At 42.9% G+C, this 115592-nt stretch overlaps 3 protein-coding genes across 3 annotated transcripts; all 3 read left to right on the forward strand.

The window, feature by feature from the left end:
• The first annotated feature begins 18063 nt into the window (after nucleotides 1-18063).
• On the forward strand, nucleotides 18064-45743 carry NPTXR (neuronal pentraxin receptor). The gene is made up of 5 exons (XM_069967271.1): nucleotides 18064-18671; nucleotides 39067-39298; nucleotides 40819-41060; nucleotides 42816-42995; nucleotides 43140-45743. Exons 1-5 carry the CDS (start codon nucleotides 18111-18113, stop codon nucleotides 43362-43364), a joined length of 1440 nt encoding a protein of 479 aa, XP_069823372.1. The 5' UTR covers nucleotides 18064-18110; the 3' UTR covers nucleotides 43365-45743.
• Nucleotides 45744-54367: 8624 nt separating this feature from the next.
• DNAL4 (dynein axonemal light chain 4) lies at nucleotides 54368-72554 on the forward strand. The gene is made up of 4 exons (XM_069968913.1): nucleotides 54368-54510; nucleotides 64720-64887; nucleotides 68035-68118; nucleotides 71030-72554. Exons 2-4 carry the CDS (start codon nucleotides 64816-64818, stop codon nucleotides 71192-71194), a joined length of 321 nt encoding a protein of 106 aa, XP_069825014.1. The 5' UTR covers nucleotides 54368-54510; nucleotides 64720-64815; the 3' UTR covers nucleotides 71195-72554.
• Nucleotides 72555-78692: 6138 nt separating this feature from the next.
• LOC138790011 (extracellular serine/threonine protein kinase FAM20C-like) lies at nucleotides 78693-105054 on the forward strand. The gene is made up of 10 exons (XM_069968914.1): nucleotides 78693-79345; nucleotides 82123-82295; nucleotides 85601-85679; nucleotides 87363-87455; nucleotides 88403-88518; nucleotides 92145-92325; nucleotides 95063-95172; nucleotides 95494-95575; nucleotides 99927-99986; nucleotides 103207-105054. The coding sequence occupies exons 1-10, from the start codon at nucleotides 78909-78911 to the stop codon at nucleotides 103451-103453; spliced, it is 1578 nt and encodes a 525-aa protein (XP_069825015.1). The 5' UTR covers nucleotides 78693-78908; the 3' UTR covers nucleotides 103454-105054.
• Nucleotides 105055-115592: the final 10538 nt, after the last annotated feature.

Below are 115592 nucleotides of genomic sequence, written 5' to 3' on the forward strand. Positions count from 1 at the left end.
GAAATATTGATAGAGCATATTTAAAGCACCATTGTCATGGTGGGCTGTATACGCCAGCTACTGTACATCTGAGTGAAAAGGACATTTAAGATGGGTAATATGCAGGAAAATGTGTCAATGACCTGCTCTCTGATAGTCATGATTGTTGATAACATGAAGGTTGGACACACACTAGGGTTTTAAAGAGGAACTATGAGCAAGTTAGACGAATCTGAGGATGAAGGTGTCTCTTACCTTCCTCCTTGGTGCCGATCCTGCAACGTTAGCCTGTGCAATCTTCAATCAGGAGCACTGTTAGGGGCACTGCCCCGCCCCCATATCATCATCTGGCCCACCCACTCCACTGACTATTATTGTCATTTTTATAGACATTTTTTCTGCCGTTTTTTTGCCCTATAATTTAAGAATTACATGATTTAAAGGGGTATTCCCCACAAGAGCTAAAAAATGTAATGCTCCTATACCTAGCTGGTCTTACTTACCAAGTCCCCCTGAGTATTTTGAGTCATCCCCCATCTTTCTCCATCTTTCTCGAGTTAGAAGTTTTTGTAAAAGCCGGCTATATACAAGATGGTTCCGTCTAGGAAACTACATTTCCCATCATGCAGTGCATCTCCCTGATTGGTCTGTTCGCATACCCGCCCCCTTAGCTTTACCTCTTGCCCATTGTTTTTCATTACAACAATCAAAAAATCGCTCGAGCATCGTTGATTGTTGATTTAGGTCGTTCCCTGTAATTCCACATTCTTTCGCTGTAATTCTGCATTCGTTCACTAATCGTTCAGTGTAATTGCACATGGTTCATTCTTTTGCTGGGATCAGATGGAGTAAACCAACATAGTGACGATCATGATAATGATTGTAACTAACGACCATCGTTCTGTCTAATATGGTGAACGATTTCAGGTTAAAGATAAACAATCTTGTTTGTGATCGTTAATTGGTAAAAATCGCTTTGTCTAAAAGGGCCCTAAGCGATCTAAAAGACCTGATGGAGAAGGGAAAAGGCAGTCCCACCAAATAATGGTTTCATTTAGATTTCTCTTCTGTTCTTTTACTTTGCATTTTGTTAACTGATAAACATAAATTATTAACACTTCTATTTCTGAACACTTTCTTCACACCTGCCTACAACCTGCACAGTCCTGTAGTTCAGCTAACATCAAATCTTGGGTCTTTATAAGGTGTAGTAGAAGCAGATTTTCTATCTATACGACAATTAGATAAAATACATAATTCATGACAATTCATTATCTTCTCATCATCTTATCGTCAAAGCTGTCAAACCTTCCTGAAAGACAACAGATGGGAAGTTAAGCCAATTACTGAAGCTCGCCACGAAGAACAATTCCAAAGGGTCCTTTACCGAGTCAACGCGTTTCGAGAAAATGAATGCTCTCTTCATCAGGACCTGATGAAGAGCGCATTCAGTCTCTGGAAACATATTGTCTCAAGAGAGAACCTTTGGAATTGTTCTTTGTTCAGGGCTCCAGTAATCTGTTCACTTTTAGATTGGCAACACAGGCTGCCGGATGCCAAGGGAGATGCAGCTACTGGGGAACCTTATACTTACCAAGCTTTCTGGTATCTGCACAACACCTCCAGGTGAACAGAACAATCTAGAGTTGAACTTCCGTTTCCTCCATTCTGGTAAATCATGCGCATTGGAAAACTTTACAAAGCCATCTTCACCATCAAATATCCTAGGTAGATGTGTAGCCACTCAGATCAGCTTCTTGCCACCCTGTTGCTTCCCCTTGCAATTTTATTCAGAGATCAAAGCATAGAAAAACATAATTCAAAGGAAATGTATTCTAGCAAAGGGCTTGTAAAATCGTGGCTGATGACGTGCTGGAGGGGGGGTGGCATGAGGGAGGGCTGGAGAGGTCTGGCCGGCCTCCTGAAGATGACGTGTTTGACCCAAGATGGCGGCCGGGGTCGACAGTCATTGCGTGAGTATAATGCACCACACTACCGGGGTGGGGGGAACACGGGGAAGAGGGCCATTCACTTAAATAACACCCATTACAAAATTGTATAACTTTGTAATGTGTGTTATTTAGTGAATAAATGTTGAACGCCGCACTATACCTTTAACATTTGGATGTGTGGTTTCTGCTGCGGAGGCACCATTGCTATATGGCATTGTCATAAGCTACAAAAGAATTATTCATCGTACAATAGTGCTAATCCTCTGAATTTCCACATTGAATCTATGGAAATAAGTAGCAGGCTGTATATTTGGATAAAGGATCTTTTGTCCACATTTTTTTCAAGAAAGAATGTTCTTAGAATATAGTGAGAATGTTTCCAGAATAGTTGCAGAAAGATTGTTCATTCTGTGCCGGAGTGATCGATCGTGTAGGGCCAGTTTGATCAATTGCAATGACCCACTTGGACTAAAATGATACAAAGATTTGCCGTTTTTACAGTGTTTTGAACCCATCCTAGCTTTGCCTTAAATACTGATGCTGTGACCAGGGGTGTAGCTAGGATTCACGGGGCCCCTTAGCAAAAATTTTTAAGGGGCCCCCCCTCCCCTACACACAACACAAAGCACTGCGCATATATATATATATATATATATATATATATATATATATGCTTTACTGTTGGTGCACTGATAACCCCTGACCTATGCACGTTGCTCTGCACATTTTCCTATTTAATTGCTCAGCTGGAGAACAGAGGTCAGAGGTTATCAGAACAGTGAAGCAGAGATCTTTGTCTTCTGCTTGTTAACCCTTCTTTTGTGTTGCAGCATGTACAGTAAGTAAACATTAGGCCATTTACACACTGCAGTACATAAGGGGTTAAGCAGAAGGACACACGTTCTTATGTTCTCCCCCGGGCCCCCCTCCTGCATGGGCTCCATAGCAACTGCCTACCCTGCCTCAATGGTAGCTACACCACTGACTGTGACCAGGAGACGAGAAGCCAATCACGAGCAGCTCTCTGCTGATTGCGTGTAGTGAGCCCATCACCAATATTTGTTTTGACTTTAGATCTTCTGGTTTCTTTTGACTTCTGGCCTGGGGCATAGCTATGATTCATGGGGCCCTATAGCAAGAAACTGTACAGGGCCCCATGAAGAATCCTATACAGGCCTCTCCCCATTGCGATGCACATACTCACATGACCCGGTGGCCGACGCAGTTCTGTGGCTTTCCATTCTCCCAGACCCCAGCGCCGGAGTGACATGACCAGCGTGCCAGGGAGCTGGCAGAATGGATTGACGAGGGACTGTGCCAGCTGCCGGGTCATGTGAGTATGTGCATCCTCTAGTGGGCTCTTTTGGCTGAAGGTGCAATGCTGCCCCCGGCCACAAGAGGGACTGGCACCCTAGCCTCAATATGGTCTGCCTGGATTGCTCGCTGACATTTGCTTCTGGTTTGTGACTTTGTACTGCGCTACCTCCTGTGTTGAGCCCAGCTTTGGTACTGTATTGGTTTTTGAATTTGTCCTTGTCTTACTCTCCTGGTTTTTGAAAAAGATTGTTAAAATACCGTAGTGACAATAGTGACGAATAGTGACAAATGCAACTGGAGCCTGCAATCGTTACCCACCTGAACTGGTGGCTGAAAAAGTTGGATGCAGCTCTACTGATTCCAGGAAAACTTGGATTCAGCCATAGGCCATAGTCATATACCTTTAATGTCTCTCTTTTGTTCTCTTTTATAACAGATAAGTCGTCCATTACACTATATACAGACACTGCAGTATTATCATAAGATGGCTGGCACTCATCTGTCCATTAATCTACTCAGTTTCCATTTCAATAATTCATTTTGCCAGTCCTGTCTCCTCCATCATCACTGGTCATACAGTATAGATACGTCCCTAGATGCATTACATTACATTGAATGTAACTCGCTAAGTGGATGTCTAAACAATCAGTGCGTCTCATATATAAAAAGTCATCTGTGACAAAGATGTCAGCATTACCCACAATAACCAACTAGATTGCTTCATATGCTGAGCCCCATAGCAATGGACTACTGATAATATGAGCCAGTGAGTACAGCTCTCTGGAGACGAATGGTGTTTAAAGGGGTAGTCTGGGCAAAATAAAAGAAATGGCAGGGAGGAGGTTGTGGAAATATATTAATTGAGTCATAAATACCTATATGTGTGTATATATATACACCATATATACCTTATATACCCATCACTTGCGGCCCTTTTTGGTCTCCTGTATCTCTCCATTCCTGTGATACCATGGCCTCACAGCAATTGTCCACTCGGCCAATCAGTGACTGGAGTACTGCCCCACCTCATTCACCGACTGGCTGAGCAGGGCCATGACATCACAGGAACAGGGAGATACAGGAGACCAGCAGGGGACCACAAGCAGCAGTTCAGCAGTAGCTATAACTGAATTATTATGTTTCCACCACCATCGTTGTTTTTTTTATTATTATTTAACCAGAACTAACCCTTTATATTCTAAACCAACTTCTTGCAAAATTCAAAAATATTTAAAGGGGAAGCAAAAAAAATCTTTCAAATCAACTGGTGTCAGAAAGTGCAAGAGATTTGTAACTTCTATTAAAAGAAAATCTTGTCTTCTGGGACTTAGCAGCTGCTGTATGCCCTGCAAGAAGTGGTGTATTCTTTCCAGTCTGACACAGTGCTCTCTGCTGCCACCTGTGTCCATGTCAGGAACTGTACAGAGCAGTAGCAAATCCCCATAGAAAACATTCTTCCACAAGATTAGTAGTGATGAGCAAACATCCCAATGCTCGGTTCGGATACCAAACACAACCATGAAAAAAAAATGATTGGTTTGTATTCGCCAAACATTCACAAACAAATAACGAACGTACAGTACAAGGATACGTTTCGGTGTGTACAGATTATCCATAATAGCGGATTGGCCTGTGCATATACAGTATACGTAATGATGTGCATATATGTATTACGCAATACGCGCAAGGAATGCTAGGCCGCAGCGTACAGTCAGCTCAGCAACTCGCAATGTCCCAGTGAGCCTCCCCTTTTGGCCTCGGAGAACTCAAATACATTGCGAAGATAATAGACAGGATGGACTATGATGGGCACCTGGTCACTGCAGGGTTAGGAAATGAATCCTTTAGTGCTAAAACGCTGGATTCTGTCACCCTTGCTACACTGACAATTTCACAACATTCTAAGCCCTACTCGGTCAGCTCTCTCTCCCTACACTGACAATTTCACAATGTTCTAAGCCCTACTCGGTCAGCTCTCCCTCCCTACACTGACAATTTCACAACGTTCTAAGCCCTACTCGGCCAGCTCTCCCTTCCTACACTGACAATTTCACAACGTTCTAAGCCCTACCCATCCAGCTCTCCCTCCCTACACTGACAATTTCACAACGTTCTAAGCCCTACTCGGTCAGCTCTCCCTCCCTACACTGACAATTTCACAACGTTCTAAGCCCTACTCGGCCAGCTCTCCCTTCCTACACTAACTAACGACCACTGTGAATATTGCTGCCTAACTATATTCAGCTGCTGTCCCTTACTCGCTTCACTACTGAACAGAACAAGAATCAGGAAAGACTGTCAGACTGTTTTTATTGCATCTACGTAACATACATAATGACGTTAATCGTCCAGCCAATCACAGTAAGGCTACATGCACACGGAGGAAAAGTGGCGGAATTCTCTACCACAGAATGCAGCCTCCCTGTCATAATGACAGTCTATGGGAGGCTCATGCTCCTCCTCTCCCCACGCTGAAGAATGAACATGTTCATTCTTTAGCACCGTGAGAGGAATTTCACCACTTTTGCTCTGTGTGCACATAGCCTATTTCTAGTAGGCTACTACATTACCTGATGTGCCCTTCCTTGCCCACATGGTCATTGGCTCTTTCAAACTGGTAAGAGGAAACTTGCGCAGTTGCGTACATCACAAGATAAACGTTCACATATCGAATATGTCTGAAAAAAATGAACCATTCCAATCATCAAATAAATTGTTGGTGATCAGCGAACACGCACAATTAGCGTCATGTTTGTACCAACATACGAACAATTACGAACATGATCGCTCATCACCAAAGATTAATACCTGTTATTTTTTTTTTTCTTGTTCTTATTTTTTATTTACTTTGATGATCATTATTTTCTATGTCGATAAACAATGTTTTAGATATAAAGGAGGAGATTTATCAAACATGGTACAAAGTAGAATTGGTTCAGTTGCCCCTAGCAACCAATCAGATTCCACTTTCATTTTTCAAAGACTCTGTGAGGAATGAAAGATGGAATCTGATTGGTTGCTAGGGGCAACTGAGCCAGTTTCACAGTTTGATAAATCTCCCCCATAGATCTCGTGTTACGCTATATACACTGTTTCTGACTTGTTTCTGCTCAAATATCTTTTATACAACAATAATATGATGTTGTAATTCTGACATTTATTATATGAAAAAATTATAAAGAGATTGAAACAGAAAACCTCTCCTGTTCTCCAAACTGGAAAGAATACATCACTTCATGCAGGACCATGGAATCATCCACAATATGGAATCATCCACAATATGGAATAATCCATGTGACGTGAAGAAAAAGGTATAAAGTAAAGTAATAACAACCAGTGTCTGCCCTAAGATATAAAACTAAGTAATGATATCAATGCAATCCCACAGTCATAGGAAGCGCAATACTGAAATATTATTATGGGCAAAGTGTATTCATAGAGGACAGTATTCAGCAATACGCTAGATGCCACCGCTAGTACTCTGCAGGTCCGTGGTGTCAGGGATTATATTCAACCAGAATCATGGATGAAATAGACCGGCAGTCACGTACTTTGCAGAACCAGTGGTGACTTATTCTTATAAGGATAGCAATCACAATGCTGACGCATTTTGGCTTAGTAAGAACCTTCCTCCGACATACCTGTACATATGAGAGAGGCTGTTACTGAGCCGAAACGCGTCACCACCGCGCCAAAATCCGTCAAGATTTATGGTAACAAGCTGTGACTCTGCAAGCAAAACATGTTAGTGCCGACCTATTTGTGCATATTGTGAGATGCTGGGAGAGTAATTAGCGGAAGAGCTAAGATATTGATTGAGGTTTAAATACATAGCAGAATAGCCCACAATACCATTTGGTCCCTAAAATATTCAGATGTTAGTCAATGGAGGAGAAAATGAAGAGAGAACTGTGTCTAGCCATGAAGCCACTTCTATACTGGGACTAACAACAAGGACATTTATTAAAGAAGCACTCCTGCATTTAGTATTATATATATATATATATATACATATATATACAATACATATATATGCTAGTATTACCTCATTAAGTTGTCCCTTTTTGTCTGAAAATCCTTGGAATCCTTTGCTTTAGTTGGGCCATGTGATCTCATGGTGACCCCTTGGAAGTTATATGTGTTTCTGTGCTCTCAATGAGGTCACCCTCCCAGCTGGTAGGACTGCCTTTATGAAGCTGCATGGCAATTTTGTGTATGTTAGTGATGTCTCAAGTGATTGTGCATAGTGTGTTGATGATGGGTACATATTGGATGGATGAGGGGCCCACTGAGTCTACTTATGTACTGAGATGAGACTGAGATGGAGCCGGGCAGACATGGTAACGGCTCCAGCTGCCAATGTCCTTATTTGTTGATGCCCATAATCATGTGATTTAGATGTAGTAATAAAATGTAAGGATGCAGCAGAGTTGGGATGATACAGATGACACTGCAGGAATTATACTTGGCACTATGAGAAAACATAAGACTGAAATGGAAACAACAGCAATCAAAAAAGCTAAATGAATAGTAATGGGGGGAGGGGATAAGATTGGGCTCTTATGACCAGTTTTAAGTTGGTGTTCCTTCCTTTTCAGAGCACTATTTCCCTTCATATTCAGTCACTATTACATATTCTTTTCAACATTTTTTCACCATGATTCTGCAATCCATAGAACACATACTTCAAAAGAACACATCAAACTCCTCACCATTGTTAGCGTCTGAACATTTCCTTTTATGTGAGAGTTGAATAGGCTAGTATAGCTTCTAAAAAGCAAAAAAAAGAAGCTGGGGAGGTCACTGAGATTGCACAGAAACATACAGAGGAACAATTCTACTGTATTGATGCTGTTCCATATGGAATAACTTTAATGACAATCTCTACATTTTAACACCGTGTCATTTTCAGGTCTTAAATTCTGTTGTGATAATTGGTTAAATATATTTATAGTGGTGAGCGCTTTATTTTACTGATTCAGAGATCTACTGTAAAACCTGTGCATAATTATATGATATAATGCTACCACTAGGGAGAGCTAAAGAGCTTACTGCATACGGTTTTGCATAAAACTATATACACATACTACAATTAACCTATTAGTGACCATGCATACATGTTTTCATACCAGTACAGGATTCTAAACCTAGTCAGGGGCAACTTACTATTACCACAAGTGTCCCACCACCTATAACCCATCTATATCATAATGCAACATTGCTAAATACTGATACTATTGGCAAAGAATGAGAACTCCCTTGCAAGGGTATTTAACCAGCGACTGCATATGTCATTGCCCCCTGATACAATGAGGATGCTGTGGCAGGCAAAACATGTTGTGGGGGGTGTTAGGGTGGGGGGGCTATTGGCAAGCTTTATAATATTATATAACTGTGTGCTGGCTCATTATGGGAAATACTTGTATTTCTATTACACGATGGGATTCATATAAAATGCAGCTGCTGAAACATATACATTTGAATTTTAAATAGAAGCATAGAGAATGGACACAATCGCGGCTGAGCAGCTGATGACGCGGCAGAGGGGGGCCGCCATGAGGGACGGCTGGAGCGGTTCGGCCGGCCTCCCGAAGATGTCGTCATTGTCCCAAGATGGCGGCCGGGGTCAACAGTAATGCTGTGAGCATGATGCACCACCATAACACATTACAAAGTTGTATAACTTTGTAATTTGTGTTATTTAGTGAATAAATGTTTAGCGCCGCACTACCCCTTTAATTGTGTTACCTTGGTAAATTGGAAATGGCAGTAAATAACTGATGGGTGTAGGGTCAACTGCCGCCTAAGTGCCCATCTGTCATTCATTGTCCCTTTGTGTCTCTGCTCAGTGCCCTCTTTTGCCTATTTGCCATTCCTAGCAGATTTCTGCTGTAATGAAGTTTCCCAGGACTGCATCCAGCTTTTCCAGGCACCCGGAGAGGAGCAGAGTTCGAAAGTAGCAGCCAGAATGCCGACGGCCGAGCGTAACAAATTGCTTTGCTTTGTTGTGGATTTTCTCATTTCTAATTACAAACCATTTGCATTTGGTTACCTCCCCAGGCTTTTTTACTTTGACCATGTGAAATCCACAATTTACTATTATGACGCATTGCTCCCTTTATAATATGTCTCCCACGAGAACCCATACCTAGAATGTGAGCTGTAACAACTTCCAATCGCATAAAAAGTGAGTTATTCGGACTGTCTAGAGTTCTAGTTTATAGCTTCCTTGGCTCCTATATCCCAACTCACTGCTCCAATAACTGCATTTAAAAAAAAACAAACGATGTGCTGCTGCAAAGGCTCCTATACGCACAATTTTTTTACTCTAGAACATATTTGGGATTTGAGTAAAGGCTGTATTAGGGCAGGTTCACACTGAGCAAACACGGCGCGCGCCTGTCCGCTCCCTCTCCGCTCAAAGAATGAACATGTTCATTCTTTGAGCGGAAAGCGGCGGCAGCGGACGAGTGCGCGCCCTCTCCATTCACTTAACAGCAGGACACTGAGCGGGATTCGGCGGCGGAGAGCTCCACCGTGGAATTGCGCCGTGTTTGCTCAGTGTGAACCGGCCCTTACACAGCATGATAATAGGGGGGGAAGCAAGTGACAACCTGTTAGGTCATCGCTTGCTTCCCCCTCGCTCCCCGCTCATTGGCTGTGCTATTACATGCACAGACAGCGAGCGAGGAGCAACAGCACCAAAGGGCGGGTAATCGGCCAAGTAAGATTTTACCCTGAAAATGTCGGCCCTTACACATTTCTTTTTGGCAGGAAATCTTTCCAATTTTTGAGCCTTGCACCAGGCATGTCCACTCTCACGTCTCTCTAGAAATCACTCTTCTGCCCGTATCCCCATATTTCCAAGATTAAAGCGACTCTGTACCCACGATCTGCCCCCCAAACCACTTGTACTGTAGGATAACTGATTTTACTACAAGATCAGTCCTGGGCTCTGTTCAGCAGGTGATGCAGTTATTGTCCTAAAAAACTACTTTTAAACTTGCAGCCCTGTGTCAAATTGGTGTGGCCTACAGTATCCATGCCCTAGAACTGCGATGCCTCTCTGTTCCCCCTCTCCGCCCTCTTCACCATTAGGAACACCCCAGACAGGATTTCTCCCATTCATCACTTTTCTGAACACACATGTGCAGTGTTCAGACAAGTGATGAATAGGAGAAATCCTGGGCGGGGCATTCCTAATGGTGAAGAAGGTGGGGAGGAGGGACGGAGAGGCGTCACAGTCCTAGGGCACAGACACTCTAGTCCACGCCAATTTGAAACAGGGCTGCAAGTTTAAAAGTAGTTTTTTAGGACAATAACTGCATCTCCTGCTGAACAGAGCCCAGGACTGATCTTGGATTAAAAGCAGCTATCTGATGGTACAAGTGGTTTGGGGGGGACAGATTGTGGGTACAGAGTCACTTTAAGAAAGACCTATTTCAGTATTTTCTATCGTCTGATAGACAAATCATTCCAAGCTTTGGAGGTGATCAAAGTGGGAAGGTAAGTCAGCTCACCTCTGTATTTACAGCAGCAGAGGAAACTGTTTTGCAGGAGGTCCATGGACCATGTAGGTAACCATTTGATATCCAGAAAAGAAGCAAACTTACTAACAACATGTCTGACGCAGGTGCATTTAGCTGATGTATAAATGAAACAGTTCAATGTGAACTTTAAAAGCAGACGTCAGCCAATCGTGCACATCAATGAACAAATCATGAGATCTGACACAGAATAAATACATATCTTATTAGACCACGTAAGGGCAGCCGCTTCTTAGGGCATCTGTTATCCCTAGGCATGTCTTACAATGCCCAGGACTCTCAAACGTGGCTGAAAGCCAAAGGCAACACATTGTCAAGTTTGCCATCTTATACATAATTATACAGAACAGAATTATTTTGAATACAGTATTTTCATAGGGTTCCCAAGGGCTGTTCTCTGATGGGCAATAATTTGTTGCCCAACCTTAGTCACACTCATCCCATAATGCCTCTCTTTGTGAATAAGTATTGTGAATAAGAGTTCCGGGTCTAATGTGTTTGTTTAGTTACATTTATGCACGCGATTTGCTGATGTTTTCGATGAATGTGCACATTGATCTGTTTCATTTATACCCTGATAAATGAAATTCATTGATTATCTTTGCATAAAGTATGACATAAAGTAGCTTTACATTTCAGGACACTGGATACCTCACGACCGTATTTGCTTTTTTTTTGGGAAACATCAGCCTACCTCTCCTAATTTTTGTGGATGGAGGCAAAATATCCTCTTAAACTTATGGAATACATCTTTGGGCAGTGTGCACACTCTGTATAACACCGGCCGTTCTGTGACCTGGCCGGATCACAGAACGTCCGGTACTGTAGTGCGGATGATCTTCATTTCCGATGAATTGGGATACGGGCGCATCAGTGTGCGCCTGCATCCCAATTCACTGCTACACACAATGGAGCGTGCGTCTGGAGCCGCACACTCCATTGTGTGCACTGACATGTCTTCTGTGGACGCTATTCAATGAATATTCCCTCTAGCTGCAGCACAATGTAAGTAAAGTATTAATCACAGCCGTTGTTGCAAATCGGCAACCACGGCCGTGATTAATACTTAACTTACGTTGTGTAAACATGGCCTTAGGTAGTAACACTTAAATTAAATGTACCAATGCTGGGGGCCGGCGGGCCCCCCTCCAGTGCTTCGGGCCAGACCAATGCCCAGGAATAGACCAGCACTGGTGCAGGGATGCCGTTGGCCCACTCCTTTTTTTGAACCGCAGCCAGGTTTGCGTGCACGGCACTGGTCTATTCCCAGGCACCAGGCCGGCCTGAAGCACTGGGGGTAGGCCCAACGTCCCCCCAGTGTGACAAAGCCCCCTCCCCTCTGTTATGCGGCTCCATTAGAAACAATGGAGTCCTGTCACAGAGGGGAGGCTAGAATTACCACTGTGGGAGCTCTGCCCTCGCATACCCCATACCCTCCCATATCCATACAATATGGCATTTGTTCTACAAATAAAATTTATTCTGACTATCACTTAGTTCTTTCAAATAGTCATGGGACAGCGTCCTCCCTCATATTGCATCTGTAGTTTCTATGCAAAAGAGGAGCCCATGGAGCCTCATTGAAGAGTCTCAAAACACAGGACTAGCCAGATATCCCTCCGGGAAGGACCCAGCCAAGGGGCAGCTCCTGTTAGGAAACCACGAAAACCACCATATTAAGTGGCCCTATAAGTCAATGTAATGACAAGGGATAAACCAAGGCTAGGTAACCATCCACATACAGCTGTTTCGGGGTGTTGCCCTACATCAGTGTGGAGCAGGATTCTGGCTAGGTGGGAGCAATGCCTAGTAGAGCCATAAGAGAAACAGATTGCTGAACTCAGGGAGACCAGCCAAATGACAACACTGCCAGCTGCTAGTGAAAGCGCTCAATGCAGTGAAGTCCTAGGTGCATTGCCCGCAGGGAAACATGAATATGCAAAAGAGGAGCCCGTGGAGCCTCATTGAAGATTCTCAAAACACAGGACTAGCCAGATATCCCTCCGGGAAGGACCCAGCCAAGGGGCGGCTCCTGTTAGGAAACCACCCAAACCACCATATTAAGTGGCCCTATAAGTCAATGTAATGACAAGGGATAAACCAAGGCTAGGTAACCATCCACATACAGCTGTTTCGGGGTGTTGCCCCTCATCAGCGTGGATGTCCTTCCCGGAGGGATATCTGGCGAGTCCTGTGTTTTGAGACTCTTCAATGAGACTCCACGGGCTCCTCTTTTGCATATTCATGTTTCCCAGGGGGCAATGCACCTAGGAATTCACTGCATTGAGCGCTTTCACTAGCAGCCGGCAGTGTTGTCATTTGGCTGGTCTGAGGTCAGCAATCTGTTTCTCTTATATCATCTGTAATTTCTGGCTCATAAGTTTTAATAAATGTGTATTGAACCAAATGTACAAAATTCAGCACAGCATTCTAGATGAATTTCTCCAAAAAACATTTTTTTTAAAAAAGTACATACAGTATATTAGCCCATCTGTCAAGGGATTTTAGCGAAACCAAACTGGAACATTTGTTTTTTGTCATCATAACTTCAATGTGTTATTGATTGTGACTATAAACTTTCCTCCACTAATGTGTTGGCTGAATTGGAAAAGGGATTCCCAATGGTAAAAGTTACAGAATACCTTTGGATTGTACAGAACGTTATATAACGTACAAGGAAAAAAATGCCGCACTCAAAGTTGCCAGCGCTGTCCTAAAAAAACAGTGAGAAGTCCAGGATTTAAAATGTATTGTAAAAAATGCACACAGGTATTACGTGTTTCAGGAACAATTTCCTTTCCTCAGATCCAGTGCAACTGTTTTTTTGGGACAGCGCTGGCAACTTTGAGTAGGGCCAATTGGCAATTTTTCCTTGAACGTTATTACTAGACCATTCTTGGGAGCATCCTACATGTACTCTAGCTGGCTGCACAGGACGTTTCATTGGTTGGAGACACCATACCCAGGATCACCTGTAGGCCGGGTTCACACTACGTAAGACACTGGCCATTCTGTGACCCGGCCATGTCACAGAACAGATGGTGTCAGCGAAGTTTATCCTGGCCGGTACTGTAGTACCGGCCAGGATATACTTAATTTTTTATTGAATTGGGATGCGGGCACATCCATGTGCCCCCGCATCCCAATTCAACATTGAACACAATGGAGAGTGCATCCAGAGCCACACTCTCCATTTTGTGACACATACAGGGACCTGCTGTGTCTGTATCCTTACTTGACAAATTCCACATTCAGGACAGCAGAAGAGGGGTTACATACAGCCAGGACAGCATTGGAGGGGTTATATTTAGCTAAGACAGCAGTGGAGGGGTTACGTTTACCCAGGAGAGCAGTGGAAGTGTTACATATAGCCAAAATAGCTGTGGCAGGGTTATAGTCACCCAGGACAGCAGTGGAGGGGTAAAATACAGCCAGGACAGCAGTGGGGTGGGGGGTTAGGAAGGAGACTTTGTCAGTGGAGCTTAGACACCTAGCACTGTAGAGCAGCAATATCTCTGTTCCTAGTTGGCCCTCTCCCAGTAAGCCCCTGCACAGTGATCAAAAGGGGGTGGGGCCTAAAGAGAGATGAAAAGGGGCCCAGAGGGGGAGCAGACAGGTCCCACTGCTGCACTGAGTTAGGGCCCTATTCCACGGGACGATTATCGTTCAGATTATCGTTAAATCGTTTGAATCTAAACGATAATCGTTCGTTTGAATAGCAGTTAACGATTAACGACCGAACGAGAAATCGTTGATCGTTTAATGAGACCTAGACCTATTTTTATCGTTGCTCGTTTGCAAATCGTTCGCATTGAATAAGATGCCGTTCGGTCGTTCGCAGTAGTGACGAACACAATAGCGACGACAAAACGACCGCAATAGCGGTCGTTTGGATCGTTTATTATTAACGATTATGCGAACGATAATCGTCCCGTGGAATAGGGCCCTTAGTCTCAGAGACACAGTGAGTGGACAAGCAGGCAGTAGGGATTATGACAGCAGTGGCAGAGGGGTGCACACTCCTGCTCAGGGGCCCACCGGGGGACTCCCCGATTACCAGCCTGAGCCTGGAAATATGTATGTAATGTGATCTAATAATGTTACACAAGACTGGGACATTTATTTAAAAAAAAATTAGCAGTGGGTGCATGTATCCAAAGGATACAGAGCATGTTGGCTTGTTCATTAATACATACTACTTTGGTGAAATATTTTATTCTTTCTTTTCTGTGCACTGTGCCCTATGTATAGCTGTCATTGTCCAGGCCTTATAAATCTCATGAACTCATTCAGACCCGTTACTCTTTCTGCATTTGATCCAGCTCTATACTGATTCAGTTTCCTTAAATAAATGATCAACTTTATCACGCAGATTTCCATCATGGCATATGGCATTGTTTGATGCCTTAGACATAATGACTAATGGTTTTTTTTTCATTTTATGTCACTAAACATAATCATTACATATTGAAAAGTTCTAAAACTAATGTTTTTGGTGTGTCACTCCCTGCCACATTTAAAACAGCACTATCAGCAAGTACTGCCCAATGAACCTGCTGATATGCCCCAGAAGTTCTTTACCTGATGACTGCGGGTTTGTGAATCATTCTCCTCTTCTCCTCTTCTTTCCACCAATACCGCCAGGTCCTTTTCAGGAGCAGTTCTACCCCGTTTTTTTTTTTTATTATATAGCATATAACTGTACTTATTATTTTGAGTGCATAACCTTACATTAATACACATTAAACTTAATTTGCCATTTATCTGCCCAAGCCTCCAGCTTCTCCAAATCCCTCTGTAATATGATATTATCCTCCTCTGTGGTGATTACTTTACCCAGTTTAGTATCGTCTGCAAAAATGTAGACCATTATATAGTCTTAGAAAATAAACTTTTACAATCATGCAGATAATTTGTGGCAGATTCCGTTGCTCGCTAAACCCTCCCCTCCCCCCGCGCATGTTCCCTCCTGAAGTTTCGCCTGTCCCATAGGCTCCATTGTATGCGCAGGAAGATTACGCTGTCTGCACAAAGAATTGTCATGTTGATTATTTAGGCGGATGGCGGAATCCGCCTGTCCATAGACGGGAGTCTATAGGACGGGTGGAAAGTGAAGTGGGAGTGCGGGGGAGGGTGAGCGGCGGAATCCGTGGCAATTTATCCGTGTGATTTCTGTAGTGTGCATATATCCTAAGGCCGGGTTCACACAGCATATAACACCAGCTGTTCTGTGACCTGGCCAGTTCACAGAATCGGCGGTGTCAGTGAAGATCATCCCTGCCGGTACTTCAGTACCGGCCGGACGATCTTCATTTGTGCTTAATTGGGATGCGTGCGCCTACATACCAATTCACCATAGCCGACAATGGAGAGAGCAGCCAGAGCCGCACTCTCCATTGTTTGACCTGTCAGGCTTGTGCGGCCACTTTTCAATAAATAGCAGTCGCACAAAACTGGCATCAGTTTTCCGTGCAGTCGCTAGGGATCCCGGCCGGAGTGTATACTATGTGTATACACTCTGTCCAGGATTCCCTCAAACTGCAGTACACATAACTTTTGTATTGATCACGGCCATTGTTGGAAATCGTCAACAACTGCCGTGATCAATACAAAACTTACGTTGTGTGAACAACAATAGCTTAATAACTTACATACATCATCATTGCAGTCACACATGCAAACCACTCCTTGTTGGTGCATTATTTATTTATTTTTATTTTTTACAATGACTAAACAGTGAGGGAACAGATAGCTCCAGATATAAACATGCCCATTCATTGACAGCAAACAGAGGAATTGAAATGGTAAACAATTAAAATATAACATATCAGCCCTATATGCACCTCTCCCTTAATCCTCACCACACATTTACATTTCACTGCGACAGAGGCTCGCGAGGACTGAAATCCCTTCATCCCATATTGCCACCATAGTATTGTACTATATACAGTGATACCTTGTTTTAAGAATAACTTGGTTTAAGAGCATTTCGCAAGAAGAGCTCACAGTTTTTCAAAATTGTGACTTGGTTTAAGAGCATTGCTTTGGTTTAAGAGCTCCCTGTACTGGGTTAGAGGGGGAGTGGGGGAGGGGCATGGTCTGCATAGGGTGGTCTACAGCACTGTACTCTGACCCAGGAAGTCTCCCTCACCTTTCAAATCATAGCAGATTCACTTCAGGCTGGGGCTTACATCAGGGGACAGGACTGTGGAGGTAATCTCTCCATAGCTGTAACCCCTCTCTCCCCGGACAGAGAGTGCTGCATGTATGTGCCCACATCTGCCCTGCTCATTCCTTCATGCTCCCTGCAGTCTCTGTCCGCCCTTGTGTTTTCCATCCTCTCCATTACTGTACAGTAACTTATAATATCACATATTCCGCTGTTTCTGAATGTTTGTTTGAATTGTTTTACATGTTATTTAGAATAATAAATCATTATTTTTAGGGTGTGAAACCAATTGTCTGAATTTCTATGATTTCTTATGGGGAAATTTGCTTTGGTTTAAGAGTAGATTTGGATCGGTCCAGGAACGAATTACGCTCGTAATCCAAGGCACCACTGTATATATATATTCCATATATACTCCTGTGATGGCTCTTGTATTATTGTGTAAAATGCATTGTGTATAATCTGTTCCCTTACCATCCATCGGAGGGCGCTGTGGCATTGACTGATCTAGTATTTGGGTTCATATCTCACCTGGTAGCACCTTGCACTGATCCCAAGTGTACCCCAAGATAATAATAATTATAAAACATAACACACTTGATGCATCTGCTTTCACGTGTATCTCTTTTTTATGAATGTGCATGCAGTACTCTTAGGGGATATGTTATAAGAGAGGATACATTATGCGCACACTGTTGTATCGTCTTACGTTACAAAATGAACAAAACCTGGAATCATTACACACATCAGGGACGTCTACAGTCTTTGTAGCCGGAATAAATCTGCACATCGCTCTTTGTAGTCAATTGGTAAACTGATACTATGCCGAGGAGTGAAGAGTTAAATGGAGCAGTGCTAACTCACTAGGGGAATAAAAAAAAAAAAAAAAGAGGAGGAGGGAGAAATGACGTCCAAGCTTCCCCTCCCTTCCTAAGTCAGAGACCAAGCAACGACTGTGCACTAGAAAGAGTAGGGCTTGCTCTTCATCCATCTGCTTAGACCCACTCCCTGCAGCCAAGAGAAGGGCTTCTTCTTTGCACAGGCAGCTCTATTAACTCAAGGGGGTGTTGGTCCTTATTTTCTCTGCAGAGGGGTCCCACTTTAGCTGTCACCCTGAAGTTTCTGGCCGTATTATTGGTGGCGGGAATGCTTGCATTCCTTGGTGCCATCATATGCATTATAGCCAGTGTCCACCCTGCAGCCAAGGGACCTGTCCTTGGTGCTGAAAATGAGTCTGCTCCAGCAGCTCCAGCAGAGAAGAGCCTGGGAGCTCTCCATGGTGTTAAGACACTGTATGGCTCAAAGGATGCATTTCTTGAGCTCTCCGGATCCAAGTCCCAGGGTGCCCCAAGCTTCAGCCGGCTCATCTGCACACCTCTGGCCATGGAGTGTCCCTCTGATGTGCAGAGAGACTCCCCACAGCCTGCAGGGGAAGAGGTGCTATCCTTGCAGAGCACAGCAGAACAGCTGAGGCAGACAGTGCTGCAGCAGAAAAAGCAGATCCATACCGATCAGGAGGCCATCCGAGAGCTCACCGGGAAGCTAAGTCGCTGTGAGAATGGGCTGGAGAAGGGCTACCAGGAGGGAGCTGATGGATGGGGACCCAAAGAAGGAGCAATGGGGGACCTGCCTCTTGATTCCCCCCAAGCAGTACAGGAGCTGGAAGAAGCCGTCAGGACCCTGAAAGACCGAATAGAAAAGATTGAGGTAAGACGGAATAAATGCACATTCATCTACAGGTACATGGGTCAGGCGTCAGCTGTATACTCTGACTCCCAAGAGGTAATTTTATTATACACACTGTGCTTAAAGGAGACGATATTGTATTACCCCCATGGTAACGTGTAGACTGCATGACATAGTATTCTGTAGTATAGGCAGACGGATAGACACAAAGGCCGTGTAGACGGATATATTGATTGGTGGACTGTGGCTACAATTCATGGCTGTATATTCCAATGGATTCCAATATACCGTATTTATTATACAGTGACTATATGAGCTTCAGGTAGGACAGGTATTATATTTTTACTATACTTACTACTTACTATACTTACTATTATACTACTTGTACAAATCCCGCAAAGGGAAGCCATACTATTGTACAAATTTATCAATGAACCTGACTTGGATGAACTCATGCTGATGTGTTTGTGTATATATATTACATAAGGCACCATACAATAGTCAGCCAGATTCAATAAGTGATATATAGCGTTTTACTATAATAATAGTTGAGTGCACCTAGATAATTCATTAACTCAGCAGGTGATGATATGGCAATGACACACTCAGCTCTACTGGATTGTCAGATCAGCTCTGCTATGTTGGTTTACATGTAAGAACTAGATGTGTAAATGCACATCCATCAGCCTTATGGTACTTGTAAATGTCAGAAGATATGTTGTCGTAATTTAGGATTTGTTCTCTCCTGCACATCTTTGTAACTAGTCAGATATGGGCAAATAGATGTTGAGATTGCTAAGGCTTAGTAACATATAACAGGTATCTCCAGTGCTAGCAGTCATAATTGTCATCGCTATTACAGGAAGTGTATGCAGACGGATAAATAATTCATCCCATTCACTGATAATATATACCAGACAATAAGGTACTGGAGCAAAAATGAATCTCTGAAGATGCACAAGAGAGAATGTAATAAGTAATCTATTGTAAGAAGACGCATCTGAGATTATAGGAGCATAGTATCAATACATACTCAGATAGAGAGATAGATATTAGATAGATAGATAGATAGATAGATAGATAGATAGATTGATAGATAGATAGATAGATAGATAGATAGATAGATAGATAGATTGATAGATAGATAGATAGATAATAGAGAGATAAATAGATAGATAGATAGGAAATAGATAGATAGATAATAGATACATGATAGATAGATAGATAGATAGATAGATAGAGAGATAGATAGAAGATAGATAGATAGATAGATAGATAGATAGATAGATAGATAGATAGGAAATAGATAGATAGATAGATACATGATTGATAGATAGATAGATAGATAGATAGATAGATAGATAGGAGATAGATAGATAGATAAATAGATAGATAGATAGATAGATAGATAGATAGATAATAGATAGATAGATAGATAGATAGATAATGAAAGAAAGAAAGAAAGAAAGAAAGAAAGAAAGAAAGAAAGGATAGATGGTAGATTGTTTGATGATAAATAGATAGATAGATAATGGGGTGGGGTTGATCAGTCTTATAGATACATAAAAAATAACAGAACATACAGATAAGCAACCTAGAAGCAATGAAACCCATATCATATTCACTGTCCTCTTCCCGTCATATACATCTCTGTACACTTGAGGCTGTACAATTGTATTAGTATCTGTTGGCTTCCATCTGTCTACTAGGCTGCATTATGTACCGGAGCTCTGTACATTATGCCTGGATCGATACAATACATTCCACATCCTGTTCCGGCCTCCCTCCAGCCCAGACTCTCTTTGCCGTCTCATTAGCACCTCTCCTCAGTCTTGATTTTCCTATAGAGAAGACTTCCTCTGTCTCCGGAACCCAATAGTCTTCTCATTACAACCTGGAGAATCAATTCAGTGAAATGATGCTGAGCTGGGCCGTTGTTATACCTAGTTACTTGTGTCTATGAAAAATGGCAGATTGTGTAAAGTAGACAGGGGAGAAAAACAGATTGTGATGTATGAAGTGAGGGGCTGCGTGCGGCGGAGTTACCCAGGCTGCTCTCATTCCTCATCTGGGCGCTGCGCTGAGCGAAAATATTCCAGATGTCTGATATGAGTCAATCGTCACGGAACGTCTAATGTGGTTAATATTATTAACGTTCACCCTTCAGCCAAAAATCTACAGTACTTGTCTATATGGTGATTAGTACTGATACCACCATAAATATTCTAGTCGCCCTAAGGCGGTAAGAGAGCGATGTGTTTATCCACCATGGCTGGTGCATTTATTAGTAACCGCATCAGAGGAGAGCTATTCAATTGGTCAATATAATATTACAGTAATACAATATAATATCAGTCTCACTTTCCAGCATGTCACAAAATTAAAATTCTAAATTGGAAAATTCTAAATTGGAGACTCGAGTCTTATAAAGAGGTTGTGTTACCATTGATTGGATGTACTATGGGGGACTTTGCATCCAACACCTTCTGTTCTCTTCTGCTTTATGCAGGAATTCTTCTGGCATCAACTGACCCCTAAGGGAATGGGGATACATTGCTTTCCCTTTACTTGAGTGGATAGAGTCCAATGCATTAGTGTAATTTTGGTAATATATGATATCTTCTAGTGCTTCCCAATATTAGACTGTAGACTGCAATACGAATTGGTTGCTGATGGGACTAAAGCATGTCCTGTTATAATAAGTAGTTGATTGATGGGGGGGTCTGAGCTCTGGGACCCCCATCGATCCAGAGAAAATTGTTTGCAGCCAGCACTTCACTCATGGGATTTCTGAACATTGACGAGTAATCACATGGATTCCCATTGAAAACACAAGAAGTCAGAAGAAATAGCTGTCAGCCAAACCAGCGTTCACCTGACAGCTATGGAAGGTGTATAGCCACCTTTAACAATGTAACACAATCATAAATTTATAAAGTAACAATCTTTCTGCCTGTTACACATGTTACATATGGATTATTGGAAGCTATAGAATTACGTATACAATGACCTCCCTCTAGTGGTCGCTGCAGGTAATCAGAATTGTATCATTTAAAGGGGCTGTCCAGCGAAAATCTTTTTCTTTCAAATCAACTGGTTCAGAAAATTATATAGATTTGTAATTTACTTCTATTAAAAAATCTCAAGTCTTCCCATACTTATTAGCTGCTGTATGTCCTTCAGGAAGTGTTTTATTTTCAGTCTGACACAGTTCTCTCTGCTGACATCTCTGGCTGAGACAGGAACTCTGTCTCGGTTTTCTATGAATCCCCATAGAAAAACTCTCCCGCTCTGCAAAGTTCCTGTGTCAGCCAGAGATGTCAGCAGAGAGCACTGGGTCAGACTGAAAATAAAACATTTCCTACGGGACATACAGCAGCTAATAAGTATGGGAAGACTTGAGATTTTTTAATAGATATAAATTACAAATCTATATAATTTTCTGAACCAGTTGATTTGAAAGAAAAAGATTTTCACTGGACAACCCCTTCAACTCTACACTTGTGTGAAGGGAATGCAAGGTATTACATTATGAATTTTGGACCTATACTGTGAAGAGAATGATATGTACACATTGTGGCAGTAGATAATACTATTAGCCCCATCACCATCATAAGAATATTAAGGAGTTCTCTTCAAGGATTAGAGGTGTAAATAACAATAACATTATGGCTAATTCATTGTTACCCCCTACGACCACTGGCACAACTGTTGACAGAACCAGATTAGTTTGACAAGACCAACCCACTATCTTAGGCATATAGGCTCCATACCCCCCACCAACAGATAAAGTGGGAGGGAGAAGAATTGGACATGGTGAATTCCAAAACCCTATTCTTTTGTTGTTCCTGGAGATCAGTCATAGTCAGAAGTATATAACAGAGGCTCCCCTCTCAGTTGTGCTCAGCATACATGTGTACGGGTAGGTAGAATAGGTGGTTTGACTTATACATTGACATTGATACAATGCACCTTTTATGGTGGTAATTAAGGGTTATTAATAGGGATGGTCCGAACCGAGTTCGGTTCGGGTTCGTACGAACCCGAACTCTCGGCAATGCTTCCCGCTGTCTGCCCGCTCCGTGGAGAGGGTGGATACAGCGGGAGGACCACCTGGAAAACTGGGATACAGCCATAGCCATAGGCTGTATCCCAGTTTTCCAGGCGGTCCTCCCGCTGTATCCACCCGCTGCACGGAGCGGACAGACAGCGGGAATCTGATGCAGTTTCGGACCATCCCTAGTTATTAAGGCGGTAAAGGACTTGTGACAGCCGAGCTCTTGTAACTACCAAATCGTGACTGCGACATGTAAGGAATCGGTGTGCACCAAAACAATCGCCAGTGCTGATGTGTTCTAGGAGCCCTGAAGTCCGAATACATTGTGCTAGAGTACTAATTCAGTGTATTATACCAGAAATCTGCCGATTGCTGCTAAAGTTCCCTTCTGGGACTAGTATAAAGTTGTTTAAAAAAAAAAAAAAAAAAGTAAAAACTAAATTTTTGGTTTACATTACCTTTTTGTACATAAAAAATACACACCTGTAATGACCCTAACCATAAAATTATTATTTTTCCTACATGGAAGAAAAAAACAGCAAGTGTCTATGGAAAAAAAAACAGCAAGCATTGTTACGACATCAATGGGAAAAAATAGGTATAATTCTTGGGCATTAAAGGGGTTGTCCAGCGAAAATCTTTTTCTTCAAATCAACTGGTTTCAGAAACTTATCTAGATTTGTAATTTACTTCTATTTAAAAATTTCAAGTCTTCCCATACTTATCAGCTGCTGTATGTCCTGCAGGAAATGTTTTCTTTTCTGTCTGACACAGTGCTCTCTGCTGCCACCTCAGCCCATGTCAGGAACTGTCCAGAGCAACAGCAAATCCACATAGAAAACTTCTCCTACTCTGGACAGTTCCTGTCTTGAGATGTCAGCAGAGAGCACTGTGTTATACTGAAAAGAAAATATAACTTCCTTAAGGACATACAGCAGCTTATAAGTATGGGGAAACTTGAGATTTTTAAATAGAAGTAAATTACAAATCTATATAACTTTCTGAAACCAGTTCATCTGAAAGAAAAAGATTTTCGCTGCATAACCCCTTTAAGGCCTAGAATGTATACCAGGGGAAAGGGTTATTAGCCACCCATGTAACTATGTAATTTACCATGCACTATACTTAATTATTTTATTATTATGATATATAAATAAATTATATTTAGTCATTAAGTAAATAAATAAGGCAGCATTTCATATCCTATAGTAATCCAGCCAGTAATTGTCGATATATAGAACATTGATTGATATACGTTTCCTCCTCGGCCCAGAATCCTATAACTATAGTATGTTGTGCATATTGATCATGTGACATCGGGGTTAGAATTAGAGTCAGTTTATAAATTATACATTATTGAGAGTATGGAATTAAATTATGCATATCTCTCATTCAGTGCCCTAATGTGCTGCTTTCCAGAACATTATAATTACATGTGTAAGGTTTTTGCCCATACAGAGATGTAACCTATACCTGGGCCACAATGCAGAATCTGTACCAGGCCCAACGTTGCCCCCTATGACACCATTACACTACCGGCTCTGCACCCTCTATAGCCGAGATCTTCTGACTGTTGTCTCTTGGGAGCAACATTCAAGTTACAGAGATGATCGCGAGCCACATTCAGCTTAAAAATGAATGAGATATATGTTAAATGTAGAAAGACTTAGAATCATGAATATGGAAATATTGTTGACAGCTTCTTCAATGTTATATTTGACGCTAGTATTATACCATCCATGATTAGGATACATGTTGTCATTGCATATAGTGATAACTCCTATGGTGAGCCACACAGCAAGAGGATCCAAAACACTGGTAGTTTCCCTGGTTGGGAACCTCTGCCCTATATTCAGGACATATGAAAAAGATAGACCCAATTGTAGACCCAAACAGTATATGGCTATGTTCACACTACACAAGAGACCGGCCATTCCGTGACCCAGTCGGGTAATGGAACGGCCGGTCTCAGAAAAGATGTTCTGATGCGGCCGCATCCATGTGCTCCTGCATCAGAATTCCCCACAGCACACTATGAAGAGCGCAGCCGGAGCCGCTCGCTCCATAGTGTGCACTGACAGGGTTTTCTGCAGCCGCTATTCAATGAATAGCGGCCGCAGATAACTGACATGTCAGTTTTCTACAGCGCCGTTAGGGATCCCGGCCGAAGTGTATACTATGTGTATACACTCTGGCCGGGATTCCCACAGAAGGCAGCACTACAAGGGCCGTGTAACAACGGCCGTGATTCCCACAGAACTTATGTTGTGTAAACATACCCTATTTGAGGTCGGCAACTTGTTATGATTACCCAAAAATTTACAAACGGCTTAATGAGTTATCAAGTTGTATTAGTCAATGTATAAATGCTGTATGTGTCCTCTACCTGCTGTACGGACAACATCAAGCTTATAGTTGAAATAGTCTTAAGCACCTCTCTAATTGTCTTGTTCCAATAAGGTCACCGTTGCCTTGATTGTGTTTTTGAGGTTGGTAATGGTGGTGTATGGTATGGCGTATGCCCCGTATGCCCACAATATAAAGTCATAGGTAGTGATGAGTGAACATGTGCGTAAATGTTTGTATAACATGACGCTAATTGTTCATGTTCGCCGATTACAAACAATTTGGTCGATAATCGGAATGGTTATAAAGATAATTGCGAACATATTGGAACTTGTTAATGTACGCAACTGCATAATTAACACTTTGCACCTGATAAACTCTAAGCATGTGCGTAACTCTAGACCGAAACGTACGCAACGGCATGATTTACGCTTTGCACCTGATAATCTGTACGCATGTACGTAGACCGAAACGTACGCTTCTACTGTATGTTCATTATTTGTTCATGAATGTTCGGCGAACACAAACACAAACCGATTACGATAATTTTTTTTATGTTCATGTTCGGGATCCGAACCAAACAACAGGATGTTTGCTCATCACTAGTCATAGGCTGTAATTTTATTTGGGGTCTTAGGGGCCAAGAGTACAGCTCCAAGTCTTAGGGTTCCTTAAGACTTATCCAAGATTTAGTCAGTGTGTCATTTAAAAAATGTGGAACCTGCAGGAGTCAGTCTGGCGGTAGTCAGTCTTGTTGACCGGAACCCTTATTAAATTGTGGAGAGGGCTGGATCAGCAGCATTTTGAGCCTTGTAACTGCGATTCTTCAGTCTAATTCATTTGCAAATTAGGTGGTTTGGTGCAATGGGGGTGGGACTACAGCAAATCACCACCTCACTATTCAGTGAGACAGTCGATTTGTGGGGTGGGCTGTTGTCCCACCTAATTTACATATTGATGTATTAAACTGAAGATTTCATAAAAATAATAATGTAGAGTTATGAAAGTAAGAATATTGCATTGTCAGCATCCCATGTGCTATGGAAACATAACAGCAGGTTAGAGTATACTAAAATGCTGTGAGTTTCCCTTTAAATGACCGACATCAGCATGATCACTGGTGCCGGTCAATCACGCAGAGGTTCAGCAGAAATTGAAAAGCATGGTCTGTGCGTATTTTATATCCTGTGGGAAAAATCCTAAACATAGTTAACTAAATTCAGACCAATAAACTTAATAGGGCCTCTGCCAGCATAGCACGGTAGATATATCAGCTTATCTTTTTGAGAGGTTGCCAACGTATACCACCGATGGACTGGATAAATGTAGTGTGAACTAAGCCTTAGTATGCAATATACACAATGCTACCCTGGTACACCATTCAGGGTAAATTGGATATTCTGAGATGACAGGATGGGGCACACCACAACCCCTAATGAGTACTAAAATCCATACAAATGTAATCTATAATTAATAGATTTAAAAAATAAAAAAATTAATATAGATTAATATAGATAAAATATTAAAACATATTAAATATTAATATTACATAAATATAGATTAATATAGATAAAATTCTGAATAAATTAATGTTTATATATTTATTATAATTGATGTAAAAACATACCAAAACAACATTCTAATAAAAACATAAACGGATGCAACATTCTATATACTATAGCTCTGATTAATTACATAAAGCAATGACTTCCTATGGAGTCTTTTCCAGCTGTCTTCTGGTATAAGCTCCACATCTAGCTCCCCTTCCCGCTGTGTTCTCCATTCAATAATTAAACATCACTGGAGTCGTAAGTCACCTTTCGTGTGTGCGGTTTATTGCTGGTGTGTAACGCTCCACTGAGCCGCCGGCCGTGTGAAGCCTTCTGTCTCATTAGCAAGAGTTGGTGTAATCAAGGATAGATCACGTATGTCCACATGATGGTTCGGGAACGCTATATGGCATGTACCAGCATTAGGGGAAAAACAGGAGAACTGAAGTCTGTTTGATGTTGAATCAATTATAAGTTATACATTTTTTGGCTATAGCACAATGCTTGATCCAATCAGAAATTCTATATAAGTGAATGACCTTTCTTAATATAGGCATTCTAATGTTTGGAGCACCAAGTAAATGTAGAGTTTTCTCCTGTGTTTTATAGATGATTGTTGCACAGAGACGTCCCACAGATTTATTCACAGAGATCCATCCTATTCAGCAGGGGTTATATCGACGACGTTTTTTTAATCAAATTGATGCATGGCGCCTTTGCTGCTTTAGTCGACGTACTCTGTGTTCTGCAACTAACTTAAACATTGAGGCTGCTACAAGTCATGATCTGTTTTCTATTCGTCAGTGGACTCCGGCTACAGCGGGGGAGGGAGAATAATAATAAACGCCTTTGTTTATATAGAGGCTGGGTATTTCCAAGCACTGTATATTCAGGGGGGAAAATGACAGATAACAAAGGATCGGTAAACAAAGCGAAAAAAGGCAAGATGAATTGTTGTGTTTCGGCAACTGTATTCACAAAGCCTTTCCATACTGTAACATCGTATGAGAAAAACATCCTTGACCTACAGCGCAAGAGCACAATAACATGGCAACATAAGATTTTCAAGGCTGTTACATTGTATTGTGCGTAATTATACACGTTGCCATGTAAAGCTTAACCCCTTTAAAGACATGACTCATTTAAATTTTTGGGGGGCGTTTTTATTTTTTTTCTCCCTCAAAAAGCCGCACCTATGGTATTTTAGTGTTACCGAAACTTATGGTGCTTGTTTTTTGCGGGAACAGTTGTACTTTTTAATGGGTCCCTATATACTACGGTGTAATGTAATGTAATGTTATTAATACTAACAAAAAAAATTTGGAGCCCCCCTAGAAGACTGAAACTGATCAATACAATACACTTCAGTACTAAAAGACTAAAATTAAGTCATATAGATTTGTAATTTACTTCTATTTAAAAATCGCAAGTCTTTCAGTACTTATGAGCTGCTGTATGTCCTGCAGGAAGTGGTGTATTCTTTCCAGTCTGACACAGTGCTCTCTGCTGCCACCTATGTCCATGTCAGGAACTGTCCAGAGCAGGAAATGTTTTCTATGGGGATTTGCTCCTGCTCTGGACAGTTCCTGACATGGACAGAGGTGGCAGCAGAGAGCACTGTGTCAGACTGGAAAGAATACGCCACTTCCTGCAGGACATGCAGCAGCTGATAAATTCTGGAAGCCTTAAGATTTTTAAATAGAAGTTAATGACAGAGTTATCTCCTAGCTGTGTATGGAGTGAGCTTGTTGGGGACTCCCCTAACAACACCAAATGTAATACAAAGGGTTGTCGGGAATAAGGAAAGCATTAATACACAGCTTTACTTTGGTCTTTGGGCTATGCATAACATCATATCTCAGGCTCCTTTAAGGGAAGAAAACTAAACTGCATTACCAAAGACAACCAATGGACAGAGGTGGCACTGTTTTAGATTTTAGACCGATATTCCAGTTTGTCAGTCTGCAAATAACTTTTGGAAAAACAACAGGATCCTTATTCTTGTCTGCACCACTTTCATCTGGAATAATGGGTTTAGTTAAAGGGGTTGGCCACTTTATAGTAAAAGTGCTCAATGTACAGTATTAGTAAGTGTACTCACAGCACTTACTGACAGCAGCTCCCTGTGTACCTCATAGAGCTAAAATCAGACTCCCTTCCTCCAGGCTGTGCTGTCCTGCTCTGTGGTGAGTCTGTCCATAAGATGGCCGACATGGAGGAGCATGTGATCATGCCCCCTCCCCCCAGTGTCCACCATAAGTAAATACAGGCACAGTGTTGAAGACTTGGGGGGCGGTGCATGGTCACATGCTCCTCCATGTCAGCCATCTTATGGACAGACCCACCACAGAGCAGGACAGCACAGCCTGGAGGAGGGAAGCCTGATATTAGCTCTATGAGGCACACAGGAAGCTGCTGTCAGTATATACAGTGAGTACACTTACTAATACTGCACACTGAGCAATTTTACTATAAAGTGGCCAACCCCTTCAAAGGTAACTTAGAAGAACAAGGCCCCTACCGCCTCTCTGTTGTACATGGATTTTACAGCATTGCCACCATCCCTCTCTTTTGATTCATAGCACATTTTCTAGCTGTTGATGAAATGTAGTCAATTTTTGCAGTAGAGTAAGAAATGGAGATAAGGGAATAACATTACAACCTTTGGCAGCGCCATATTTCACCTCGTTTATTGGCCCGGCTCTTACATGAAGACAGGGTTATGTGTTTCCTTTATAAGTCCTATTGGTCTCTACATCATCATGGTTATACATCCCACATTTACTGTCAGTAATGTTCTTGTTAGAAATCTTTCTTCCCAACATTTTTGCATGGATCTTACTCTGTAAGCGAATGCCCCATAAATCCCGGCTATTCCAGCTGTGTCACTACTATTAACCTTGCTGCCTATAATGAAGGAAAAGCCGCTCCTATATCTGTATTCTTCATCTCCTCCGCCTTATGACATGTGGATATTGCCCGAGTCAATCTCCTTGTCAGGCCCTGGTGTACATTGTTAGAGGTAACACGCAGGTACTCTGTATTCAGTCATCTATCCTAGCGCCTTATGGTTGGAATAACATTATACTATGGCTGCTGGAAACAAGATAGAATGACGTGTGCTTATGGGATTCTTGTTGGTATTCTCACACAGAAGGCGTTAGGAAATTGTCACCCTAATATACTAAAATTTATGGACGCCATTTTCTTATGTGGTGGTCCTGCGGGTCAAATGGTCATTTGCTGCTATTATAAGGATATCCTATGAGAAACTTATAGCTGAAAGCCATTATAATAAAAGATATTGTTTAAAACAGACAATCCCTTTAAGTAAAATAATCCCTTTAAGGTTGTTTAAAACAAGCAATCCCTTTAAGCAAAATAATAAAGTCATTACATTGCTTCTTTTACATAGAATATTAATAAAAAGTCAGCTTTTATATAAGGTATATCTATATACATCTGAATATATAAGACGTGTGTGTGTGTGTGTGTGTGTGCGGATTCAGACTTTTTCTTAGCGCTCTGATATTTTGGATTTATTGTTAGTATTATGCCCTAGAGTTCTATAACATGTAAGTAATCCTTATTTTTCCCGGCTCATAGTAATTGTGCGCATTTGCTTTAAGTTTATTCTTGCAATTTATTGTGTCCCCCATTGCCGTCACTGTGTAATTGCCACGCAGTACTATATGCTGTCTACTTAAAGTAATTAATAGCTGTGGGCAACTGTAACCACCACTAGGCCCTGTCAATATCACTGGGCATCCATTTGCAGGAGGAGGAAGTGCCAAGCATGGGCATAGGCCAATATAGTATTAGCAAGCATTAAAGCAGGTGATAAAAAGATTATAGGTTATATTGAAGAGTGCAACCAGGTGTAGTGCCCACTAGTGGCCGCATTAGTGCCATAGTGGCTTTACAAATACTTGAAACAGCACAGTAAGAAGAGCAGATACCAGACAGTCACTTTGGCACAACCCCAAACTTATAAAGTATACCATACTATAAGCTCCCAAACTTCAAGAAAGTATGGTTCAGTATTGGCTGTGCTACTGTTGATGGTTTGCATCATTCTGAGGGAAGACTTTCTTACAGTCCCACTTCACCTACTTTATATATGTCATTAAAGAGGTATATATATGTGGCAGGGGGTAATGTAAAGAATACGAGATACTCAGCTATCCCTTATTCCCAAGAGCGGCCACTCCAATACTCCTGGTCCTGGTCATCACTTCCTGGTACCAATGACAGGTCATCCCCACAAGAATTGCCCAATGCCCACCCAATCACTGACTGGAGCGGTACACAGAAGGAACCAACGATTGGCTGAGCAGGGCAGAACTAGAGATGATTGAACACCGGAAAATCTTAGGTTCTGTCAAACTCGAACCTTGTTGAACCTTCCGCATTTGATTCCCAATGCCTTCCCGGTCCGTGGATAAGGAGGAGACAGCCCGGATATCGCCTGGAATGGTGGGATAGAGCCTATTACCTAGGCTGAATCCCAGAATTCCATTTGGTACCTGGGCTGTCTCCTCCTTCCCCACAGACCGGGAAGGCATCGGGAATCAAAAGTGGAAGGTTCGACAAGGTTTGAGTAACCTAACTTTTACCGGTGTTCGATCATCTCTAGGCAGAACCAGAAAGGGCAACAAATCTTAGGGACAATGAGGAAGTGGTGACAACTGGAAGCACAAAAGTGCCAGCTATAGGGGATCAGAGGAGGTGAGTATCACTTCCTTATTTTATACCACCCCTAGCCATAGATACATTTTTTTCCCCAGACAACCCCTTTATTAAAAAAAATAAATCTATAAAATGAAGTGATGGGGAGTCCTCGAATTTAGAAGACATGTAAAGTTTTTACTGGAGAAGGGCTAATGTTTACACCTTGAGTACATGGTACATTACTGTAATCTGTTATCTGCTATTAGAGAGCTAATGAATAATGTAAATGGCTGCAAGGAAGGCTTGTGGTGGCTGCCGCGGCAATGTGAACGCTCACGCCCGCTCTCTTCATCATTTATAAGTGTCAGGGAACAAATTACAGGCCAATGTATTGACGTTTGGGTGGGTGGGCGCTAAATAAAGCGAATCTACAGCGACATAGGCAGGTTTATGAAGATTAACTATGTAAAAACGGTCATCAGGGGTTAGCGATGAGCGTGATGCATGAGTATTCAACTCATGATAAAGTGTAGCGTGTTGGAGAACGAACTTGATCATGCGACCTTTCGTAGATGTGCTCCACTTTTTGTTAGAAAATGTTCTGCTTTTAGACAGTGATAAATATGTTGGGTATGTGAAACTACAACCCACGTCCCTGTCACATTGCATGTACGGGACCGTAAAAGCCATAAATAGCTGTGTAAATATCTAAATATAAAAACCCTATTACACAGGGAGATTATCAGCTGAACAGGCCAATATGAGGCTATGCTTCCACATCGGGAACATATCGGGCAAAGACGGCCGTCTCATTATATAGAAGGACTCTCATAATTATCATGAACTTTAGTAGCGGCCGTCTATAAAATGAGATGGGCCCCCTTTGCCGGATTTGTTCCTGAAGTGGGAACATAGCCATACCTTGTAAAATAAGCCTAAAGACTAGCTGACGAATGAGCTAAGATTGATTTATTGATGCGATCATCCGAGGATCGGCCATTTTCCCACTCCTCAACTGATCTTTGAAACTTTTACGCGAAGGAGCATTTCAAGCAACGCCCTTTAATGCCAGCATAACTATGGTTATCAAACCCAAAGGTCGCAATACACCTTCAATATCTGATGGCCAAATGATCATTCATACATCAGTTATCTCCTCCGACCGCCACCCTTCCGCCCTATACTCATGAACATTAGGCACAGCCAAGCCTTCCGGTATTCTCTATGGAGAGGGGTAAGCTTCAACCAGGGAGCTCTGACTGCAGCTTATCTCTCCCTGAATAAAGGGATACAGTTGACCAATGTCTTAGGTGTATGGGGACCTTAAAGGGACAAGTACTTTTTTTTTTTTTAAAAGGCAGGGGGAAACATAATGAAGGATCTTGACTCTCCCTTTGCCTCTTCAGTGCTGGATCGCTGCTCCGGGACCCCTGCCGGGCTCAGGGATATCAACCAGAGCTGAAGTCATGACCCATTTGATTGTCTATCAGCCGGGACTGGCATTTTCCCCCGAGTCGTGCTGTCATCACAACTCTGGGGAAAATGTCTTTAGGGTTGGTAAACCGGCAGATGGCAGACACGGGGAGAGGTAGGTAAGGACTGCTTATTATGCCCCCCCCCCCCCCATAAAAAAAGGTACTTGGCTGGACTTCTTTAACAGGGAAGAAAGGAGATATTTCATCTTTTATAATTAGTGCAAAAGAATGTCCAGTGCAACCAATCAGGTCACTGGTTTTGTTCTATATCACACGTACAGATTTTTTGTTACAATTGTGAAAAGTAAAGCCAGAAATGGATTTGAAAAGGGGAGAAATCTCAGTCTTTCCTTTATTCCTGGCTTTGGCTTCAATAATTGCATTGGAAAATCTGTCTGTGTAAACACACCTTTAGGCTATGTTCACACAACGTAAGTTTTGTATTAATCACGCCCGTTGTTGCTGATTTGCAACAACGGCCATGATTAATACAAAACTTACATTGTACTGCAGTCAGAGGGAATATCGTCTGGAGTTTATACACATGAATAGCGGCCGCACAAACCTGACTGGTCACACACTGGCGAGTGCCATTGTCGGCTATCGTGAGTTGGGATGTGGGGGCACAAGGGTGCACCCGCATCACAGTTCAACGGAAATGAAAATTCGGCAGTTCTGGCCAGGATGATCTTCACTGACAGCGGCTGTTCTGTGACACAGCCGGTTACAGAATGGCCAGTGTCATACGATGTGTGAACCCGACCTTAAAGTGACACTGTCACCCCCATTATTCATTTTTCAATCTTTAAAGATGTGTGTAACCCGCAAATAGCTCTCTGCATACCTTTTTGTATTTTTTTTTTTCATGAGGCGGGTTGCTGAGAAATTATAACTTTGCTGAGTGTCTTCTAGCGCCACTGGGCGGGGCTTAGTCCCTGAAGCGCCACATAGCCCCGCCCAGTACATCGCCGTTGACCCCGCCCCCTTTGGCACGTCATATCTCCCGGCCGACGCTCACAGTCTTGAGTACTCCAGGACGTCGGTGACGTGCGCGTCCACATCCCCCTGCGTCCGTCAAGTGATGCGCACGGGTCACCCACATCCTGCGGATTATACCAGCCGCACAGTCCCTCGCCGTTCCGAACGCTCCTGAGCCCTCGCTGTGGCTGTGAATCTCCTCACAGCCAGCAGCGAGGCGCGGAGATGCGGAGGTTCTTTTCGGCGCATGCGCAGTGCAAGGTGGACGCCGCAATGCGTCTGCAAACTATCTCTGCACCTCGCTGCTGGCTGTGAGGAGATTCACAGCCGCAGCGAGGGCTCAGGAGCGTTCGGAACGGCGAGGGACTGTGCAGCTGGTATAATCCGCAGGATGTGGGTGACCCGGTGGTCACCTTCTGCGCCTGCGCATCACTTGACGGACGCAGGGGGATGTGGACGCGCACGTCACCGACGTCCTGGAGTACTCAAGACTGTGAGCGTCGGCCGGGAGATATGACGTGCCAAAGGGGGCGGGGTCAACGGCGATGTACTGGGCGGGGCTATGTGGCGCTTCAGAGACTAAGCCCCGCCCAGTGGCGCTAGAAGACACTCAGCAAAGTTATAATTTCTCAGCAACCCGCCTCATGAAAAAAAAAATACGAAAAGGTATGCAGAGAGCTATTTGCGGGTTACACACATCTTTAAAGATTGAAAAATGAATAATGGGGGTGACAGTGTCACTTTAAGCCCCTATTACACGCAACAATTAGTGGAAGCAAGCGAGCGCCGACCTGTCAGGCCTGCTCCTTGTTTCCCGTTTCAGTGCTGGCGCTATTACACGCGCCAACAAGCGGGTAAATGGAGGGGGGGCACAGGGAGCTGCGGGAGGGGCTCCCCGGAAGATCTTTAGATCATAGAAGCCCATAGGAGATAGCGGTGGTCTGTTGCCGCCGCTTCTGTTGCTTGGGGCCACCGCAGCAGATCTTTGCTATCCTAGTCATTAGTCTTTCAACATGTTGAAAGACATCGAAAGACAACGATTAGCCAACATTGTGCATGTTGGCTGATTGTTGCCGTTGATTACACTAAACGATTATGTAATTACCGAAAATCGCCCAAATATGCCCGATAATCGCTTTGTGTACTAGGGCCTTAGAGTTTGAATCTGATTTTTTTGCTTATAGAAATTTCCCTTAAGGCACATAACAATGAATGCAATTTGTTCACTCTGGGCAGCTGTCTACATTAAGAGGTTACATCACAGAATACATTAAATGTCTGTATTAATGCCAGAGAGATTTTCTGTTAATCAATGACTCAAGGCCACTGAGATGGAAGCACAACCCTGAACACAAGCAGCTCTATACGGCAAGGTTTTGTTATTTCCATTGTTTCAGCTGGGGAGGAAGTCACTCCGGGCCCTGCCAAGCAGCTTAGTCATTACAGCCCAGGCTGCTATTCACTCACTGTAAGAATTTGTGGAGCCGCGATGCTCTCCGTGTAGGCCGCTTATACTCAGAGATGCATAAGGTCACTGCAGCCTACCAGAAAATCAATTAATAGTGTTGATGGATAAATACCCAGTGCCTGGATACATGACATCAGCCTTGTTCCCTCCTTAGAGCTGTTTACCAGGAGAGGTTAGGTAAAAAGATCAATGATATTCATGAAAATAGCAGCATATAGATTTTTTTATTTTTTTTTGAAGTGTGGAGCCTTGATGGACAGGGGCCCAGATTTAGAATGCGTCAGTAATTATTGTGGCCAGCAGGTGGCAGTATCATTGGTCTGGTGTTGGGACTCTTAAAGAATCATGGCACCTAAAATCTAATATGATATTAACCCACCATTAGTATAGATTAGCGACTCTCAAATAGGGTAACGTGAGAACCCACCAGGGGTGCCGTGGAATCCAGTGGGAATTGTGACTCTGTCACTTTAAGCTTTCCTAGTAGCTGCAGCTGTGCAGGGATGCACCACTCACTTTGAGTGAACAGAATGTAGTGATAAGTCTAAATTTAGATGTTGACCTGACCCTATGGAGCCAGGTCCTCCCAGGAGAAAGGATGGTTATCAATTGATAGCTAGAGTTGTAACCTGCAGTATTACCAACTCGTCACTTATAAATCACAGACACAGATAAGACAATGTATCATGATTATAAGCCTGGATAAATGGCCCAAGTTTTATTATGGTAAATTTTATAGACAGAGTATGGGGCGGTACTACTCATTCATATGAAATATGTAACATCCAATACAGGCGGGGTTCCAAGTCACAAGACACATACATGTCACACTCTGGTAGGCCGGTCCATAAATGGTCAGTAGCATCCTGTACAAGGTAACACAATGTTTTATTATTCAAAAATTGTTTATAGATAAGTGTCTCTCCTTCGACCCTTCGTTCCTTGGGTATTGTGATTACAAATGATAACTTTTCAGGGGCTGTTCTCATTGATGTGCTTCCAGCATTCCTCTTCTTCATCCAGAACATCTCTCTGTCACCCTCTGATCACGCTCTGATCATCTCCAGTCTCTTCAGAGGGCAGTATATATAGGTGTAGTCATATAGGTACGGTGCAAGTAGGTAAAATCACATCACCTGGCCTTATCAGTAGAACCAGGAACTGTCAGCATCCTGCTCCTATATCCAATCCCATAGGCTGCCGACACTACAGGATCTTTCCAGCAGGTGCAATGATATGACGTCATCATGCCTGCTGGAGGATCCATTCCAGAGACTGGAGGACAGAAGAGCTGCCCAGATTAGGTGAGTGTGATTTTTTTTTTTTTTTTTGGGGGGGAGGGGCGCACAGCAAAGGGAGGGCTTAGTACTATGAGGGGCACAGCATGGGACATTATTACTATAGGGGCACATCAGAAGGCATTATTCTTATATAAGGGCACAGCAGGAGGCATTATTATTATATGGGGGCACAGCAGGAGGCATTATTATTATATGGGGCACAGCAGGGGGCATTATTATTATATGGAGGGCACAGTAGGAGGCATTTCTATTATATGGGACACAGCAGGAGGCATTATTACTAAATGGGGCACAGCAGAAGGCATTATTATTATATAGGGGCACAGCAGGAGGCATTATTATTATATGGGGGCACAGCAGGGGGCATTATTATTATATGGAGGGCACAGTAGGAGAAATTATTATATGAGGCACAGCAGGAGGCATTATTATTATTATTATAGGGGCACAGCAGGGGGGGGGCTATTATTATATGGGACATAGCAGAATACAGGACAAGGCTGCTTATGAATTTTAGGCCATAAAACTAAATAAAGGAACACATAAGCAGTGTTATGCTATATTGTGCTATGGATTGTATATGGATTCAATAAAACAAAGTTTTTTTATTCTACGTGTATAGAAGCTGGAATCAATCTGTTTATTATGTGAGATACTGCAGGGAAGTGGCAGCAGAGGTGCAGGCTCTGGATGTTAACATATAGACGTTGTTCACTTGCTGATTGCTTCAAACTACACATATACAAATGTAAAAATATATCTAACAGATATGCAACTTTATTCCAATACCTACTATACAGGCTTATACGCTTATACAGTGGGAGCAGCTAGAGATTCATGGGCCCCGGTGCCAAAACTTGGCTTGGGGCCCCCTTATCTATTGTCTTATAGATATGCTACCTACAATATACCCTTTGGTTCATAGGGAGAGAACCAATGAATGCAGCTGGATCAGGCACAATCAATGTTCAGATAAGTTTGGGCCCCTGTAGACTTATGCGCGGGCCCCCGCTGCAGGTATTGCCTTTTTTTATAATAAAACATTAAATCCTTTCCTCTGCAGGGGATCAGGAGCTAAAGGTCCTGGAGCTGTAATGCTAATCTTGCTCAGGCCATAGCTATAATTAGTAAAACCAATTGATATAATAAAGAATTAAAATAGTTTCTTTTTAACCCTTGTTGGTGAACTGCATAGGTAGATAGCAGTGCAGGCTATTGTTTTTTGACTTTACTCCTCTGACCTCTAACCTCTAACCTATGTGACACCTGTGCACCTGTCAGTGCTTCTGCACAGATGTCCTGTACTGCCGAGCATTGGAGCAGAATTTCACCAGGCATAAGGTATAAACTATTAGGGTTGTGGCCAGTAGTGAATATTATAATATTTCATATTAGTTTCACTTGCTGGTTGGAGCTAGAGATGGAGAGACTGTATACCAGGGTTAGCTTTTAGGTGAAGTTAAGGAGGAAGGGACCCCGAAAGCTCTTGTTAGGGCTAAAAGTATAGAAGGCGGAGATTCAGAAGGTGTTTTGAGACAGTGTGTTCAGACAGGCAGGCAGTGCAGTGTGAGCAATAGGCTGTAGTGTATCTACTGTAGAGATAGGGTATACAGCTGTATACTGCGAGTGTGTCATAACAAAGAACAAGTTTGGTACTACTGATTTGCGCACTGTGTGTCCTATAAAGAATTTGAAGGCCTTTTTCTGTTTGGCATTCTAAAAAATCACATCACACATACACGTACATACACAATGACAGTTAGCAGTGGGTGCTGTTTAATTTCCCCCTTGTCTATGCCATCTGTGGTTGTCATGGGCAACGTGATTTAAAGGGTTGCATGATAACGTTTCTTTTTCTTAATATTTGGCTTTCTGTCCACGGTAATGAAAAAGAAAGAAGTTTTCCAAGAATTTTTTACATAATACATGGCGGTTATATTGTGTTTGGTGTGTATTGTAGACAGGCTGTAATACTGGCGTAATACTGCGACTTGGGTGTGTAAGATGTAGCCAGGCATGTCTCCCCTGCTGTCCCAGATGCATTCCAGAGGTGTTGGCATCATTTCCTGAGGTGTCATTGTGGACTTGGTGACCTCCTAGTTGTTGAATATTGATTTCCAAGTCCCGAGTATTTTTCTCCCATAAACTATAATGGGATTCAATATTCGATCGAATAGTCGATTATCAGGGGCTATTCGAATCGAATTTCACTATTCGCTCATCTCTAATAATAACAAGAATGGAACAAATTGTTAGTCTCACCTTGGGCAGGGACATATGAAAAGTTATGTTTGAGTGGAAAATCCCTTTAATTTCAGCCTTGATATTATATATTAGCCCTTCTCATCTGCACAGAGAATAGCTATGGTTAGGTAGTATTTGACTGAGCTCAGGGGCTACTGGTTTTCAGTGGTGAGACCCAGCTGAATGTATGACTTCTTACAGGCAACTGGTATGGGTTTTGTATTATTATTATTATTATTATTATTATTATTATTATTATTATTATTATATGTTTATGACTAGCACCAAGTATTTTTTTACATCAATGTATTGTTGTTTTTTCGTAGTTGGAAATTCAGCAGCGAGTAAACAATATGACCGTGCCAACATCAACTTCTCCCACACCTCTTCATGGACGGGACTCCTTACAGACTAAACTACTAGAACTAGAGGCTCAACTTCTGGCCAAACTGCTAGAGCTGGAAAAAGAACAGACGACGGCTTCAGGGGAGAGAGACAAGCAGGACATAGAGAAGGAGCTGAGTATATTACAAAATCGCATCGCAGAGTTGGAGCAAGGTAAGATTCATGTGATAGGATGTCAGGATATCGGGATCTGCTTGTATGGTGGGACACATAAATTGATGCACATGCTATATTGGAAAATAACATTATGACTAATGTTACTTTATCATTGCGCAATAACCATGTGTTATTTAAAGTGTTACCTATTGTCATGTCATCAGACGTGTCAAAAGTTTAAGGGGGAGATTTATCAAGCATGGTGTTAAGTGAAACAGGCTCAGTTGCCCCTAGCAACCAATCAGATTCCACCTTTCATTTTCCAAAGAGTCTGTGAGGAATGAAAGGTGGAATCTGATTGGTTGCTAGGGGCAACTGAGCCAGTTTCACTTTACACCATGTTTGATAAATCTCCCCCTTTAAGAGCGCAGCGGGTCTCAGGATCCCAAGATATAGCGGGGTGAAGCATTATTACCCAGCTGTCAATGAAATCACACTTATTCGCTCCACTACATTCTATGGAGCAAATGAGTCGGATCTCCGGGAAGTGGAGCGTGCTGGTGTATGCTTCACTCGGCTATTGCTCAGGATTGCAGTGAGCCCCAATGCAAACTTTAACTTTTGGTGTGATTGGCAACTTCCCTAGAAATTTAAAGGAAAGTATCATCAGAAAATTTTAGGGGATGGGGATGTAGATACAGGATGGGACTGCAGATCCCCATAATACAGCGGTGTAGTACAACAGGCTAGAATAGAGAAGCAGGGCCGCTGTCAGACGTCTGTGTGGTCACATGACAGCAATGGTGAAGGGGGTGTGTTCAGCATGGACCAATCAGGACTGACAGAGACTGCAGGGAGCATGAAGGAATGAGCAGGACAGATGTGGGCACATACATGCAGCACTATCTGTCCGGGGAGAGAGGGGTTACAGCTGTGAAGAGATTACCTCCACAGTCCTGTCCCCTGATGCAAGCCCAAACCCCAAGTGGATCTGCTATGATTTGGAAGGTGAGGGAGACTTCATGGGTCAGAGTACAGTGCTGTAGACCCCGCTATGCAGACCATGCCCCTCCCCCACTCCCCTCCCACCCAGTACTGGGAGCTCTAAAACCAAAGCAATGCTCTTAAACCAAGTCACAATTTTAAAAATCTGATAGTGACCAAATCTTGCCACACACATAAAGTACAATATTTCATGAAATAGCAATCATAATTGCTTGCATACGTTAAAGCATCAGGGAGCTTAAAAACCTGATTTAAACAATAGACTATTTTCTGCTGACACATAGGGGGAGATTTATCAAACTGGTGTAAAGTAGAATTGTCTTAGTTGCCCCTAGCAACCAATCAGATTCCACCTTTCATTTTTCAAAGAGTCTGTGAGGAATGAAAAGTGAAATCTGATTGGTTGCTAGGGGCAACTGAGCCAGTTCTACTTTACAACAGTTTGATAAATTTCCCTCATTCTCTTTAAAGATGCAAGTGTGATACAATGATGTGAAAATGTTATCTCCTGAAATCTGCAATCTTATTGTCTATGGTAACAGATTCATTTTATAATATATCTTATTCTCTAGGTCATCCTGGGTACCACCCTGAGAACTTTAAGCTTAGCTTTTCAGTTCGTACTAACTACATGTATGGACGGATGAAGAAGACTTTACCAGAACTCTACGCCTTCACTATGTGTTTGTGGCTGAAATCTAAAGCAACCTCAGGATCTGGGACTCCTTTCTCTTATTCTGTCCATGGACAACCTAATGAGATCGTCCTCCTTGAGTGGGGTCATAATCCAATGGAACTTCTCATCAATGATAAGGTAAGGCCAGAGGGAATCAGAAATCATTTAATTTAAACAGACATGTCAAAAAGATTGGGGTTGGGGTCTTGGTGCCAAGACCCTTACAGATCCCTAGATACAGCCAGAGGAAGTGGACGGCATTGTGCTCTCCAGGTCACCGGTCAATCCAACTCAATGCAGAAAATGGTCTCTATTTTAAGTCTATGGAGCCCCACTCCAGCAAGTCAAATCAAGCAGCAAGTTGGGGAGTGTATACCTATCATTTAAAATTTTTTTTTTATAACTCTGCATAACCCCAACAGTCTTCTTTATGGTACACAGCTATGTCTCATTCTCTCCATTTCAGGGGACAGGACCAGACCTGAGCTGTTTGTCAGTAGTACTCATACAAGGACTTTCTTTCCCTTTCTTTTCAGGCCACTTGAAGCACATACTATTCTATGCTATGCCATGACACTTTTTTCTTCTTCTGTAATTTGTCCTGATCCAACTGCTACTAGAGACAGATTTCCTCTGACAACAGGCAGTGGGCAGGAGATTGCAGAGAAATGAGACATCTAGTGGACAAGATTTTAGAACTGTTTTTCTGGAGTAGGGAATCATTTTTAGTTCATTAAGTGAATTACAAACATGTTAGGAATTACGTTAGCTGTCAAATGAAGGGAAGTTGTATAAAACAACAGTGACCATTTAAGTGTCACCGTACCATCCAGGCGGTAGAATCTTTAAGTTTTACTTTAGAAATAAGATATAATTGTAGATTAGTAGATAAGAAACAATGTAATTTTATAAAGCATTTCTAGAGTATTATACAGTATACAGGGAAAAAACATGGCTCATATATTATACATGAGCCATGTTGTTGCCCCTCTGTATATATAAGTCATGTTGGGTTTCCCCTTTGCATATATATTATATATACATAGGAGCAACACAACATGGCACAGAGGGGCAACAGCATACAGAGGGGCACAAAAATGGTTCATACATACAGTAGCTACAGAGGGGCAACAACATGGCTCATACATAGCTACAGAGGGGCAACAACATGGCTCATACATAGCTACAGAGGGGCAACAACATGGCTCATACATAGCTACAGAGGGGCAACATGGCTCATACATAGCTACAGAGGGGCAACAACATGGCTCATACATAGCTACAGAGGGGCAACAACATGGCTCATACATAGCTACAGAGGGGCAACAACATGGCTCATACATAGCTACAGAGGGGCAACAACATGGCTCATACATAGCTACAGGGGGGGCAACAACATGGCTCATACATAGCTACAGGGGGCAACAACATGGCTCATACATACTTTTATATATATATATATATATATATATATATATATATATATATATACTTATATTTAGATACAGATGTGCACAAGTATATTTTACATATTTTTTTTTGTAAGTGATTGGAGTGGCTACGGGCGGCCGGGGGAAGGGGTAGGGTGGCTTCAGATGTGGCTGGGAAGGTAGGAGGGGTCGCAAGGATGGGGGGGTTTGGTCGGCGGGGGGCCAGTTCACAGCTCTGCCCAGGGACCAATAATGCTGGTAAGATGGCCCTGGTGTAGAATCCATTTTGTCCTTAAAGAAGCATCTATGCTCAGTGTCTTGTTAACCAGTAGAATACCTGAAACCTTGTATTTGAGAAATGTCTACATTGCACATTTGTCCAGTACTGATGTGTCCTGATGTGGATGCAACCATGTTTTTCTAATCCTGTACAACTCCTTTAAATTGCATGTTCTCTTCTCAGGTTACTCAACTGCCCATTAGCCTTAAAGACGGGATGTGGCACCACATATGTGTGGCCTGGACTACAAGGGATGGCATGTGGACCGCCTTCCAAGATGGAAAGAAGAAAGGATCAAAGGATAACCTGTCTGCCTGGCACCCGATCAAGCCTAACGGTGTCATTATCTTTGGCCAGGAACAGGTAGGTTTTGGTGGTAGTCTCTTACGGATTTTTCTCTCTTATTTACTTGTATTTTAAATTTTCTAAATTTACCCTTTTCTAGCTCTCGTAATTGTAGAACAACAATATGCCATGCATTCAACGAGGTTTACTCTGTTTTCATAGGATGCTGTAGGTGGACGTTTTGATGCAACTCAGGCATTTGTTGGAGAGGTGGCCCAGTTCAACATGTGGGATCGTGTTCTGACTGTCAATGAAATTGAGGGAATTGCCAACTGCACAATGCCTTTGTCAGGTAACCTAATCCAGTGGGATGACCGTCAGGTTGATGTTTTCGGTGGAGCAACAAAGAGTCCATTCGAGAGCTGCGAAGAGCGCTTGGGTCACTGAAACACTTACCAGCATCCACATCTACTACCCCCCGATTTTCCCCACAGTTTCGCCACTGCAGGATTTCACAGCTTCCCAAAATCTGTGTATAAAAACAGCACCAGCTTGTGTTCTTCATCACAAGATAAATACTAAACCCGTGTCTGTGTTTGGGGTCATTTTCCAGGTTTTTGGAATAATGGGATTTTTGAGTTACTATATTTTGAGATATGTGCGCATTCATAAAATAGGGGAACCTGTGGTGATGTAGTTAGTACTATATGGAAAAGTAAAGCACAACAGTGATATACATGTATGTAGTAAGTGTAAGAATTTTAAGAAGTCAATTTCAACAAATTTTGAAATTTTGTAAACTTTTATAACACCTCACATTAAAGGGGAACTACTACTACCACATATAACATCTTATATGTATAACACAACCTCAAGGGCTATGTGACACAGTCCACTCGAATGCCCAATAAACGATTGCACAAGGACCACCACTCAAGCACACTGTAAAACTCACATCCCTGGCATATCACACCATGTAGGCATTCATATAGCATTCCTTTCAATAGATTTTACTAGTTTCTAATAGACAGGGCTCCTTAATCCTGTTTTGGTTTCCTCTGTATGAGGCAAAATGGAAAGTTGCTCTATAAAAGAATTTTTTATTTGCCAGAATAGCCTGACTGGCAGAGTAAGATTGGGGCCGATCAGCTGATCACCCCTGGAAAAGTTTTCCTAAAAGGGTTAACTATGACAAGACAAACTTTTAAAGAATAGGCCACTGCATTGGACATCTAAAACCTATAGGGCAATAGACATAAGTAGTAAACATTACCTTTCGGGTCAATACTTCCTGACGAAGCACAACATGTCTATCGTACTCCACCCTGTGCCAATTTTTCCCATTCCAATTCTCAAGTCTAAAAAGTTGCAGAAATTTGGGGAGGATCTGTATCCTGGTATTACCCATCGGTATGAGGAAGACAGTGGCTTGTACTAAGTGTCAGCTAAGGAGATGGGGTATTAGAAGCAGGAATAGGTATGCTAGTACAGCTAGAACTGCTTCTGTGTTCAGATTTAGACAGCCGGCCCAGGATCCAACCCCTGAATAAGCTTTTGCTTTGTGAATCCTTGAAGTCTACATAGTACACTAGTATTGCAAATCAGTTTTTTTCATTATATTTCATACCTTGTGTGACAGGTAGTTTCTACACTCCTCTATGGAGCAGGGGGTATGGGTAGGATACAGCACTGCACACCTCTTTGCACTCTCTCTATTATCCTATACTAATGACCCCTTTCCCAGCTGCCTGGAAAGTAGCCGCTCTAAACCCCTACCATTGCCCTAACTAATAAAGTGTCTATGTGGCATTCTCTCTGCTTGTCAGAGGAGAGAGATGCCATTGCCCTTGCTCAGCTTCATCTCTGACAAGCAGAAAAGATCCTGCAGATTCAGCACCCCACCACCACCACCCCCGTGTTGTAGATAACATGGAGCTGAGCAGTGAGCATAGAAACAACATACCTGTCCGTTTCAGCACATTCAGAAGAGTGGACGCAGTATGGGGAGAATATCAGACAGTAGGTGGCATTGTAATAATTTTATGAACACATTTAAGTTAAATATTTTTGGATAGTAAATATGTTTAAATACAGAATATAATAAATTTTATACTTAATTTAACTAAAAACAATATAGAATAAATCCTTTAACATGTATACCAAGACAAGCCACACTTGTATGCTAATGGAGGAAAGGGGGAGGTGATGGCTGTCCCTAATGTTATCACCATATAGCCCAACTAAGAGCACAAAAACTATATAAGCCCTTCTTTCTGAATACAACATATTATCTTCAGCTAAAGAGCTATTAATATCATTTACAGATATACCTTATGTGAAAATCCCCGTCATTGATTAAACTGGGATATTCCATATTTTACTTTTCAGTTTCAGGTGGTGGGGGCTCTGCCGTGTTCTTCAACAGGTTTAATAGGCAGAAATTTGACATTTTCTCTGTACCTGTGGTCTCCAACCTGTCCCATCCCAGCTGCCGAGAAATGACAACTCCTAGTATGGCCTGACAACCACATGATGGGAGCTGTAGTTTGACCCCAGCTGGTGAGCCTCAGGTTGGACACCATTGCTGTATACATTGGTGATTGTTATTCTTTGCTCTGTTAGGTAAAGCCATCTTTTATTCCAGCCTTAGTGTCAGCTATAGTGAAAATACAAGTCACTGTGAAAAAGCTATATGGTATATTTATATTATATAGATGAATATTTCTGTATCCTGGAGTATTTTAAAACACAACAGAATAAATATTGTTCTTTTTATTTTTTAAGATTGTTGATATGAGATTTAAAGGGATTTCCTGGCGCTTTTTTTTTTAATTATGACACATCATCACCATAGGCCACAATCAGCTGTTGGTCATAATGGCTTTACCTACTTATTTCAATGGGAACTGCGCTGCAGTACCCCAGAATGACCACTACACAATGTACGGAGCTGTCTGCTTCACAAACAGCTGATCTCATATTGATGGGCCATCATTATAAAAAATGCCCTGGAAACCCCTTAAAACATGTTACATTCCTCTCAATCTCCCTTCAAGACATTCCCAATCTTGATGGAATGTGCTAAAGGCAAGATGGGAGTCATTGGAGGCATGCTATAAGTGAAATCCCATTTGTTCAGGGGGCACACACCATGCAAATCCTGTGGTTCTATATTGTGCAAACACTGACACACTGTGACATCAGATATCACTGCCATGTTGCGCCATTCCTGCGTTCTCCCACTTTGTATGCATTGCTTTAGCCTTAAAGGTTTCCCTTTAAATTTTCAGTTTACTGAAGAAAATATCCATCCGTTGCCTCTTTTTCTCTTGCTTTTTTCCTTCTTTCGATTTCTTCCTGCGGAAACTTTCATCCGGCTTGCTCTTTTGGTACATTTGTGAACTGAATTGTGTTTTATTTTGTAAAATATCAGTGTTGAAAAATAAAGATTGAGTTGTGTTTGTTTAAATCGGCTTGGAGAAGAAAGTCTATTTCATTACGGATATTCTGAATAGTATAACAACATATCAAAAGGTGAGTCGCTGAAGCTATCACACCGATAGCACTGGTAAAGGTAAAATCAACATATGGGGGAAGGGATATTTATTGTGCACCAAGATTTTCCATGCAAAATGCTCCATTATTATGCTCAATTTGCTACATTGTTCACATTGCTACATTGGTGCTATCAGGGGCATTTACACATTCCATAAATATGACCAATGTACTATGGAACGGAGTATGGAGCTCCTGACATTATTATTCATTATGATGCCGGGATCTCCTTAAAACTGTTTAAATATTCACCCCGTGTCAGTACAGTAGCACAAGATTAAAGGGGTATTCCGGGAAACAAAAATTACTTTTCCCATATATATATATATATATATATATATATATATATATATATATGTAGACTCTTCAAAAACGTGCGGCACTCAGAACTAGATGAATGCTGGGTGCCAGCGGTATCACCCTGATCCAAGGGTGTATGTAGATAGCAGAAACGATATAACTGCAGCACGCCAGTCTTGTGGTGAAAAAATCGTGAATAGTTTATTCCATAAAGAAAAACACTCGGAACAGTGGTAGCGACGTTTCAGTCCTTCAATGTGGACTTTTCTCAAGCTCGAGAATATGTATATACAGTGGTGCCTTGGATTACGAGCATAATTCTTAACAGGACTGTGCTTGTAATCCCAAACCACTCTTAAACCAAAGCAAATTTCCCCATAACAAATCATAGAAATGCAGTCAATTGGTTCCTCACCCCAAAAATAATAATTATTATTCTGAATAACATGTAAAACAAATGAAACAAACATTCAGAAACAGCAGAATCTGTGATATTATAAGTTACTGTACAGTAATGGAGAGGATGGGAAACACAAGGGCTGACTGAGACTGCAGGGAGCATGAAGGAAAGAGCAGGACAGATGTGAGCACAGTATAGCAGCACTCTCTGTCCGGAGAGAGAGGGGTTACAGCTATGGAGTGATTACCTCCACAGTCCTGTCCCCTGATGCAGCCCCAGCCTGAAGTTGATCTGCTATGATTTGGAAGGTGAGGGAGACCTCCTGAGTCAGAGCTGTAGACCCTGCTATGCAGACTATGCCCCTCCTCCACTCCCCCTCCCACCCAGTACAGGGAGCATGTAACACAGTGGTTCATTTATTGTGTTCTTTGTCACAAGATGTAGATGACATCAGAGACTGATGGTAACACCATGCCAACAGCGATGGGTAACTTTGGCACTGGCTCATAAGGGAAAGGACACTATGAGAATGGGTCACTGAGGATTAGAAAAATCCTGCCACAAGTCACCAGAGGCTGACAATTTGCCGCAGTTTCATCTGTTCAGTGACTCTCTTTTTTTTCCCTTAAGTGGAAAAAAATCATGACCTGCCACTACTGTATAGAAGATGAACATATAACATCATCATACAACATTAACAGCATTATATGACCCCATCAAGTCTAGAAAAACACACAGAAGTATGTAGATTGAATGGGGTTAATTTATAACTCAAAGCAAGAGAAAGGAGATCTAAAAGAATATAACTATTGTACACTGATCTATCACAAGCCGATAAGGTTATGTCAGAGAGCCCTTCTGTGTAAAATATGTTATTAGCCTTACAATGTTAAAGGGGTATTACGGTGAAACTCCGGTCAACTGGTGAAAGAAAGTGTTAGGAACATCTTCAATTTATCAATGAGGGTCTGTTTTCGTCTTCATAAGGCAAGTAGATTATTAAAGGTATAATAATGGAATAAACCTTTTCAGCCATCTGAAAACACAAAAGATATAAAAATGTAAATGATTAATAAAACAAATCCATCAGAAAGTTAGATATGTAAATGACTTCTATTAAAAAAATCTGTAGTCTTCCAGAACTTATCAGCTGCTGTAAGTCCTGCAGGAAGTGGTGTATTCTTTTCAGTCTGGCACACTGCTCTCTGCTGCCACCTCTGTCCATGTTAGGTACTGTCCAGAGCAGTAGCAAATCCCCATAAAAAAACCTCTCCTGCTCTGGACAGTTCCTGACATAAACAGAGGTGGCATCAGAGACCACTGAAAAGAATCAGCCAGACTGGAAAGAATACACCACTTCCTGCAGGACATATAGCAGCTGATAAGTACTGGAAGACTTAACATTTATAAATAGAAGTTTTTTTTTCACCAGTATACCCCTTTAACCAGTTAGTAACATTACAAGCTGGATGCAGGAACCCCTATAGAACTGGATATCTCTAGAAATATCGGACAAAGGATCCATAGATGCTGAGCATACAATGAAAGAAATAAGAACTTGAAGAAGATTGGCAGAGGAAGCATTGGCAATCTTTCATATGCTAATGACACTACCTAAAAAAGAATATTAGAAGAAGAGAACATAGGGAAAAGATCAGAAAAGTTATGAAAAAAGTAAAGAATGTGACAGTGAGAAGGAGCCGGCGGTGAAGACATTATTTACAGCTTTTCTCAAGCGGGATCAATTATTACAAAAAAGAGCTACACTTGAGATAGAGGATAGTCTACAATGTAGTAATACATCAGTGAGAAAAGACACCCGTCTGTCAGGTTCAACTAGTTCTCATACTCAGTGGAGACATGATGTCTGTTAGGATATGTTCTTGTGGCAGATTTATTGTGGATTTTGACCTTTTATTCAACTTACACATTAAGGATATGTTCACACATCGTCAAAATGACGGCCGTTGTTATAAAATAATATCCGTTACATTAAATGGAGGCCGTCCAATAAAAATAACTGTCATTTTGACGGTGTGTGTGTGTGTGTGTGTGAACAAAGCCAAAATAAGGTTCCTATTTGGGTAGATATATAAAACAGCTAAAACATGAAATGGTATATGTACAAGAATATAGAGGACTGTAGATAAAGCTGCAAAGTGGGGTGAAGTAGGAGGATAGTAGTAGTAGAAGTTGTTGTTGTAGTAATAGGATTGGAAAATACAGTCAAGAAGATTAAATGAACAAAACATTTCCAGAACAATGCTCCTGGGGGGCCCACAGCCTTCCGAAACGCCCACATAGCGGGGCTACGGGGTCCAGCAGGCCTGGCCTCCTAGTTTAGAAGTTCCCTAAGCCCAGCTACTCAGTGTACTCCTGCCTGTCATCCCAGTCACAAGCTCTATACAGTAAGGGCCCTATTCCACCCAACGATTATCGTTTGCATAATCGTTAACGATTAACAATCTCAAACGACCGCTATTGCGAAAGACCTGAAAACGTTGTCATTTCCATGGAACGATAATCGTTACTTATTATCGTAATTGTGATTGTTTTACTTCGCTATTTATTCGCTATTGCGTTCGTATCTATTGCGAACGACCGAATGATGTCTTATTCAATGCGAACGACTTGCGAACATTTTGCGAACGAGCGAACGAACAACGATAAAAATAGGTCCAGGTCTTATAAAGCGATCAACGATTTCTCGTTCGGTCGTTAATCAGTAACTGCATTTCAACCGAACGATTATCGTTTAGATTCGAACGATTTAACGATAATCTGAACGATAATCGTCTGGTGGAATAGGGCCCTAAGCTGGATAACCACCAGCTTACTATATAGATAAAGTGATTATGACAGACAGGAAGGTGTAGAGATGCAGGGCCCCCTCCCCTGCACCCCCACCTCCTTACTATGAGCTCAGGCTTCTTCCTGCTCCCCTCTACAATGTTGGAACAGAGGGGGCCCCAATCAAAAGTTTGCTATGGGGTCCAGTCATTTCTAGTTAAGCCCTTTCCCACAATATAATCTTGTCCTGCAGCTGTGCATCAATTGGTGGCCCCTATGATCCTCCGGTGGGCCCCTGAATTATGTGCAGTTGCAAACCATTCACAGAGCACACACACTAGTAGGCTGACAAGCAGCTGAGACTTCCGTGGCAGGCAGGATCTATAACATGCTGCCTGCGTTGGGAGAACAGCAGCGATGGGGGAGCTTATGGTAAGTTTTTTTTAATCTTTTTATTAATTATCAGCATGGTGGCCATATAGTAACAGGTAAACTACACAGGGCCCAATACTAACTGGGGGACTACACAGAGGGCCATATATTAATGGGGAGACAACAAGGGGGTCATATATTAACAGGTGGACCACACAGGGGGCCAAACACTAAAGGGGCCAGAGGGGTCCATGTACCAAAGGGGGCACTACACCAGAGGGGGCCATCTACTCAAGTGAGAGCTACAAAGAGGGCCAACTACTAAAGGGGGGACTACACAGAGCCATATACTAAAGCAGGGGTGGGGAACCTTTTCCATGTCGAGGGCCAGTCAGGCATTAATAAAATCATTTGAGGGCCGCATACTGTGCGCGGCAGTTAGTAGCGTGGGGGAACGGCAAAGTATTGTTCCCCTAGTGCCCCTGCTATTGTAGTTAACCCCCAGTGATGCACCTTGTAGTCTAGTTAACCCCCAACTCATGCCCCTTGTAGTCTAGTTAAACGCCCCCCAGTGATGTCCCTGGTAGCCTAGTTAACCCCCCAGTGATGTCCCTGGTAGCCTAGTTAATGCCCCCCCCCCCCCCCCCCCGTCATGTCCCTGGTAGCCTAGTTAACTCCCTCCCCAGTCATGTCACTGGTAGCCTAGTTAACACCCCCCCCCCCCAGTCATGTCACTGGTAGTCTAGTTAAGCCCCAGTGCCTGTCCTAAATAAAAAGAAATAAACATCCCACTCACCTTTTCTCCGCTCCCACGCTTCCCAGGTCCTCTTGTCTCCCCCTTAACCGTGTTTGGCCCGCAGGAGAAGAAAGACGTGTGCCGCTCTGGTGGTGAAGGGGACGGCAATCACACCTCCTGTGTCTGGCAGCCATCTCAGACACAGGAAAATGCTGTGTATGCCGTCTCCTGCCGCACCAGAGCGGCTCACATCACAGGGGAGCCGCGGGCCGCATCGGGAGGTTTCAGGGGCCGGATGTGGCCCGCGGGCCGGAGGTTCCCCACTGCTGTACTAAAGTAATGACTACACAGAGCCATAGAAAGACTACACAGGGGGCTTTCTACTATAAGGTTACAAACCCACTTGGCGGGTCTGCAGCGAGTCTCCATACTGCGTTTTTGCAGCGAGACTCGCTGCAGATCCCGGCCCTATACTTTTAATGGCAGACAAATACGCAGCAGGGATGTACATCCCTGCTGCGAGTTTGTCTGCAGCCCTCCCCATTAACCCCCCGGCCACCGGAGCTGATACTTCACCTGATCCCGGCTCCGGCGGTTCCCGATGTCTTCAGCAAGCCGGAGCGGGGACCAGGTGAAGTATATGCTCCAGCCAGCCGCCCGCAGCCCCGGCCGCTCGATCGCCCCCCCCGCAGCCCCGGCCGCCCCCCCCGCCCCCCCGCAGCCCCGGCCGCCCCCCGCAGCCCCGGCCGCCCGATCACCCCCCCGCAGCCCCGGCCGCCCCCCGCAGCCCCGGCCGCCCGATCACCCCCCCGCAGCCCCGGCCGCCCGATCGCCCCCCCACAGCACCGATCGCACGCCCCCCCCGCAGCACCGATCGCACGCCCCCCCCGCAGCACCGATCGCACGCCCCCCCGATCGAGCGGCCGGGGCTGCAGGGGGGCGTGTAAGCGATCGGTGCTGCGGGGGGGCGTGCGATCGGTGCTGCGGGGGGGCGATCGGGCGGCCGGGGCTGCAGGGAGGCGATCGGGCGGCCGGGGCCGCGGGGGGGCAGCCGGGGCTGCGGGGGGGCGATCGGGCGGCCGGGGCTGCGGGGGGACGATCGGGCGGCCGGGGCCGCGGGGGGGCAGCCGGGGCTGCGGGGGGGGGCGATCGGGCTGCGGGGGGGGCGATCGGGCGATCGGGCGGCCGGGGCTGCTAGGGGCGGCCGGGGCTGCGGGGGGGGCGATCGGGCGGCCGGGGCTGCGGGCGGCTGGCTGGAGCATATACTTCACCTGGTCCCCGCTCCGGCTTGCTGAAGACATCGGGAACCGCCGGAGCCGGGATCAGGTGAAGTATCAGCTCCGGCGGCCGGGGGGGTTAATGGGGTGGGCTGCAGACAAACTCGCAGAAGGGATGTACATCCCTGCTGCGTATTTGTCTGCCATTAAAAGTATAGGGCCGGGATCTGCAGCGAGTCTCGCTGCAAAAACGCAGCATGGAGACTCGCTGCAGACCCGCCAAGTGGGTTTGTAACCTAAGGGCACCTACAAAGGGGACCAACAACTATAGAGGGACCTAGACATGGGGTCATCTACTATAGGCGGCTTCACAGAGGATGCCATCTACTATATTGGGGGATGCACAAAGGGCACCATTTACTACATAGGGGTTGCACAGAGGGACCAAATACTACATGGAAGCTGCACAGAGAGGTCTAATATTACATGGGACCTGCTCAGAGAGGCATGATTTTATACTGAAACTGAAACATGATATTAAACTGAGATGCATAACACTTTATGGGAGCTGCATAGAGGGGTCTACTACTTTATGACAGCTGCACAGAGGGGCCTAAAACAATATGGAGGCGTAAAGGGGTCCTAATATGATTCAGAGGCACAGCGTTGGGCCTACTCACTATATCAGGGCACAGAGGGACCAATACAGATGTGGCGTTTGTAAAGAGACGTGCATGGTAAAGTCTAAAAGATAGATTATATCCCCTTTCATTGTACACATCTCTAGGGTTCTGCATCAGCACTGGGGGAAGGTGGATCTCAAGTTGGGTGGACAGCCTGGGACCCATGGTAGCTAAGTCTAGCCACCCCTGGAGGCTTACATGTGGATCACACTGCTGCTGTGTTTTGCTCACCCACCTCCTCCCTGGCAGTTTAAAAAAAAAAAATTTTGTGCCTGGGCTTCTCCTTTAATAATGCTACAAATGTAATACAGATGTTAAAGCGAATGTACCATCGCTTTAACATCTAGATAGATCGCTTTAGGTTCGCATTTAGGTAGATTGCTTTAAGTTTTTTACATGAATAGACTGGTGCCAGAGCAGGGATGCCTGCGCAGACCTTTTTTTGAACCGTGGCCAGGTTCCTGTCCACGTCGCCGGCTCGGGCTGAAGCACAGTGAGATGAAACCCCTCCCCCTCTGTGACACGGCTCCATTGATTCTAATGGAGCAGCGTCACAGAGGGGAGAGGTTTCGTCACACTGTGGGAGGACAGGTCCGCCTCCAGTGCTTCAGCCCGGGAATAGACTGTCACCATGGATGGGAATCGGGCACTGGCTCCAGTCTATTGATGTAAAAAATTTAAAGCGATGTACCTGATGGTACATTTGCTTTATAATGCATCTACACAAAGCCGAAAAGGCCCCATTAAACCATGGGACAATTATCGTTAGGATAATCGTTAAAAAGTTCGGAACAAATCGATAATCGTTCAGTTGAATAGCAGTTAATGATTTAACGGCAAACGAGAAATCGTTGATCGCTTAAAAAGACCTGGACCTATTTTTATCGTTGCTCGTTCGCATGGAATAAGACGTCGTTTGGTTGTTCGGTCATTCGCAGTAGCGACGAACGCAATAGCGACGACAAGATGACCGATCATCGTTCCGTGTAAATGGGTGAACGATTTCAGGTCGTTCGCAATAGCGGTCGTTTGAGATCGTTTATCGTTAATGATTATGCGAACGATAATTGTCCCGTGGAATAGGGCCCTAAGGATGAATGAAACTTTCCCATTCTTATTATTGTGTACTTTTTCCTTTTGGATAGGAATACACATACAGATATAAGTTTATATAAGGGCTTATATACTGATATGTACTTCTATACACCACTGATTTCTTTTGTACTATTCTTCAATGAAGCTACAGATTTGTTTGCTGAGCTGCTATGGAGATGATCAGGCAATACTGCAGCCAGCTACCGCGGTTTCGTCTCCTGGGCGACCGAAGTGAAAGCCCCCAACACACGTCAGCAGGAAGGCCCCGCTCAGTCCACCAATCATAGGCGGCGTGTGAAGAGAGAGGGGCGTGGTCTACAACTCGGTGGCTCCGCTTCCGGGTTTGCTTGCGGTTGCCAGGGGAGGCCTGGGCCGCGGCATAGCAACGGAGAGCGGAGGGACGCTGTGTGAAATCAGAGACCGATGCGGACCATCCCGGACTACGGTAAGTCGTTGTGTGGTGGACTTTAAAACGGTGGCTGAACGCACAATGTGCACGCTGTCCTGGAGAGAAGAATAGACCTGGAAAGAACAAAAGTGAACGACATGCCAGAGAAATGATGGGAGAGTGGTGGAAGTGATAGACCGAGCACCGGGCGCCGGTGCAGCGGACAAGTTATGGAGCCGGTCACTGGGAGCCTGCCCGGTGTCTTTGTTTAGAAAACCGCTCATCCATATCAGTGAGGGCTCTTTGTGCGGTGCGGTACCTGACCTCAGGTGACCAGACATAGATCAGTGCTGGGAGTGCATGGGGAGCCCTGTGCTCATAGAAAACGCATGGGAAGACGCAGTCCAGTGTGAACAGCTGCCTCCTGCCCTCTGTATACTGAATGTCAGTTTCCCTTTAAATGAGATGGATCATTGGTGCTCCCATAGCTTCACATGGCTTAGATATCAATACTAGGAGCCCAAAAAGTTATGGTGCGTTTAAACAGATTTATCTGACCGATTTTTCAAGCCAAAGCCAGGAACAGACTATAAACTGAGAACAGGTCGTAGAGGAAAGATTGAGATTTCTCCTCTTTCCAAATCCATTCCTGGCTTTGGCTTTAAAAATCTGTCTGTGTAAACACACCATTACTCTCCAGCACAAGCGTCATTGGCGTCCAGTCATCTGGATATACCGAGCACCTGTGTGACAGAATCAGCCAGTATACGGCTATACGACTCTGTTCACATCAGCAGTCTGACCTTTCTATTGCTTCATAGGAACAGACAAATAAAATGGATGGAGTTCAATAACCAACACATGACGGACACCGATACCTGACGGGCCCTATTGTTTATAGGGGGATACGGCTGGTTTTCATCATGGTGGCTGGCATTCCAGGCCTAGGATAAGGCATATTTTATTTTTAATTAACAATATCTACCCAGTGGGGTATTGACTCCTGGCACCCCTCCCCATCAGCCGTATGCCAGATCTCCATGAGGCTTGAATATAGCCAATAAATAGAGCCAGGTCCCATGCCGGGTTATAGTTGCTTTAGTGCAGTACTGCAGTAACCCAGAATGTCCACTACACAGTGTATGGAGCTGTGGCCTTCTGGCTCTGTTTCTCAGTACTTTTTTGTTGCGGCTGTGGCAAACAGCTGATCGGCAGGCCGGTCATAGTAATACAGGGATAGGGAACCTTTGGCCCTCCAGCTGTTGCAAAACTACAATTCCCATCATGCCCGGACAGCCAAAGCTTTAGCTTTGGCTGTCTGGGCATGTTGGGAATTGTAGTTTTGCAACAGCTGGAGGGCCAAAGGTTCCCTATCCCTGTATTAGTAGATAGGCCACCGATAAAAAAAAAAAAAAATAGTTCGGCATAAGCCTAGGGATAGTTTCACATGGGCATAATATGGCTGTGTTTTTGTGTCCATATTATAACTGCAGGCTCTGACCGTGTCTGATGACCTGAGTTACATCCATGGTCAGGCTGGGTCTTAGTGAGGCCCACCATATGAGCGATCACTGGATCATTTGTTTGGCTTTATACTTTGTCATAGTCAGTAGTAATAGTAATAGGCCAAACAAATCATCCAGTGAACATTAATGTGACAATTCGTTAAGCTTAGTAAAGGCTCTGCATATAAACGCTGATGAGTCCACATTTGTGGCACTACGACAGGTCAAGTAAAAATACCCTTAAAGGAGAAGTCCGGTGAAAATTTTTATTAAAGTATTGTATTGCCCCCCAAAATTATACAAATTACCAATATACACTTATTATGGGAAATGCTTATAAAGTGATTTTTTTTCCCTGCACTTACTACTGCATCAAGGCTTCACTTCCTGGATAACATGGAGATGTCACTTCCTGGATAACATGGTGATGTCACTTCCTGGATAACATGGTGATGTCACTTCCTGGATAACATGGTGATGTCACGACCCGACTCCCAGAGCTGTGTGGGCTGTGGCTGCTGGAGAGGATGATGGAAGGGGGACACTGAGGGACACAGGGCACTGGAGGGACACTGAGCATCCCCCTGCCATCATCCTCTCCAGCAGCCACAGCCCGCACAGCTCTGGGAGTCGGGTCGTGACATCACCATGTTATCCAGGAAGTGACATCACCATGTTATCCAGGAAGTGAAGCTTTGATGCAGTAGTAATTGCAGGGAAAAAAGCACTTTATAAGCATTTCCCGTAATATGTGTATATTGGGGATTTGTAAAAAAAATTTGGGGGGGGGGGGGGCAATACAATACTTTAATAAAAATTTAATAAAAATTACTCCAGGCAAGGGAGTCAGGGAGGTAAGTGTGCTTTATTATCTTCAAACAACTAATCTCCAGATATATCTGAGAAAAAGCCCACGTTTGGAGTACCCCTTTAAAAGATTATTTACTTTGGACAACCCCCTTCAGCCCAATTAGCATGTATGGCTGCCTTCTCACAGAGAGATTTATCTGAAAGATTTTTGAAACCAAAGCCAGGAGTGGATTTGAAAAGAGGAGAAATCTCAGTCTTTCCTTTATGACCAGTTCTCTGTTTATAGTCTGTTCCTTCAGAAATGTCAGCTAAAGCTTTCTGTGTGAAGGCAATCTTAGCGTCCATTTACACAGAAAGATTATCTCACAGATTGTCTGTCAAAGATTTGAAGCCAAAGCCAGGAATGGAATGTGTAAATGGACCCTTAAGGCCCTACTCCTTGGGCCAACATAGAGGAGCAAACGAGCGCTGTCAGCACTTGTTTGCTCCTCGTTCCCCTCTCAATGCCGCCACTATCCCACGCGGCAGCAGCGAGCGGGTGAGTCCAGGGGGGGCTGCTCTGGAGCAGCAGATCGTTGTTGTATGAGTTTGTCTTTCAACATGTTTGAAAGACAAACGATGTTACGATCAGCCGACATGAACGATGTCAGCTAATCGTTGCCTTCTATTCCACGGGACGATTACCGGCCGTAACGACCGAATACGGCCAATAATCGTTCCGTGGAATAGGGCCTTTAGGGTGGCTTCACACTACAGAATAGGGGCGGATAATCCACTGCGAATTCCGTCGCTCGCATCCGCGCGCATCTCTGCCCTTGCCATAGCCTCCATTCTATGGTCGGGTGGATTCGGCAAAGAGAATTTACATGTCAATTCTTTCTGTGGACAGAGGAATTTGCCCCACCATAAAATGGAGTCTATGGGACGGGTGGGCGCAAGCGACGGGATCCACGGGAGCTTCTCCGCGCAGATTTCTCCATGTGAACCACCCCTCACACAGATTCCAACCCAGATTCTGCACAGCAATCCACATCTAACCTGCCAGAAGTGCTCGGCCCATGCAGGAGAGTAGGATTCCACCATACTATTGACATGCAATGGAACATTTCTTTTTGCTTTTTTTGGCGCTGCTGTGAAAAACAACCCACCATGGAAATAAGTGGCAGGATACTCCTTAGTTAGTCCTATTGGATGACATTAGGGATAATCTTTGTCCTGATCCGTTACAGAAACCCAAGTACCAGCATCAGAACTTGTCGCAGAAATATTAAAGATTTCTAAGTGTCACGAAATGACTATTCGTGTACGCCATCACTTAGCGGATTATTAAGGATTGTGCAGCTATGCAAGTAAAAATCTACCTTTAAAATAGCTTGGCCATTGAGTCTGTTTGTCTATCCACAGAATAACTGATTGGTGGGGTCCATCTGCTGGGACTTCCATCAATAACAGGAGTCTATTGTCCCCCAAGTAAATGGAGGGGTAGAGCACATGTTCAGCGACAGCTCCGTTCAGTCCCATAGGAAATGAATGAGGTGCCTGTCCATCATGTACAGTAGCACTCAGGTCTCTTGGTGGATATTTCAATTCTATTCTCATGAATGGTGGGAGTCTAATAATCTACCATGTGAATAGGAGAATAACATTTTAGGTTTTGTAGGTGAAGCCACAATTTGGGACTAGAATACAACCATGCAGAACATGACCTGGACAGGTGAAATCCCTTCTACAACAGCCGAGTTTATTATAACCTCAATAAGGGTGAGCAGCAATGTTGGTCTGTTCCTGGAGGGCGGGGGGCGGGCAACGCTCTTATCACTCTATAGCTAGAACATGAAAGCTAACACAACAATAGACTGTAGTTACTTCCCGCAGATGTCTAGCATTGAGCCCGGTGTTGACACAACACCTGGAAAGTGTTTATGGGACCTTTAACGGTAAAGGAAAATTGGAGGGAAGGTGGTGGTGGTGGTGGTGTGGTGGTGGGGGGGGGGGTCTAGACGTGATTCTTCTTTTTCCTGCTGTGGACAAACAGGACAGGACAGGTCTTCTCTTTTCATTGTATATACTTGTATGCGTAGCCACATTATGCAAATGTTATCAAACATCTAAATGTTTATTTATTGGCTCTATGTGGGCGTAGCTTATAGTCGCAATGCACGGTCAGGATGTGTCGTCTCAGTAGCGGAGTATACATAGTGCTTTAAAAGAGTGCCCCTTTAACAGGGACTTCCGTTTAAGAGAAACTTTAACCCTTGATACCCTCCCTTTAAAAGCAACTTTGGTACAGTCCCTTAAGGAGCGACTTTGGTGACAACGCTTTGAGTGACCTATATACTGTCACTTAAAGACCAGCTTAAGTAATGACCCTTTAAGAGCGACTTGGGTACCGTCCTTTTAAGAGCGACTTGGGTAACGTCCCTTTAAGAGTTACTTATATATTGCCCCTTTAAGAGAGACTTGGGTACTGTCCCCTCAGCTCTGCCACTTTACTAACTGAACTCTGCTACTTTTAATGGTAAAGATTAGAGATGAGCAAACCGGGTTCCATCCGAACCCGAACGTTCGGTATTTGATTAGCGGGGGCTGCTGAACTTGGATAAAGCTCTAAGGTTGCCCGGAAAACAGGGATACAGCCAATGACTATATCCATGATTTCCACATAGCCTTAGGGCTTTATCCAACTTCAGCAGCCACCGCTAATCAAATGCTGAAAGTTCGCATTCGGATCGGTTCACTCATCTCTAGTAAAGATCATTGCTTGGTTACCATGACAATCTTACTCATGTCAGTGATACAAAATCGTGAAGGACCTTCCATGTTCTATTGGCCAATAGAGGACATGTGACTGTGTGGATGTTGTGAGGCATTGACTGACAAGACCTTAGAATTCCTATTGGCTGCTATATTTCAGCTATTTGCATATGTGCTGTGATTGGCTGTTAGCGTTTACAGTGGGCCATTATTTTCTATGGGAAATTAGGGGTCTTTAAACGTAAATTTCTTAAAAACGGCAAATCCGATCGAAACCAAAAATAGCACACCTGTCACCGCCGAGGGCTTCGAAGCGCAGTTTGAACTGAGTCTGTGCACAAAGCGGTTCGGGCTGTATTAATCGCAGAAAAATGGCTGGAAGAAACGGAAGAAGAATACGGATTACAATATAGTGCTTTTTCAAGCACTATAATTATTATGCAGGGAGTCCAGTTTCTCAGTCCATGATATACATCTAGTACGTGGACGCTATCACTTGTATATCACCCGGACGTGTGAATGCAGCCTAAGGCCCCAGGCATACGTCCATGACCATTTTTACAGTCAGAAAATACGGATCAGGAAATCTTTCAGGAGGCTTCCGGAAATAGACACTCCTAACCGTAAAAATGGAAAGGGAAAAAGAAATACTAAAACACATACTAACCTGCTGTACAGCAGTAGCAGAGCTCTCCAGCTTGTCTTCTTTGCTGGTGTGCCAGAGCACTGGGGAGAGAGCGGCCTCTTGTGGCCGGAGACATAATACTGCCTCCGGCCACAAGAGTGATTGATGGGGCGGAGACTGGGAATCCCTGTAATGAAGTGTTACCCTGTCTGGCATGATGTATAAATATCATGCTGGGAGCGGGGAAACTGTTTGAATCACCGTGGCACTGCAGAGCCATGCGGCCAAGCAGTGAGATTCAAACAGTCCCCGCTCCCAGCATGATATTTAGGGTACAAACACACACACCGTATACGCAGCAAATACGCAGCAGATTTGATGCTGTGTTCAGTTATTTAGATCTAATCTGCTGCGTATCTGTTGCGTATTTGCTGCGTATCGCAGCAGTAAATACGCTGCGTATACGGTGTGTGTGTTTATACCCTTATACATCATGCTGGACTGGGTAACACTCCATTACAGGGCTTCCCTGTCTGTAGCCTCAATCATATACGGGACCTGGGAATAAGCCCTGAGGCTGCTCTTACATGTGCAGTTTTGTTTATTCCAGATGTGGATTATAATAATTTACATAATATGAAGAATAGATGAATGCTACTTTTTTAATGTGCTCCACACCAGGAGTAGTAATAGATTAAAAAAGAGTAGGGGTTTCTTTCCACATATGTGCTTGGATTATGATCCAATGCTGTGGAGACCACCCCCATGCTTTCGCCCCCAATAGCTGTGCAATGTTGCTTATAATACTCTCAGAAACAGCAATATCTTCTTTTCTTTATATTATCGAATTCATTAGGATCCATACCTGGTTCCTTTCATATGAATAGAGATTGCAGAAAACACTGTGCTTGTTGCAGAAAAATAGAGTATATGAATGGAGCTTACATGTAACTAGGATGTAACGCCGTCTGTAGATTTGATGCTGTGTAAATCAATATAAATAACTAAACCCATGGTCAGATCTGCAGCGTGTACAGTGTACAGTGCATGTAAACATACTCTTACAGGGTACCCTGGGAATGTCATTGAGGTTTGAATACTCCTTTAGGCCATGTTCACACATGGTATAATACCGGCCGTTCTGTGACCCAGCCAGGTCACAGAACGGCCAGTGTTACCGAAGATCATGCAGAACCGGTCGGATGATCTTCATTTATGATGAATTGGGATGTGGGCGCCACAATGTGCGCCCGCACAGGGTCAACTCCAGGTTTTTGCGGGCCCTTGGGTGACAGAGCCTCAGTGGACCCCTCATCCATCAATACACTATGCACAATCATTTAAGACACCACTAGCATACACAAACACACATTACTGATACAGACATTGACGGACACACACACTGACTGACACACTCACACACTGACTGCGCTCTCACACACTGACTGACACAAACATTACTGCTCTTACTCTGTCTTCTGATGTTCAGCCCACTCACCCTACACTACAGTGAGCGCTGAACATTAGAGCACCAGGCCCCTCTCCCTCTCTTGGCCCCTAGAGGAGCTGTGGGCCCCGGCACTTGCCTAGGTAACCCTGGTGCTGACGCCGGTCCTGCGCCCGCATCCCAATTCACCACTGCACACAATGGAGCGTGTAGCCGGAGCCTCATGCTCCATTGTGTGAACTGACATGTTCTGTGCAGCCGCTATTCAAAGAATTGCACCCGCAGAAAACTGACATGTCACGGCCGGAGCGTATACTATGTGTATACACTCCGGCCGGGATTCTATTCATGCACATACAACTTATCTTTTGTATAAATCACGTGATGTATACAACACATGCCGTGATGTATACAACACATACGTTGTGTGAACATGGCCATAATCTCAGATAAACATTAGCTTCTATGTGTCCCAGAAAGATCCCCTTAAAATGTATGTTTATTGAAGAAAAAAAAACAAAAAAAACACAATTTCCTTTTGCTGCCCGAGCTCCCCTCATAGGATGAAGCAGGTAAACTAGTTAGATTGGTAGAGAAGTAAGATGCCAGTGACAGACCTAGTGACTGCTGTATGCGGTGTATCCGGGGGAGCCCGATAATGCTCCAGCACTGGGGAAGAAATTCTGCACTTGATCATTTCCATTGAAAATCCATCATGTCAGAAAATTTTATAACATACAATAACCCTGCCGCCAGTATGCTGCTGAGTGAGGAGCTCCCACCCCAGCGCCTGCAGAGTGTATCCCTTCAGGGGACAGGCCTCTCCCCCCTGTACCCGTCTGTCACTTTTTTAGATCATCTTTATTCTCTTTGACCATGTTTTTTTTTATGTTTACAGCGCCCTGGACATGTTCCTGCTTTATAATAATAGTAATTGGCACTCCAGGCATAGAGACCATCCACAATAGACTGCGGGCTGGGGGGCCCCATGATATAAAGGATGGTGTCTCAACCTGCATATGAAAGTGGTAGATAGAAAAGTTTTCTATGTATAGATAAGAAGTGTGAACATTTGTTCTCCCATAGTTCTTACTCCCCGATGTGACGTCCCCTATTGCTGTGTTGTAAAGGGAGATAAAACCATTTGGTTAGTGGTTGTATAAAGGTGTCCGGGGTTCTACTGGTCTGCTGGTACTGCCGCTCCTATTACGCAGAGCGGCAGCAGCAGATCGTTGCTATCTTAACCGGTTTTTTTTCAATGTGTTGAAAGACAACGATCAGCTGACATCATTCATGTCAGCTGATCGTTGCCTTCTATTACACGAAGCAATTATCGGCTGTAATGGTCCGTTTACACGATGCGCCCAATGATTTTGTTTTTATAACTATCAGCGTTAAGATGAATAAATCGTTCGAAAAATTGTTAGAGCGATCGTTTTTAAGACACATCTGACACATAGGGTGAATCTTTGAAAGACTGCTTACACGAAGCGATCTGCGGATTTTTAGCGAACGACCAACGACGATTTGAGAACATGTTGAAAGATCAAAATGAACGATTTTTCACTCGTTGCTTGATCTTTCGCTGTGTTTACCCGAACAGATTATCGCTCAAATGCGATCGTTATTACAAAAATTCTAACGATAATCGTTCCGTGTAAACGCAGCGTAATGGCCAATAATTGGCCAAATAATCGGTCGATAACTGCTAAGTGTAATAGGGGCTTTTGATTTGTAGGGATCTAACTAATGGCCCTCTAATGATCAGCTGATTTGAAGAGGACGCCGCACTTTTGCGAACACTGCAGCCTCTTTGTTATTTACCAGCACTCATCCTTGCACGTAAGTGTAAATTTACAGTAAATTGGGGTTCAAACACACTACCGGTGGCTGGAGAAGATGGGTGCAGCCCTAGGGCTTCCTGGAAAAATGGATATAACCATACTATAAGTTTGAACATTATTAGCAGTGCAAGGACCTTGCGCAGTCTATGATTGGGTTCACATTTTGTGCCTCCGAGGCCTGGGTATGCCAGCAGAATCTAAAAATTGTCTGTAGACCTCTCCAATCTCAGACACAGACCCCATTCTTTTAACTGTGTCCTTAAATCTAATTATAAAGATACAGATTGCCTTTGCAGTCTCCATCTAATACCTCACCTAATCCTCCATACCTTGGCTGTACTGTTGGTTGTCGCTATATTTTGCCCTCACTGCGCACCAGCGCTGGAACGCACCGATGGAAAGCAGCGTCACCAAGACGGTACAACTTAAAAAATCTCTGGCACTTGCTGGCAGCAGTTGATTTGAAAGAAAAAAAAATTGCTGGAGTCCCCCTTTGAAGAACTAAATCTATATAGTTTGGAGCAAAGTTGTTAACAGGATAAAGTTTTAGCTATTTTCAGCCACCACTAGGGGGAGCTTACTGCATACTGAAACAAATTCACACGCCTACTCTTTGAACTGTCTGTGAAGTTTCTACTCTTTCCCCCTCAAAATGCAGACTCTTATCTGCTATTTGAACACCCCCCAATCCCTCAAACCACTGGTAAATTGGTCTGCAAGATGTCTGGCAGCACCTTATTGTTAAGTTTGTTTGTTATATTAGCCACTTGAAAACAAATGTATCTGTTTGTGCATATATTAATACTTACTCTTCCACCATGTCCGATGGAGTCAAACATTATGATATCCCTTTAAATGCATGCCATATCATTCTCCTGGCAGCTGTCATGTAACATTTAAAGGGTTTCTTTCTTTGCAGCATTCTCCCTTTGAACACAATCCTATCACTGGTTACCCCGGTGATACAAAGAAGACTTGTGTCCTTTAATGTTTAAGCTGCTTTTGTTTGGAAGTAAAAATAAATTTATCGCCATGCCGTTGGCCCTGAAGTTCACACATAGAACATTTCTAACGTTTGATACTGTTTGTCCTCTCTCTATATGTGTTATTCTAGACCAGGACTTATTGCAAGGTTTGATAGAAAGATCAAGGCGTCTTTTTTTTTTTTTTTTTTTTTTTTTTTTTTTTTTATTTAATAGGAGAAAGGAAAAAGGGGGGGGGGAGATGAACAATGAAAATTGCTATAGCTGATGCTACATTATATATTCTGTGTTTCTTTAGGGATCTGAAGACGACCTCTCAGCTGGTTCTCCTGAAGCTACGCTATATGTTCTGTTTTGCACAACACTAATTGCTGTTACTTGAAGAGGAAGAGTCATGGCAGATCCTGGAGAAGGCAAGAAAGATGAGGCGGACTATAAGAGGATGCACAGCTTCCCATTAATACGGGTAATGAGACCTCTGCTCCAGCTCTGCAGGTTTTTACATGACGTGCTATTAAAGGGCTTCATTCTCTTATTTTCTTTCCTTTTTTTTTACTATCATAATGCAATAAATTTTATTTTATTGAAAAGTTATGTAAATTCATGATATTCTTTGTTTCATTTCTTAACTTTTTCCAAAATCTCTGCTTACCGTCATGTACCCTGACGTTTGGTGGCCATACCATTAAAGGGGTACTCCTGCGGAAAAAAAATTCTGTCACGTTTTGAAAAACATGTTTTTTTTTTTAATTCATGCTTTTTCTTTCTATTTCTACAAAAAAAAAGAAAACACTTTCTCCATGGGTCTTTCTTAAAACGTTAGCTTAGTTTCTCTTCTACTGCCCTTGCAGTTTGCTGTATTATGTCTATTTTCTTTCTACATCTGTTAATGATTCTTCCCTGTTGACTACGTTGTATCTGATGTTATTTATTTTTAAAACCTGTGAGACAAATAAAATATTGCATTCAGAAAGCAAATTAAAAAAAAAAACAATAAAAAAAATCAGGGCACCGGTGTCCATAGCATTTAAAGGGCTGTTCTAAGATCAATGCTTATCCTGTTACAAGTGTCTCATTGATGGGACCCCATACTGGTCACAACAACAGGGTTGCATGTCCCTCATTTGAATGGGGCAGTAGTTGAGCACTAAAGTGTCTGTCAATGCAAAAAAGACATATGGCACTACCGGTCGGAGGGAACTACCGCACTGTGTGGCCACGTACTTGGACCCAATTCAGCTGGTGGTGCTCAATCGACCCAAAAATCGTCACATAGCATAGTCCAAAGAGACCAGAATGTCAAGGCACTCACCACAGCTTCTTAATCAAGTTCGCTTGCTTTATTCACATATAGCACAGATACATAGATGCAGCCTGTTTCACGTGCTTAGCTCGCACGCTTCCTCTCGGCCCTGACGTCACTACGTTACACAGTCCTTTTAAAGACGTACTGATTACTACATAAATACACATATCTAAAAATACACATAACTTATTTAAAAGAACATAGAACGTTACATAACTTACAGCAGTGATACCAATTAATAATAACCATGTAAATCGGAACGATCATTCAGACCAAGTGGTCCAAGTGCTTCCGTCTTTAGGATCAGCTCCGTTTCCTTTTTAATCAGCCTATTGTCTCTACCACCTCCTGCTGGGGAGTTCTTAACTTGCAATAGACCCATAAAGCGCAGTGCAGACGGATCACCGCAATGCGCTGCGCGCATATGTGAAATAACTCTCGGACAGCCTTTACCTGTTCTCAGAGAGCGTACATGCTCGGCAAATCGTTGATACAGTGGGCGGGTGGTCTTCCCGATATAATAGAAACCGCAACTACATACAAGTGCGTAGACCACGAATGCTGTGCGGCAAGTAATAAAATCACGTACCTGCCATGTTAGACCACCTAGCCGCACTGTATAACTCTCATTAAGATGTCCACAATAACTACAATGGCCACATTTATGATTTCCTTCTTTTTGTGACCCAACCATGTATTTTTATGTCTCACCTCCAATGAATTTTTAAACCGTCCCTGAACTAGTTCATCACGAATATTCCTACATCTTTTAAATGCTAGTAAGGGTTTACTTTTAGCATATTCCTGTAGCGATTCCTCACCCTCCAGTAGGTTCCAGTATCTGTATATTATAGATCTCACTGTTTTATCCATAGGACTGTGTCTAAAAGAGAAGACAAATCTACCCAATTTACTTCCTCTATTTTTCCTCCGGTAGACTGTCCGTCTTGGACAGTCTTTGGTGAGAAGCCTGTCACTAAAGAGATAGGGCCAGAAGCGTCATTGGTGAGCGGGGAACACAGGCAAAAGTATGTGAATAATCAAGCAGTGTATGGGCCCGATACTGTGAGGGGTTGTGGTTGGGCCATGTGTGTAATACAGGTCTAGGCTATGTTCACACACAGTATTTTTGATCATTATTTTGGTCAGTATTTTTCAACCAAAACCAGAAGTGGACTAAAAACACAGAAAGGCTATGTTCACACACTGTTGAAATGTAATGGATGGCCATCATTTACAACAAAAAAAAGGCAGTTGTTTTAAAGTAATAGTAATTTTTTTGCTTTTAAATGACGGTCATCCACTACATTTCAACAGTGTGTGAACATAGCCTTTCTGTGTTTTCAGTCCACTTCTGGTTTTGGTTGAAAAATACTGTGTGTGAACATAGCCCTGAAATGCAAGTATCACATATTGGGCTAAATGCTGTTTCTTCTGAATCTGTAGAGTTGGAATAAGTCTATATGTATGAGGGACAACCCCAATACACACAGGATAGCTAACCCCTAAACCCCCCAGAGATCCCCCCCCTTATCGGATCCCGCCGGCTCAGTTATGAATAGAACCCTGGGTGGGCACGAGACTCGCAGATCTATTCATTCCTATGGAGCGCCGGAAAAAGGCGAGTACGCTAGTAGAGCACTGTACTCTGCTCTTTCCGTCGCTCCTTAGGAATGAATAGAACCGCAAGCCATGTGCCGCCCCGGGGCTCTATTCATAACAAAGCCAACAGAGTCCGATATGGGGGGGTTCAGGGGTCGGACCCTCGCGTGATCTCCTACTTTTCCGCTAATTTTTCCCGGAATACCCTTTTAAGCCTTACAGCCCTCCAGTCAACTCTCTCCACCCCAGTAATTCTAGGCTTGTGCTTGGCTATAACAAAGTATAAAGCCCCCCCAAAATAGGTTTTTTAGTGATGGACTTTGCAGTTTGACACTCAGTAGTGCGACTTACTTTATAACTGAAGATCTGAAGCCAATATTTACTCTAGGGCGCCTAGTGAGCTTGTGTGCCCCACTACTGAGATGCTGTTACTTTTGGGGCCTTCTAACTCAGCAGCATTTTCAGCTCTAATATGAGAGAAGGAAGAGTTATTCAGGCAACTCATAATAATATTTGTCCATAAAGATTATTGGCAATGGGTGTGACAAAAAAAGCAAACAAACCCACTAATATAAGGGGCATGCAGGTAGTTTTGGCCATGGTGTGTGTGTGTATATATAGTTATATTTACTTGTAGTACACTGACAATAACAGCATTTCCTGAGCCAGAGGCTTGTTGTAACAGCGGGTGTTTTCTTCTTCCAGCACACAGACATGCCAGAAGAGATGCGAGTAGAAACCATGGAGCTTTGTGTTACAGCCTGTGAAAAGTTTGCCAGTAATAATGAGGTAACGTCCGTGTTCACATCCAGAATGAAAGGATCTCCTACCACTGCAGTCATTGCTGCAGCATGTGGTGGGCTGAGACTACTGCTCTGCTACTAAATGACATGGAGAACAATATGGATGGTACGTTGTTAAAGGGAATCTATCAACAGGATGGGGCATCCTAACCTTCTGATAGATCCTTATAGGGGACATTATACAGAGACACACAGTTTTTCAGAGTGACGTTTTCTGTAAAATCAGCATTATATTAATATGTTAATGAGGCAGGTTAGAGGATGGGGTTGGTACTTTACCCCTTGGTGCACTATAACAGCCACCCACATAATACGCCCCTAATCAATACTGTGGCTGCTCTTCTGTAGTAACATCTGCTCTAGAGAGACAGCCTCGGTATTCATTAGGGGCATCTCTAGGAGAATGGCCAAGGTGGCCATATCTGTGGACCAAGGGCTACAGTATTGTCCCTGCTGCACCAATCGGACTCTTTAAAATTTTAATAAAATGCTGATTTCATAAAAATGTTGCACTGGAGTGCAGTAATGACACTATGTGCCTCTGTATAATGTCCCCTATAAGGATCTGTCAGGATGCCCCAACCTGTTGATAGATTCCTTTGGAAGTGATACTGTCACCCCTCTTACTCCTGGTGGTTCTCCATACCATCCACAAGCTTAGATTCTGAACATGTGATATATACCTGTATGCAATACATGTCTGTGTCTGCTTTCTGCTCTATATTCGGTTAATTTCATCAGTGGACAGTGTCACCTAGGTGGGGCTTCCCCGCAGTTGGGCCCAGGGAGAGGGAGCCCAATTGCTGTGAAGCCTTGGCTAAATGCCACTGTCTACCGATGAAATGAAGCAATTTTAGAGCAGAAAGAAGACACAGACATGTTGTATACAGGTATATATTACATGTGCAGCATCTAAGCTTGTGGATGGTGCAGAAAACCACACATACAGTAAGGGGGGGTGATAGGGTCGCTTTAAAGGGATTGACTTAATGTATTAACAATAATTTTATGTTAAACATTTTTTAAGATTTTTGTTGACTTCTGCTGCTGTAAAGTGATCTGTACAGCATTGCAGCATCATGTGACACCAGTAGATAGAGAAGGCGATAGCAGCTCCCTGTGGAATTACCTCTTCAAAGGTCACAGAGCTCGCCCAGTGGTGCTATACATTCATCTCACAAGGACAGACTGTCTATTGTTGTCTATGTCCATGAGTCTTGCTGTAAAGGATGTCACTAAATTCTCTTAAAATATGGTAGCCCCATAACAATGTAAAAACAGTGAAATAAAAACAAATACAATGAGAAAATAGAAACAGATTAGAATAAAAGAACAACTTTTAGTATCTGTCTCTAATTAGTAAAAATAAATTAATAAATCTAGGCGACACATTCCCTTTTAAGTGTTTAAAACAATAGGATCTGCCCCTTTCAGTAATTTGACACAGATCTAAGCTTTTGCACCAAAAGCCGCATGCTAGGTATTTGCTGAGATTACATATAGGAAAGCAAAGGATTTTCTTCACTATCATTTAATGATTATATGGATCTACTACGCCACAAACTCAGAATACACTGCACATTAAAGACAGATATTAGAGAGTCATCCTCAGATTTCTGATGTGGAAATACATGACAAAAGTGACACTTGACAGTGGTGCCATAATTCACCTACATGAGTCATGGAGGTGCTCGCTGCAGGATCGGTTATATGACCTGGATTAGGAGGCTGAGCACTGCCCTTGGAGCACCAGTGTTTATATAGTGAAGAGGTATACACCAAGGAGTTAAGTGTATTCCCATTCAGTCTCCTAAATGGGTCATGGTAAAAACATTTAACTTCATGCTGTGCAGACAAATCATTTTCTGCAGCAGATGATATATAAAGGTTGGTAGCAACATGAGAGTAATCTGTCACATGTCAGTTAAGAATACACTCTTCTTCTTCATCATCCTCACGTTCATCATGCTGCCCCAACCTGCAGCATGAAACAGGGACAAGTTCCTTCATTACTATCTGCCAAGATTTAGTTAGAAACGGTGGGGTGTCATACCTTAAAATCATAGCTTAAAGTGTCACTGTCTCAATTTTTTTTTGTTTCTTGCAGAAATCAATAGTCCAGGCGATTTTAAGAAACTTTGTAGTTGGGTTTATTAGGCAAATATGCCATTATCTGCATTCAAAAAGACTTTCCCCAGGTCCCCCCCCCCCCTCCTCTCTCTCATTCACTGCTCAATATCAGGAAATCTCGACTCTTTTACATCAGTCGGCCCTGTCTGTTGTATGGAGAGGGGAGGGGGGAGGAGGGAGATTAGTCGCCAGCAGAGAACAAAGGATTACACAGTGGGACCTGTGTGAAAGCCAGTATTCAGAGGTCAGAGAGGTCAGTGCTGACTTCAGAGGAGATATCCGGTGATGTAGCTGTAAATTAACTCTTTATTGTCCTGCTTTGGTTCCTCATCTCCCTCAACCCCTCCCCTCTCCATAAAAGAAACATGAAGACAGGGGAAAGCTTCAAACTGCTTTTTCATGATAACAAAATGCATTTTTCGGGTAATAAACCCAATTACAAAGTTTCTAAAAATCGCCTGTACTATTGATTTCTGCAAAAAAATTAAAACAGTGAAACTGTAAAGATTTGTCCAGAACATAGCAAATGAGTCAAGAACACCTTCAGTTCCCCCCAACTCTGCAAGACTTGATTGAAATGTCTCTCCCTATTAGTATATACAAAAAGACCTGTCAATCAAGTCCAGTGGGCTGGGGTGAAACCAGAAGAGAGCCGGCCTCCTTGAATTATCCCAGTACCAGGCTGCATTGTTTTAATCATAGCCAGTTGTCACTTTGAAATTCATTTAAATGACCTGATGGAAATGCTCTATCTTTGTATGTTTCAGAGTGCGGCGAAGATGATAAAAGAGACAATGGACAAGAAGTTTGGCTCTTCGTGGCATGTGGTCATCGGAGAAGGCTTTGGTTTTGAGATCACCCACGAAGTCAAGAACCTACTATACATGTTTTTTGGGGGCAGCCTGGCTATTTGCGTCTGGAAGTGTTCATGAGGGACCTCGTTCAGGTTGCCCCCCCTTTCTTCTACTTCTTACCTTCTACTCAGGATGTGCTGCTACAAGGCCTCGCTCAGGAAAGAGTCTCCAGCCGAGCTCTCTATTTATCTTTTTGGGGTGTCTGGGAGTCACCTCTTGACCCATTGGGAATCAGAAGGGTTTGCAATAGATTTGCAGGCACCTACAGCTTGGATTGTTTTTAACTATACAAGAAGGGGATATAGATCGGCTTTTGCAATACGTTCCTAAGTAGACGCTTCTGAGCTTTTCAACAATCAGTTACACCAAATGAAGAATAGGAACAGATGTCACACACCTTTTCCGAACCCCTGACCCTCAGAGGCTTTTGTAACCAGTAATAATGTATGCACAGGGTTTTACCGTCCAACTGGCATCGCAGCTCTGGTTTCCCAAGTATATTTTATGGTCACCCTCATTCTTCGTTTTCTTTTCCCCCTCCAAGTATTACAAGAACATTTCTCTTTCATTATCTATTTCCTCGACACCCTGCCCCCGTTCTCATTCTCACTATCACACGTTCTGTCATGTATGAGTCATTCCTACCTTCTCCTCTTAACAAGCCGTCTTACCGTCTCCCCTCGGAGGATGCTTTTTTCGACATAAATATAAATACATTTCATCACCTCTAGAGTTTTGTTATTAATTCTTGAGCAGTACCTATAAAGCAGACCCGTCATCCATACATTTATAGAGTACCAGCATGTAAAGGAGAAACGTGTCTAGAGGCTACGTGCTAATAAGTTACATTGATGGCGGTCAGTTTATTTGCATTGGATGTGTAATAGATGTGACAAGCGGTGGGGTCCCGGAGTTGTGTACCAGTTAAGTATTGCTTAGGCTAGCTATTGATTTTTACAAGTGACGTGTTTCAGAAATCTCTCGGTTGATGGGCTGGGTTTCTCTATTCATCATAGTTGCATTCACCTGAGTGTCATGTATACGCACCTAAATAGATAGATCTATATATTTGTGCAATATATTTTGTTTAGACTTCATTCTTTTTTATCTGCATGTATCATATCCGAATTTCCATCTCTTCATTCTACTTCTCACTCCCCCCCTTCACCTCCCTTTTGTCCATTTGACGTAGACATGCATCATAGACTATCCACAAGCCATAAATAATAGATCAGGAGATTAGGATACCACAGAGAAGCCTGCCAGCTACCAGTCCTTAATTCCTCTTGTTCAGTGGCAGAAACGTGAAGCCATGTTTCTTGGAAGGATTTTATACTCTGTTGGAACTTCAAGTATGCTGTTTTTTATGTTACCTCTGGTTATAAAACGGTTTACTCTACTTGTCATTAATAAACTTCCTTGGATTTTTTACTGAAAATGTTGCTTGTGTATGCGCATCTATACATTCAAGCCCAAGGGTATATAGTCACATGTCTGGGTTTCTGCGGGATTTCATTCATTTCAAAGATTTTTATGTACGAGTGAATGGAAGCTTTAAAGGGAATCTGTCAGCTGCTTCTCAGGTTGTATACTGCCGACATTTAAATAGCTGTTAGAGCACACATGGTACCTTTCATATATACCTCTGTTGTTCTATGACATAGCTGCTAGCTCTCCATTGAGAATTGGGGCTAAGGGATTTTTTTTTTTATCCTGGAGACTTTTTGATCAAATTTTTATGTGAAATGCTATGAAAGTTACTCAGTCACGTGCAAAAGTTTGGCCACCCTTTGTCCAACTTCATGTTCAACAAAAGCCACAAAAGAACCCCAAAAGACTGGGCGAAAAACGGAGAGCTGCAAGGTGAAACCCACTGACAGAGAATATAAAGGCCCATCGTAACTAAGATGCCCCATGCCCTTTATCACTGTAGTTGCTCATCACTACTTCCCAGTTCCAGGACTTCCTGAGGCTCACTCAATGTTTTTTCTTGTCCATCTCTAATTTTTGAAATGACATCCGGTATTTTGAGGATTGGCTGCCCTTCAGTGCAATAACAGCTGCTGGTATGTTATTCTAGTTAAGGTGGACTAATTGGCATTTGGGTGTGTCTTTAATTGAAAAGTCCATTGAATTTAATAGTAAAATCGGAGAAAGGACGGTGAAAAAGCTAAAAACTTTGTGTGAACAATAAAAAATAACGTCTGCTGTTTGCAAAAGACGTCTGAAAATAATTGACATGATCATTATTTTGACGTCCACGCAGATAATGTCCGTCATTTTATACACTGTGCATTGAACATCCATCATTCCATTGACTTCAATGCATTGCATTGCAGTAAGTTAAATCGCAGCAATAATAGACGTCTTTTTATATAGAAGAAGCGGACGCCTTTTCTTTTTCTTTTTTTTTTACGTTGAATCAGTGCTTAGAACAGGGTACTCCAGATTACTTCTCCAAAAAAAGGCCAGACCAAAGCTATATAAAGGGGTAATATTGTGTCTCTATTCTGCAAGTCCATGCCTCTAACACATGACAATATCCTGCTGGCTTAAGACGCAGCTGATTGATATTGCATACTGTTCTGTAGTCTATTATTTATGTGCACACCTGAATCATTCTCGACCAGTGACTATCCCAGTGCTACTCGCCGTAGGAAATAGGATGCTGCAGGTTATTACTCCCCAAGACGTATGCTGTGGGTTATTAGAACCCAGATGCATAACTTTACATTTATCCACCTTATTTGCCAAGTGGATGCCCAAACACTCAGTATACTTGCAACATATGCACATCCTTCATAGACTGTAATGTACTACAATAATGAAAATAGAATAAGGCAGACACTCACCAAATAATGAAAAAGTATATTAATCTTTATTTAAACATATGAATAACACTACACAAAAAACACTTAGGTTATCAACCTGGGAGGAAAAACATGATCTACCTCCTACAGGGAAACTCATACATTGTAATCAGTTTACAAGATCCATGCAAAAATTGAAACAACATCCAATAAGGCTGACCCTGATTTAAAAAGTGACGAAAATAAGTAATACTCTTGCAGTGAAAACAGAGAACACCCAAGGCTCAGTGCAAAACAGTCCATGAGCTATAGTGCAGCTGTGTAACCAAAGGACCCATGCAAACAACAATATCCAAATAAACATACAATACAAACAACACATACAAAGGCAGCTACAATTGTGGATTAGTAAAGATGTCGCCGTAGGATCATTGGAGTGAATGACCCGATACAGACCCAACGTGTCGTCACTTATGGTGACTTCATCAGACCCCCGAAGAAGTTACTGTGAGTGACAACACGGGTTGGGTCATTATTTGGTGGTTAGTGTGCCTATCTATATAGTGTCTGCCTTATTTTATTTTCACTATTGATGGCTGTTTTAGACTCTAGGCTGCACCCCGGTTTTTGGACTTACTAACATTAATGTTAATTCCATCCTCTACATTGTTAATAAATGAGTTGAATAAAAGTGGTTCCAGTACTGAACCTTGGGGTACACCACATATAATCAGGGATTACTCACAGACAGAATAGGGTACTATTACACAAAGAGATTTTTCCACGATTTTTCCATGCGTTCATCCTGTCGTCACCACTGCGTTTGCCGCTTCTGCGAACGACGTCTTATTACATGTGAACGATTTGCAAATGATCAAAACAGGTCGAAATTCTATTAAACGACCAACTCGTTGGTCATTTAATCGTCTGCTAAACGATTATTGTTCAAATCCGAACGATTTAACGATTTTTCGAACCATAATCGTTCCGTGTAATACCACCCTAACTGATCACCGCTCTCACCTTGAGCCAGTGTTTAATCCAGTTTCTTTATTTACTTATAGACCATAATTACCCATCAAGGGACAGTGTCAAATGCCTTTGCAAAGTCCAAAGACCTCATGTCAACAGCCGCCCTACTTTTCAGATTTGTACTTGCATAAAATTCAGGTTGGTTTAACAACTTCTGTCCTTAGTGAAAATAACAGAAATAACTGAACTATGTTCTCTAAGAGCTCATGGGTGTAATAAATCTGACATCTGTAAAAGACTGACCTCTGCTAAGGGTATTAATACACGGATTGTGCAGGATTAGAAAAAAAGTCTATTTATTTCTCCAGAAACAGTGCCCACATGTCCATGGGCATTGTCTGGTCCGGCAGCATAGCTTTATTAATTTGAACAGAGGATACAGCACTATACATAGTCAATGGACAGGAGTGGTGCTATTTCAGGAAAAAAAAATGTTTGTTTTTTTGTTCTCTTATAAATGTGGACAATAGTATATTCACGTGGATGCTACGAGTGTTGGAAGAAATCATTTTCATTGTATTTTGACTCCCTACTATTGTTTAAAAAATCTGACAAAATCCCAAAAATATTTATAGCTATTGACTTATACTAATACATGACAGAAAATAATTTAATTCTTTGTTAGGAAAGATTGTAGTTCGGTCATGATGACCTGAGCAACGCTTGCACTGTTTACCCACCGACCTTTTATCTTGCCATGCTTATTTGAACACATTATTGCTGCCCCCGATGCTGGTGTCAGCGTGACCTGAAAACTATTTTTTTTTCCCCTCCAATTTTTAACCACTTTGGTCCCTTCAGCGAATTTATTATTGCATTTCTAAGCTGCGTTCACACTACGTATATTTCAGTCAGTATATTTCAGTCAGTATTGCAACCAAAACCAGGAGTGGATTAAAAACACAGAAAGGCTCTGTTCACATAATGTTGAAATTGAGTGGATGGCCGCCATTTAATGGCAAATATTTGCTGTTATTTTAGAACAACGGCTGTTATATTGAAATAATGGCCGTTATTTACTGTTATATGGCGGCCCTCCACTCAATTACACCATTGTATGAACAGAGCCTTTCTGTGTTTTTAATCCACTCCTGGTTTTGGTTGCAATACTGACTGAAATATACTGACTGAAATATACGTAGTGTGAACGCAGCCCCCCTCTGTAGTCAATGCCAGAGATTACAAACTATTTTTTTATGTAGTAAACTGCAGAATTAAATGACAGATATTTTTGCTCCTTGGTTATGTTATATATTAGGCTGGGTTCACATGTACTATTTTGGTCAGCACTTTGGTCACACAACGTAAAAAATCAATAAACAACGGCCGTTGTTTACTGACAGCGGTCAACTGCATGTTTCTATGGAACACCGGCTGCAATGTATAACCTCTGTATACAGTGCGAGCGTTGTTCTCTGCGGTCGCACAAAAAACTGACATGTCTATTTAGTGCGGCCGCAATTCACTGAATGCACAGAATGCATAGTACAGCCCCCGGCCGTACTATCCTTTGTGTGCTATAGTTAGAGTGCGGGCACAGCCAAATACGCCCACATTTTAATTGAGAGAAAGTGATGTTTACCCAAAAAAGCGGCCTCTTTCATGCCATGTGTGAACGTGGCCTTAGGCTGCATTCACACTCTCTGTGTAATTGTCTGTTATCCTTGGCCGTGGACAATTTCAGGGGCCATTGAATCCTATGAGTCTATTCAGATGATCCGCGCTGGGGAAAAAATAGCGTCCTAAAGAAATGTCATAACTTGGAAGTGATCATGGCACAGAATAGCCAATAGAAGTCTATGGGATCCGTCTTTTTTGCAAATCAAATCAAAGGAAAATATAAACTTTTTTTTTTAACCAGTTCAACATTTAATGTAGACATGGATACAGATGCACCAGGATACAATTATGGACCAAATTGTATGGATCATGGAGTAAAAATAGCGGACCAGGAAAAACACTGAACGTGTAAATAAGGTTTTAGTGTAACGCCATGTGCGTGTGACATAAGTATACAGCAGCTATGCACATTAGCACAATGATAGCTGTTATGATATATTTATTTAAAGGGATTACCCAGTGCTACAAAAACATGGCCACTTTTTTTCAGAGACAACACGACTCTTGTCTAGAGTTCAGGTGTGGTTTGCAATTAAGCTCCATTCACTTCAATGGAACTGAGCAGGAAAACCTGCACCCAAGCAGGAGACAAGAGTGGGGCTGTCTCTGGAAGAAAGTGGCCATGTTTTTGTAGCGCTGGATAACCCCTTTAAGTTAAGGGAATGTACCATCAGGTATATTCGCTTTAACATGACCCACGGATAGATCAGTGCCGGCGCAGGAAAGCCGGTGCCATGGTCCATTTTTTGACCCGCTTAAGCCCTGAAGGCGGGCAGGGCCACCCCCAGTGAGAGGGATCCCCCGCCACGTCATAGAGGGGCGGGGGATTCCTCCCACTGGGGGCGGCCCGGCCCACCTTCAGTGCTTCAGCCCCGGTATCCATGGATACAACGGCACCGTACACATGAACCGGGCCGTGTTTCAAGCATGCTCGGGTCTGTCCAAGCATTTAGCATTTAAATACCAGTGGCTGAAAAAGTTGCTTGCAGCCCTAGGGAGTCCTGGAAAACAGATACAGTCTATGGGGGAGATTTATCAAAGGGTGTAAAATTTAGACTGGTGCAAACTGCCCACAGCAACCAATCACAGCTCAGCTTCCAGCTCTGATGAAAGAAAAGAGCTGATTGGTTGCTGTTAAGGATGGTCCGAACCTGCCGAGGTTCGGGTTCGCATCAGATTCCTGCTGTCTGGCCGCTCCGTGCAGTAGGAGGACCGCCAGAAAAACTTGGATACAGCCTATGGCTATGGCTGTATCCACCCTCTCCACGGAGCGGGCAGACAGCGGGAATCATTGCCGAGAGTTCGGGTTTGTACGAACCCGAACCTCGGCAGGTTCGGACCATCCCTAGTTGCTGTGGCAAGTTTGCACTATTCTAAATTTTACACCCTTTGATAAATCTCCCCCCATGTGTTTTTTTGCAGGACTCCATAGGGCTGTATCCAACTTTTTTAGTAATCAAATTCCAAACGCTCGGACAGACCTGAGCATGCTTGAGTTGCGCTCATCTCTACCAATGACAGATCTGCTTTAAGGTTCTTTTTCCCTTGTACCCCCTTTGGGCCAGTATAGTTTTTAGTTTTGTTTATTGTTGATGAAATAGTAGACTACATTATTCCACACAGACTTCTACAATAAAAAGAAAATCATTCACTATACTTTTTTTTTTCTCACCTGGAAGCCTAAGGGTGATGCACCCCGCCATATGTCTATACAGCAGGATATCCAACAAAGCACTGATGTGAATTAAAGTGTAAAGATTTCCTTTGCAAGTGCTGTCTCCATATTGCTTTTTGTTGGATTTTCATACGTACCTGGGTCCGCTTTGGTAAGATTTGCACCCGCTTGTGGTCTTGTGCTGCCGATACTTCTTGTGTTTGATATGTGGTAACTCTCCACCAAAGAGGTGTCTGAGTACATGTGAAAAAACGCAATGTATACTGGGTCAAGTCATATTTACAAGATAACCAATATCACTTATAGTTTTGTCAGCTATTGTTCATAACTGAGAAGATGCCCGCTTGTTAATAGGCGCCTTTAGCATTTTCCATTCCAGGAAGTATTGCTAAAATTCTTGCAAGTAAAATATTGGCTGGAGCTACATATATTGATTGAACTTTGATCTCTCCGAGTCTGATCTCTTTCTATTGACACAGCTCTCAAATAACTTGCCAATGAAGAAGTTGTCCTCTTTCTATCCACATCAGGAGTCATCACTAGTTGCAGTTTCTGAATCGGGAATGATGACAGGATAAAAATGATCTGAAGAGCCTTTACTCTTCAACCAAAACTCTGAACTTTCAAGGTTTCAATCGCTTTCAATGAAATCAAAATGATTCGGCGTCTACAATTTTCAATTCACAGGAGGTTTAAGTTAACCATCCTGTCACTTCTCTTCCTTACTTTTATGATGCATTTTGCTCTGGACATTTTCTCTTTTTCCAGTACTGTTTCGTGCTCTTGTCCAACTCAAAACCACCCGAGATCCAAGGGGCACCCGGTGAAGAAATCTCCGCTTGTAAGAGCACTGCAAGATTTTAGTGGCAGCAATGGATCCTCAGTCGACGGAAGTCAGATGGTGAAAGTTTCAGAAGCAAACCCAAAAATTTTGAACAAGATGGAGAAACTGTATCAAGGGTCGAAACTAGCGTCTCTTTTCCAGCATCCCCTCTATAATTCCCTAATGCCGGTAATCACAGAAGAGGACAAGCTATTCAGAGTCAATGCTGAGGAACGATTTACACTGAAAGGCAGTGGGAGTGATGAATGGTGAGTAACAGATGGGTTGTCTGATCTACGGAAACTATTTTAAATAATCTATAATTTGACGGTGTCTTGGATCCTGTTGCGTATTGAACTTTGGCGAGTTTGGTGATGCCCAACGTCTTGCTATTCCTTGCTTTGGTGATCAAAGTGTATAGTCTTCCTGTAGTCAGCTTATTATCAAGGAATCCTTCTGAAATAAAAGTGATTTTCCAAAGTAAACAACCACTTTAGTCGTGTACTTTTGAAACTTAAAGTGATACTGTCACCTCCTTACTCCACAAGCTTAGATGCTGCTCATGTGATATATACCCGTATAACACTTGTCTGTTTCTTCTTTCTGCTCCAAAATTATTTCATGGGTGGACAGTGTCACCTAGGCGGGGCTTCAGAGCATATGGGCCATGTCTCTCTTGGAAGAGGCGGCCCAGCTGCCATGAAGCCCCGCCTAGGTGACACTGTCAACCCATGAAATTAAGCAATTTTAGAGCAGAAAGAAGGCACAGACAAGTGTTATACAGGTATATATAGAATTTGCAACATCTATGCTTGTGGATAGTGCGGAGAACCGCACATAGAGTAAGGGGGGTGACAATATCACTTTAACATTGATGGCCTTAAGTAGGAAGGACATGGCAGCTTGTATAAGCTATGGACATTACATCATTGTTAAAGATCACCTCCAAATATAAAAAGATTCAGAAAGAACTTAAAGGGGTTGCCTGAGCCTACTGCTTGTCAGCGTTCACGTTCTTAGATTCCACATTTCGAAAGTAAGCCTTTTCGAGACATGGGGGTGAAATTAAGCCCACACAGGATGTCAAAAAGCTGCACTGTCTCCATTATGATCGCAAATTAACAAATAACCTGCTCCTGGTGATCTCCCACCATTGCCATTCCAACGGTGCCAGCGTTGTTAGTTCTCTGTCCCAACACAAAGGAAGTGCTCATTTACCGGCTAAGGTGGGCCACCGCTGTGGCCTGGGATATGATGAGCCCTCCATCCCTGACAACTTAAAGGGGTTTTCTGGGGAGCAGAAAAGATCTTACCTGTTCTGCGCACTGATGCTCCACTTCCTTCCTCTGGCTGTGTTTTGGAAGTATGAGAAGGGGGGTGCCTATTGCAAGCATTACATGTGGGTCTTATCACACCCGCACATAATGTGCAATAGTCACAGTATGTCAACACAACATCACCAACATCAGGAAGCTATCACACATCGCATGCAGGCCCACCTCTATAGCTTCTGAGATGGCCATGGGGAGGCAGTGGACTACAGGGGAGTAGAACAGGCTCCCTAAACACACTTTAAATAAAGTAAATCTGGCATCCCTAAATCCCCTACCAAACTGGCAGCACTGCTGGATAGATAAAAAAAAAAACATATTTTTTGCCTGTTTCTTTATTTTCATTAATAAAAAAAACAACCTTTATTTGGGCACTAAACAGTCAAGGAGGCGGGCCTAATGTTTCCTGGGCCCCAACACCTCTATGCCTAAGGGTATGTTCACATTGAGTAAAATCGGTGGAATTCCCCAGCAAAGTTTTCCACTGCAGAATTCCGCCTGCTTCAGTGTCCCACAGTATCTTTATGGGGGGGCTCACACGTATACTCTCCCGCCGCTCACCACACAAAGAATCGACATGTCAATTCTGTGAGCGGAGAGCAATGGAAGTGGAGGCGCGCAAACCCCTCATAGAGATACTGTGGGACACGGCAGGATTTTACTCTGTGCTGTATGTCTGCCCACTATCCAGCGCTACCACCAGCTTAGTAGGCGATCGAGAGGGGGGGGGGGCTCAAATTCACTTTAAGCACTTTAAAACTGAAACACATTCCATGCAATAAAGGCTTTTGCTAGAACACAACTAAAAGAATGTATAAACTGTGTCCTTGAGAGTCTTGTGCTCCTTCAGAGATTTTCTAGGTCATTATTTCTTCCTATCAATATCTCAAACAGAATGAATTGTTGCTTTCTGACACTAGATTTTTTACATTGTCTGTCTATTAATAGAAGAATACATATAGAAAACAGGGGTTATCCAGGACTAACAAAATAGCAGCACCCCTGTCTTCAGTTTGTGTGTGGTATTGCAACTCAGTTCAAGTGAATGCCATCACAAGTCCTCTACTATGGCAACTGCATCCCAGTTGAGGTCAACCAGACCCTAGAAGTTCTAGGTATGCACTCACTAATCATTGCCAGCAGCATCTAGGGGGTTAAATGACTGGCATCAGTCAGTGACCACAGCTGCAGAGAACAGCAGGCAGCCACATGCTAAGGAGCAGGCTCAGCTTCTCAGCCCTCTATATACTTTGCTAATGTCTTCCATCATACATGTACAATGGAGTGGGTTAAGGGTTAAACCAAGCACCGCAACCAATTAAAGCTCATCAAGATATGAACCCTAGGCTGTGATTGGTTGCTGTGGGCAAAAATACACCTGTTTTTGTCCTGCACAGATTGATAAATGTGTCTGCATCTACAAAATACAAATAATAACTAGCTCATAAATAAATATAAGCCCTCCGGGTATATACTGTGTTTGGCTATATATAGTTGGCATTAGCATGCAATAGCTGTGGCAGCCTTCATACCATTATTTATTTGGGGCAGGGGGGGGTGAGAAAGCTGCCCTCCAGGAAGTAGTAACCCGTCTCTGCCCACGAAACAACTACTGCACACCAAGGCCAGGGTGCATATAACCTTATTGGAAATGTCATGTTTTTATTATGTGAATATGCCCCAATAATACTTACTGGCCTATGTGTGTTTCTTAGGATCAGTGCCGGAGTGGAGTTTGTGCTTCCTACAGGAGATAAAGCTGCTGACACTTATCCCACATGGTTGAAGTTCCACATAGGCATCAACCGCTATGAGCTATATCCAAGACAGGACCCTCTGGTTCCCATCCTGCTCAAGGAAATAGCTACTCAGCGTATTCTTAATTCAGGTAACTAATATAGATACACTCAGATTTTTCTGAGTAGAGATGGTCCAAACCGAGTTCGGTTCCGGTTCGTATGAACCCGAACTCTCGGTAATGATTCCCGCTGTCTGCCCGCCTGTGCAGCGGGCGGATCCAGAGGGAGGACCGCCTGGAAAACTGGGATATAGCCAAAGCCATAGGCTGTATCCCAGTTTTCCAGGCGGTCCTCCCGCTGTATCCGCCCGCTGCATGGAGTGGGCAGACAGCGGGAATCAGAAGCCGAGCGTTCGGGTTCATACGAACCCGAACCTTGGAGGGTTCGGACCATCTCTACTTCTGAGCCCTAACAGTCTGCATTTGATTACTGGTGGCTAAAGAAGTTGGATAAAGCCCTAAGGCTGCTTGAAAAACATGGATACAGTCATAGGCCATAGGCTGCAGTCACCAGTAATTAATGTTGAGCGTTCGCGTTGATGATACCTGCCAAGCAAGGGCTGACGTACCATAGAGGCAGCTAACGTGGTAGCTTCAGGTCCACTGCATATAAGGGGACATAGACACCATTTCTGCCCATGCCATAGACACCATTCTATGCACGAGCAGATTCCGCATTCCGCCCAAAGAATTCATATGTCAATTCTTTCGGCGGATTCAGCGGATTCTTTCGGCGGCCCATAGAATGGTGTCTATGGAGCCGGCGGAAAGGGGCGCAGCCGTGAACGGGTACAACTATGGAATCCGTCGGAAATTCTCTGCTCGGATTCCGTAGTGTGAACCCACCCTAACATGACTAACTAAAGGAGGAATAACACAGCTAAAGGAGGCTGCCATAAACCCTTTCTTTTGCTTTTAATTCCAAATGGAGAGGGGTCATGAGCTAACATATGGAAGAGCCCCATTTTAGGGCGGGTTCACACTACGGAATTCTCGCGGACAATGTCCGCGGAATTCCGTCAGCTGTCCGCCCGCACGGGCACGCGCTTTTCCGCCGGCTCCATAGACACCATTCTATGGGCCGGCGTATTCCGCGATCCGCTAAAAGAAGTGACATGACACTTCTTTCAGCGTATAGCGGAATACGCCGGCCCATAGAATGGTGTCTATAGGCCGGCGGAAAGGCGCCCAGATGTGCGGGCGGACAGCTGATGGAATTCCGCGGACATTGTCCGCGAGAATTCCATAGTGTGAACCCGCCTTTAATGTCTTGCTTTTCTACCAAATGAATAGTAAACCAAATTCCACTTTTCTCTAGTAGTTAATAATTCCTCTATTTATATAGCATCAAGTTATTCCTTTGCGCTGTACAGATTTGGCCATGAATCAGATTGGTCCCTGTCCCTATTAGGACTTACAATCTAAATTCAGACATAACAATGAATATTCAGGGTTTTTTTTTGTCTACTAAGTTTTAGATTGGGGTAACCTTATTTAATATTTTGTAAGATACTTTTTTTATTACTGTGTTTAGGGGGAACTCCGTCGGAAAAAAAATTCAATTTAGCAAGTTAAATTTTTATTTCAAAATTCTATATTTAAAAATATCAAGTCTTTCAGTACTTATCAGCTGCTGTGTGTCCTGTAGGAAGTGGTATTTTTTTCCAGTTTGGAAAGCATGAGAGGTTTTCTATGGGGAGTAAAGGGGTTATCCAGCACTACAAAAACATGGCCACTTTCCTCCTACTGTTGTCTCCAGTTTGGGTGGGGTTTTGAAACTCAGTTCCATTGAAGTAAATGGAGCTTAACCGCACCTGAACTGGAGACAACAGTAGGGGGAAAAGTGGGCATGTTTTTGTAGCGCTGGATAACCACTTTAACTACTGCTCTGGGCAGTTCCTTGCACGAACAGAGGTGGCAGCAGAGAGCACTGTGCCAGACTGGAAGGAATACACCACTTCATGCAGGACATACAGCAGCTGATAAGTACAGGAATGCTTGAGATTTGAAAATGGAAGTAAATTAAAAATCTATATAACTTTCTGATACCAGTGGAGTTGAAAGAAAAAAAATCCATTTTAACTATTGAAATAAAGTTTAACTTGTCTGCCATTATATATACTCTTTAGAATAAATATTCAGTATATCATATTGAAGGAATACATTTTATTATTATGTATTTATTTATTTATCTAGCAACTTATTTATTATGAAATGTATAGAGATAAAGGAGGCGGACCGGAAAGAAAAAAATCCCTACCCTGCTTGTTTACACCACTCATCTCCTACCACCTTGTCTATCTCCCATAGTTTCAAGGATCCTTGGGTCACTTCTCCTCCTTCTTGTTAGCTAATGTTGTGGGACCCATGGAGAGCAGATCTCACCCATCAGAATTAGGTGTCAGTCAGCATGGGCTAGGCTTCTTCTCTTTAAAGGTCCTATTACACTAAATGAATATTGGCCCTGTAATTGTTTGGTGTAATAGGACATGTTGAATGGCAACGCTTAGCCGATGGCGGCTGATCATGGTCTTTCAACCTAGTGAAAGATCACGACTAGTGCAGCGACAGTCTGCTGTGTGTTGCTCCGTGCAATAGGAGTGGCGGCAGCAAACCACTGCTTACTTCAATGGGCAGCCGGAACAATCTAAGGATGGTTCGGGTGGGCCGTCCCGCTCCTCCCCGCTCACTGTCTGTTCGTGTAATAGGACAAGCAGGGAACGTGGGGGAAGCGAGCACTGAGCTGGCAGGTTGGCGCTCACTTCTCTGGGGAGGGGGAGCAGCGTCACAGAGGGGGTTTTCTCCAACTGGGGGCGTGCCGTCTGCCTCCAGTGCTTGAGGTCGGGCCGGTGACCGGGAATAGAGCGACGCCGTTCTCGGGAAGCGGGACGCGGTTCAAGAAAAGGACCACAGCCCGGCATCCCCACGCCAATGACGGTCTATTGATGTTAAAATCTTAAAGCGATGTATCTACTGGGACATTCACTTTAAAGGCCGTATTACGCAGGATGATTATCTGTCAAATCAAGCAGATATGACAGATAGGACTGGTGATTAGCTGATAGACAAATAAATGTTGTCTCGCTCCTTGACTGACTGCTTGTGAATCAATAGATTGTGCGTCCCTTTGCTGTAATGAGCCATTGGCCGCACATTACCTATTACACAGACGGTGATTAAAGCAAAGGGCTACACATACAATCTAGTGGCTACGTAGCCCTGGCCGTATGATCATCGAGTAATGAGGCTCTGTAAACAAGCATCGATCTAGGTGCGGGCTGCACTAATGAACATAAAAATACACCTATGGTAATGAAGTATTAGTACAAGGTGAAAAGCAGTAAATGATCTGATCCTTTTCCAGACCAAATGACTATTATCACTATTTCTTCTAGTTCAGAAATCAGGCGGAACACAGCTTAAACTCATCATGACTTTTCCAAACTACGGACAGGCTCTGTTCAAACCTATGAAGTGAGTATGGCAGCAACAAAAATCTTAGTAATAACCAACCGAGTTTTACAGGTGAATGACTATTGTAGGTACATATAGATTTAGTTACTTGCTACTATATTTTCCTATAAACTAAACACAGTGGTACCTTGGTTTAAGAGTAACTTGGGTTGAGAGTGTTTTGCAAGAAGAGCTCACAGTTTTTCTAAATTGTAACTTGGTTTAAGAGCATTGCTTTGGCGTAAGAGCTCCCTGTACTGGGTGGGAGGGGGAGTGGGGGAGGGGCATGGTCTGCATAGCGTGGTCTACAGCCCTGTACTCTGACTCATGAAGTCTCCCTCCCCTTCCAAATCATGGCAGATCCACTATAGGCTGGGGCTTACATCAGGGGACAGGATTGTGGAGGTAATCTCTTTATAGCTGTAACCCCTCTCTCCCTGAACAGAGAGTGCTGCTATACTGTGCCCACATCTGCCCTGCTTAATCCTTCATAGTCTCTGTCAGCCCTTGTGTTTCCCATCCTCTCCATTCCTGCTATAATGTGCCTGCACTTACACTCAGCCATTCATACTGCTGCTATAATGTTCCTGCACTCACACTCAGCTATATACACAGATACTATAATGTGCCTGCATTCACACTCAGCTATACACACGGCTGTATATAAAGTTTGTGTCACTGTCCTCCTGCACAGTTCTGTGATCCTCACTTCCTGATTGGTCCAGGCTGACCCCCCCCCTTCCCCATTGCTGTCATGTGACCACACAGACCTCTGACAGCAGCCCTGCTTCTCTATTCTAGCCTGTTGTATTACGCTACTGCATTATGGGGATCTGCAGTTCCATCCTGTATCTACAAACTGCTGCTGTGTTATCAGGTTTATGCAGTTACTATACATTATACACCACATACTGATTGCTATACTGTACAGCAACTTATAATATCACATATTCAGGGGAAGTGTGGAGAGGTAAGTATATATTTTTATTGTTTTTTACATACTTGCAACCATATTGCATAGCTGAATAACCCCTTTAAGGTTTTAAGGATAGCCCGTTTAAGGTTCTCCCTAACTTCCACTCTTTATTTGTGTCAGTTACACCACTGGTAACATATTACATTGGAATCATGTTTGAATTTAAAGTGTACCTCATGTTAGGTGACTTTTTTCAAGATCAGCTGAAATGTGTATGTGTACATGAGGAGCAGCACTATATCTGGCCATCATATATCTTGTATATGCCATTTTCTGCAGATTTCTACCCTGTAAGCTATTTCTACGCTGTAGCGCATATGTGTGTTTGTGCACAGCCTAACAAGCAGTTGCGGCAGCCATGATAAAGCGGAGTAGAATAGACTGTGTATACAGCCCTGGACATAGGTGTTTTACACAGCTGTCTTATAGCTGCCTTGCCTGTGTCTCCTTCCATCTACCCCCCTATAGACTTGTCTTGCTTGTAGCTTTATTCTTCAGCTAGCTACAGGATGTAACATGGGTGGGGCTGGGATGTTTCTTCAGGGTGGATAACAGTTTAGCAGGTAGGAATGACATGAAAGATGCTTGGTAACAGGAGAAGGAAGCATTTTTGTCTAATAAGATATATTACAAAGTTTTATATATTCGCTTATATTATTGATCTATGCAGAATGTGCTGAAATGACATTGCCTATTTAAAAAACAATTCAATAACTTTTACATTGCAGACAGGAACGTGATCAAGAGACGCCCCCAGATTTCTTTTACTTCTCAGATTTTGAAAGGCACAATGCAGAAATAGCAGCATTCCACCTGGACAGGTAAACATAGGACAAAAACAAAAGATGGCAATACAAAAATCCATGGTAGCCCACTGTGACAACTGTTTAGAATAAGCAGATGGCTTTGTTTATTGTGTAGTGGCCAGGCCGGTTTACTGCAAGTTAGGTCCCTTTGAAGTGGAACTGTGCTTAGCTGCAGTAACTTGGCATGCCCACTACCTAGTGCATGGAGCTGTTCACTTCTGGGTGCTGACACCCCACCAATCAGATATTGATGGCCTATCCTGAGGTATAACTAAAAACCCTTTAAGAAATATATTTTTTTCTCTTTACATGGCAACTTTAGGCTATGTTCACACTACGTAAGAGACCGGCCGTTCCGTGACCCCGGCTGGGTCACGGAACGGCCGGTCTCTGGCCGGATCATCTCGGCCGGTACTTAAGTACTGGCCGGATGATCCTTCTGGCCGCAGAGCTCTGATGCGGGCGCATCAGCACGCGCCCGCATCAGAGCTTCCCATAGCGCACACTTCACAGCTTCACTGTGTGAACTAACAGGTTCAGTTGTTTGCGGCGGCGTTTGGGATCCCGGCCGGAGCACACACGATGTGTGTACGCTCCGGCCGGGATCCCATAGAACAACAGGCATTGTTCCACCGCAGTAAAAGTACGGCCGTTGTTGCCATCAGTAACAACAGCCGTACTTTTACGTTGTGTGAACATAGCCTAACATTGGTACATTGGTTCATAAAAAAGAACGTGGCACCAGCATCCCTGCACTGGTCTGTTCAAGTAAAAAGATTTTTTTTTTTAAAAAAAACTATGTACTAGTGGTACATACATTTTAAACCATACACTAACCCCAAATGAGTTTTCAATTATACTTATATAGTCACAATCAGTATAAAACAAATAGATATTCTCTCCTATATAGACCTGGATACACTAATGTATCTCACAACTAGAGATATCTTTATTTCTTAAAGGATTCTGGATTTTCGCCGGATTCCACCGGTTGTTGGGCGTTTGATAAATATCGCCAAGGAAGTCAGAGATATTACCACAGATAAGAAACTATTCAAAACCTTCTATATCTCACCAGGTAAGTTTGGCATTAACCAGGTGGATATGTCATGCTTGGCAGCTACTCCCATTAGTTTTGATGGCCTTGGATTCCATTTACTGTGAAAAGTTTCCTGTGGAAAAATCAAACACTTTATTAGTGATCCATTAGTATTCATCAAGGTTAGAGGGGTATTATGGTTCATTGTATACTCTATACTCATTGTACATTTTTCATGCTCTTTACTTGCTGTAAGTTGGTAGAAACTTTCCTCTTAATCTGTCCAGGTCATGTATCCAGTAGCAATCTGTATATATGTATATATATATATATATATATATATATATATATATATATATATATACAGATTACCAGGGCAAGTTATACCCTGTATACCAAGTTATATTTACTACGAATGACTCCTTATCTCAGGAAAAAGCTCAAAAGTCTTGGCCACTAGGTGTATCCATTCCATGCAATCTGCTGTCCACTGTGAATTGTTAGGGGAATTCTTTCTCTGGTAACAGCTGGATCAGGACTGTACACAGAAAGTGCGGGTTGAGCTTGCCATGTGATAAGTACTTGAGAGAGGAGAGAGAAAGTCAGTTCCTGCATGCTGTGTCTGCCGATTGAAAATGGTCCACACTGTTTTTGGAAGATAAATCAAGACTTTTCTCTTATCTCTTATCACACATAAAGCTCAGGTGTGATAAGTACAGTAACAGCATCTCCCAGGTATCCTAATGAACATTAACATTCATAGAAAATGCTTTGGGATCTTACTGATTCATTCAATCTTACCATTAAGAACCTGTTACACAAAGCGATTATCAGCCTTATTTGGCTTATTACCAACCATAACGGATGATAATCGCTTCATGGAATAAAAGGCAATATGATCAGCCTACAGATCGTGATCTTTCAAGATGTTGAAAGAATAACGACTAGGATATCAACAATCTGCTGTCATCGGCAGTAGACCACTGCTATCTCGTATTGGCTCCCCAGACGATCTAAGATCATCCAGGAAGCCTCTCCCGCAGCTCCCCATCCCTGCTCTAAGCTGTAGCAAGATAGAACAGACATCAAGAGGTCAAGGTTAGAGTTAAAGATCAGTGTTAAAGATCAGAGGTCATAACACTAAAAAACATAAGCCAAAGAAAGACATGCAATCTTGGACATGAAAATTGGACATGGCAGGTAGAATTCAATTTAAAGCAACTCTGTACCCACCATCTGCCCCCCCCCCCCCCCCCCCAACCACTTGTACCTTCAGATAGCTGCTTTTAATCCAAGATCTGTCCTGGGGTCCGTTCGGCAGGTGATGCAGTTATTGTCCTAAAAAAACAACTTTTAAACTTGCAGCCCTGTGCCAAACTGCCGTGGCCTGGAGTGTCTGTGCATTAGACTGGCACAATGTCTCTGTTCCTCCTCCCCGCCCTCTTCATCATTAGGAATGCCCCAAGCAGGTATTCTCCTATTCATCAGCTGTGTGAGCACAGCACATGGGCTGGATCGTTAAGGCACCTGTGCAGTGTTCACTGCAGAGGAATAAGAAAAATCCTGGCTGTGGCATTTCTAATGATGAAGAGGGTGAGGAGGAGGGATATAGGGGTGGTGCAAGGTTTAGGGCACAGATATTCTAAGCCACGGCAGTTTGGCATGGGGATGCAAGTTTAAAAGTTTTTTTCAGGACAATAACTGCATTACCTGCCGAACGGACCCCAGGACAGATCTTGGATTAAAATCAGCTATCCGAAGGTACAAGTGGTTTGGGGTGGACAGATTGTGGGTACAGAGTCGCTTTAAATAGGCTGGGCCAGATATCATAATGGGGCAAAATATGCTCCAGCAAGTTGATGCCTCTGGCCATATTAGGAGGCAGGACCCAGCAACACTGTAGTTCACATGGGAACCAGATGAGGCAGGGTAGAGTTGGCTGGAACTGAGACCACACGACCGGGACTCATCACTGGAGTCAGGTGAGGTGAGTAACAGAAGTTGCACTTGCTCCCCCAAAGCACAAGGCCTGTGTGGGAGGCCTGTATTAGTGCACTTTGGACCTTTTTCCATTAGGAAGAAGTTTTATAGAGCTTACAAATCTACCCTAAGTACAAGCACAACTGTGAGCACAATAGCACAGGCTGTATTGTTTGGCACAGACTCCTTTCCATGCACCAGCTTTACCTGCACCTCCTCGTATCAAATATTGTTCTGATGTCACCGAAAGATTGTTTCCATGGATACTTCATGACAAGTATACTGACCTCAGTCGTTTCACTGAAATGCAGATAGGAAATATTTCTAGATATAGGGCACAGAGGGGACTTTTTGTGTTTTGCAGTGAAAATCATTACTGGTACGTTCTTTTGTCGCTTCGGTGTTTGCAGAAGCCGGGAGGTTTCATAGCAGACGCCACATGATTCACACAAAGGCAAGCGAGCACTTATAATTGTATGATTATCTCCAGGCAGGTACCGGGAATATGTGACCGCAGAAACCCGCTTCTTCTGTACTCATAGCGCAGCATCTGTCATGTCCTTGCCCTTTACATAGTGTTAGCCTTGGTTTTCTCGACGTCTCAGCGGGGAAGAGAAAACTGAGAAAACTGCAAATTAGTCATTGAAGATGGCACCGAGATTAAGCCGATTCATCACGAGTGATACAATGGGATAAAAGGTCCTTAAAGGGGATGTCGGAAAGTTTAAAGGGGTATTTTCATCTCCACTAATATAGTTAATCTCGTAGCGGTTGCCAAATTGTACATTTTTGCATTTACCAAACTTGCCTCCTTCTCCTGATATGCTGCTCTTTCCCTCCCATCGTTGACAGCTATGTGTCTAGGTTACCGACCACCACTGCTCTAAAAGCAGTGGTCTGGCTGGTGTATATATATATATATATATATATATATATATAATGTACATATTTATATATGTTACACTATATCGCTGCACATCTACATTATAGCTATACATACCCTGACCAATCAAAACACATATTTTTAAAATTTAGGACTACCCCTTTAAAGAGACTCTGTCATGTCGTCTCTAAGGGTAGCATAAACTAGTGACAGAAAAGCTGAACAGAATGATGCATCACTTACATTGTTCTATGCAGCTGATTCGGAGTATCCTCCTGAATAACATGGACAACAAGTAGTCCTATCAATTATGTGCATGAGCCCAGTAGTCCTGGATATTCATGAGAAGCAGAAAACTCCGCCCACCAGCTGCTGATTGGCAGTTATCTATCCATGCTGTGTATAGGCAGTCAGCTATCAATCTGCAGCTGGAGGGCAGGGGTGTGGCAAGAAGCCTATTCTCCTGCATATTAGGAGAACGGCTGAACAAAATGATGTAAGTAATACACCGATCTGTTCTGCATTTATATCACTAGTTTATGCTGCCATCATTTAAGGCAGCATACACCTAGTGACAGATTTAAGAACATGTAAACCACAAGGTTTGTTGCCATCTGGAAGAAACCTTGGATTCAAATAATTTGTTTTCCAATCTAAATAGCCCAGGAATATCTCCTGTCAATAATATTGACTATATTTTTTTGTCTATTCATACCATGTTAACATAACCCACAGTATGTGAGTGTACACCCTGCTATATTTCCACTGGACAGTAATTTATGCCTTTTCCATCTCTTCCCAGCCAACAATGTTTGCTTCTACGGTGAGTGCTCCTATTACTGTTCCACTGAGCACGCTCTGTGTGGTAAGCCTGACCTTCTAGAGGGATCTCTGGCTGCCTTCTTGCCAGATACGACACTGGCCAACCGGAAGTCCTGGCGCAGCCCCTGGAGGCGATCATACCACAAAAATAAAAAGGCAGAGTGAGTAAAAGAATGACAGATTCCTTTCAGTGCGTCTAACTGCTTGGATCTCGGATTGTGACTTTGAAAGTGGTATTGCCATCTCTTAAAGTTATGCCCTGTCCATAGGATAGGGGACAACAAGCTGATAAGTGGGGGGTCCGTACACAAGCACTCCCACCGATCATGAGAATGGAGAATAATTGAAGGTACAGTTATCCTCCTATGATTGGTGGATATGCCAGTGATCAGACCCCCATCTAACAGCTGTGGGATACGTTTGGCACAATTCACTTTAACAACTTTTTTTTTTTTTTTTTCAAAAGACTGAATGCTCATAAATGTAGGATAATAGTTTCTTGCCAAGTTAAAGGGGTACTCCTGCGATAATTTTTTTCTTTCAAATCAACTGGTGCCAGAAAGTGCTAGAAATTTGTAATTTACTTCAATTTAAAAAAAAGTCTTCCAGTACTTATCAGCTGCTGTATGTTCTACATATTTATGTTTATGACATACAGAAGCTGATGAGTACTGGAAGACTGGAGATTTTTTTTTTTAAATAAAAGTAAATTACAAATCACAAGTTGATTTGACACAAGTTTATTTAAAAGGAAAACATTTTTGCAGGAGTTGCCCTTTAAAGTGAATCTGTCACTCCCTGACCACCTACCAAGCTGGTGGCACCACTGGATAGATATAAATACGACCATTGAGAACATGCCCATGTTGCCTGTGTTTGTGTTGTTATTATAATTAAAAAAAGGCTTTCATTCGTACTGCGACTAACATCAAGGAGACGGGGCCTGTCATTCTTCTGCCATATCAAAAGTTTTTTTTTATGACTGTGCCCATTTAAAAGTGTAGTTCACCAAAATGTGTGTTCTTTTAAATCAACTGCTGCCAGAAAGTACCAGAGATTTGTAATTTACATCTATTACAAAATCTGAAGTCTTCCAGTACTTATCAGCTGCTGTATGTCCTGAAGGAAGTGGTATTTTGTCCAGTCTGGAGAGCAGGACAGGTTTTCTATGAGGATTTGCTGCTGCTCTGGACAGTTCCTGATATGGACAGAGGTGTCAGCAGAGAGCACTGTGTCAGACTGGAAAGAATACACCACTTCCTGTAGGACATACAGCAGCTGATAAGTACTGGAAGACTTAAGATTTTTTAATAGAAGTTCATTACAAATCTCTGCAACTTTCTGGCATAAATTGATTTGAAGGAATTTTTTTTTGTAAACTACCCCTTTAAGCTACAGTAGAGAAGTTAGGTTGCCTAGTGTTAAGTGAGATGGGTAGACACTGGAAGTCTCTGGTGTCTATTGGGAGGTAGATGATAATGGAAAATGGTAAGGCCCTCTTACATGAAACAATCCTTGGCCACCCACAGCTGCAAGCAATCGCCAATTACTGCCATGACTAGGCACCCATTCTCCTAAAATACAATGATAAAAATAATACGCTATTTTCAAATACTGGATTATTGCTAAACCGCTTTGCAGATATGTGCAAAAAATTTATTAACTCATGTAAAGCAATTGTAAGTATTGTACTGCCATCTGCTGGCTGAAAATGAGTCTGCAGCTCATTAATGGAAGTATATATGAAATATTGTAGATGGCTAGATGGGGCCAATTGGAAGCGCATTAATAATGGCAATGTGAAAATGAGACACTCTGTCATTGTGAGATCTAATGCAGCTTTGGGAATTAGCGCTATAAATCCATTGTGACAGATGAGCGCCTATATAAAATGTGCATCATTTTTTAGTTAATTGGTAGAGAAATGTTATTTAATGTAACATGTTCTTCAATTCTTCAGTGTCTGATATATATATATATATATATATATATATATATATATATATATATATATATATATATGGAAGCAAAGGACAGCATCTCACTATTAAGGTGCTATTGCTTTATTGTGCCAGTTTGCATAGAAAAAAATGCAACGTTTCAGCTCTAATCCTTTGTCAAGCATATGCATATATATATATATATATATATATATATATATATATATATATATATATATATACATACATATATATATATATTTAAAGAGTTTTATCACAATGTTTTCTAAATTCTTTTTTTTTTAAACTAAATATTTTTTATTTCCCAGAATATCCATTTAGGGTGCGTTCACACCTACAGGATCTGCAGCAGATCTGCAGCAGATTTGATGCTGTGTCCAGTTATTTAAATGAAATCTGCTGCAGAAAATCAGCTGCAGATCCTGTAGGTGTGAACGCACCATTAAAGAGGTATTCCAGTAAAACTTTTTATCTTTCAAATCAACAGGTGATTTGTAATTTACTTCTATTTAAAGATCTCCAGACTTCCAGTACTTATCAGCTGCTGTATGTTCTGCAGAAAGTTGTGTATTCTTTCTAGTCTGAAGAGCAGGAGAGGTTTTGTATGGGGATTTGCTACTGCTTTGGACAGGACAGTTCCTGTCTTGAACAGAGGTGGCAGCAGAGAGTGTCAGACTGGAAAGAATACACCACCTCCTGCAGGACATACAACAGCTGATAAGTACTAGAAGAGTGGAGACTTTCAAAAAGAAGTAAATTACAAATATATGGCACTTTCTGAAACAAGTTGATCTGTAAGAAGAAAAAATTTACTGGAGTACCCCTTTAATATAGGTTATATATACTGGTTATATGTAGAGCAGAGGGTGCATTTGGATATGATGGATAGGTAGATAGATGATAGAGAGATATAATTTTATTGTATTTTTGCCTTTAGCTGGGAGACAAACCCCAATTATTGTGATACAGTAAAAGTGACGCCTCCATACAACGAGGGAACGCGGCTCCTGGATCTAATAGATCTTTCAATATTGGACTTTTTTATGGGTAAGATGAGTAAACAGAAGTCTATATATTGTTTGCCTAGAGGACATGAAGTCTATGTACTGTTTGCCTATGTATTGCCTAGAAGATATAGCAGTATGTTTTGGGCAGTAGAAGAAAGTGGTCTCAACCTGATGTCTACATTTCTGCCAGACTATGCACTATGCTGCAGACTGTGTGTTCAGCTAGTGGTTTATATAGACTCACAAAGCATAAGATCTTATACAGTACATGTGACCATACCGTCTCATTATTCACTAATGTCTCTACTAACATTTATTTAGAGTTTTATGTAATGGATAATGTTCTGTTTATTCCAAATAGGAAACCAAGATCGCCATCACTATGAGACATTTGAAAAATTTGGAAACAGGACCTTCCTCTTGCATCTGGACAATGGCCGAGGGTAAGAGGAAAAGCGTGAAGCCCAAGCTGTTTAATAGTGTAAATGGACAGAGGTGTAACTGCCCCCTTGGGCCTTTGATCCAGGGAGAAAGTGCTCAACAAGGCTAATAAAACAGTGATCCAGGCATAAAGACATACTCTAGGTTCTATTGGCAAGGAATTATTGTGGTCAATGTACTTTAAATCACTGGCACAGATGCCTCTGTAATCTACTGGCCCCCACAATACAACACCGGAAACATTTATTCTTGCAAACCTAAAAGGTTGTATGCCAAACATTAAAGGCGATTCTCTATTGGGGCAATGGGGGTCCTGAGGTATAGGGTCCCATTAGTGGACTCAAATCTCAGCATCCACTAAGGCTTAAAGGAGAAGTCAGGCGAAAATTTTTATTAAAGTATTGTATTACCTCCCAAAAGTTATACAAATCCCCAATATACACTTATTACGGGAAATGCTTATAAAGTGCTTTTTTCCCTTTACTACTACATCAAGGCTTCACTTCCTGGATAACATGGTGATATCACTTCCTGGATAACATGGTGATGTCACTTTCTGGATAACATGGTGATGTCACTTCCTGGATAACATGGTGATGTCACTTTCTGGATAACATGATGATGTCACTTCCTGGATAAAATGGTGATGTCACGCCCCGACTCCCAGAGCTGTGCGGGCTGTGGCTGCTGGAGAGGATGATGGCAGAGGGAGGCTCGGTGTCCCTCCAGTGCCCTGTGTCCCTCAGTTCCCTCTGCCATCATCCTCTCCAGCAGCCACAGCCCGCACAGCTCTGGGAGTCGGGTCGTGACATCACCATTTGATCCAGGAAGTGACATCACCATGTTAATGAAAGGTGGAATCTGATTGGTTGCTAGGGGCAACTGAGCCAGTTTCACTTTACACCATGTTTGATAAATCTCCCCCATAGTATGATTGTAGGACAAGCAGAAACTTGGGAAAAGGGAACCCATTACCATGAAAATGCTACCTAAGTTATCAGCATCATGTTATAGATCAGGAGGAGCTGAGCAGATTGATATATAAGTGCTGTGGAATCTGTTGGGCCTATATAAATACAAATTATTATTATTATGGTGGAAAACATACAAGAGACAAAGTCATCTAGGGAAGGCATGTAGACAAATGTTTAAATACACTCTGCCAGTGGGTTTCTGTTGTCCTACCTCAGGGTAGTAGGGTAAACTAGAGACAGAGAAGCTGAACAGAATGATGTATCAGTTACATTGTTCTGTGCAGCTAATTACAATTAATCTTTTTCCATATATATATTAATCTTAATCCATATTTTTATATATATATATATATATATATATATATATAATCTTTATGGGAAAAGATTAATTATAACTTGTATTTATTGATAGAACTCTCTGATGTTTCCATCCTAAAGAGTCCAGTTCACTCAGTGACACCGCCCACTGGACTCCTTATCACAGAATGAGCAGGGATTTCAGTCAACATGTTACAGGTTATACTGAATCTTTTCCCACAAAGATATATATCAGTCTTCTCAATTCTTTCTGCTCTATAACATAATGGTGATAGATTAGAAAGCAATGTTTTGGTGAGAGGCGCCCTTTAAAGGAAAAGTCTGGCAAAAAAATTTTTTCCCCCATTCCCTCCCCACATGCAAAATTATATAACTTCATAATATACATTGATTCCAAATTCCAGCATCTTACCCGACTTTCCCTGGTCCCGCTGGTCACCAGAAGTGGCTTACTTCAAGCTGATGTCACTACAATCTTACAGCCCCGGGGCTATCTGGGGTTGTGAGGTATCCTCCGAGCTCCTGGGCACTCCCTCCCCCCTTCCTTACCTCCCTAGTCTAAGCTGTGATATTGGTTCCTGCTTCACTCTGCCACTCTATGTACAGCAATGTCACTACTATTAGAACTGCAATTTTCAGCGCACCCAATGGTCATACACGTCAGTCCAGTGTATGACCATTCCAGTCCAGACACAGCCAAGGACGGAAAAGGAAAGCCCACGATCCTCGGCTGATCGATATATACAGCTACTGTAATTTAATTGTTCACAATCTGCAGAGCATCTCCTGTTAGTACTAAGCTCACATACTCATAATGACTAAATTGAGCACAATATTTCCTTGACATACACCAACGTTAATATTATGTAATCAGGACTGCATTTATGTTATTAATACTAGGGCTACGGTCACCATGACCAATAACAGAAGCTCAAGTTGTAAATCCCCCATACCAGAGCTTCTCTGATGTAGCGGTAGGAGTGGGGGTTGCCCCATTTTCAGGAGTTCACACACTATACAAATATAGAAAAACACTCATGCAGAAAAATCTGTCAGTCATCGAGTGAGACCACCCACTGGGCCCCTTAGTCCAGAATGAACAGGGATATGAATCACTAAGCAGCAAGTTATACTTAAGGGAACCTGTCAGTAGGTTTATATGAGGGCCTTATAAACTAGTGACAGAAATGCTGAACAGTTCAGTGTATTACTTACATCATACTGTTCTACCGTTCACCTAATATGCAGGAGAATAGGATTCTTGCCACACCCCTCCCTTCAGCTTCTGATTGATAGCTGACTGCCTATACACAGCATGGATAGATAACTGCCAATCAGCAGCTGGTGTGTGAAGTTCTCTGGTGCTCATGAATATCCAGGACTGCTGGGCTCATGCATATAATAGAGAGGACTACTAACTGTCCATGTTATTCAGGAGGATATCTTTGGATCAGCTGCACAGAACAATGTAAGTGATACATCATTCTGTTCAGCTTCTCTGTCACTAGTTTATGTTACCCTGAGATAGGACGACAGAAACCTACTGACAGAGTCTCTGTAACCTTTTTACACAAAACCTATATATCAGCTTGCTCAGCTCTACCTGCTCTACAACTTGATGCCAGTAGAATAGACAGCATTTTTGGCAACCAGTTTCTTTTAAACCAGGGATGGGGAACCTTCGGCTGTCCAGGCATGATGGGAATTGTAGTTTTGCAACAGCTGGAGGGCCGAAGGTTCCCCATCCCTGCTTTAAACCCAAAGATTATGTTCTTTCCTGTTTTTTCAGGGCTGCATTTTATGATAGAGAGTTGGAAATAGAAAGAAGTTAGTAAGAATGAAGAAAGATAAAAGAATCAGAGAGATAGCAGATAGATAGTAGCTTTGTAAAAAGAAAAATCATGTATCGAGTATGTACTATGTGTATGTAAAATGGAGTAAATGAGAGGAGAAATGGAAAAGACAAAATCAATGAGGAAACACATGGAAGAGACACAGTCAATAGGGAATGCATTGTATGCTTGATTAAAGGCCGTATTACACCAAGCAATTATCGGGTGTATGTGGCCAATTATTGTCCGATATTCGCTTGGTGTAATAGCTCCTGTTAAAAGGCAATGGTCAGCTGACATGCACGATGTTGGCTGATCCTTGTCTTTCAACATGTTGGAAAAAAACTAGAACAATAGTGACGGTGTGCTGGCCATCATTCCATGTAATAGGAGCGGCAGCAGCAGACCGCTGCTATCTCCCATGGGCCGCCCGGACGATCTAAAGATGCCGCAGCTCCCTGCTCTTACCTGCCCGCTGTCAGTGCATGTGATAGTGCTGACAGGGAGCAGGGAACGAAAAGCAAGTGAGTGCTGACTTGCTCCTCCAGATCAGGCCTTAAAAGAGTTATCCAGCGCTACAAAAACATGGCCACTTTCTTCAAGAGCCCCACTCTTGTCTCCAGCTTGGCCGGGGTTTTGCTGCTCAGTTCCTTTGAAGTGAAAGGAGCTTAATTGCAAACTGCACCTGAACTGGAGACAAGAGTGGTGCTGTCTCTGAAAGAAAGTGGCCATGTTTTTTGTAGCGCTGGATAACCCCTTTAAGACCTTATGAAACTCATTGTCTACTGGCCATCTATGGGATTGGCACTCTGTTGTGCATCCTTCAGCTACTTGCTATTTGTGCTTTATATTTGTGTGTTGGACCTCTTTCTTTGTGTATAGAAGACAAAGGAGGGAAGACATAGAAGAAACAAAGTCAATGAGGGAAATTGTAAAGTGCTGCAGAAACTGTTGGCGCTATGTAAATAAAAATTACTATTATGAGGACGAAATAGAAGGGACAAAGTCATCTGGGGATGGCATGGAGACAAATGTCTAAGTTAGAATAGGGCTGTGTGCTTACTAGATTTTCTGAGTATACCGACCTGAGTATACCGACCTGAGTATACCGACCCATAGCTACTTAGGTAAGATACTCTACTTAGACCTAAGGGTGATTCACAGTAATGAATGACTATGTGCTATGGAAGTGAAATTAGTAAGAGCAGTCTATGATTTTTCCCTCTTAGGTTTGGGCGTCACTCATACGATGATCCATCTATTCTCGCCCCTCTTCAGCAGTGCTGCAGGTTAGTCATACATACTGAAGCTTCCCATAGACATTGTATATGTAGCAGTGGAGCATGATTAGGAATTGCACTGTTTTTCATTATAACTGTTACTGTCTGGTATTGCTTCTTCCACCTTCACGTCCGTTCTCTCCCGTCACACAGCTTTTCCCATCTTTCTGTCCTAACATCCGACCCCTGCCATTCGTTTGTTTCAATTGGTAGAGCCAAATCAGAGCACATAACAGGTCCAGGATACAAGGCAATTGCACATGTTATCTACACTGCCTTCTCCATGTGATGTATACATCTACATTAATATATCTGTATAATCACACTCTATTAGACAAATTATGCCGTCTATTTATTAGCCTCAATCACCAGCGGTGTAATTTCTTCTAATCCAAGTGGATCATATAATGCATCTTTATAGCTGCATATAATAGAGTAAATTTATCCAATTATCCTTTATTTCTGTAGCGTAAAAAGAGATAAAGAATGAGGTCAAACAACGGGCTACACTTTTCATGGTCCCCTATCACATTAGAGACAATGATAATTGTTTCCACAGCTTCAGTTTTCCTTTTCATATTATTCAACATACACCCTTTAGGTTATTCCAGCTATACCAATATTGTGTATGATGTATCTGTAAGAAGAGAAGCAGGAAGCCTCTAACACACACACAAAAAAAACATTTACATACAACATATACATGGATGGTCAGTTCTTCGTCACCTAGAGGAAATTGCATTAACCCAACTTCTTCCTTTTTACAACAAGGGTTACAAAGCAAGTTAAAGCAGCATTGAAGTTATAAACTGGATTTTGTCGTCCATTCATCGGAATGGGGCTTGCAGAAACCTGCGTGTCTGCCACAAATACAACCCCATTGAGATGAATAGCACCATGTGCCCTATGGGCAGCTTCACACATACAGGATCCGCAGCAGATATGACTACATAACTGAACACAACATCAAATCTGGTGAGGATCCTGTACGTGTGAATGCACCCTTAGGCTATGGTCACACGTAGTATGAGACCGGCTGTTCCATGACCCAGCCGGGTCACGGAACGTCTGGTCTCAGAAAAGATCATCCTAGCCGGTACTGCAGTACCGGCCAGATGATCTTCATTGCCGTTGAGTTCTGATGGGGGCACGTCCGTGCATCCCCGAATCAGAACTCCCCACAGCACACAACGGAGCGTGCGGCCAGAGGCGCTCCCTCCATTGTGTGAACTGACAGGGTTTTTTGCGGACGCTATTCATTGAAAAGCGGCCGCAGATAACTGACATGGTGCCGCTAGGGATCCTGGCCGGAGTGTATACTATGGGGGGCTTTATGAAGACCGGCGTACAAGTACGCCGGTCTTATATTAGGCCCCGCACCCTTTTCCCCGGCAGGATTCACTAAGCGGTGCACGCCTCTTAGTGAATCCAGCCGGCCGGGCGCCCGAACCAGCTTTCAGCAGGTGTAGATTCAGATCATGCTCGCAGGCGTAAATCATGATAAATGAGGTGCAGGAGGAGGCCACACCTTCTCCCAACCTTGGCACGCCCGCCCCAAGTTCCCCCATCCCGCCCATCGTGCGAGCGGGGAATACACCAGGCGTACTCCAGGGAGAAGGGGCGAATCTGCACTTCTACGTTTCATAAATGTCCCCCTTTGTGTATACGCTCCGGCCAGGATTCCCTCAGTCTGCAGCACTACGTAAGTACCGCATAAATGATGGCCGTAGTGTGAACATAGCCTTACTGTGCAGAAAAACAGGCCCATGTAGCATTCTGATAGAGAACTCACATGCACGTAGCCTGTAATGTGCAGTCATTTTGGCATATAAATACTAGCTGCATCTAGAGTTAAAGAAGAACTCCAGGATATAGTTGTTTGTTCCCCATATATACACTCACAATTACTAGTCTTACAGCGCCATCTGTTTTATTCCAGCTCAGCTGCATTCAATGCTGTAACTGGATCATGTGATCACCAGCCTGACCCACAGAAAATTACAGTGCACAGGTTCACTAGTTTTGATAATTTTAACCCGTCAGGCCAAATCTGTGTGATCAAAGAACATGAGTTTCATAGTTTGTATTAGGCTGGGTTCACACTATGTTTTTGAAATCCATTTTTGCAAAAAAAAAACGGATGGAAAAACAGATGCATTTGTGTGTATCCGTTTTGATCAGTTTTTCCATTGGCTTCCATTCAAAAAAAAAAAAAAAAAGGATCAAAACACATCATTTTTTTTGTATGTACCCAGGAACGAAGCCGACCACATTGTTTTGTACGGTAAAAAAAAAAAGGGATGCGCTTTGATCGGTTTTGTTATAATGGAAGTCAATGGAAAAACGGATCAAAACGGATGCACACATGCATCAGTTTTTTTGCAAAAATGTAGTGTGAACCCAGCCTTAGTGTAACCAGTAATTACAAGTAAATCATTAAGCACAATGATGGCGGCATCATAGAGGCACCCTGAAAATCATAAAACATGTACTAAGTCCATAGATAACTATGAATAATGTATGCATAATAGTCACGTAAAAGACCAGACTGTAAAAGTCACATATCATTTCATCAGTCACCAACAGTATAACAAAAATTTACACATGTAACAAGATCTTACCATGATGAAGCCGACCTAAGTACACATTTCAGCAGAGTCGTTTGTCAGAGTAATTATCAGGGCATAAGAACAGCTAGATTTACATTAAATATTAACTTCTGTAAGTAATCCTGACATAGGTACAGTGTCGGACTGGCCCACCAGAGGACCGCAGGATCCTCCGGTGGGACCCCAGCCTTAGAATCGGCACTAACAGTGACTGACATGTCGTTGCTCACTGGTTCTTCATTGGTGGGCCCCCAAGGATAATTTTCTCTGGTGAGCCCCAGATACCCCTGTACGACACTGCCTAGGTAAAAGGGTTATCCAGGACTAGAACTAAAAGAAACACAGCTACTTTCTTGCTAAAAATAGCACCACCCCTGTACCCAGGTTGTGTATGCTATTACAAATCAGCTCCATTCACTTCAATGGAACAGAGCTGCTAAACCAGGCTCTGTTCATATTTCCTTCATGTATGTCATAAAATATAATTTCCTTTTGTGTTCTTCTCCTTCACTACCTTCTCTCCATCTCTATCCAATCACATTCAATACACTTTTACATTTCAGAGCTGATTCTTTGGTAACATTATATTATGACGTTCACAATATTGCGTTTCTTTTTAGGATTAAGAAATCTACTCTGCAAAGACTGGAGCTGCTTTATACTGAACCGTATCGTCTGAGCGACGTCATGCGGGAATCTCTTTCCATGGATCCTCTCACCCCCGTCCTGTCAGAGGCCCATCTTTTAGCTCTCGACCGCAGGCTGAGCTTCATTCTCAATGTTGTGAGAGAATGCTTCAAAAAACATGGCCAACATCGAGTGGCCTATGATGACCTGGCCATACTTTACAAGAATAGAAAATTGTAAATTCAGTATTGCCTTCCAAATACCTTCGAAATGGTAACACCTTACAGCATACCCTTGGGTCTTATGTAGTTGAACAGGTCCCAAACTCTGTACCGATTATTTTTTCTTTATATATCTTCATACTGATTGGAGCTTTGGTTTTCTGATATAGAAAGTTCCAAATCTTCTACATAGACATTTAGCTAAAGTGTACCTGTCACTTTAACAAACTTTTGACATGTCATAGAAACAAGTCAAAAGTTTTGATCAGATCCTTACGATCACTAGAACGAGCGAGGGAGTAGGAGCACTTTCCATAGAAGTCCCTCTCAGTTGCGTGGACAGAGCTGGGAGCGAACACTGGACACTCAGACCTCAACCAATTAATAGTTTTGATGTATCTCTACAATATGTCAAAAGCTTTTGAAGAGTTAATTTCTATTTAAATCATACAAGTCTGTCTTTCTTTCAGCTACCACCAGGGGTAGATTAGGGACTTAGACAAATCGATTCATAACGATAAACGATCACAAACAAGATAGTTTATCTTTAACCCGAAATCGTTCACCATATTGCACAAAACGGTAGTCGTTAGTTGCGATCGTTACAACGATTATTGCAGCGATCGTTTACTCCATCTGATCCCAGCAAAAAAAGGAACAATTTGGAATTACACTGATAAGCAAACGATTAATGATGATTTTAGGGTCACATCTAAATCAATGATCAATTACAAAGGACCATTATCGTTTAAATCCGAATGATTTAACGATTGTCCGCACAATAATCATCCCGTGTAATAGGACCCTTACTGAATACATTTATACATTGAACATTTACAACATTTAAAAAAAAAAAAAAAAGAAAGAAAAGAAAATTAAAAGAAAGAAAAATTCCAATGGAACTGATCTGTAATACCACACACAAACCGAGGATAGGTGTGGTGCTGGTTTTGAAAGAAAACAGTCATGTTTTTAAATCCTAGACATCCCCTACAAAGTGTTTCTGTCATTTAAAAAAACAACAACTTTGAATATGTACTGTAATTATGTCCAAAATTTAGCTTTACTCCCCGGCTTACTGCAGTCTGTCCGACACAACCTGCAGAGAGATGGAAAAGGCAGCGGGCAGGAGAGTGAAGCACTTCTCCTAGCACTTCTCCAAGCAGTAGGGGTCTGAACACCCAGATCCTAACCAATCATAACTTTTTATATGTTTCTAGGACCTGTCGAGTAACAGTACCCATATAAACATTTACTCACCCATTTACTCACTACTCAGGTGTCCCCCACTGGAAGTGCTGTGCTGACACACTATTCACACTGTTTGGTTGTGATGCTGCAGCCTCGTTGTTCTCTTTCTGAACTGCACATTGCTGCTGAGGCTATTGACTGGATGCATCATCTCATGCACGTACAGAACATCATTGCACTTTTTGGGTAGCTTCACACGTACTGGATCCGCAGCTGATTTAAGGCTGGGATTTGCATTCCGTTGCAGATATGGGACCCCTTTAACCCCCAGCCGCCCGCAGCCCCGGCCTGAAGCATACATTACCTGCTCGGCGCCGCAGCTGTGTGAAGCTCCCGGCTCCCCTCGCTCCTCATCAGCCAATCAGTGCACGGCAGTCCAGGCTCCTGCTTGCTTCAGAGCCTCCTGGCATCTCCCGGCGGTCAGCCAATCAGTGTGCTGTGGCGGGGCAGCGCACTGATTGGCTGGCCACTGGGAGGCCCTGAAGTAAGCAGGAGCCTGGAGCAGGTAATGTATGCTCCTGGCCAGGGCGGCAGGAGTTAAAGGGGCCGGGTTACATATCCGCAGTGGAATGAAAATTCCGCTGTGGATATGTAACTCTGTAGACCTTCACACTACCAGGATCCGCAGCGGATTTCGCTGCAAACTGGCAGTGTGAAGCTACCCTTTGGGTAGCTTCACACACACCGTATCGCAGCGGATTTTCTGCTGCAGATCCGCAGCAGATTAGATGTAAATAACTGAACACAGCATCAAATCTGCACCATCAAATCTGTGTGTGAAGGCACCCTTGAGCTGAAGCACTAAGTTCAGGGGTGTTTTTATTTTGTTATGTCAGTAAACCCCTTGAATAATATGATCCTAAGCCACTGACTGTATTGAGGGCTGCTGGCAGGCAGATAGAATTTTATCATTTAGGGTGGATTCACACATAACTTATACGCAGCGGATTTCACGATGTAAGTTCGCAGAAAAATCTGCTGCGGATTCCGTCACTGTCACTTTCAATGAGATGTAATCACAGCGGCAGTATGTAAAAGGAACCCGCCCGTAAACCCCCAAGGCCCGGTACATACATTACCTATCTGCGCTCCGGCTTGCTTCGGGGTTCCCTGTGTCTGGATGTCCCGCTCAGCCAATCGCTGGGAACCCCCAAAGCAAGCTGGAGCGCAGATAGGTAATGTATGTACCAGGTTAAGGGGGCTGCCTTTTACATACTCCCGCTGCAATCTCATTGAAAGTGACAGTGAAGGTATCTGCAGTGGATTTCGCTGCAAACTCGCAGCGTAAAATCGGCTGCGAATACGTTATGTGTGAACCCACCCTTAAGTGAATCTGTCAGCTGTAATTCACATTCCAAACTGTTGACACTGTTAGGTGCTGTAAGTGGAAGGGAACACGTTGTACCTTTCATATATCTGTCTGTGCTTCTAGAATATAGAAAAATGTTTTTTTTTTTCTCTTTTGCAAAGAGGTGTTCCCAGGCCCTGAATTTCTGCAAGCTGTAATGCCTCCTGCTTGCTTCACAGTCCCAAGCAGGTTTATTGATGGAAAGGGAAGCAAGGAGGCATTGCAGCTTTTAGCAATTCATGGGCTTGGGATTGCCTCATTGACATACGGGGATAGGAAAGTCCTATCACATTCCCACCATGTCAACTTTCTGTAAAGCTGGCCATGCTTGTTCAGCCAACAGCGATCTCTCCCAATATGGCCATACACATGCATGCTGCTGACCAATTCTACTAAACACTATAGTTCAGATAATGCCCCAGATTTATTAATCTAATAGACAAATAGCAAGGAATCAAAGCTCAGCTTTCATTTCTCAGAATGGACTGTGATTGGTTGCAGACAGATTGATTAATCTGGGCCAATGTGGATGTGAAAAGTCATGAAAGCAGAGGTGCAACTATAAAATAATGGGCGACACACCAAACCTTTAAAGGGGTTATCCAGCGCTACAAATACATGGTCACTTTTCCCCCTCTCTTGTCTCCAGATTGGGTGGGGTTTCAAACTCAGTTCCATTGAAGTAAATGGAACTTAAAGTGTCACTGTCGTGAAATTTTTTTTTGCAGAAATCAATAGTCCAGGCGATTTTAAGAAACTTTGTAATTGGGTTTATTATCCGAAAAATGCATTTTTATCATGAAAAAGCAGTTTGAAGCTCTCCCCCCTGTCTTCATTGTTCTCCTATGGAGAGAGCTAAAGAAAAGACCAAAACAGGACAACAAAGAGTTAATCTACAAATCCCTCACCCTCTATCTCCTGTGACAGTCACCAGTGACCTGTCTGAGCTCAGATTACAGCTGTCACCCAGCTCCGTGCCTGTAATCCTCTGTTATCTGCTTTCTGCTGCCGGCTAACTCCCTCCTTCCTCCTCCCCCCTCCCCTCTCCCTAGAGCAGACAGGGTACGTCTCCTGCAACAAGTCACAATTTTCAGATTTTTTGGAGTGGATGAAAAAGAGGAAGGAGGGGGGGACCTGGGAAAAGGCTTTTTACATGCAGATAATGGCAGATTTGGCTAATAAACCCAATTACAACGTTTCTTAAAATCGCCTGGACTATTGATTTCTGCAAAAAAAAAAAAAAAAATACAACAGTGACTCTTTAAAGGGGTTGTACAGCGAAAATCTTTTTCTTTCAAATCAACTGCTGTCAGAAAGTTTTGTAATTTACTTCTATTAAAAAATCTCAAGTCTTCCCATACTTATTAGCTACTAAATGCCATGCAGGAAATGTTGTTTTATTTTCGGTCTGACACAGTGCTCTCCGCTGACATTTCTGGCTGAGACAGGAACTGTCCAGAGCAGGAAAGATTTTCTATGGGGATTCATATAAAACCAAGACAGAGTTCCTGCCTCAGCCAGAGATGTCAGCAGAGAGCACTGTGTCAGACTGAAAATAAAACAGTATTTCTTGCATGACATACAGCAGCTGATAAGTTTGGGAAGACTTGAGATTTTTTTAATAGAAGTGAATTACAAATCTATATAGCTCGCTTATATCAGTTGATTTGAAAGAAAAAGATTTTCGCTGGACAACTCCTTAACCCCTTAGCGACCCATGACGTATCTGATACGTCATGGTGCCGCGGGGGGTGTTCAGAGCGGGGTCCCACCGGGACCCCGCTCTGAACGGCGCTGATCCTGGCTGACACGTGCAGCCGGGCAGTGCCTCTGTTAGCCGGCGCGGGTCCCGTTGCCGTGCCGGCTAATTAAGCACTTCAATGCAGCTGTCAAACCTGACAGTTGCATTGAAGTGCTTTGTGCACACTATCCCTGGTGTCTAGTGGGTCGGATCTCCCCCCCGCGATGCGATCGCGGGGGGGAGATCCGTTCTTCTGCCCGTGTCGGGCCTCAGCGTCGGAATGATGCTGATCCTGGCTCGGCAATAGATTGCTATGGCCTGCAGCAGGCCATAGTAATCTATGACCGATCTCATGGATCTTTGCTGTGTATATACACAGCATTGATCTCTATGAGAGATCAGTGCTGTCTATATACAAGCCCCCCAGGGGGGCTTCTAGTCCATGTAAAAAAAAAAGTAAAAAAGTGTTTTTATTAATAAAAAATCCCCTCCCCTAATAAAAGTCCAAATCACCCCCCTTTTCCCATTTTATAAATATAAATTAATAAATAAACAAATAAATAAACATATTTAGTATCGCCGCACACGTAATCGCCCGAACTATTAATTAATCACATTCCTGATCTCGCACGGTAAACGGCGTCAGCGCAAAAAAATTCCAAAGTGCAAAATTGCGCATTTTTGGTCGCATCAAATCCAGAAAAAATGTAATAAAAAGTGATCAAAAAGTCATATATGCGCAATCAAGGTACCGATAGAAAGAACGCATCATGGCGCAAAAAATGACACCTGACACAGCCCCATAGACCAAAGGATAAAAGCGCTATAACCCTGGGAATGGAGCGATTTTAAGGAACGTATATTTGTTAACAACGGTTTGAATTTTTTACAGGCCATCAGATACAATATAAGTTATACATGTTATATATCATAGTAATCGTAACGACTTGAGGAACATGCATAACAAGTCAGTTTTACCATAGGACGGACGGCGTAAATGCAAAACTCCCCGAAATCAAAACAAATTAGTTTTTTTTTCAATTTGACAGCGCAAATGATTTTTTTCCGGTTTCGCAGCATATGTTATGGAAAAATAATGCCTGTCATTACAAAGTACAATTGGTTTCGCAAAAAATAAGCGCTCATATACGTCTCTAGGTGAAAAAATGCAAGCGCTGTTGACTTTTAAACTTAAAATGGAATAAGCAAAAGCGCAAAAACGAAAATTGGCTTTGACCTTAAGGGGTTAAATTGCAAACCACACCTGAACTGGAGACAAGAGAGGGGGAAAAGTGGCCATGTTTTTGTAGTGCTGGATAACCCCTTTAAATGAGCCCTGGGCCAAACAAAATTAAATCAGACCCCAGATCGGATAGAATCAAACTCAAGAATTAATCAATTCTTAGACCAGTCTATTAAATTACTTTAGACCCCAAATGAGACCCTTAAAATACCTCTATTACTTCTATTCAACCATTCCTTGAAGTATTTGCCGGTATGCTTAGTGTCATTGACATGTTGCAAGGTTAATTTTCGTCTGAGGGTTAATCTTCTGACAGATGGTCTCACGGTCTCATCCTTAAGCAGTCACTGGTACAATTAGGAATATAAAGTAGATTCTATAATGGTGAGCTGCTCAGGGCCCTGGTGTAAGAAAGCAACCCCACGCTGTAACATAAATGTGTTTTATATATCATTAAACAGAGGAGAATAATATATATGTAAATTACTTTGTTTAATAAATTACTGCTAACTTGTTTTTGTTTCTTTAAATACACCTTTATATCTGCCTGCTGGAGGATCGACATGTTATAACCACATATAAAGAAATAAAGGTTACATGTATTGTTATTACAATCACATCTCTGTATGGGATAACTCACGAGCCTTTTGAGTTTAGCTTTTAAAGAACAGTTCAACTTCCTTATTTGTTTTCTTTGATGCATTGCATGAGAAGTTATAGTTATTGAGAAGTTATAGTTATTATTGGAACCATTTTGGGTTACATACAAAAAAAATTTAATTAATTGGTAATAGAAATATTCACTTTGTAGTATAAGTAATATGTTAACTTTATTCTAAGAGTCAGTATGATCACAGCGATACCATATTTAATACTGGATGAATAAAAAAAAATGTAGCACTACAAAAGCATTCCCTAAAACCCCAGAAATATCCTGACACCCCCATAAAATTCAATACTTTTAACTTTTTCTCTACCCTCCCCCCCATCCTATTAGCTTCTCTGTAGCACTGCCAGACAAGACTCACCAGCATCAGTGCCATTCCGTCCGCTCCTCTGCTGTGCTCTTCTTCCTTCTGTTGCAATAACACCTTTGGCCACTAGGGTGCGCAGCTGGTAAACTCTGTTTATAGAGGCAGCTTGACTCCAACAGCTACTGCTGTCTGCCAATTTAGAGCCACCTGCACCTATTTAAACTAGCACCACCTGTCTCTCCCTGCCTGTGCGTTGTTGCATTCTAGCATTACAAGCGAAGTTGTCTGTCTGCTGTATTCCCAAAGATCCTGACCTGTGTGTATTCTTTGGATCTGTACTGCCTGCCTCTCAGGCTGATCCGGATTGCCTGACCTGCCTCTCAAGCCACCTGCCATGATCGTTTGCTCCACGGGCTCTTGCATATTCATGTTTCCAAGGGGGCAATGCACCTGGGAAGGACTTCACTGCATTGAGCGCTTTCACTAGCAGCAGGCAGTGTTGTCGTTTGGCTGGTCTCCCTGAGATCAGCGATCTGTTTCTCTTATGGCTCTACTAGGCATTGCTCCCACCTAGCCAGAATCCTGCTCCACACTGATGAGGGGCAACACCCCGAAACGACTGTCTGTGGATGGTTACCTGGCCTTGGTTTTTTCCTTGTCATTACATTGACTTATAGGGCCACTTAATATGGTGGATTTGGTGGTTTCCTTACAGGAGCCAAACCTTGGCTGGGTCCTTCCTGGAGGAATATCTGGCTAGTCCTGTGTTTTGAGACTCTTTGATGAGGCGGGCTCTTCTTTTAGAATATTACGGTGTCTCTGCTGCCTGATTAGCAAATCTGATAAGCTTCACTTCAGATACTTGGACAATTTTCACAAACTGTGATAGTGTGGGGCGTATTTGTATGTTTTTAGAAATCTTTGCATCATCTCATTGTCATGGATCCAAGCCTTTTATAAAACATCCTGAAACTAGCCGACAGAAGACAAACATTTACTCAGGAAAAACCAAATAGCTTAAGGATGTATACAAAAAGAGCATGCTGTGCGCTGTTTTAACCCATTCCCGTGCCTTGAAATAACAGAGTATCAATGGCGTCTGGTAGGTGAGGCTGCATGACATTATTAATATCACCTCCTCTAAGGATACGTAACATTCTTGCCTATAGCAACTTTTAGACTATGTTCCCACAATGGGATTTCACGTCTTTCTTTCCGGACATGAACATTATTTAGCACCGTCATTTAGCACTAAAATGAAGGAGTGTACGAAAAGACGGCTGGCATTTTTACGTAGTGGGAACATAGCTTCAATAGGGCAGAGTTCAGGTGTTACCTGTCACGATGGGTGGCTTCCGAATCAGCAGCGACATCCACTGTAAGGGGATGTGCACACTACGGAATCCCAGCGGATCACCGCGGCGGATTCCGCAGCTAGCCCCCATCTCCGCTGGTCCCATAGGCTTTATTTTATGGTTTGAAAGATTTCCACTAATGGGTTCATTCTTAGAGCGGACAGCTGAATCTGGCAAACCATAAAATGAAGTCTATGGGACCAGACGAGATGCGTGCGGCCTCGAGAGGGGGCGAGCAGCGGAATCCGCGGCAGGTGATCCACTGGGATTCCGTAGTGTGCACATACCCTTAGTCTAGAAGTTCAGGTCTCCAAATATACAGAGATGCAATGAGACAGTAATGTGCACAACCCCCATTAGATCTAATGTGAGTCATGCGCATTGCAGCCTCATTGCGTCTCCATATTCATTGAAACCCAAACTTTCCGGATTATAGAGACAAGCGAATGTCGAGCACACTTGGCATTTGATTACTGGTGGCTAGGGATGGTCCGAACCTGCCGAGTTTCGGGTTCGTACAAACCCGAACTCTCGGCAATGATTCCCGCTGTCTGCCCGCTCCGTGGAGAGGGTGGATACAGCGGGAGGACCACCTGGAAAACTGGGATACAGCCATAGCCATAGGCTGTATCCCAGTTTTCCAGGCGGTCCTCCCGCTGTATCCACCAGCTGCATGGAGCGGCGGTTCGGACCATCCTTACTGGTGGCTATCCTACTGTCATATCTCGGTATCATACATCTTACTGTACATTTTCACAACCAAAAAAAGTTGTGTAAGAACCTCGCCTTCTATGCATCTTGCAACGCTGTTCAGATGCATTTATTCATGAGTAGCTCCATGATGTAATGGCTTGCCTTCAAAACTAGTTCAGTCAGTGTTTTTCTATACCTGAGAAACAAGTTCTGTACCCCAGCTGCATATGTGCCAGCACCTTGTTGTTCAGTTCTATGAAAAACAACTTATTCAACCGACTGAAAAGTGGGATAAGCTTAAAACATAACTTTTAATAAGAAAAAGCAATGCAAATAGTGATTCCGTCACCCAACAACAACAATACAAGTATTGTAACTAGTATTAGTTACGCTAAGATACTTGTCATATTCTGGGTATCAAATACATGAACAGCAGCGAATATCTACTGCTGGCAAAGAATGCACCCGCGCATGGATATGCACATATAGAGTTAGAAATCATTATAAGGTAAAAGACCGACAAGGGATCTCAATGACTCTTGAGGTACGATATGTATATGAGGTCGTTTGCAACCTAATCACATATTGCCACAAAGTATATATTTACATATATGAGCCCTGAAGCCTCCCTTCGTGTTTCTGACACTGGTCAGGTAACTTCATCAGGGGAGTGTGTCCTGCTCAATATGGTCCAAGGCTCCAAGGCCCCAACCCATATAAACAGTGGGGCCAAATAGCAAAGTGCATATATTATTGCAATGGGATGTATGCAACCTTATATATGGCCAAAATGCGGCTATTCACGGTTTCCCAACCAAAGGTGGCAATCTAGCCCCATGTTCCTAGGTGTAAGGGACAGACCATTCCTCCTATCAATATAAATGCAGATATGTACACTTACTTGTGTGCCTGGACGTATGGCGATATGTAATCTCAGCGGTGGCCGATAGAACAGAGGAAAAAAAAATTAAAGTAGGTGTATTATGTAGTGAGGATATACAGAGGCATCTGCGTACACTGTGCACTCAGTTGTGCTCAGCTCCCACTGTATATCCTCACTACATGTTAGATATCCCCATACATAAAGGTTCAAATCAAAATACGGTTAGAGCCACCACACTGATGCTTTGTGTCTAAGTGTAAATTACCGTTATATCGATTGAATTTAAACAACAATCGCTCGTTTGGTGTTGACACCAAAATCATCACTAATCGTTCGTTGTAATTCCCTATTTGTTCACTATTTGTTCAGTGTAATGCTAAGTTTACACGGAGTGATAATTGGCCCGATCGTATGATTAACGATTTCGAAGTAACGATTTTTTTTTATAACGATCAGCGTTTATATGGAACGATATATCGTACAGAAAATTTGTTTTGCGGTCGCTTAAGCCTATCTCACACATAGGTAAAATCAGTGAACGACTGTTTACACGGAACGATCGGCGAATTTTTTGCGAACGACGATTTAAGAACATGTTAAAAGATCAAAATGAACGATTTATCGATCGTTCGCTGCGTTTACACGTACGATTATCGTTCAAATTCGATCGTTATCGCGAAAATTCGCCCGATAATCATTCCGTGTAAATGTAGCATAATGGTGCGTTTACACAGGCAGATTTATCTAACAGATTTTGAAAGCCAAAGCTAGGAATGGACTTGAAAAAAGGAGAAATCTCAGTCTTTCCTTTATGACCCGTTGCCAGTTTAAGGTCTGTTCCTGGCTTTGGCTTAAAAAATCTGTCAGATAAATCTGCCTGTGTAAACGCACCATAATTCCACATCGTTCCTTCATTTGCTGGAATCTGCCTGTGCCTAAGGGCCCTTTTACACAGAAAGATTATCTGACAGATTATCTGCCAAAGATTTGAAGCCAAAGCCAGGAATGGATTTGAAAAGAGGAGAAATCCCAGGCTTTCCTTTATGACCTGATCTCTGTTTATAGTCTGTTCCTGGTTTTGGCTTTAAATCTTTGGCAGATAATCTGTCTGATAATCTTTCTGTAAAAGGGCCCTAAAATGGAGTCTAAGGGCCCTTTTACACGGAAAGATTATCTGACAGATTATCTGCCAAAGATTTGAAGCCCAAACCAGGAACAGACTATAAACTGAGATCAGGTCATACATGAAAGCCTGAGATTTCTCTTTTTTTCAAATCCAGTCCTGGCTTTGGCTTCAAATCTTTGGCAGATAATCTGTCAGATAATCTTTCTGTGTAAAAGGGCCCTAAAGGCCCTATTCCACCGGACGATTATCGTTTGCATAATCGTTAACGATTAACGATCTCAAACGACCGCTATTGCGAAAGACCTGAAAACGTTCAGTCATTTCCATGGAACGATAATCGTTACTTCGCTATTTATTCGCTATTGCGTTTGTATCTATTGTGAACGACCGAACGTTGTCTTATTCAATGCGAACCATTTGCGAACGTTTTGCGAACGAGCAACGATAAAAATAGGTCCAGGTCTTATAAAGCGATCAACGATTTCTCGTTCGGTCGTTAATCGTTAACTGCATTTCAACCGAATGATTATCGTTTAGAATCGAACGATTTAACGATAATCTGAACGATAAACGTCCGGTGGAATAGGGCCCTAAGGCACAGGCGGAGAAGCGCAAGGTCAAGAGGGTGGACTAGCTGTGGAATCCGCGGCTGGTGATCCGACAGGGTTCCAAGGTCCTTTTACATGTACAGATAAATCGATCAAACGATTTTTCAAGTGATTTTAAGAAATCAACATTTAGGGTCCTATTCCATGGGCCAATGGGGGGCCCGATCAATAATGTAAACGAGCGCCGATCTGCTAAATTGGCGCTCATTTACTGGGCCTATTACACGGCCTGATAATCATTAAGTGAGGGCTGCAGCCCTTGTTTAAACACCATACATTACCTAAGCATGCTGCAGGGCTTCTCCTGCGCTCCTTTTTCCTCCCAGTCCCGCTCTCAACAGCAGCTTCGGTGCGGCCTGTCTGGCGGTCCAGGCCAGTTATTGGCTGAGCGGTCTGTCAGTTAAGACAAGCTGCACCGAAGCTGCTGCTGCATGCAGGATCGGGAGAAAGAATGAGCGCAGGAGAAAACCTGCAACATGTTTAGGTAAAGCATGGTGCTTGTGAAATCGTCGGTCGCCATCCCACGCAGCGAAGCGTGGTTGGTGCCCGATGATTTTAGGTTTGAACCTAAATAAACAACAAGAACCTAAAGACAACGATCATCGGCTGATGATGTCTCTATTTCACAGAGCGTTAATCGCTCCGTGGAATCGGACCCTTGGACAAAGAGAGAAATATGTAAAAATCTTGTTATTTCAATCATTGGAAGAACGTTATCCTGATCTTTTTGCTTTGAATGACTGTTTAGATGAACAAATCTTTTTCAACATGATAAAAAAATAAAAAAACAAACATACTTGGTATTGCTGTGTGCAGAAATGTCTGAACTATTAAAATATGCTGCTGAAACCACAGAGAAGTATGTAAATAAAAATAAAAAAGATCACAAAATCAGAATAACGCCAAAATGATACCAATAAGGCTTGGTTCACACTG

The sequence above is a fragment of the Dendropsophus ebraccatus genome, chromosome 4 (assembly GCF_027789765.1).
Source record: "Dendropsophus ebraccatus isolate aDenEbr1 chromosome 4, aDenEbr1.pat, whole genome shotgun sequence".
In the NCBI taxonomy this organism is placed as follows: Eukaryota; Metazoa; Chordata; class Amphibia; order Anura; family Hylidae; genus Dendropsophus; species Dendropsophus ebraccatus.

What these genes read in the sequence shown, in the direction of transcription:
- NPTXR (XM_069967271.1), top strand. Translation starts at nt 18,111, where the DNA reads ATGCTTGCATTCCTTGGTGCCATCATATGCATTATAGCCAGTGTCCAC. An exon ending in CATCGCAGAGTTGGAGCAAG is followed by an intron (nt 39,299 to 40,818) that starts GTAAGATTCATG and finishes CTTATTCTCTAG; the next exon opens with GTCATCCTGGGTACCACCCT. An exon ending in AACTTCTCATCAATGATAAG is followed by an intron (nt 41,061 to 42,815) that starts GTAAGGCCAGAG and finishes TTCTCTTCTCAG; the next exon opens with GTTACTCAACTGCCCATTAG.
- DNAL4 (XM_069968913.1), top strand. Translation starts at nt 64,816, where the DNA reads ATGGCAGATCCTGGAGAAGGCAAGAAAGATGAGGCGGACTATAAGAGG. An exon ending in ACAGCTTCCCATTAATACGG is followed by an intron (nt 64,888 to 68,034) that starts GTAATGAGACCT and finishes TTCTTCTTCCAG; the next exon opens with CACACAGACATGCCAGAAGA. An exon ending in AGTTTGCCAGTAATAATGAG is followed by an intron (nt 68,119 to 71,029) that starts GTAACGTCCGTG and finishes TGTATGTTTCAG; the next exon opens with AGTGCGGCGAAGATGATAAA.
- LOC138790011 (XM_069968914.1), top strand. Translation starts at nt 78,909, where the DNA reads ATGATTCGGCGTCTACAATTTTCAATTCACAGGAGGTTTAAGTTAACC. An exon ending in TCAGCGTATTCTTAATTCAG is followed by an intron (nt 82,296 to 85,600) that starts GTAACTAATATA and finishes TATTTCTTCTAG; the next exon opens with TTCAGAAATCAGGCGGAACA. An exon ending in CATCTGGACAATGGCCGAGG is followed by an intron (nt 95,576 to 99,926) that starts GTAAGAGGAAAA and finishes TTTCCCTCTTAG; the next exon opens with GTTTGGGCGTCACTCATACG.